Source organism: Teleopsis dalmanni, chromosome 2, assembly GCF_002237135.1.
Source record: "Teleopsis dalmanni isolate 2A chromosome 2, ASM223713v2, whole genome shotgun sequence".
In the NCBI taxonomy this organism is placed as follows: domain Eukaryota; kingdom Metazoa; phylum Arthropoda; class Insecta; order Diptera; family Diopsidae; genus Teleopsis; species Teleopsis dalmanni.
Window position 1 is genome coordinate 19,939,927 of NC_051847.1, and position 121,620 is coordinate 20,061,546.

Consider the following 121,620-nt stretch of genomic DNA (forward strand, 5'->3'; position numbering starts at 1 on the left):
AGAGATCAAATAGGAAGAAAATAGTAATACTTTGAAATTTTTATCATATATATTTTATTTGTTAAAAATTTATTTCGAACATGTAAAAGTCCTACACTTTCTCTTAAAGTCCCTGTCTCATCAATATACGTCATGCATTTGGTGTTTATTAAAGCAAAAGTTTTATTTTGTAATCAGGAAATACAAGTATTATAGGTCATTTTTATCATATGTAAAAATAATTTAGTTTTTAAGATACCGGCATTAAAATTTGGAAACTTGTACATGGCGGTATGCCAGATGACGCGTTACCTTCTTGAAAAAAAATATATATCGGCAAATAGCGTAGGCAAAAAAATTATGCAAAATAGCCGAGCCGATTAAAATCTGTTGTTAAATCATCGTGAACTAGATGCTGGAATCCAACTAGAGTCAATCTCAAGCTTTTTTGTGTAAAAGTTATTGTCTCAATTAAAATTTGAACACAAGATTACTAACTCCTTCACCACAACAAAATGAAAGAATAGATTTGATTCCGAGTTTCTGTCTATTGTCGTTTCCAATCTGTTTTACTATTGATAATATACAAGTAAGTACTCTTGTTTTTTCTACCAGGATTCTAAGACTGACATTATCAGACACATTTTCAGTTTCAAATATTTTTTAAATCTTAAATCATATTCAATCTATTGATTTAAAAAATTTTATATAAAATTTTCAGCAGACTCTCAAGAATGCAGAATTGTATATTGACAATAAGAATGAAAATAAACAGTATGATTATTTGAGCAGTAAAAACAAAAATAATAATTTTATTAACAAAAGAAACGATGAAGTTGAGGATGATGCTTTTCATCGTTGGCTGTCATCCAATGAGACACATTTCATAAACAACAAGTACGATGATTTCCATAATGGCAACGGCATTGAGAAAACGGTTTTTGATTTAAAAGAATTGAAAGTTCTTAATAATACCAACAAAGTGCAAGAAGCGCCATCAACTACAATTATTGTTGGTACCATACCGACTAGAGTAGCGAAGAAAAGTGACAGAGACAAGGAATCAAATAAAAACATATATACAGAGTCGGAAAATGGCTTTCTAGGTACTGCTTACAATGACTATGGAAGCGAATTCAATGACAGCGTGATAAATATTGACATTTTACTAACAGAAGCCGATGAGTCACGACGTGTTGAACAACAGACACAGGAAACGCAAAATTATGAAGATATGCAGAAGGAAATAATAATAGTGGAAGCGGATTTAATTTTACGTCCTTCTGTTGCAGAAACAACGTCGCCAGTTTCGAATGCAATAAGAGCAATGCCAACGAGCCACAACAATAGTTCTCCAATTAATTTAATGTCAACAACAAATGAGGCACCCGTTATTGATACTTCAAATAAATTAATTGCAGATGCACTGAATGTGGTGAATAAAACAGCAGCAACAAATGGATTAAGTCCAGATAAACAGTGCAACGTGATGGGTAAGTATTTTTTGATTCATTGCAACAAATTTTGATGACAAAAAGAACTATTATACTTGATACTTTAATGTAATAAAGACCTAATAATAGTAATTATGTTAAAAGCATCGAGTAACACGTTGACTGTAAATAGATGATAAGAAAAGTATGGCTTCAATTCAAGGCTAGTTGAAAACTTGCTCAATAAAGATAATATCTAGTATGCTTATAGAACTTACAGAATTTCCTTTAATATAGAAGAAATAAAATCCAAATATAAAAATTATAAACATAATAATATTACCAATGAATACAATTGCTTTTAAATATATATAATATTATATTGAACAATAATAGTGTTAATAATTTACTACATTTTTAATCTTACTTTTTAAAAATCATTTATTCACTAATATTATTGAGAAGATTTTTTCATTTGTTTTTAAAGGTATATTTTATCAGATTGGTGATATTTTGCCACAGGATGTTGGAAATTGCCTGCAATGTATTTGCACAGAAAGTTCAATCGGTGATGATACACCTAGTGTAACTTGTAGCCCACATAATTGCCCACCACTTGTGTTGCCAGACTTATTTGAGAACACAGTTTATTGAGATGTTTAAATGAACAGTAAAAGAGTATCAACAGGGTAATTATTAGTTTAAAAAATTAAGAAAAATATAAAGTAATAAATAAAATAATGTATATTGTATTTAAGAAGTGAGAAACATAATAAACTACTGTACTCAAATATATGTATACATTAGACTTAAATTATGAGTCTTCTATCATATTATTATTTTGCAAACAACAACGGTAAACACATGCATTTTGTACAATTTTTACCATTACGTTTTATGCCGATATTGCTCATTCTTAAAAAAAATTTATATGCCATCTAGTGTCAAACACTTTCATGCTACAATTTCCAACTTCAAAGCCCGCTATCTTGACATATGATAGCAAAGAAGCAAAGTTACTCAAATGAACTGTTGTTAAATGGACGTACCAGAGCTGTGCCAAATTTTTGATTATAGTAAAACGACTATAAAATATTTTGTAATAATTGTTTTCTACATTTAAGAATAACGAAATGTTAATGGAGTTAAAGTACTGTTGATATTATTTTATAATATTATTCATATTTCCATTTCCCTGTAGAATTTCCATTCCCATTTCACCTTGTAAACAATACAGAGTTATTCATTTTGTATTTCCGAAACAAAGTATATAAAATGCACTTGCCTTTGAGATACAATTAAATTCTTATTTCAGTATTTTGTTAGGAACACTCTTTGTCCTTAGATGTGAAATACTTGATTCGTTAATCTTGCGTTGGATATCTTACAGTACTGTTTCTGTTTGAGTTGACTATTCGATGATTGTGGGCACATTGATTGCAGTATCTCTACTACAACATGTTGCATTCACTTTCTCAAAGCATTGAGAGTTTGAGCATTGTCCTTATAAACAATGTTTTGTGCAAGCCTACATAAAAGCTTAGTGGCAACAAATCACATAATCATGTTGACCAATACACAACATCGAAACATGAATTAACACATTTGCCAAATTAAGTTGGCTACTGATGCCATTCTGTAGAAGTCACATAAAGTTTTGCATATAGTTTGATTATTGAAATTTGGTGATGGAATTCCATTACCAATTGAATTGATGTCTTATGTATATGTTTTCAATTATTTCTTATTCAAATTCCTATTATAAGCAAAACTTAGAATATTAAATTGATTTTTTTTGTAAAAACTGTACAGTTTTCCAGTTTAGTACTTTATCTACTCAAATTTAATTGAAATTTTATTAAAGAAGACCAGCTCAGTATAATATATATTAAATTAATGCAATTATCTATAATACACTTGTTAATATCTGTCCTAACATATATGGGTATGTATATGTGAGTGTATAGTAAGTTAAATATTATTATTTCATTATTATTATCTTCCATGAACCGAAGTATTCACTTTAATTTGGTGAGGACGATGTGATTATGTTACAATTAATATTATCTCTAAGGACATACATAATTGATTAAAGACATCAGTTTAAAAACCATTATTTGTATTTATAATGTATTAACATAAAATTTAAGACATTGTTATTTAGGTCAAGGATGCAACCTAATATCGAAATCTTATTAGGTTATTATTTCACTTATTTTTTTATTAGGAAACGTATTGATGGCACAGCAGAAACATAAGTAATGAATAAAATAAATTAATAATAAATAATATTGCATTCAATCAACTTAAGTTTCTATCTTATACAAAAATAACACATCCTAAAAAATAAACTATAATATAGTATATAAAAAGAATTTTTAATTTTAGATTTAAAATTAAATGAGCATATATATAAGGTCAATTTACTATTATGGAAGCTTGAATGACGATTAAAAATATTTTATGTGTTGATTATTCTATAATAATGCGAGAAAATAATTCAATTTTAAATAATAAAATAGAAAATAAATTATAAAAATTTATATAAAATATAAACAGCGATAAAACAATATATTTTATGCTTCCATCTTCGAAAGATACTAACTTCTTATAGTAACAAGAATTTATTTAAAACAATTTAATATTTAAAAATATTTAATATTTAAAAATATTTAATTTAAAGCATATTTTTATAGTCTAATGATTACAACTCAATTAAATATTTAAATATTAAATAAATAAAAATTATTGCTGCATTATGATTTTCTTGAAATTGTGTTAATAGGATTAAGGATTAGATGTAATTAGTAAATTTTTGTGTATGAAAAGAATTTGAAAATCAATATAAATAATAGAAATCATTATGAAATTTATGAACATATTTTAGAAAAATATAATTTATTTTATACTTAAGCTGATAATGATAACAAAAAATAATAATCAGAGTAATTGTTTAATTAAGTTTTAAACAAATTAATAAAATCATATTAATTAAGTTAAATATCACAAACTGTAAGGTTTTAATGATTATATACAAAAACAATATATATATATATACTCATACATAAATATATATATATATATATATATATATATATATGCAATTAAATTAAAACTTGTACAAAGATGTAGTATTATATGAAAAATATCTAAGATTATAAGATTATATAAGAATTATATATAAAATATTTTATGCATATCTCAATGCAAATGAAAACTTTTAATGAAATATTTTCTGTGTACTTACATAAATTCTGATACATACATATACCTATATTGTAAATTTTATGAGTAATTTTAAATACTCAAATTTAATAAATGTCAGTAAAATTAAAATAAAAATAAAAATATGAAAAATAAAAAAAAATGTTGTTTTAGAAAGAATCCTTGCTGGTTTCATGGCATATCTAATATTTTATAAGTAATATATGCCATATCAATAAGTGCAATTTTTACAGATGCGTTGACGATTTTTATGATTAGAAAATTTTCCTTTCCAGTCTTGACGCATAATTTAACTTAACCTATCTGTGAAAAATGGCTTTAAGTAAAACAGTAGTGCCGTAACTAATGTATGTTTTGCTTGTGAATTAACTCCACAAAAGTTGATGTTAAAGGAAGGACCAAAGTAAGTTCCATATAAATTCTTTTTTGAATGCAAATCCTTTTCAATTCTGTATTACTCTATTCCGAGTATTGAAATCCATTTAATGCGCTTTTATTGTTTACATAGGTTTTTGAAAGGATTCATAGTCAAAGTTGTATGCATCAAAAAAGGCGACTACCACAAAATAAGCAGTGAACAATCATTTTTGATGAAACATAGCCTGGAGAAGATATAAACTTAAATGCTGTCTCAGTGAAAGCAAACGTTCATTAATGACACTTCGATTAAAATGAAGTATTTTTCTCTTGGTTGCTGATCTCAAACCGAAAAATTGAAACTTTAATGGGTTAATAAAATATGTTTCTTATTGAGCGGTATGAGCTTCATATCTTCAGCAAATTACTACGAATAAATAGATTGAAAATATTCTCATATTCTTCACCGAATTCTTCATCCTTCTCTATCGCAAAAAGGAATGCTTCAAATACTTGCATGAAATAAAAGCGTTGTTTTCCCACTGGATTAATTTAAGAAATATTAGAAAAATATTTTCAAATATGTGTTCACATATTTGAGGTAATCATATTTATTTATTTATTCATAACATGTTTGCTAAAGAAACGAAATACGTATCTCTTAATATAAAAAATACCACAAAAATCGTAGGAAAAATTCTATTGTCTCTAAAAAAGCGCAAAACAATAATTTTTCAAAGGTGCAAGCTTAACTGGATCTTGAGTAAAATCGAACTTCATTGATAATAAAAATAAAATATTTTTGATGTTCAATCGGCTTTTGTTAGAAACTTAAAAATCTTCAATAACATAACCATCCCACCGAATTAAGTTAATTTAATAGGTCTTTCATTTTCACCGATGAACACTCTGATGAACTATCAGAAAAGTATCTCCCGAAGAACCTTTAACTTCTGGACACCAAAGTTGGGCATTCAAAGAGAAAATGTGTTATGGTTTCTTTCTCTTGCGGGTTTCCAAAACTTCTGCAATGAGGATTATGGAAAATGCGCAGTTTATCTGCGTGAGTTCCTGCACACCAATGACCAGCAAGAACTGCAGTGAGCCTTGCAGTGTTCACACTATCTCTTTTACTGAGTTCCGAGGACATATTCTTTTATTATAGTTGGGCCATATTAACCTGAAAGTTGCACATGACTTAAGTGCTTTCCATCTGTTATTGGCAAATTGAAGAAATGGAGTAATAGAACAAAGTATAAAGAGTATAATAGAGTATAAAACAGTAACATTTTTTTTAATAATTTTTGTATATCTTATAGAATATTGCTTAGTTTTTATTGTAATAATATATATCAGTTAATATGCTAATTTCTCTTAAGTAAATATAAAAAAGAGGTAGTATTAAATATATATTTGAAGCTGTTTAAAAAGAAAAATCAGTTATTTTCTATGTTGAAATTTTTTTTTGATGTGGTTAGTTGGCACTCTGACTGTTATTTATTCATATTTCTTATTTTTTTTATTGTTAGAGTTTTCTGTTTAAACTTTGTAATTGAGCAGCACTTTATATATATATACTGAATTTTTTTTTTAAATTTAAAATTGTATGTTTCTATAAAGTGATGATGTCATATTCTATAAAAATGTGAAAATATGTATAAGTTCACTTTATAATGTAGTCCTTTACAAGAGGTTTCATTTTGTTGTACTCAAATTATTCAGACGGACATAGAAGAGTAAAATCTAGTGTTGGCATTTATTTTCCACGGCAAATGACATGAAGCTCTATATAAGAAAAATTTTTACAATGTCAAAATTTTATAGTAACACATTCTTTCAGTATGTGATTTAATGTTAATTTTTCATCCGAAATCGATACCAGAACTCTGCAATTTCCGACTATATAACTGAAGTAATAACGCAGTCCTTTTTAAACTTTTCACCTAAAGTTGTTTATAATGTATTGTATAAATAAAAGCATTGACAGTTTTTTTATTAAATTAAATTATTGACTACAAAATACATATATAGAACATTCAATAAAAAAATATGCTCTCATTATAGTTATGTGTGCATTTAATTATGTAGTAAAGTAAGTCGCAGACAGTGCCAATGGCGAAGATTATTATAAAATGAAAATCAAATATTGTCAAACTTAAGTCAACCATAAAGCAAATAAAGTTTTATTAAATTTGCAGAAATTTACAATGAATCAATAAAATATTTATCTAGAAGCAGAAATTATACACAAACTGTAAAGTCAATCATGTGGAATTCAGTCATATGAAAGCCTTGATACATTATTAATTAATCCGACTGTGTTGCACAAACACTTAATATAACTTAATGGCCATTATCGCTATGATAATGCTGAATACCATAATTGAATACCATAATTAAATTCAATATAATAATTATGATTACAATTGTATTCATTATCATATTAATATTAATATGCTGTGATATTATAAAAAGTTAAGTAGTGTCTTTATAAATGCAAAACCATTAATAATAAAATTAAATTTAATTTACTTTTTGTCACTTATCTCAATATTAATAATAATATATGAAGGTTTTTATTAAGAGCAGTGACAATTTATTTATTGGAATCCGTAAGTTTAAATCATATTCACGAGCGCATATACACACACCATAAAATATTTATTTATTTTTATTAAACAGTTAATATTAAAATATATGTATATATAATATTGTATGTTCCATTAACAGATTAATCGTAGCAGCTTAAAATAAGTCTTTTTCAACACTTTAAAACGCAACTGCTTTTTTTACTCATGGCGTATGAGTAATTTTTTTTTGGTTGGGGGTTACTGCTTCATACATGCATTAGTGCAAAGTAAGCATTGTTCGTATTATCCAAATAAAGCATTTAATTATGTTATATTCACTGGCAATTTAGTTGCGTTATTCACTTGCTTTACTATTGAAATTTCAATCAGTTTAATTGTATTTTGTAACAACAATCAACAAAAGGTTTTAAGCAATTTGCGGAATTTTAAGCACTGCAATTTGCATACTAAATTCCTCCTTCCTTATTTGAAGTTTTGGAGTGCAGCATCGCAAAGTACTTCTGAACCAACTCGAAATTTAAATACGTGGGTGTAAAAAAGTTACTAGTAATTGTGCTTTCTGTTTTCGGTGTTATTTGTTTATGACATTTCTAAAGAATTTTTAAGGAATGGTTTTTGCATTGGCATGGGTATATGTCAGTAATACATTTTTGATTTATGTAATCCAATATTGCGAATATCTATCCAGCACCACTAAATAATAGCTACATTGATTTTAAATGATTCTTACTTCCTCTTGATAATATATTGATGGTCTTAATTGCATAAAATGTACATATACTCAGATGGAATACTGCATGCTATTTTTAATTAGTACCTTAATATATTTTATAAATGCAGAAATTGGTTAGAGTTCTATGCTCATCTCAGTCGGACAATATATTTACATGTATGCAGTGTATTATTAGTGACAACTCAACTAATACCCAGATATATAATACTATTTTCGTAGGAATCGAATTTCCATCATTATCATTTTATTATTCGCATTATGAATTGACCTACAGGTACTATTGATAGCAATAGTCCTCGTTATTATTCATTATTCAATCGATTTTAATATTCAATAAAAGTCAAGCTATTGTAGTATTTTAACAAAAAATTTGGTGGCATTATTCTTGATATGTCGAATATAAAAAATAAAATTGCTGCAATGAAAAATGGAGAGATGTGTAAAGATACATAAATATTCTAGTTAGAAAAGTATTTATTTTGCACCTAATGGTAATGAATGGTAGTGGTAATGGTAATTTAGTGAATAATAATGAAATTTATTAGAATTTTATCAAATAAATATTAGAAATATATAATTGCAATGAAACAAAAGCATTGGGCAAACTATGAGGGCAAATAAATAAATCGAATACAATCTGTCATCTCTCTGAAGTATCTGTATCTATCTTTATCTAAGTACATATCTATCGCTGTATAATCTAAAGATTTAAGCATCATTATGCTGTATTAATAATAAGACCAATTGAATTTATTGTAGAATAAATGAAAGTGAGAACTTATATGATCAATTCAAACGACAACTACACCCGTTTTTGTCATAAGCGCATAAATAAAATATATTTATATATATTATTTGTGGTGATAAAAAAAGTTCACATGTGTAATTATTTGAAATATTTTTGAGAAATAATTTGTTTTATTGATAATTACTGTTAAAAATTTTTAAATGACCACTATTATTTGTGCCTTTTTGCCTTATTTTGAGTAAGTGGATAATGTCAGCGGTGAAGAGGTTCTACCGCTTAACCGGCAAAAACTTGACCAAGTGACTTTCATCTTTAAAAATAATAATCTGATGGTATAAGATCCATCCATTCGATAGATGTATAAAAACTTTGTGAATTTGTTCATAAAAGTCATAAAAGATGTATCTGGATATTGTCACTACTCCGTTAGCAAACTCTGGTCGCTTTTCCTTAATTGTTTCGTTCAAACCGTAGCGTTGTGAACTGTAGAGGATGAAACACCAAGATAGTTGTACCAAGATGGAATAATTCATAATAGATAATTTATTTTCAATCCCACCAAACACTAAACATAGCCTTGCTTTGAAGTCGTTTGTTGATGGTCATTGGTCTTTAATGTTTATATACTATGTAATTTTAAAAAATTTATTGTTTTAATGATCAAATATTTCTTAATAATAATTTTGTTTGTTTATTATTCTATTATTATTTTATTATTTTACTTAATTAATTTTTCATCAATTGCTGTTGGTTCAATTACTATTGGTAATTGAATGTTGATAATATTACCAATTAAATTTATTTGCTTTAATATCCAAACATCAAGCGTCTTTGTCTAGTCTGTTCTTTTTTAAATGACCCCAAATTATCACGTGGTTGATGATTAATATCTCTGGTATCTTTCAACAATTAGGAGATCGGAAGTGTTGGGCTAGTTATTAAATTTTATCAACTTTTTTAGTGATTATCCGATTAGAAGTGACATCCCGGAAGTATTTTAGAAAAAACTTTCAATATATTAACACTTTGACATATAATATGTTTATTGCTTTTAGTGGTCTTTCCTTCAAATTGATTTAAAAAGTAAGAGTCACTCAACAAATTCTAGATATTATTTATATGAAACTTACAACTCCACTGAAATAAGTGATATATACTTAAACGACAATGGAGTTTATACTTAAGTAGTATGAGACAAAATAGTACAATAATAGAAAAAATGATAACATAAAATATATGATTTTTGAAGAGTTTTTATACAAGAGACTTAACTTCGTATTTACATATTAAACGTAGGTTCAAAAAAAGTGCAATATATTTTATTTGAAGTAACAAATTATGAAAAGAATTAATTTTAATAAATCCGAAGTGATTAAAATGAACTACAAAATAATAATGAATCAGTAGAAAGTCACAAAAGATTCATTGATGCAAAATATTTTAATAACAGATTTGCTGTGTATTAATATTTGCAGCGATGAATAACAATAGGAGCTGCAGCAATAGCAGTACAAATTGCACAAATTGCAATGGAAAAATCACTATAAATACTCGCAGCCAAAGGATCGAATACAGAGTCAGGACTACCATTGCATTGAGTATGAAACCCAACAAAATTTTGTTTTCGTATCGCAATTTGGTGGCAATCTCTTTGTTATTACATATTGAAGGAATATACAATATGTGAATATTAAAATAAATATTTAGTGAAGTACAAAATATATAAAAACTCCACATGACAGCATTTTATAATCAATTAAGATCCTTTTTAAGGAGCACAGCACATTTTGTTTGTATTTTAAAATAAAAAGTTGTGACTGCTCTTATTTTTTATACAATTAAGTCCAATAAAGCAAATTTTATATTAATTAAAAGTGATTTATTTATTGTAATATATAGGAGCTGCTATGTTTTATCAGCAGAAGCTACAAATATATACTCATTTGATGTCACTGTCGATTGAATAATCACTCGCACCATTACAAAGGTGGATGGATGGATGATGTATTGTAATCCAATCCAATTCAGACTTCAGACACTGGAGATAAAAGAGAGAAACTGCATATTACCTGCTACGGGGATGCCCGACACTGATGCACAACGAGAAGGTACACTTAGGATATTTCATGCATTATGGGGATTTAAGGATAGGCTCTGTAAAATAGACTCTGTACTATATTTTATTAAATAAAACGGAATTGGAGAAACACTCTAATCCGACTAAGTGGCATAATAGATTTTTTAGATCACAGTGTTTTATCCCTTATACTAATAATAATTACCTATTCGTCTTTTTTATCGATTAAAATGATTTCCAATATTTGCAAATAGATTCCGATCATTATGAACTTGCTGTTGAACCGGGATCTTATTGGTTTTAAATACAAAACTTTACCACAATCTTTAAAAACTATTTTGCAGCTTTTCATCAACTTCCAGCTATTAGCAATTTCATTTTGAAGCAAAATATTTCAAAGGAATAGTATAACCAACTGTTATCCTTAGTTCTTATTGTTTTTTTTTATTATATATACAAAGTTTTTGTGATATGCACAAAAAGAATATAAAAGTGCACAGCTACAAAAAACAATTATTGCTTTCTGTATTTATTTAAAGTTTAAAAAAACCATAACTAAAATAAAATATTAAATTACAGTTCTTCACCATCACAATAAATCAACTAAAAACTCCATTCCAGTAAGGATACGAGCAATCTATTTGCAGGTTTTTGGTAGCAATTTTTGCACTGGGCACGTAATGCATGTGGAGTTGGAAGGTTTCAGCAAAGGTGCTAAATGTAGCAATTTGCCGGTTAACCAAACTGTACGGATTGAACAAAATTGAACAATTAAAGTAGGAGTAAATGGAACACATGGCTGGGTTTGTAACCCTTAAAACACAACTACTGAAACTTTTTGTTTAGTTGGTCCTTGGGAAAAGTTTGAGGAAGCATGTGCTTTCCAGACTACTATTAAAGTATCATTCGTGCATCTATTGGCTTTAAAATCATAGTAATTCCTATTAAATAAAAATGAACTTTATTTGTGCAATAATATCAAATTCGAGTGATTTTATGTATTCAGTTTTTTTTAAATTCATCCATTCTTAAATGGAGTAAAGGTAACACACTAAATATCTTGGCTATAAGGTTTATTGTCACTATTTTTAAACTTTAAAATAATTTATTTTAACTTTTTAAAGTTATTTGCATAAAAAATATATATACTGTTAATACTTGAATCATAAAGCTCATTAAATAATTTACAAATAAAATCAAAAAAAAAATTAAAAAGAGCAAATATACTTTTTATAATCTTTTAACTAAATCGAAAGACCAAATAGTTTAATACGTTATTTTGACTTAAATTCAATATTAATTTTAGTGTTAATTCCCAATTAAGTAATAAGTAATAGATAATCTTTTGACAAGTGTAAACAGCCAAATCGAATTCATTGATTTTAGGACAAAATATTAAATCATGACTGACAGTGATTTCCTCTGTGTGTCGCATGCAATGAAAATGATACATTTTATTTGCTTTTTATTTATAAAATATTATTTACATTAGACTCAGGATAAAAAAGATTCTATAAATATTTTTCTTCTTCTTGTATGAAATTCAAAATAACAAATATTTACACTTCTACATTTTGTTTGCTTGTGAAAGGAAACAAGGAAAGCAACAGTTAAATTCCAGCAAATATTTCAACTTCAAATATTAGTTTACAAAATATTTAAAAAAGATTTTCAAAAGAACAAATAATGTATATTTTATTTATTTGGCAGTAAGAGAACAGCAAAAATACAAGTGCAAATATCTAGATACTTTATCTCATCTAATGGATTAAAATGCCAGGTGAGCAGCAACAACAGCAAAGCAGAATGGATTGGCAGGCCACAGATAACTAGCAATTAATTATAGTTTATAGGTAAAATAAGTAAACATCTCTTTAAACCTTTTAAGAAAGTTTTATTTATTTATGTAATTAGCATTTATTTTTTATATAAATTAGTGAAAAATGCTTTTCACTATATGCCATAGTGTAAGATGCTTTCCACTAAAGCCACCTTCTAAGAATGAATGTAGCAGTTTTCCATCATTTTGTGGAAATTTGATTCCAGCAATTCCGGGGATGGATAACAATTAATTTTATAATTTTATTACATTTTAAAATAAATATTTTCATTACTCATACGCACCGTTGGACGCAGTCTGATATACAGCAAATACGATTTGTTTATTTAAGAACGAATATTGTCTCGTTTATTTACAATGAGTAAAATAAATAAATGAATGTATTATTTAAATTGATAAAGTTTTGAATTACTTTGTTATTAATAGAATAAAAACATTTTTTATTATAATTCCACCCAAACTAATTATTTTTCACGCATAAATGTAATGTCGTATCAAATGAAATTAAAAACCTTTTCAATCAAACAATTGAACTCCCTAGTCATCTTCGCTCTACTCGATAAAATGAAGTTAACATTGATTAAAACTAGCATTTATCTAAACCGTAACTTTCTTTCGCAAATCATACAAAACCAATTTGTGTAATTTATGGTTGCAAACAGTTTCTCATTAATTCCACAATCGCTGCAAAACCAAACGAAATTATACGTGGAAATGCCATAATACATTTTGATGGTATGTTACTATATTTTGACCTCTTACATATGGGTTCAATGAGAAATTTCTAATCGAAAAATCAATAATTGAAAATAAAAAACAAAAATACTGAAGTTCTTTGAGATCCTTTATGTTTTTGACGGGGTTATAACGTTCGTATAATTAAAAACTACGTTGAATATCAACGCTACCCATATTACATTCGCAATGACTTAATTGATACTTTTTGGTGGCATACTATTTAATTGGCTTATTATCATCGCATTTTCACCAACACTGCCGAAGGACAGCTGTAAACATAGGATCCCGTTGAGTGACAAATGAACACATTTCTAACATCCATGAAATCTGATATATATTAGCAGACATAAAAATGCATGTCGCATAAAACTGCGGAGCTTGGCGTACTCATGTGCAACATAAATACGTTTGCTTACGCATTTGATTTCAAGCGCATAGGTGCTCATATGGATTTCAGAGCACCTACATGCGAACGCAGTCAAAACGAGGTCACCATTTCAAGCCAACAGTTTACCAATCCAAAAATTTTCATTCTTCACATGTACACCGTGTACTCCAACCTGCATGCACAACCTTTTTCTGTTGTCTATTGTTTACTTTCTTTGTTGAGCGATGCAGTGTCGTTCACATTCCTATAATCCCATGCGGGACTACTTTTCGTACTACATGAACATGAAAAAGAGACTGTGTGTAAGTATGGCATAGGATTAAGCGTTCAAGGTGCGCTAGGATCAAGCAATTTTAGTTTATTGAATGGTTTCAGTGCAATTGACAACATATGTTGTGCCATTAATTTAATAATAACAATATTTAATTTATTTTTCTGTTTCAAAACTATTTTTATCTATACTTGTATCACATTTCATCCTTCAAACGAGCTTAATTAGAAATTCATAATAAACGGTATAAGTCTTAGTGATAAATATTACACACATATTAAGTTTAAACTTTATAATGGATTTCTAATGCACTAGTATTAATAAAGGAAATAGTTGACATCCCTAGAAGGATGTTTCAGTCTTGTATGCAAACTTAGTGAAATGTATTGTAAGGAAACTAATAACATATAATAGAAGACTACAATTAATTGCTTTGGTTGCTATTAAAACTGCACAATTCTTGATTGTAAACAAATAAATGTTAATTATTGAAACATTGTCGTTGATGGAATGTCCACTTAAAAAAACGGAGTTCAGTCTAAACGATGTCACTGGTTTTTTCTTACTGAATTAATTGCCTACAAATTTATGTACTTAATTTTAACAACAATCCAATTCCTACCTTAAAATATGCCCAGACATATCGAAATGGTCAGATAAGAAAACTGGCGAAATACATTATTATTAAACCAAATTCCTATCTGGTCATAAATATTTTCATAATCTCCTTTTTCACATTGACAAAGCAAATAAACCAAAATGCAATGCAGATGAATACAATGTTGTGCCTATACCTCATCCAAGCAGTAAAAGCTTTGGACAAGTTATTCAAACTTGTTAGTGGTCTCGCATAATCTTGTTGAATCACCATACCTCTTCTATTGAAATTATAGCTTTTTGTTGTCCATGCTGTTGTTCGTTAGAAGAAACGATATTGTCTAATATTTTTAAAATTTGTAAATAAAAGACATCGCCGTAATTAAATTGACTGAAATTTATTAGAAACTCAAAGAAACAATTGCATTGAAATTCTACCAAACTGATAACAATACATTTTTTAATTATTATCAAAGAATTTGAAGTGTTTTCTGCCAGTTGTCCTTTTTTATTCCATGACCTGCTGCATTTAGCATTGTTATAGTTATTTCGTTAATCGTCCGTATTGATAGTGATGACGATAGGAAATGTTATAGATGATAAGGTCCGTCTGCATCTTCATTATCAAAATTGTCTATTCGAAATTTAACAAACCATTTTTGACACTGGCATTCTGTCAATGTATATCCATATATATCGGATAATTATATTCATAATTCAACAGCATATTTGCTTCTCGACGGAATATAATAAAATATCCTTTTATTTTGTGAAAAGCAATAAATTTCACAATTAATATACAAAAATATTCTGCTTCTTGCTTTTCACATTTAAAAGAGCATCAATTAAAGACTACTGAGAAAGCCGAGTTTTTTTTTCCAAGCGAGCCTTGCTTTAACACTCATTAAAGTATGCAATAATTAAGTGTGAATTTCGCTGTGAGAAAATACAATTAAGCCCTCTGTTAGGAAAAATGAAATAACTTTCCAAAAAATCCAAACGTTAATGTATTTTAATTAATTGCTACGTCAGATGACGCTAAGTCGTAGTGCAGCTTCTCTTTCTACTTTGTAAAATAAGGAAAGTTTACAGGATTAGTGCTTGAGTAATTAATGCAATAAAAAGAAGCTTTTATCTCCTTCAGGCTTTGCTATGTTTTTGCTGTAACTGTAATAGTAATTACTGTGTTCAAATTCTGCAAATAACAGAAAGGGAACAGTTTTAAGAATAAAATAAATGCTGCTTACATTTTCTGCAAACATATTTTTTCTTACTTAAGAAAATATATCGTAACTGGCAAACAAAACTGTATAAATTGGTATAAATAAAGAAATTTTAATATATAATTATTGTTTTACTTTCCTTTTCGATTTGTTATAATAAATAATTTTATTTTTTATAAAATAATTACGGAATAAACACACAGGAATTATAACTATTATTCAGGACTTGTGTTTAATACAATTAAAAACCTGCAAATTGGTATTAAATGGATATTATATGGTAATGCAGCACTCAAAAAGTTAAGTCAGTCAAAAATCTTATTGTATATCAATCGTTTTCGGTAATGCAGTGCACAAAAATGAAGAGTGAATAAAAAACAAATGAAATTCTTTTGCTATTTCGTTTGAGTAAGAATTAAAAATAATTTTTAGTCTCAAATGATTAATTTGAAGTAGATAGGATATCATATATTTTCTAACGTAAATTCAATTGACATTTAATGTAAAATTATTATCTGCACATACGAATACGGTTAGCCTGGCCAATGTGACATATAATAGAAGTTATGGTCTTGTTATAGAAGTGCTAAATTTCTCTAAGGTTGAGATTTGAGATTTATAATAAAATCAATTATTGACTTCGTTTTTAATTGATATTCGGAGCATAAATATTAAGATGAGTTATGCATGTGTAAAGACGTTATTCCTGCAGATAAAGCAGTACCAATCACTTCTAAACTGTTTTAATAATAACAATCATCCCTATCACATTCGCACAGTTCTTTGTGGTGTTATTAAATCTGTGAATTTTTTATTTTATTAAATATATGCACTTTTTATAAATATATGCTTTTACAATTCACAAGTAAAAGCAAATAAAGAAAAGGATATAACAAGATATGAATGATATTAATGCTTAATTGCTTGTTAAATAATAATAATACTGCATATCCTTACAGATGGCGCCAGTATCTGCAATGGCTTAACATATTTCTCTGCAAAAAATTTTAATATTGGGTTCTTAACAAAAATTATATAAGTTTCTGGAGGATATTAGGACTGCAAGGCAAAAAACTTACGCTATGCTTAATACGAATACCTTTAGTATCCAAAGCTTTGCTAATAATTCGTATGTATTAAGCATTTTGAAAAATACTAGAATATTTTAATTTTAACTTTACAGTGCATTTCAAAGTGTGGCGTGTGTGAACTACAAATTAAAATCAGTTTTTATTTATTTTATAAACGCTTTAATGACTATGGAAGTACCAGAGTATAGGCTTATAGGCTTATAGAAGTATAGTATAGGCTTATAGGCAAAACATTTTCACATGAATCAGATACTTTGAACACAATATATATAATCAAGATTTAGTAGAAATATTACAATTCAACTAGATGAATTGATTGACCATATATACATATATATATATATTAGATCTAGATTTCACCTTCATTATAATTACTAAAATAAGTTTCCTTTTATCGATTCTTTACTTTAATTATATGATTTTTTAGCTCATCTTACCAACTTATCTTATCATCAACGTTATTTTTCCCATGCAGCTGGTTTCAACTTTCTTTATATTTTTAAAAAATATTTTACACTTTTTTACATTATATTAATCTACTTATCTTATAATCAACATTAAAACCTACTTAATCACAAAACTGATGAGACTTTTCTGTAATCTTGAACATTTGTCAAAGTAAACTTAAGCTAAAAACCTCTTATCGCCAACAGCTGGAGAATACTAGAGTTTTAGATTAATATTTATGACTTTTCGTATTTGCAATGTTTGCTATATTGTTTTACTAAAATGATAAAGCTTAATAATTATACAAAACCACATTATATGCGAAATATTCAGTAATTATTGTTGTTACTTACTAAACCACTTAAACTATAATTTTCAACACAAAAGATTTAAACTCCGATGCCTCGATTGTAGGAGGATGACATTCACTTATATAGATTGTTCGATGGGAAGTTGATGACAAGTCTTGCTAAAGTATAGCAAATAAGCGGCTTAAAAATCAAACTAAGTCCCTACATCTAAATAGGACGACACTGAAATCAATTAATATTGAATCAAAAAAAAAATTGAAAACATTGCAAAATTCTGATAACTTGGATGTATCATTGCAGATGAAAACAATGAGCTGGATCTCGAATGTAGAATCAATAAAGGTAAATCATCTTTCGGCCTTCAAACTTTTATCAATAAATGTCGTGGCTAGATTATGTGGATATCTTGGTTTCACAATAATAATCTTTCACTGAATGTAATAAATAAATCAGATTAATGATACTACTAAAGTCCGTAGAAAAAAATGGTAGCGAATTCGGAACACACTGAAGAAGAATGACGACAATTGTGCCAATCGAATTAGAACGTTAACAGAATGTGCTCTTCTGACGTCATGTAATAAAGAACTAAACCACTTCATCGAAGATGGAATGAAATTCGAACATTAGTTGGATGAAACGATGTTGTGGCAAATAAAATAACATTGATATAGATATATTCTTCAAATAGAATTATGTCCTATGAGGAAGAAATTTTGTTGACGTCCCATGTTGTGAACTTTAAACCCTAGCATATAGGTAAGTTTGTTTAGAGGAATTCTAATTTAATTAATTTATTATAATATTATTATCAATAATATTTAATATCAAAAGTGCGATAAAAGTTTGTTTTACTCTACAATATTTACAACATTTTAATACCATTTTAGAATACTTTGTCTTACAACTCAAAGCCTTCGAATAGATCCACATTATATTGTCTGCTCAAGTCATACATTTCTTTAACTTGATGCGATAGCTCACGATCCACCACTTCTCCACCACGTGTCATAGCGTCATCAACAATTTCCTCTGTTGTACGTTCTTGTATGAGAAAGTCATCTGATGACACGTTTGGTGGAGGATCAACTAAGGTCATCAGGAATGAGGCTGAGATCATAAGCCCATAGGGCAAAAATCGTATCAATTCACGTAACAAAGAATCGAAACTGTAAATTCAAATTTTATTTCTCACAAAATATTTCATAATATTTGCAATCAATGGTTTTACCTTAAATATTCTGGAGCAGTGGTCTTTGTATATGTCTCATAAGTTGAAACTAAAGTAGTCCAATACGTATTTAAAATACGCGTGAAGTTCTTTTGACGTACTTCTGCATAAGCTGAAACAGCCAGAAGGACAGAAAGATCGACCATTGGTGAAGACACACGTAGAGTTTGTAAATCAAACATCATTGCTGCTTCGGGTACTTCATTGCCTTCTCCGTCCTTTTCTTTTCCATACTTATAGGCAATATTATTTCTCAAATAATCACCATGACAGAGAATTGCCAACGGTTCTACAGGCTGTACCATATGCTTACCGTATCGAAAGTACTCATTTACCAGGTTTGTCAAATTTTCAAGAAACTTGATGTCAACTTCATTTTGATATTTTTGTGTTGCTTTCACTAATCGATTTATACTTGTTTTTATAGTTAAATCCCATTCTGGATGAATCTCTGAATTGGCATAACGTGTTTCCCTTAAGTTTATGACCAAATTATCATACGCGGAACGATCCGTATCCTTAAATGCATAACAAGTGCCATGAAATAGGGCAAGGTATTTAACTAAATAGAAAAATGGCAAAATTATTATATTTAAATAAATTTCAGTGCCCTAAAATATAAATTTAAGTAATATCTACATAAGTATCAGAAATGTTTATAGTTTTTGCAAAATCTTTAACATACCTGATGCTTCTATGTGTTCCAATGACAAATTCACTTTATCTTTAGAAACTCTCCAACCATGGACACCAAAATCTTCTAATACGAGTGTCGCTGAATTTAGTTGTAAGTCACTGTAGAAATACCTGGGTACATCTATTTTAGGCAGACCCTCCACTTTCGCAGAGATCTTCTGTAATACTGGCATTATCGTCGAGTAAGCCGTGACCTCATTTCCGAAGAGTCCGCTAAAATTAATTGAGTTGTAAATCTCGATGGGCAATGGAGGTGTTTTCTGTAAAAAGAAGATTTATTTTTACTAATATTTAATTATTTTCCAAAATTAAAATTCACTTTATTTTCTAGTATGCAGAAGAATTTATATAAATATCTATAGAAAATTGATTTATTTTGATTCTATTATATATGTATTTTTTTTATGATTTTTAAACATTAGCAAAAACGTGTTACTTTCTGGACGTACTCGTTAGCCATTAAACGAAAGTTTTTTAAAGTATTCAGTAAAAATGAGTTGCGATTGGAAGTAGCAAGTTATTTGTTTATATTAAAAATTTGCAAAAAATTATAAATACTTACACCAAAATTTAGATTTTAAAACTTTTTAATTGACTTATAATACCCCTATATTTTATATATATATATATATACACTTTTTGTCACAAGATGAAATACAGTCCTTTGTAAGGCAGAGCTCTTCGTAAGATTATAATAATTTTATTATTATTAGATGAGATTATAATGGCTCTCCGGGCATTATTTGGGCTTATATTGGAGCAGAAGGCTGCACCAACCTGACCAAATATATGTGAAAACTCATTGTAACTGTAGTGACTGTAGTAACCTGAGATAACCTGAAAACTAAATATGGTATATGGAAGCAACAAAAGACTAAACAGTGGAATAGGTTAGTTAAGGATGGTATATTTGACTAATTCTCCTGGCTAATTAGTATAGATCTACAAATAATATTGAGAAGATTAATGCAAGTTTATTGAAGACAACATTTTATATTAATCATTGAGATCTGTGACTATCGTTTAATCGTTTAACTATTATTTCTTTTCAAAATGCAACTTCTTTTAAAATTTCACAGTAAAAGAGATTTTACATGGTATTTTATATAAGGTTAAATTAGGTTGCGGTATCGGTCCTTCGCAGATCTCACATCGTTTAATAATCTTATGTCCAGAAATTCAACAAAGAAATATTGGGCTCGATAGTAAAGTGCAAATCATCTGATTATTATTTAATATGTTACTCAGCATATTCTACTTTAACGTAATATATTTTTTCAATAAATCGGATATCTCATTTTTCAGGCTCTTGAAAGTTGTTTCATTCAAGCTAACTTATCTTTCAATTATTTAATCAGATTGCTGATGTAATCTTGAATATTTATCAAGACGAATTTCAGCAATAAAAGCGTATTTTCTATGTCCAGAAACTAGTAAAATTTGGGCTTATCTATTATTTTAAGTATTAACGTATTTTACTGTATAATTTTGTAACAATGATTAAACACTTTAATTACACAAAAACAAATTATTAACGAAAATTTGAAGCGATTATTATTGTTAGTTCGATAATTTTAGTTATTAATTTGAATAAAACTTAATTATCAACAATAGACTGACTTTGTTAAACAAAAAGTTTTTAGTTATTTCACAATATATCGCAGATTTTATGTTGTTCCATTCAGAAACACACGCACTTCACCCCACCGATATAAACATTACCTTTACAACCAACGAACGTCTGCAAGTTTTGCCAGCGAATTCGAATTCAACAGTTGCGCGGTAGCAGATCGTCAACATGAACGCCTCTTCGCCGCCAATGAAATTTATTTTGATATCGCGAACCTTAAAAGTATCGACAAAATCGTCAACTATTAGTTTTCCACTATTCAAAATTTCCGGTAGGAGGACATCACTAATCCATTGTTTTTCTAATTTCATTTTTTCCTCCATTTTCAAAGCTTAATTAAATTATAATTAAGAAATAATTCCGTATTTCCGTGTTTTGTCGCAATCGCACACAAAAATTTGTCAAAACGTTCCACTCTAGCTCTCGCGCTCAACTAATTAGAGTGAAATTCGTTTCAAACAAATAATTTATTCTAGTTGTGTTTGATATCACGAATATAAATTATCAAAAGCTCACCAAAATCTGGCATATGAGATGAGCGCATAAAAGCTCTAAGCTTTTGAAATCGATTCTCTTTTAGTTTTGCACCAAAAACAAAAACAAAACAAGTTGGAGTGAACATATGAATACACTGAAAAAATTGTTGCTAGAACCCAATTAAGAGATAAGCATATTTACGTGACAATGGGCAAATATTATTGTGAGTATTTTATTTATCTACAAAATAAATATGAAGTTGATCATCATGACTGCTTCGAATTAGTTACAATAGAACATTTTCAGCAAAATTAATACCTCATCGTAAGCAAACGGTTTATTTATGAGGTTCAAAAAGCTTAAGTGTATTAAAAAATATTGAAAATTTTATTGTTGCAAGCTATATATTTATTAATATTATGAAATACTTTACAGATAAAATATATGTTGAAAACTTTAGGCACTTTTTCTTAACAGTTACTTTTTCATGCAAATTATATTCGTTTCAGGGTTCATATATGGAGATATAGTTTCAATTTCAAATTTTATACGATATTATTATATCTAAAGCAAAATCTTTTTTTTAAAAGGCTTACCACTTTTTAATATGCAGCACTTATTGAACTACTTAACTCACTTGAACTAGTTAATATATAAACACCTTGCATGAATTTTTTATTGGGGGATAAACTTGTAAATGGTTTGACTGTCAAATCACACAAAAAACATTGCATACATTTACAAATACCTATTGTGTAGGAAATAAAAGGGGAGGCTCAGAACCACAGTCCCTTATATGCTCAGTTCACCACTTTTAAAAACTTTTGCTCTACCATGTATACGAGTATATTCAAAAATAATAACGATAGCATGGAAAAATTGATCAATTCTAATAATATAAGTATCCATAATATTGTATAATTTATATGTGAGCAATGAAAATAGCCTATTCAATACACAAAATAAAACAATTTTCTTAAAAAAGTTGATTTTATTATACTATTTATTTATTATTGAATTTAGATGTATTGACTATTGAATGCATGTATATCTATATATTATATATTATAAGTTATAATTAAGTTAACTGTATACGTAAATCACATTTCGGTAATAAATCACATTTTTAAAATTATAAGTAATAAACAAGAAAAAGCAGCTATATACATTGAGAGAAGAAAACTCACTAGTAGGGTCGAAAATATTAATATATGATTAGATAACTATATATTATATATATAATATATAATATATTATTTTATATTCTAAAATTGTTGAAGAGCATATAATTACTATTAATTTTTAATTGTTCTTACTAAGTTAGCTCACATTAAAGTGAATTGTTTCTACTCAACTTATTTCAAAATCCGATTACTCCATTGCTCGCTACATATTTCATCAACACTAGAAAAAGTATATTTTGAATCATGAATTAGTATCTTCTTTGTTTCACTTAAATCTTATGTTTATTTTAAAGAAAATAATTAATTAGAGTATAAATAACCAAATTCATATGAGCACTCAAAATTTCTATTTTAATAATATTATTCACTTTTCCATATTTGGTATTTAATTGATTAACAATTAATTAGTAAAAAAATATTTAATATTAAAATTGTTGCCAGTTAACATCTGCGTCTTTCAGAAAATATATATAGCATAATTATATTTATTTGAATTTAATTTTATATTCACATGATCAATTACATTCACATCAACAAATGAGATGAAATTTTTTATAATTTTTAAAGTCTTTATTTATGCTTCCAAATATATTTCATTAATTTTAATGTATTTTCCTGTCAATGAATTTTCTCCAATTCTAGAAACATTTCCTGAAATCGTGAAAATCAGCGCTTTGGTTTTTATCTCCTTGATCATGTCGAAATGGTGTCCCAAAATGGTTTATTTAGATTAGGGAATAACCAGAAGTAACATGGTATTAAGTCAATCGATGGTTTTGGGTATGACAAATTTTTGCGATTTGCTCTTGATGAACCAATAGAACTGTTGCAATAACCAAGAGCTGCTCATAATGTTAAGACATCATTTTTTTATCAGTTTGGACTATCAGAAGGAGTTCAGAGTACATCATACAATGCTTATCAAAGAAAATTGTTGACATGGCCTTGATGTTTGAAAGTATTTTATGCAATCTTTTCTGTATTGTTTTAACTTTTGACCAATATTCGCTTTTTTTGTCTGGTGATTCTAAGTCGTATATTTAAATTCAAGTTTTATTTCAATTTACCATCATTTTATCTGAACTTCGTACTTAGAAAGTATTGTTTGACAGACATTAATCTGATGTTATTTTTTCAAAAAAAAAAATGTAAGTACTTTTGGTATCACGATTCTGCTCTTTTTAACTACAAAATATCTTTCAAAATGGTTTGGATTGATCCAAGTAAAAAATTAACGTTAGCAGCAAAATCTATAATCCGCAATGATTAAAGATCTCAATGGCTGAGATTGAGATTCTTGCCTTTAAAGCTTTCTCTGTCTTTTTTAAATTAACTCAATTTTACTTTTTAATTAATATTCAAATTTTTGGAAAATTATCATGGCAACTGTAAAGGAACACATAAGTTACACTATTTTATGTATGCCAATTATCCAAATTTATTGAGATTAATATGCTTATTGTTTTAAAAAGTTGTACTCAAGAAAATAAGTATATTGAAGTCGATAAAAATAAATATAAAAATAAAATAAAATTAAAAAAATAGTTGATCAATTTTACCACTATAATGAGTCGATATCGAGATTATTTCACTGCTTATTTTTTTTGTTAACTTTGTTTAAAATATTTATTTATTTTTTATTTGTTAGATATAATAAAGTAATCATAAAGTTTTACAAATAAACTTAAATTAAACAAAATTAAATAAAGTCTTTTAAAAATCTTTTAAATCTCTGCCCACAAATACAATACATTCCATTCTGTTTTATGTAAGCCGTAAATATTGTACAAATAATTAACAATTTAATCTTCACGGTTTGTATTCTGAATGAAATAAATTTTCAAAATTTAAATTAATCTTAAATTTCATAACACAATAAATTACAACATAAAACACAAAAAAAGCAATTCTGGCTGCTCCTGTAGGATTTAATGATTGCATGAAATTCAAAATTTAATCTGCACAAACGAAAGCGTCGAATCTGAATCTGAATCAGAATCCGAATCCGAATTTAATACTTTAATTCATGTATTTAAATTGAATCTGGTACATGGCATTAGGGCAGTGTATCTATGCTTAGCCGTAGACAAAGGCAAACAACAAACATGAATTTATTTCAAAGTCACGTAATACAAGTTTATGGCCAATAACGTTGCATAAAACAATTAATTGCCAACAAATCGCAGAAGACAACAAGGATAAACGAGCGGACAGAAGAGGATAAACATATGCAAACAAACGAACAACTATACTGAAATGGGCCCACAGTATAGTTATGGACCTACATACACATACACACAAACACAGACACATAGAACACACGCACGCACTTATAGAACTTCTCGTACACATGTGCCAAATGATGTACAGAGGCATTTTACATCTCAAACCAACGATTGTCTTCTACTCTAATCCGAGGAACATCCTCGGAGACCCACTTTGTTTAATAGCAAACTATGCGTGGCGAATTTAAGTCGTTAGTCGATAACCATTAAATGCGTAAATCGGTGGTGGTGACGTTGTGCCTTCGGGTTGCTTTATTGAATTTAATCGATAGGTACAGCTGAAATGTTTGGCGGCTATTGTTATTCATGATATGAGATGTCTCAACTAACCAACTAACCAAACCATTTCAAACTTTCGTCATACTCCAATGTGTTCTGTGTCGGATGAAAGGGTGATAAATTTATTGCTATCTTAATTTTAATGTAAAGAGTGCAGTGACCCTTTGATGGTATGTATTGTAATGAAAACTAAAATATTTCAATTTATGACAACCATAATTAAATTAAAAAAAAATACCAAGATTTTTTGGTATATGCCAAAGAGTATTTCTCACTACACCCCCAAGCACAATTACTCCTTACAGATATTTATATTGCTTGGAACTTAGGAACTACGTCCCTGTAGTTGAATATTGTGCATACGTGAGCAACTATTTTTGAATTTCAGCACAAAACTTTTTTGTATATGACATGTTCAACGTGTCATGAGCAGTTAAGGATGTTTTATTAGGATTTCACGGTGAAATGGTGTCACATTTGGCAGTTATAGCTTTGAATGTCGAATGCGTGCGTGAGACTATGCCTTACCATAGATGCGTGCACGATTCCTTGTAATACTTGAGGTGAGGTTAAAACTTTTTTGTGAGTTATTAGTTTTCCAACTAAGGGTTATGTGCATAAGAGCCATGAAATAGGATAATGAAATTCATATAAATTAAGTTAAGATTAGTTAGTGATTTACAATAGCTACTGATTGAATTGGAAATGTTCAGCTGATATGAAACTTTTAAAGATATATGTAATATTGTTTTATATTAACCACATATTCGTATGAAAAAATTATTTTATATTAGTTTACAGAAGCTATTAATACGCTTTTCTGCAGCTATGTCAAAGAATGACTAGTTGGATGCTGAACTGTTAACTTTTTACTTTTACCGTGTGTTGCAAATCCTTTTATCATAACTGTTAATTAACTAATTTAGCATTTCATGCATTAAAGTATGATTGAAAATAAAAGATCGACTTACTCTGATAACCCTAAAAGCAAAAAATCATGGGTTCATCCAAATGAGCCATCCATATCAACAGCAAAACGAAATATTCATAAAAGTGAGGTTATATTGAGTTGCTAAAATCGGATAAAATTTTTTACTGCTGAAATTAACATTTGCATTAGTTAATTACCAGTTTATAAGGTGAGATACTCCAATATATGTAATTAAGCTTATCCCATTTTTTAATTAAATTTCAATGTCATATATAAAAATTTTCTTGAAATAATAATATAACATCAGTTAATTATGAAATAAAGTTCAACAACATTAATAATATAATTCCGCTTATTTGACAGGAAGCTAAGGCAATACATGCGACGTGTAAAGTCAGACATAACCTTTAACAGCAATAAAAATAGACAACCTTCACCGCCGAGCAACACATCAAAACTGTTGCGTCCATTTTCAGCCATTTTCCTTATAAAAGCGTTTCCATATGGCTTCTTATTTATCACAGATTTTTGTTTTGATTACTTCCAGTCAAAAAGGAATCGAAGAAGGAAAAGAGAATTGAGAAAATCTCTATCATGTTTATGGAGGTTTTTGCAGAGCATTAATAATAAAATATATGTGGAAGAGAAAATGCTCTTAATTTTATAAAAATTTGTATTCTATGTGTTTTTAATTAAATTTATAAATACTAAATTAATAAAAAATTTGAAAATAATTAATAATTTAGTGCTGCTAATTTAAAAAATAGAATTAAAAATATTTACATAATTAATAAAAATTTTTTACTGATATTTTGAAGATGGATATAGTTAATCAATCTTGTGTATTTTGAGAATTTTCTTTAAATTTCATTAATTCGATCGATTTTTACCTCTAAGGTCTAGAGTTTAATAATAGATTTCATAATTGTAGCATTGGTATTCGCCATCTGAGTTAAGTAACATTTAATTGAGCTGGGCTTTTATAAAATCATCTGAATAACTTTTTATTATGAAATATGCTGGATGAACCCTAAATCATGCTTTTAGGGTTATCATAGTAAGTCGACGTTTTACGTTTTTAATGTTAACTTTATCGTTTTGAATCATTTTTCTGTTATGTGAATGTTTGCTTATAACTGTTTGAGTTATATTTAACTATTCTGCAAGTTATTTTTCTGAGCTTGAGGTGAATTTTTTTTAAATAAATCTTTCAATTTTTTATCTACGTTTGTTTTTGGTTGATCAGAATATCAAAATCATAACTTTTGAACCTTTTGAATGAAAAATTGTTCTCTGGGTCGTCTATATCCGGTTGCCATGTAAAATCATGCAAAAAAGAATGTATTGATAAATATAGTTGAGTATTACCCAGTCCTTGACATGTTCTTTTTATAAACTAAATCAAAATTTTACGGCTCATTAGTAGATTTTTGTTTGAAACAATCCACAAAATATTTTTTAAGAATTTTTCTAAATAATATATATAATGCATTTAATATGTGCATACAAGGAAATAAACTAATTAATTACTGTGCTACCATAAAAAAGGAGCATTATCTGCATGATCGACTTGATATTAATGCATATGAATATGCCACGGATAAAAAATCAAATCATTCACAAAAATAATTTAAAAATAAATATGAGTTGCATTTTTTATTTTTTTTTTTACATTGTGTTTATAATTTTAATTATTCCATTTCCATTTCTTAAGTTTTCTTTTATCAAAAATAAAAATATTGCTTCAATGCACTTAAAACGGAAGTTTAATTTCCTAAACGGAAGTTGTGCATGTATGTGTGTGTGTGTGTTTTATTTTTATTCAGAAAGCAATTTAAGTATTTTTGAAGCTCTTAAATTTGTTAATTTGTTTTTGTTTTTGTTTTTGTCTTTGCCTTTACCACACTCTGCCATACTTCGTTCATTTCGTTGGAAGAGAGAAAAATTTTGGCTTTGTAACTTTTGCCGGTAAATGTTTTTATTATCATTGCATGTGTCTTTTCCATTCGTGTTTTTGTTTTGCTTGGCGTTGACAAAATGGGAGAATAAAGCAGAGCAAGGAGCAATAATTTCCATCAGTCGGTGTATATTCGTCAACATGTTGAGACGTGTGAACGCTGTACGGAAGAAATATCACTGCTAGTCTATGGTGTACGCATTATTTAAACAAAAAAAAAGTTAATAATAATAATTTAGCAAAAATTAACAATAATTTTGGTGGTGATTCAATTATTTTAGAACAAAATGTGTGAATTTTATATTAAATTAATAAATCAAAAATTAATTATTGTTGAGCTGACGTGCTGCTAATTTGGTCTGGTTATTTATATATAAGAGTTAACAACAATTTATTTACAAACGCAATAAATCAAAATGTTCATTAATTTGCTTAAAATATTTAACTACGAGTTCACCTGAACTGAATTTTATAATTAAAATTATAAGTTTGGCACTTAAATTAATGTTAATTATTTTGTATGCATTTGCGTTATATGGAGTGGAAGAAATTAACTGCTTTCCGCTAACCCCCGCACTGCATTGCTTACTTTCAAATTAATTTTGTAAATATTAACAAATGCATTTATAAAGTGTTTATTTATTTTTTGTTCACTGCATTCCAAAATTCGGCTTTCAGACGCTCAGAATGTGCTTGTACATGAGTGTGCCGCGTTGGATTAGTTTGGAGCGCTTTGCCGATGCAGTCTGCAATAGTGTGTCGCATATGATTGAAGTATCACTAATGCTATTTTTAATTAACTGCAGGAGTAATGAAAGCTCCGCTGAAAATTATTTCATTGAAGGTTTTGCCGCTGATGCACATGCACAAGTAGCTCACGTACACAAAGCCAACGTGCCACATGTAGTTTCTATAAGTGCAACGGAAGTTGTTGTTGCACAGCCGAAAGTGTGAAGTGCTCAAGTGTTTAATTGTTGTATTGTGCAGAGTGCATTGACGCACAGAAAGAGTGAAACTGTAATGGACACCCACATAGAATAGTCCATATTCCATGTTTATACTAAAAATTACTTAATAAAAATATTTTAAAAAAATATAAATAAAATAATACAAAAGAGTTCATATACAATATTTTGTGTAAACTATTTTCCGAATGAGTGCTTTAAAGTAAAAATGTTATTAGAAATTTTGAATAAAATATAATATAAATAAATTAATTCAAAAATAAAGTAAAATATAAAAAAATTGTCGGAAAATCTAGAAAAAGTGTTTGCGTGTTTGTAAAAGTGTGAAAAATATTTTTTTTTTGGTTCATTGCATGTGGATGGAAAGGGTAAATTAATATATTTCTTTATAAAATATATAATATTTCATATTTTGATATTTTTTTCTATAATAAAAATTTATGTTGAATTTTTCTACTCCAACGCACAACAAAACGTCAACTTCTGATTTATTATGCGCCCTTTTACAATATTTCAGTCTTGTTTTTTGCTGCGTTAATGTGTTTAATGTGATGTGTCATAAAATAAAGTTGTAAAATATTGACAGCCATCAACTGGGTTACAGGAGAACATAAAAATTATTTCAAGTGTACAACAAATCAAATTAAATCGATTCGAATAATTTTCTTAACAGCTTTCAGCGATTCAAATACTAACAACATTGTGCATTATCTTACATGTAAAAGTATGTAAAAAGAAAATACAAAATAGACTTAGTCCTTCTATAAAAATTAAAAGTAGACTTATGCTATGTACAAAACCCACTTTGACAAGTATTCAAAATAATATGAGGATCTTCTGAATATATAATTACCCGCATATTTAACACCACATAGTCCTTTATTTCCTTTAATTAGAGCTCATATCAGGTCTACATGAGTAAGGTTACATAGGCAACATATTTTTCTAAAAATAAAGGCATTAATTTAAACCTAATAATTGTGTGTAAATATAGTAACTATGACACATCCTTAATTATTTTCTTACATGTTATTAAATACAAAGAAACCAAAAACAATTGTGTAATTATATTTAACATCATCTCACATGCTTACGAGTACAACTTACCGGCAGGATATGTTTATATACATCTCATTGTTTAAGTGCTATGAAGATGTTGAATTTTAATTATTTACTATTAATAGCGAAAAAGCTTAAAAAATATGTTTATTTTTTCTTAGTATAATTTGTTGTTGTTGAGTAATATATTCACGTAAGAAACTTATTTCTGAATGAGCTTAATACAATGCCATTGTTGCTGCAATATTTTCTGATCCCTGCCTGCTAATATCATTTACATTATTTTTGTTTGAATATACTATATATCTAATTTACCCACGGCGTATTCTAAAGAAAACTGATCACAAACAGTTTTGAAGCAATCTTGAACTTTTTAGGATTTTTTAATCATTTCTATATAATGAAAATGTAATAGTCATTTCCGCTTGAAAAATTTACGTTAAATTACAATTTATATTCACAAAATATTAGTTTCGACTGTGCGAATCGTGGAGTAACATTAGCATGACTTTCTCAGTATTACGATTAGGTTTTATACATAGAAATGAATATATAAATCATGAAAAAATATGCCTCTACAAACAGAATAGTATCGAAATTTAACAATTAAAAATAGAACATAATTAATTAATTCAATTATTTTACAGCTGGTTTATGATTTCGTTCTAATATAAACACAGCAAGTAAATTTGTTAATAAAATTTTTACAACAAAACTCCACATAAATGTGCGGACATAAGAGTCAAACACGGCTTTGGGTCAGTTGGTTAAGGTACGCTGACTCTGAGCTTCAAATTTGGCAGGGCACGAGTTCGACTTCCGATACTTGCAGTCTCAAAAAAAAAGAAATTTTTTACGAATAACCACGGATGATGGGTATTTGGTAAAAATCGACACAGCTGTATGATCAGCCAAAAATTCAGTTAATATAAAATGAATTTTTGTTGTTCTGGTTTACTACTTTTCGAAAACCTTTTTATTAGACAATTATGAAATTATGAAAGACACAAAAATAAATATGATCATTTGTTAGTTATTTTTATTATGAGCAGGAATTAATGCAGTTCCTCTCTATGTTAACTTATCAATTAATTATAATTTCCATGAATACACAAGTACAAGTATTGTACTTGAGTGTAGACTCACTACTAATTGTATCCATAACGAATGTAAAAATGATTGCTAAGAGAATAATATGTAATATGTATACAGTACACACTTTAAAATTAGTCCTTTGATCCCTGCTTTTTATTCTGATTTAATGAGCATACTATGTTATATATAAAATTTACTTAATTTATCTGTGTCAACATTGTATTTTGAAATAAATAAAAAATTAAGCGCTAAATGCACACTTGTATCACATAAATTAACTTATCTTTGAAAAATGGTCTCAGCTATTCAAAAATATACAAAGACCGAAGCAACAGTTGTTCAAAACGTGGCAAATGTCACATGAAAAATATTAAAAAATGGTATTTAAACGATTAATATAAATATTTTGTATGTACATACTAAACTAAATTTCACCCTACATTTAATATATTATTAATATGATTAAATGTAATCTTTGTTCTTGAATATATTTTTAAGCAACTCTAACCAATATATGTAGACTTTAGGCATAAAACTAATGTTAAAAAATTGAATAATAAAGAAGTATACATCTATCTATCTATATATCTATCAATTTATAAAATATTATTATTAAAAAGTCTAGTTTAACAGTTAAGACCTATAGAAATTTTATAGCGCTGTGGTATTTATAAATATTTTTGATTTATTAAAATGACGCTATTCAAATTAAACAAAAAAGTATAGAGTGGGATATGGACTAATATTTTATACGAGATATTTTAAATATAATGCATTGTCTACAACATTTAAATTTAATTAAGTTGTCAGTTAAAAAGTTTATTTTTTTATCGAAACTTACTTTCAGTATAAAATTGTTTTTGTCGCTGTATTAGACAAACTGACAAGTAACATTATTAATGAATTTTTATTTGCAGTGATTATTGTTAAAATATGTGCTGTTAATGTCTTCCACTTGAGCTGATAAAAGTCTCTTCAGCTACAAGTCAATAAATAATTAATATGTCGAAATTGTGTAGGTGAAATCAGTACTTCTACGCATATTTCACAGACTTGGTAATTACTTTTGGGAAATTATAATATTTTTTTAATTAATTACTTGTTACTTAGTATCGATTATTGCAATTTATTAATATTTATTTTTACTTTTCTTTTGTTTTCCTTAAGTTTTATTTTTCTTTTTTTGTTGTATATAAATATTTATAAAATACACAGATATATATGTATATATCCATAGTTGTATATACTCGCATATAGATTGTTAAAAGTACTGAGGTAATGCTTGTCCTTTTTAATTATCTTGAACAGAAAATATTTTCTCTCGTTTCATTAAATTTATTAAATGCCAAAATGAATTTTCTTCAGTTATTTCTGGAAACTTCGTCTCACATTCCTGCGATTTGGTATCGAAATTTCATAAATATTATATTTCAAGTCATTAATTTTACTTTCATTTATTTTGGCTCAAATGAATTCAAACGGTTCTAACATAGATTTCAGTTGTGTTAAGTGAAGTAAACATTTTTACCAAATATCCTGCGAGAAATTCCTCTTGCCTGTCGTTATACGAATATGTATCGTGAATAATTGATTTTATGCCGTTGGTGGAAGAACATTTTTAAAAAATATCTGAATCGAAATGTTTTATAAGGATTGTATGACAAAAATTTAGTGTATAGTACATATTCAACCTTTACTATTTGAGAGTAAATTGATTGAATTTATTTGTATCTGCTCCTATTTTTTTTTTAAAGAAAAGCTTTGCTAGGTAAAAATAAGAAATTTCTTTCATTTTAAATATTCCATTGAATTCTAAAGAAATATATAGAAAATAAATATTTCTTAGTCAGTTTTCAATTTAACCTTTTAAAGTCGAAATATTTTATAAATTCCTTTAATCTCTGTTAATCACAGATTTTTTCCGAGAAATTTAATAAACCTTTCGAAATTTGTACAGCTTAACCTGAAAACCTTCAAATAGAATTACGTACATATTAGGCTCCTGATTGTAGGTTTATTAATTTATACATAAATGTACTTGTGCATTTTTAATGTTAGATGCTGTGCAGGATTAGAGGTTTAAGTCAGGCATCAATGACGTAAAGGAAGTGAAAATTATGTGTTTAAGGTATTTTATTATTAATTACAGCATTGAACAGTACTATCCGTAGGTATATGTTACTCTTAAGGTGTTGATAAACAGTATAATAAAGCATTTTTAAATTCCTAAAGGACAAAATGTTTATCAAAGCATTAATAATGAATTTATGTTTTGAGGTCACAGTATTATGATTTATTAAGTATTTAAAATGTTTAAAAAAAAAAATAAAAAAAATAATATAAAAAAATATGTTAAAAAATGGATCAATTGTTTAAGTCAAAATGTCTTATTAAAGTGTTTCCATTTAGCAAGCAGTTTCTCCTAATTGAAATGCTAATAAATATTATATTTTCTTGATCATTAAGAAATGAGCAAAAAATGATTCTATTCCATGACTTCGGATTACTTATCTGAAAGAAGGTAGTTCATTTATATTTAAACTCTATGAATTTACAAAGCAATTCATATAGTTTTTATAGCTTTCGGAATATGCAGTTTCTTTGCTGTGGTCAACTATTTTTGATTTCTCATCTCAAGCTTGAATGATGCTGAATTGACAGTTGGGAAAGAGATGTTTCAGTTACTTGCTACATTGAACCACTGTATTTTTACAATATATCACTGTATGCTAGAAAGGTAAAAAACTGTTTTCTTAATCAATGGTCAATTCTGTGTTTTGATATTGGGTTTGACTTGAAATGACTTGCGTACAACGACTTTGATTTGTAATGTTTTTGAAATTTGCTTGTCATTGATTTGATTAAATCAAAGTCAAGTCATCATCCTTATGGTCAGAACAGATACAAATAAAATGAGGTAAACTGTTATTTACTGCTAGGTTTTAGATATTCATTTTAGCTAAAACGTGTAGTGATTAGTAAACCTCATACATCAAAAAAAAAATTATGAGATAAAAGAGTTTTACATTTTTGCTTTTGAAATATTTTTAAGGAAAAATGATTGAAAAATGATATTTATGTTGAAGTTGAAAATAAATAACTATAACATTTACAGTACTATAAAGTTAATTTATTACTAATATTTTTGACTAAATTGAATTTCAACATCCGTTTTGAAAAAAGGAACTAAATTCTTAATATATCTTTTTTTTATTAATTAATTAAATCTTTGTCTGGCCATACACCTGTTTAGAGTATTGCTAAATATTTATCAACAGTGGTCTTGGAATTACTTCTTAAATTTAATTATTTGTAAATAATTTTTTTTTGTGAAACTACAAGTACCAGAAATCGAACTCGTACCCTGCCAAACTTGAAGCTCAGAGTCAGCGCACCTTAACCAACTGACTCAAACCCTGTATGTATGTTCATCTTTTGGAGTTTTGTTTATTTGCTATGAAAGTTTTATTAACAAATTTACTTGCTGTGTTTTATTTAGAACGAAATCATAAGCCAGCTGTATAATAATTGAATTAATTAATTATATTCTATATTTAATTATTAAATTTTAATACTATTCTGTTTGTAGAGGCATTATATAATGTATCATATATTTTTGATGCAAAAAACAAAAAAAATTAAATTAAAAAGGGCAATAACATAATTTCAACAATTAAATTTATTCCATCTCAATTTCTTTCAAGAAAAGATTTTAATTTACTTTACATAAAAAATGAATTTAAAATTTTCTGCCTGAAAAATAGATGAACAAAAATCCATTAAAATAAATCGCATAAAATTATCAATAATTTATGCTTAGGCTTGAACAGCGTGTCTTAGTAGATAAGCAATACAATGTCTTCGAGGATGGATATTAAAATCTCTTTCCTTTTTTTATAAATTAAATTTTTATGCAAATTATTGCGGTTTTACGCAAAATGCAAGTAAAAATCGTTAATAATCAATCAAATGTTTTGTGCTATTATCTTCGCAGGAATATATCCTTACAATAAAAATGGTAGAGCGGCACAACAACAAAACACAATAAAAATCAGCATGAAAAATGTGGTGCGTGATTGTTGTCATTTTTTTTTTGTGGTTTGTAAAAAAAATAAAATAAAATTTTCCAAAATAAGGAATGGAATTATGTCTTATCTGCTTATTCCTGTTTCATGCCTTGAAATTCTAACTTTGGAACCAGAATAAATCGATTTTAAGCCATAAATACTTTATAAAAACCGTCAATACAATCAGACGATACCAGGTGTTAAGGGCTCCTTTACTGAGTTTGCACGATTTTGAATTCATTGAATTATAAAAAAATGAAATTATAGCTTGGTTGCAAATTGTTCATTGAATTAATTGTAAATTTATTTTAAGATATATTAATAATAATTTTTTTTTTTCAAATTACTAAAGTTATTTCATAGAGTTGGTTTTACTATCAGTTAGCAATAGAATAGAAGCAATTGTTAATTTGAATTATTTGAAAGTGTTATAGATAAAGCAATTTGGATGATATTACTCAACAGTTTAGTGCTAGTGATGAACATAATCGGGAATAACTCTTCTCTCAAATTCACAGATCAATTCCATTTCTTGAAAAACAATTTAGTACAAAATACTGCATCCTACCTATATTACTGTGCTCGAGTCGATCTGTCTAACACCACTCTCATCTGGATATCTTCACAGGCAGAATAGTATAGAAGAGAGAACAAACAGGGTACTGGCTCCCACAGAGCAAAACACTGTGACTATAATTGATGTATGAATTTCTTGTATAACTTAACTCCTATACTAACGATGATGACAGCAGCAGACCCCACCTTTCGAATAAAAGCCAAATTGTAAGTGGTTGAAGGCGTATTAACTTAAGACAGAGATAGTCAAACAGCAATCAAGGTCTTGAATTCTAGAAGTTAATTTCAAAAATTTTGACGGAATGATGTGCTGCAGCAACTGGCTAGTAAAAATAGGGTGATGTTTCGCCACATCACACAGGAATCAATAATAACGAGTTCGCATATAAACTTACAAATCCTGGATGAATTACTTGATTCTGTGTATCAGAACCTTATTTTAAGTTAAGTTAGTCCAAAACAAGGTCTCTGATAGAGAAGTGGTTCATAACCGAAAGAAATTGCAACTGATATACACGCGACACTTCAGGTCGCCACCAGCTTAAAGAGCTGTGTTGCCGGACAACTACAGTAGTGAATCCCACCTAAGTAGAACAGAACAAAAGTTGCTGGCAACTCTGTGACTGGCAATCGTGGCTTAAGTTAAAAAAAAATTGAATCCCGACTTTGCTTTGAGGCAGATATGAGAATTGATTACAGCTTCTATGACTGGATGTGGGCATAAAGGAGATTACTAAGCCCATAAGTGCTATTCTTGTCTGATATTAGAATGTACTCAAGAGTTTAAACTTTGACGTACATTCGAAAGATGGACCGGCTTTTGTTCAATAAGGGTTTATAAGCAGCTTCCAAAATCAGCCATGCTGTTTTGGTCTAGAGGAAATCAATACTTCGTAAATGTTATACTTTATTGTATTATATTTTGAAAACAAATTCCATTGCATAGGTTGAAATAGGTTAAATTATACGAGTATATATAAATATATATTGAACTGATTAAATGCAAAAGGAACTAATTTAAAACGGATATAAAATATTTTCCATATTAGATATTGAAATCCAAGTTAAAAGTTTATCAAATTTGAAGAGAAAATATTTTATTTATTACAATCTTTACCTCATACAAAAATATATAAATAAAATAAAATAATTTTTACTAAAATACTAGTATGAATATAAAAATCAAATTCTTTTATACGTACAGAAATATAAAATTGACTGCATGTGTTCTATGATAAAAAAATATATATAAAAATAGATATATATACGTATGGGAGCAAAAGTTTTTTGTCAATATTTAAGATATTTAAAAATGCTGGCATCTGCTGTTTCTATTTCAAGTAACTTCAACTTTTGTGCCATGTTGCAATATGGCACACTTATCTAACATGCCACAAATAAATTTTTGTGGCTCTTTGAATTAAAAATTGTGACATTTTTCCAAATGAAGTGGGAGGTAGAAATAATTTTGCATACATGATTTTAAGATTTTATATTTAACTCTCTAAAGGTTTTTCTTTTATCTTATTTGAAGTCGGTTTGTTTAAAATTGCATACTGAACTTGTTTGCACTGCATGATGACTAAGCAAATCATATGCCAGGTAAATTACTCACACTAAAGGTTAAAGCTGCATTTATTTTTTTGTATAAAAACAATATGGCAAGTTCTATATACTAGTATGTATAACTAGGAAGAAAATTATAATCAAAGCATACATCCTTTTCATAAAATACACATTGGTGAAGAGATAGAGTACTATAAAGGTGACATGCATATAAACTATATACTAGCTATGCATAAAACTTATTTTAAAAAAATGTCCTTAACGTTTTGAATACTTCTATATACATAGATGGCTACATATAATATATATTTATGAGTACATCCTTTTCATAGTGTTGTAATTGAAAAATTGCTTTTCTGGTGTTAACTGAAGTGAAGTAATTTTTTACGGCCAAATTTATTTATTACAAAAAGTAGACCTTTAATTTAATGAAACAAAGTAAGTTAATTGAAAATATTTACGTAGCTATTTTAAAATAAATAAGATGAATTATTATTTATATTGTCAGTGAAACCATTTTTTCATTACAAATGCCTGCGGATATTAAAGCAATTAAATTTTAATTACTTTTATTCATATTTGATTAAAACGCTTTTTCCTAATTCAAAATTCAAAAATAAAATACTAAAATATTAAACGATTTTTTAATAAAATAATAAATAAAGCAATATATATACCAATAATATTTACATTCATTGATCAAAAAAATTATTTTTATTGATAATGAAGTATATGAAGAATGCGTTTTTATTTAATTTTTTCACAGCAAGTTTGCTGTGTTATTACCTATTATTAGACTCCTCTGTGAATACTACTGAAGTCTCCAGCAAGCTAAGGCTAAATGTAACATGGACATTATGAGGAATTCACACTTTTAAAACTAAATATCACTTTAACATTACAATTAGAGACACAATTATTTTCATTTTCGTGAAGAAACATTCCTTCAAATTTAAAATTAATTAAAAATATTTATGCTCTTATCTTTAGCAAAGTTGTTTTTAGCTTAATAAGCAATTAAATATTTTTTTTGTGATGTTTCTGTATCTTAACCAAAAACGTTTTAAAAAAAATTCCATTAAAATGCCAACATGCTGGTGTAACTCTTCTATCACTTGAACTTTTTATCCTCCGGGCTTTACGCTACTTTTTTGACTGCAATAAACAACATCGTCCTGTGCTTTATAATTAATTGCTTCGTTTGTTTTGGCAACAAAAATGAATGTTGCTGCAACATATGTATGGCATCTTTTTTTGCATTCTGGTGTGTTATTTACATTGCGCTGCTTTGGCAACTGCTGCTGTGTTGGCAACATGACACACAGCTACGCTAGTCGCGGTGTCATTATGTATATATATGTATGCGATTATTTCTTTTGTTCAGCTGTGCATGCATGCATATGTGTACGTGTAAGAACATTCATGCATGCATTTGTGTAAGCGAGTAGCAGTGGAGCGCTTCCGCTGCATGCCAGTGTAAAATTTTCGTTACAAAAATACAAAATGAATGTTTTACGCTATTATCTTTATTTATTATAATTTTTTTCATTATTATTTTACCTGTGCAATTCCGTGCGTTGGTAGGCTACTGTGAAATTATAGCGAGTGTACATTTGCTGCCCTTAACGAGTGATTTACGAGTAAACTGCTTTTATAGATTTAAATAAGTAATAAAATTTAAATTTTTAATTTAAATATGTTTATGTTATTATGCTCGTTTAATCACTTTATTTAATTATGGGCGGTCGTTAATTTCATATATAAAAAGTTAAATAAAATATTTACTTTTAATTTGCTTTTAATTTGCTCATTAAAGAATAAATAATATATTGTGTACATTTTTAAAAGTTAAAAATATTATAAATATTTACATATTTCACAAACAAAATTATTTTATGCAATTGGTCATATATTATTTAAAATAAAATTCACTCCATGCTTGAACAGGGGATGAATCCATTAAATCTTGTTTTCTTTATGTATATTTGCTTAACATAATTGGTACAGATTTGGCGTTTTTTGCTAGTGTTGTTCAAGTTTTTAATCGTATATATTTTAAATTAATGTTATAATGAGCATTTAAACATGTTAAACTGAAAATTGAATACAGAAACAATTTTTCGTATAACTATAGCATTTTAAAAAGTCACTCCCTGAAATATTTCTGCTATCGGCTTTACATATTCTAAAACCAGATTAAGTATTTATTAAGTACTATTATATAAAATAAAAGATTAATAAATCTTCAACAGGCAATTATATCAATTATATAACTTTTTCCAAGTTCATGGAAAAAAGATTGATTTATTCAAATGAAAAATTTAAAATAAAAATTAGTAAATAAAAAAATAATATAAAATAATAAAAATAATATAAAAGAATAAATAAAAATTTTTTTGTTGTAGTTCACTACTGTTCGAAATAACCTCTTTATAAAAAAGTTTAAAAATTTGATTTAAATGAGAAACTATAAATCAATATAAATTTCACTAAAAACAATAAGAAACAATTTTCAGCTTTGTAGATCACAACAGCAGTGGTTGGTGATATAAAATAATTAATATTAGATTAAGTAAATACCGCAAAGAATTGCCTCGAAAATTGTTATTTACTCTAACAGTCAAGCTGCTCTTAAAGCTTTGTCTTCTTGGAATTTTAAGTGGAAACAGGTCCTTGAGTGTTATGTGCTCCTACAGTTACTTGCAGCTCAGAATAAAGTAAGCCTTTACTAAGAACAAGCTTATGAGCTAGCCAGAACTGCATCAAAAAATACTTTTTCTGGCCACCAACCCTTTTGTGGGTTACACTGGGGCACTGCTATGCTTTACAAAAACATTCTTAAATTTTCCAAATGTAATTTAACGTTAATAACGGGTTTCATTACAGGTCATTATGGCCTGAAATATCACCTTCATTAACTACGATTATCTACTAATTCGGAATGCAAATTATGTCTCGAAGATGGGGAAATTACTATGCAAAAATTCTTTATGACTGTCCAGCTTTAATAACGTACAGAAGAAACTTGTTTCATATTCAATTTCTGTCACCAGAACAGATTAAGAACTCTGCTTTAGACTTAGTTCACGACTTCGACCGGATTAACAGTGTACGAGGTCTTCTCTAGACTTAGTTCTCGACTTCGTTAGCAAAGGTTTAAAGGGCTTTGTGTAATCAATAGTGAAAATGGTACAATAGGACTCTTCTGGCTGCAGTATAATAATAATAAATACCGCGAGCTTAAATGGCGCCATTTAAAATTACTTAAGTCCACATATGTATTTAATATTTAAATTTAAATTTAAATTTATACCGATTTATATGCAACTGCATTGGAGTAGATATTAATATGTGATTTGAATATAGAACCCACAAAGCATAATTAAATTAAAAATGTAATAAATTATGCATATAGCACAGAACCTGTAAATTTTAATACATAAATATTTTTTTAAGTGATTTTTCAATCATAATAAATGATTAATGCCATTTTTCATAAATGTGATAATTAATACTAAATTTCGTCAATATTATTATAATAAAAATATATACGAAGGAAACATAATTTAGTTTTGGCATCACATATATCTCAATAAAATTTTTAACTTAAATATTATCTACAAATATTTTTCTCTTATTACAGAGAAAGAAATAAAGTACTGAGGAAAGACTGATATAAAGGAATAGAAACCAACTCATTGAATTGAAATTTGAACTAAAGCAAAAATAATTAGTAAGTGGTCTTCTACCATACCATAATCCAACTTACAAATCAGCTAAAATGTTTCTGGCAATAAATCAGAGTAAACTCATGTCAAAACAACGTAAAAAAGATAAAGAGAAGGCTGAAAATAAAGTATCTGAACTGATGATGGATACAGTTGCAGATTCCAGCACAAGTACAGCTAAACCAGACAATACTCTAAATATGACTCACTTGAATCAAGAAATTACACCAACAACAAAATGTGAAATATGCCAACATATTTTACAGAATGTCCGCAAACAACAACAACAACAACAACAGAAACAACAACAAGAGAAGCAGGAGCAGCAGCATATGCTCTCCTCCAGTCGAGTGCCATGTCATTGTGATTGCGATTGTGTAAATAAAAATATTTTCAATTATGATGAACGCACTCATAGTTCACAAACATCACATAACCCGCCACCAGTTTCACTTTTCTCAGTTTATATATGTCTGGGTACGCTGACGCTTGCCTTGGCCACCCTCTCCGTGTTGTTCTATTCACATGTTAACTCCGCTGCGTCTACAATACCAACGCCAACACAGCCACATTCAATAGATTCAAGCATTACGTTCCGTGAGCAATTTCGTCAAGAACTTCTTGCATCAGATTATATGCTGCGTTCCATGTTATCTGAAATGCTGCAACATAGCAATCGAGTTCAAATGCCAAATGCAGATCAATATGCCACTGTAGAATCGATAAGGAGTAAACGCTATGAAAGGTAAGTTTAAATAATTTCACTTATTTTAGTTGACGAGGAATTTTATGTATAATTTTGCTTATGTAGTTTTGCTATTCTACTGTTGGAATCTTATTTTTTCCTTAAAACATATTTTTATTATTTTTTTGATTTATTATTCATCACTAATAAAGTGTGGGCATTGTTTGGAAAATATATTTTCTTCAATATATTTTTTTATATATATAAATATGTAGCCTCATTATTTCAACTTTCGTGAGTGACTTTTCAGTCTGAGAAACAATGAATGGAATTCAAAGGTTGACAGAGGCAACAGTTTTCGATATAATCCTTTTGGGTAGGACAGGGTTTCAAATAAAAGTCTACATAGAAAAATGTTTCAAAACATTTTAGTTTAATTATTAATATGTAAGCCTTTTTTATAATAATGAAATGTAGTTTTTTAAGGATTAGAATAGTAGTTTATCGTTTTTGATGCGAATACATGCACAGAGTTTTATAGTAAATTTTTCGTAGAAATATATTTAATAATATTTAGAGTTAATAGTTATTAACTGCTTTTCTTGTATTATAAACAAAAGTAATTGCATTGAAATTTATTTAATTGGATTGCCATTGTAAATATACACTTAATTTTATTATTATTATCAATCTCAAGAGGTATTTTATTCACACCACTGGATGAAGTCTATATTGCTGATTTTATTAAAGCTGTTTCAATAAAATATTAAATGTAATTTAGCTAAAAAGAAATTCAGCACTTATATTTACTTTAAATAAAAATGTCCAAATAATCGATAAATTTAATTTTGTCAATGGATTTTTTCATCAATTTATACGACAACCTGCTACTTGCACTAACAAATTGAAAGTTTGTGACATGTCATTCGTTCATATGTAAATTCATTGCTTTTTAATTTTATTAAGTACATTCAATCCATTTTGTCTTCTTCCGGAATAATAAATGTAAATATACATAAATAGAAAATATGTAGAAAATATAGGCAGGCTCTTAGAAATGTTGTAGACAACAAAAGAATTTGTCTGTATAGAAATGTATATTAGTTTAAAAATATTTATATACTATAAAGAAGTTTGAAATGTTAGTGTAATTGAAACTAACATATACTGTATATATTGTTTGATTTTATAAATTTCAATCTTATTTTTTCAATTTGAAATTTACATTTATAATTGAGAATTTTGATTTTATTGAACTTGAATATTGTGATTTGTTCGTACAGCATATTTTTCAATAAAAATATTTACAGAATTTATTGTTTATAAATATATAATAGCTACAAGAAATTCAATTATTTGAAGTAGTAAGAAGAACAACTATTTTATGATGAGTAATCCTATACCATTCAATTTAATTTTCCTTGAGAAAGTCGTATAAAATTTTGGGGCAGAAAACAATATCAATTTTTTCATTAAAAACAATTCTTAAATAAAATAAATTTAGAGTTTGTGAGTAACTTTACAAAATTTTGTCCTTCAGCAAAAAGCTCAAATTAAATGTTTAAATAAAGATATAAAAAGAATAAGTTGCAAGTATTCTCAGTAATGTTAAAAGAGTAAAATTCCCTTTTTCGTTTATTTTCAGATTTTTGAAAAAAGTTTTTCTGTCTATTGATATGTCTGCCACGCACACTTTATGTTTGTCTATCAAAATGTCTATTTCACATTCTGATTTGTTTGAAGCCAATGCCAGCTCAACCCCACAATTTAGTATCGATTGTGCTTTTTAACCTTGAACTTGTAACGCTCATATATTTTGGCGAAATTCGAAAATGAAGGTCTTAGAAACTTCATTTCAATCTGGAATTATTAACAGGCATATAATTTGATATAGTTAACGTATAAAAGTTTTTAATGAGACCCTAATTAATAAATCATTGCAAGTGCATTAATCGGGGTTTAAAAACGTTTCAAAAGAAATTGTCAAATTTATTTATTATTATTCGAATTTTTAGTGTTGTTAGCAAATAAGTAAGTAATTAATAAAAATATTTGATTCTATTCAAATAGTTTATAAAAATTTTTAAATAATATCTGTGTTAAAAATTTGAGTTTATTACATTAAATCCTATTTCTTAATAATTTTATCTGTTTCAATTAAAATAACAAGAAGTTACTTTTATTTATTGAAAAAAATAATGAAATTATAAAATATTTCAAATTTATATGAAAAACTATTCAATAAATTTATGTATTCATTATGTATTCAAAATAATTATAATAAATTCAAAATTTCTATCAGGCGTACATCGTGACGTATGAGTTACACATTTATATTTTCATATACGCATTGCTTTGTTTCAACCTGAAAAATTCAGGTTTTTTTTTGTGTCAAGAAATTGCATTAAAGTTTATTTTTTTTTCTTTTTAGTTGTATTTGAAACATAACACAAAAGTCAATGTCCAGTACAACTGAAGAATAATAAATGTGAAGAGTTTAGTAAAAATCAGTTTTCTGTTTTTGATAGTCAACTTCAACATTACTTAGAGGTACAGTTTTTTTTTCGTAATCCATAAGTTGGCAGAAATAAAAAACAAATATTTCCATGTCGAAACATTTACAAGAAAATTGTTTTAATTATTTCAAATATTTATATAAATTTTATACAAAATTTTATATAAATTTATATAACAAACTATGAAAAAGTACATTTATAATGCAACAAATCTTTATATGCAAATGAAAAAAATTAAAAAAGCAATTTTAAAATTGCATTAAAAAAATATACTGTATATATAAACTTACATTTAGATTTCTCAATATTTTAAATATTTATTTCTCAAAAATAGAAATTATAATTAAATTGAGTAGTGCTTACTATTTAATAAAAAATATTTGTGTTTGATGTTAAATAAATGTCGAACGTATTTTTCCACATTTTCTTATTTTCTTCCAATTTTTTCTTAAAAATAAATTCTTATAAATATTTTTTTTTTTTATAGAAACATAAAATGATTTTAAAACATTTAATACTGCTTAATTCAGCACCAATAAGCGTTCAATTCGCTTTGCAAATATTTCTTTGATAGTTTCCGTTTAATTTTCTACTAAACATGTTGCGTAAATAAAATATCAGCTTTTTGTTTGATGGACAAATTGTATCTTCTTGTAAGTTCATTAAAGTTTTCTGTTAAAACTTTTTGATTTGATTTCCTGTCATCTGCTCCCATTGTGTGCAATTTCACACACTTATTCGATTTCTTTAGCTAACTGAGACCACATGTTGCAAATCACAGTCTAGTTTTTCCCACATAGGAGCCAAGTTGACGCTTCGGAGTATTGCTAACATTTTTCATTGTGCCATCCAGGGTTCAGGAAAAAATAATTAATTGCGTTAGCTGTTGAGAAACTTATTGTGTGCATTTAACTGCAAATAAGTAAAATGATAAATGGACATGAATTTATACGAATATAGATGCTTTTATCGGTCCATGAAAGAGCATAACTTTGTTGATGTGCGTGACGTTTAGAATTATTTTTATACTTGAGTCTTCTATAAAATGCATTTAATGCTATTATGATAGTATGAAAACAATTTATTTCCAGAGTGACGAAAGGAAAAGTAATGTATAGAAAATGTTGTTATATACAATAAGTAAAGTTTATTTTTAAGAAAACTTTTACACTTCGCAAACATTGTTGAACACATTAGTCAAAGATTAAATACTCATATTACAACTGAAGCTCAACTCTTAATTTAGTTGTTATTTGAAAACAATGAAAATTTAATTTTAATTGTAATTGTCATAATAAAGCAGTAAGTACATAATGAGTACGATTACAATCGCGTGTAAATATAATTAAAAGTTACAAACTATTATTTTGTAAATATTTCAATAGTTAGTGCAAACAATGAAAGAGTTTCATTTCATCTGATTTCAATTAAGAAAATTACTCAGTATTACTCTATATACACAATCACGTTGAACAGAGAATTTTCAATAGCAACTTTTCTCAAATAATTTTGAACATTAAACAAATATTAGGTATGCTGGTAAACAAATGACGTTCTTTGAAGATATTTATTAAACTATCAAGTAATGGTAGTTATTGATAACATTTAAAAGTGTTAGTATAGGTGGCTGTGGTGAATCCGATACTACACACAATTAAAATGTTTAAATAGCATATAAATTTATCTGTTACCTTTGTGTTTATTATTTGCTAACAATAATAATTGTTAGTATATATTGTTATGATAATAAGAATATGATAGGTCTTTTCTTTTGTAAGCATAAATAATGATTTGGTTGATTGCAAAGGGAAGTTAGCAGATATCCTTATCGGTTTTCTCCCTTGTATCACCACATGTCTTGCTAATAATCTCAAGAATAAGAATGACAAAAATCAAAAAACTTATCCTAATTATTATATATTCCCCTATATCAATATTGCCGACGTTCGAAGATTATTTGACTTCTTAGCGCGAAGTATTATTACAATTCTGTCCTGAAGTCTCTGACGAAAGGATTGTTAAATTTATCACTTTCAATTTATGTATTCTGCCAGATTTTGTCCTAACCGAAGAATACTCTGCAAAACTGTCAAAAAAAGCGCTTCTCTAAAAGTCGGTTTTTTCTGGAAGCCAAAGCTGAACAATCAAAGAGAAAATGTTTAATTATTTTCTGTGAGTATTAAACAAAATGTGCAGGTTTTCTACGTAGCTGTCTGTACACCAGTGATCAGATAGATAATCTAGATAGATAACTTAACTTTACAGTTGTGACGGAAACTTTTTATTATAGTATAAACTTTGCTTTTTATTATAGTATAAATTTTATTTAAAAAATTTTGGTATATGGTTTTAACTTATTCTTAACAATTATCAACTTTTTACTTTTCACTTTAGTAAAACATATTTTCAGCTATATTACAAATTACTATATTTTTCAAACTTTTTTACGAATAAATATAATACTTTGTTTTAATATTAATCCAGTTTTCCATAAAGTCTATTAAATCATTGTGTATGCTTTTTATTTCATATGTATTTTTTTTTTTATAATGCCACTTTGTGTACACTTTTGTCATTTAAAGTCACTTTATATTTATTTTTCATTTCATTTCATTTATATATAACTTCCTTCCCTTCTTTGCAGACCAACAACAGAAAGTTCATATGAAAACGACGTCGTTAACGTTAGAGAAATCGTAAAAAATGAACGAAAACGTGAAATAAACTATAGTGGAACGACGCAGACATCTAAACGAAGTCGCAGGGATATTTCTTCATCACCTTCATCTATGCATGGTAAGAATAAACTACACTAACAAAGTTAAAGTTGCATATATAAAATATCAAAAAAAAAATAAATGCTCTCAGTAAGCAATACAAAGTAACATAAACTTAGGAACAATAAGTTTATCTGAGAAAAACTAAAACAAAAACAACAACAAAAATGATGCAAAATACTTATCTGAAGCATGAAAGTGTAGATGCTGCTGCCATTTATTTTTATTTATTTTATCAGCTTTTCTTTCATTTTTCATAACTCAAGCCCGAAATGGAAATTGCAGGGCAAAAGAAAAATGTTGCATGTTTATGAACAACAATAATGTGCAGTCTGTATTTCTTCTCATATTATGGCACTGATAAGACCGAAGAAAAAACAATAAAAATGTTTCAACGAAAAGCACTGCTACTCGGTCGAATTGACATTGACAAATAGAAAATTTATGACACTTAGAGATTCAAGTGATGGTCGCTAAAGGGGTGCTGAAGTATGGCAGTCATTAATTATGAAAGTTAATGACAAATCACTGATAGCAATAAAGTAATTACCTGATCCTAATTGTGATTGATTTTGATTCAATAAAATGTAATATAAAAATTTATATTTAGATATATATTGTTTGTGTTTCTTCATAGAAAATTTATACCTTTGTACCCACACAAAAAATTAAAAAAAAAAACATTTATATAAAGTAAAACCACGGACGCTCGCATTATACAGCTGAGAGATCCGCGTTAATTGCAAATATACTCAGTATGTAACCGTTTCTTTATATTACAATATAATATAAACTAATTCACATTTTTTTCAATATGAAATTAAACTTTTTTTCGATTCTATTCAATTCAAAAAACTTGAAAATTAATAGAGAATAAAATGTATGTATTATAAAATTATATTCTCAGTAATGTTCCCAATGGCTAACAGATAGTCAAAACGTGAAATTTAAAAATATTAAACAAATAGAAGATACAATTCTTGTTGAGTTGTTAAGAACTCATGAACTTATATAAGAGTAAATATATGCGTAAAGAACTAAATGCAAAAATTACACTCCAACTGATATCTGATTTATTTCGATCAAACAGCGAAGAAAAAGGGGATGGTTGGCTCTACTCCATTGATAGTTGGCTGGTTGGTTGCAGTAGCACATTAGCAACTGTCCTTACGCCTCGCATAATAAGCAATTATTTTCTGTTTTATTTCTATATTCTTTGAAGAAACTTCTGTAAAACAAACAGATCCATCGAAGAAGATCACCTACACAATTGATTGTTTACAGTATCTGATCAGTAAAAATATTTTCACATAATTAGCAATTTTTCATTTCAATTAGTTATTGCTTGAAAGAATATCTTGTAGAAATATTGTATCCATATAGTTCACTTTAATAAAAAATGTAGGTCTGGTAGTAAATACCAGTTAATAAGTTCTCTTGACTTGGTCTCGATAATAATGCTGGAAGCTTAAATTTGCTATAAGCTATTAATTTCAGCAAAATTATCTATGTTTAAAGTTATCGACAAATAAAATATAATATAAAGTATATAACCCATTGAAAAAATATTTATTGTTTACTATATTATTTTAATAAAATGCACATAAAAAAATACTTTGTTTCTGTTGCACCAATTAAAAGTTTTTTACAAAAGGACTCTCTTGATTCGAGAAGTTTTTAACATTGTTGTTGCTAAAGTTGTTTAGAATACACAACGAACCGTCATTCATTTAGTATAAATATATATAAGATACTAAATGTATGAAGTGCTTATATTATAAAATTAAAAGTACTTCACTTAAATTCAATTTTTTAAATAAAATATTTTAAATTTAATTTATATTTATATTTTTTCTGTTACTTAGTAAAATTCAAATACTCAGATAATGTAATTTTTTTGTGTAATATTAATGTGTGTTGTGTACGTGTAGCAAATATGTGCTTTACAATTTTTCTAGATACTGAACATAAGTAATATCCTTGTTCATGTAAGCAACCATAATTGCGTTAAAAAATAGAAAACTATTTACAGTGCATTTGGCACTTTGAAATGCTTTTTCTGTGGAGTCTTGGTTTTGCATTCCACATTTTGTGTTGCTTGGATCCTGAAAATGTGCGACAAATCACTGTGAAAATCGCAAAAATCCTGTGTAAAGTGTTGAGTTGCATATTTTTTGCATTGCTCTAAGCTGCGGAAAATGTTTTTGAATTCCAAGATAATTTTTTATGAATCTGCAAAATATGCAAAGTGCGTTAGATTTCACTGCATTTCTTTGAAATGATAAGTAAGCAAAACAATTCATTTATACAATTCACCACAACATTGTGAAAATTATTGAAAATTTATATTGTTATTTTCTCGTTCTTAATCAATGAAATGTAATATTTTTATATAATTTGAATATCCTTATTTCGAAAATAAATTATTCACGGAATTATAGTCATGTGCATTTTGATTTTTTATAAAAAACGAAATACGATGTATTAAGTATCTTCTAGATCCTTATTCAGTCCATTTAGTTGATAAACAAAATTCAATGTTTAAATATATGTAAGCTTTGTTTTATATAAATATTTCTTAATAAATTTCAAAACATATATAAAATTCTTAATACTATTTGAAATTCAAAATATATACAAATTTATAAAAATGAAATTGTAATTTACTCGACAAGTATGTATGTATGTAAACTATTATTTCGAATATTCGTAATATTTTGAAACCCCTTGTCAGTTTCTATTCGAAATTGGTTCAATACTTATATATTTAGTAAAAATTTTGTTTACACAATGCTGTGGAAATCTTCTCCATTCATTCCTAAGAGTTGGTTTAGTGGGTACACGTCTCACACGGTGGCTTTCGATGCTTCTAACTATTGTCAAAAAAGTTAATTAAGATTTGTAGCAAAATATATATTTTTGATCAGGTCAAAAGGTAAAAGTCCATCTAGCTATACTTCAATACTTCATAAAATTAGAGTCTTATCAGGAACTACGTATCTGTATAACTGAATCAGATGCGTACAACAAAAAAAATATTTCATTTGGTACTGTGGTTCACAGATTCTTCAAAATATTTTTTTTTAACAATATGTAAAACTGTTCATGGGTGAAGAAGAAGAACGAATAGATTTTCACGACAATAATTTTTTGACACCTTGTTGCGCTACTCAACGGTAAAGAGCATTAATTAAGGTATATTATCTCTTAGAACGAACAAGGTTTTAGGAAAGCATATTTTCGACAGTTTGTATCAATTCTCAACATTAAAGAAGATCTGTTGCACTACATGAACTCTCAGAAGGAACTTATTCTTTGAAAATAATTTTTTTGACACCATTTTGCATTGCTTAACAGAATGATATAGTCTTATCCATCAAGGCTTTTACTAAGAAATCCGGTTTTAAAACGACAAATCGCACTAACAATGAGTTGTGTAATTATATCTGTTGATCAGCAACTGCAATCAACCAACTAACGCATATATATTTATTTAATGTTAACATGATTGTTATAATTATAATTTAAGAAACTTCTGATTTGCTATTATTGCTCCGATTAAATAATATTTAAATTTCGATAAAGCCAAACTAAATGATTGTCATTATTTTATTCCTATCTAACTTTGGCAGGTGCTTTTAAAAATATAATTTTTTATATAAAAGTCGATAACAGTTAATAAGTTGTCTATCCAATTCCTTAAAGTTTATATATTCTAAAAAATTTGTAATATATAAAATAGCATAAATAATCGAACCAAAAATAACTTAAAGTAATTTAGATATATATATATCTCAAATAACCAGAAGCAATTAGTTACATACTCGTATTCCTCTTTTGAAATATGTACAAAACTATTTTAATTGGAATAAACTCAATAGAATACACATCTTTTCCATATTTAGCATTGCTTTTTCCATATCCAATGGAAGTCTAAAAACAAGGAAAAGGTATTGTGTTTCCTTTGGCACAGCATTGGGTGTTTTCCTGGCATGGCATTGATGTTTACAGTATTGAAGTTAAACTCAATCTGAAAATGATGGGCTTATCCATAGCGAATATTTATCCGTAATACTTATTCTGGTATGTAAAATTTCGAAGTGAATGTTTCTGGAATTGTAAAAGCCTAAAGACAATGAAGGAATATTTTCGTATTGTTCGTTTTTATTTTCATGAGTAAACATTGTACTTTGCAAATACTTCAAGTAATCGAGATATTTGTGATGTTTATAGAGCAGTACAATTGCATTAAAATTATTCTATTTTAGAAAATACGAAATAAAGAAAATTCTTTTAAAAACGTTTTATAGTTTTTCTGAAACTCATAAGAATTTAAAATGATTCTACAGTGTCATTTGAGAACAATTGCTTTGTTTATCTCAAATACATCAGATAGTGTATATTCTTATACCCTACACACATTGGTATACATATCTGTATGCCAACCTTAAAGACATTATATATTACTTAATATTATAAGTGTTGTAAATCACAATTCAATTCGGTTAAAAAATACATATGAAATTATATGAATATCATAGAAAATGTTGGTTTCTGTGGTTTAGTGTGCCTAACCTGTGGTTTTAATTCATATGGAGTTAATTTCTTGTAAATTTATTTTAATTTATATACATAATCAGATATATATATTTATTATGTTTAGGCTAGTTGAGTCAGTGCACCTGAGCACTTTTACTCTCTATTAACTGCGAGGTTTCTTCATAACCCCTCTTTGCACTTTGACTAGATTATTGTTTATCACTTCTTCAGACTAAGCAATAATTGACTTCAGATCTGGTTATCTCCCCGAGGAGCCTGTAACCATTCTGAGATTCGATAACGCGGTATTAGTAAGTCTGTCAGTTTTCGCAAATAATTTCAGGGCTCTATCCTTTATGTACTTTTTGATGGGATCAATCTTTAGGTCCCTGAGGATGTCATTCGCCCTAATGTACCATGGAACTTTGAAAAGTCTTCTCAGAGCCTGGCTTTGTGCAATTTCTAGCTGGTGAATAGTAGTGTTTGAAGCTTTGCTGAACGCTACGCAACCATATCGAAGTGACGGACGAATTATTTGGTTATAGTATCAGTTTCCTGTTCTTAGCATTGAGATTTTCATTTCTGAATAGCAGTTGAAGGTGATGAAGAATTTTGACACAGCTAATTCTTTTCATTTGAACATGTTTAAGCCATGTGAATCGTTTGTCCAACGTGATGCCGAGATATTTAGCGATATCCTCCCAGTTTATCACCATATCACCCACTCTCACTCTCGACGGATTCTGTATCCACTTACGCGTTATAAACAGAGCCTTAGTTTTTTCATAATTGATTTTTATTTTCCATTTCTGAAAATACTCCAGAATGAGGTTTATATGCTCTTGAAGTGTGTTCGTTATGTTCAGAGCACATTTACTAAATATTTCGGCAGCATCTTTGCAAATGTTTTGAGTATTCAAAACGAAACCACCGCTCTTTTCAAAAGGTAGCTAATTATTGTAATTTTTATAAAATATTTCATTTAAGAAATGTTTTTATTTGTAAATAAAAAAAAAATAATATAATAAACATTATTAATAGTAATATGCAAATAAAACTCTTCTTACCTCAAAGTCAGAGAATACTTTGAATAAATTTGTGTCCTTGCATTTTTGCAACTAGACCTGAGTCTCACTAATTTACTTGCTTTTTTGCTAAAATGACTTTACATGATATATCAAAAAATATTACCAGCAACAGACATTGATTTCTAAAAAGCTCATCTTAATTAGATGCTCGTAGTCATTTTATCTACAAATAGTGTATTGCGAGAATGACTTTGTGAAACAACAGTAAAAATAAAGTTACTGGTTATGGATTTGTACATCGCTGTGAATATCTAGTCAACACAAACTAAAGTTTTGAGATAGCTATAGATTACAAGAGTTATTTATTGGGAAGTGAATTACTTTCAATTTCTTCAGAGTCATGTAACTGTTATCTTTTATGCAGAAGAAACAGTAGTCAACTCTAGCGATTTCTACTTATTCTTAGTATTATTTTTTGAAGTATATAATATAAGTAATTCATATTATAATGAAATATATTATATTTAATTAATTATAATAGATATTATAATTACGATCATTAATTCTTGCATATATATACATTACTATAAATTTTGTGACAGTAACCACACAGTATTAGTAAGACTTTCTTCTATTATATATTAAGTAAACTGAAATCTACAGAGTTCCATTTTAGATACCGAATCTCACTTTTATTAAACTTTATGGAATAAGTAAACATTAACTTATTAATTTAAAATAAAATTTAATTGATATTGATAATTTTATATATTACTTTTGATGTAATTTGTTTTACAATTCAAAATCGATTGTTTTTCATATTTATTTTCCACAAAATTTCTAATAATATTACTTTGACTAAAGAATAATAAAAAAGTTTCAATATAAATGAGAATTGATGATTTCTGTACTGAATACTTCAAGCAAATATTTTTCATAGTTTAAAAGTATATAGTATTGAATAAATAGAAAATATATATTTTCCAATTTTGAAAGTTTTGCAATTGCATACATTTGCATAATTTTTACAAATCCTTTCATGCTCCGGTCATGCCAACTTAAACATTAGCAACTTTTGCAATCCTTCCTCTCCTTTGCATCTTGAATAGGATATTAACTGTGATTACTTTTTCTTATTATATGAAATTGGATTCTGTGCGATATTGTAAGTGAATCATATGGTAACATTACTCAACCTGTTGCAAATTCAAAAGAAAATCGAAATCAGAAATTTAAATGCCTTATGTTAGCACAAAATCTCCAACAAGTTAATAGAGATTGTAGATTTTTATACTGACAGAAATAAGGCCTTGAAAGAAGTGTCTATATGTTTGTGCATGTAAGTGCAAAAGTTTGTGAGTCGGACTAAGTTTTTTTCCTTTAAATGCTAATGGACTTCTCAAGTATACTTGTAAGCCAACTTTAGTTGCTGTCCAAAATACTACATTCCTTTTATTTTGTTGCAATTTACAATAGGTGCTCGATTTAGCTGATAAGGAGAGCGCAATGTACACTTCTCCGTAGTAGTTACACATAGATTTGTACGTGTCCTTTGCTGGATAGTGCTGCCAGCATAAAATAAAATTTTAAAATGAATTTTCATTTTCCTTTTGTGAGTACGACTATTTTTCTACTTCCTTGAATTTTGTTTTTAAATTCTTTTGAAATTCTGTTTTTTCTATATTTTCTTATTTCTTTGAATTTAAAATTCATAACATTGCTGTGGAGTACGACGATATAATATATACTGCCAGTCATGAAGGAGTCTTATACCTTCTAATAATGCAGCTTCTTTGTTGTAATATTTATTGAATTTGATTTTCAAATATAATGCAATAAAAGCTTTCATATACTATGTATGTTGTATAAAAACTTATATGAGTACAATATTAGAGAGCATATTTTTTAGTACTTTAAATTAAAATATCAGAAAAGTTCACTATGCACAATTACTTGTCTCTGAAGTGCACAAATGTGCATTCTGATTTATTGCACATTCTTATGCTCTTGAGATTGAACAGTTTTAATTTCGAATTGCATTCCACACACTTTTATTTATATCTTTCTCAAGTTTATTGCATTTCAGGAATTTCGATTCAAATTTGAAAAAATTCGTTCTCTTTTAAATTTAAACTTCACTGTCCGTTTTCTCCTTATTGCAGCTGATCCCTATGTGGAGTTCTTCAATCCGAATTATCGCAAAGCACTTGAGGAACACGATGCTGAAATGCGTAAGCAAACTGGACTTAAAGGTGCTGCACCTGGTGGTGATGAATGGATTTATGTTAACTCTTTCTGCCGAATGCCCGTAAGTATTTTTCTTTAAAATGTACAAATTGAAATGTTGAAAGAGCATTTAAAGGATGTCAATATAACAGTAGGTACTTGTATGAAAAATGTAAAAGATATATGCGACAAGTTTTAAATATGCAATTCCCTAATTGAGTTGAAAAAAGAAATTTTGAATAAGAACAAACCTAAAGGAAGGACTAACTACTTTAGTTTATCCACTATTTCCGAACTGGCTGCTTTCTGTGGCCTAAAATCGACTAAAAAATTATAACAAAGTTGCATTGTAAAATTTTGGTGGTTTGCCAAGTACGAAAGTACAACTTCTAAAAGTGCAAGTAAATCTAATTAAAACAGGAGTAAATTTAGTTTAGCAGAATGACTAGGAACGTTGTAATGGGCTTATGTTGCATAAAATTAATTTTCAAGACTGCAGTTCAAGGGTTTTACAAAAATTAATATGTTTGAAACTCTAATAAAATTTTTAATAGTCTTAAGATGTTCTCTTAACAATCTTTAATATAAATTTTATGTCTTGAACTGTAGTTAATTTTATTACAAAATTTTTTGATCGGATTTAGCATAAAGAAACATGAAATAAATGTTTGTGAAAATGTAATTGCACTGTTCAATATAACACTACATTTATTTTTTTGTCATGGAAAATAAAATTAAATTTAATATATAATGCTTTTATTCATAAAGGTTATTTATGACTAAGAAACTTATTTCTAAACAGAGAAGTTCTGAAACAGTAACAAATTTCCAAAACAAAACATTTCTTAACGTTAAGTAATGACGTTTCTGCAAGTTGTTGGCTTATAAGTCTATTCCAATAAAAAAAAAACCATAAAAACTTAGAGGTGTTGTTTTCTGAGAAATAATAAAAATTGGAGTTTTTGAGTAACGAAGCACCGTGTTGTCATTGACACCCTCAGCTAACAAACAAAGGTGTCATTATTTTAATATTTCAATAGATTCAAACTTCTAAGTCTGACACTTGTACTCTATAAAAAATTGTATAAATATACCAACAAGTTATACATCATATATCGTTTTTTGTACACAGGAAAAGGTACTTAATAATTTCTGTAAAGGTACACAGGAATACTGCCCACCTAGTCCACAGGGAGCACCTGGTCCAGCTGGTCCCAAAGGACCAACTGGTCCACCTGGCTTGCCAGGTATACCTGGTCCTAAAGGTAATCGTGGTGATGTTGGTTTACCTGGACCTGCTGGTATCGATGGTGTACAAGGGCCAGCAGGTCAAAGAGGTCCCAAAGGTGATATAGGCATACCTGGTCGTGCAGGTTTAGATGGACGCGATGGTGTTCCTGGTGAACCAGGTTTAGATGGTGTTCCTGGCAGAGCTGGAGCTGATGGTATACCAGGTAAAGATGGTTCATCTGGACGTGATGGACGTGATGGTCAAAATGGTAAAGATGGAAAGGATGGCTTAATGGGACCAAAAGGCGCACAAGGACCGTCAGGCGAAAGGGGATTAAAAGGTGAAAATTAAATATACAAACAATTCTTTATCTTCATCTATTCATGTAGTTTAATTTATGTGAAACTATGAACTTCCTTTATATTAAAATATATATATTTGTAGGAGATATTTAAGTATTTTGTTTTCTGAGTTTACTTCAAAACATTTATTTTAAACAAATTTCGATTTTGTTTTAAGAGTTATATAATAGAAATTAGTATTTTTTATGGTAACAAAGTTTATTGAAAATTCTAACAAATTTCACCGCCCATAAGTTGACTTACTAATGAAATAACTAAATTTTTTTTGAAAATGTAACAGCAACAAAATCTATTGAAATTATGCAATTCCAATTAAAATAATTTTTTTCCTGCCCAGAACATTAAGTAGACCACAAAATAAATAACCTACAAGCATTTAAAAACTCAACGAATCCTTCTTCTCACAATAAAACTAACTAAATTGCTCACTGCCTGTTGCAGACGTACTGTAAATCTTTCCAAACCACAGCACCACAAAACTCCGCACTGTTTGCACTGTAGCCTGCGATAAAAGAATAAAGCGCTTAAATCGGTTCCCTTATTCCTTGTGCATTTGCAAATGGCGCATTGTTTGTAATTTTTCCGATTTAAAGTAAGATTATTGTTTCATTTTTCTCTCAGTGTACTATTATTTTGAATTTTCATTTGCATTTACGATTTTTGTTTGTATTTGCTTATCATGGTCCAGCATAACCAATAAAGCGACAGTAAAGAAAAACTCCAATCAAAAAAGTAAAAATATGAAACCCCTAACAAATAGAGTTCTATTCTCAACCAAGCCGGCTGGACCAACTTAAGTACTGAAATAGCCTTGCAAGTTCAAATTTTTCTCTGTGAATTATTGCTAAACAAAGCATAGCATTGGAGCAACTGAAATATTTTCATTAAATGCATAAACATTTTCCATTTGATTTATGTCGGATGCGTATTTTGGTAAGTTTTCTATTTATGTAGTTCTGAAATTGAATTCTTTGGTTTAGGATTTTACCTAGGTTCTTCAGCAAGCAAAACTTTAACTCATACTTCTTCAACAAATTTTCAATAAGTTTGGAAATGGAATTTACCCAAAGTGTGTATGAATTTGTTAATCGAATTCATGATAAAAAAAAGTAGTACACTCATTGCGCTGTAGTTCATTTAATGTACTTCATTTTCTATTCTCAAGTATGCTTAAATAACGTACAATACGCAATGAGCTTATATAAAATTCTTTTAAGATGTTGGTTAGAAAGTTTAACTACCTAAAAGTCTTATAAAATTTTCCAAAATAAATCGGCTTAATTTTATTTTACTTGTGGCAGTCATGCTTATTTAAGATTCTTTCCACTTGTGTACGAATAGCGTCACATCTGTTGCTTACGTACATCAATGAATAAATTCAATGAGTCCCGTTTACTTCCTTGCTCAGGGTGACGTGAACTCTCATTCCCAATTTGAATCTAACAGTTAACGATTTGAGTAGATTATTCTACATTTATTTCACGTACCAGTAGCAGCAATTCTGAGTTCGTAACCGCACGATTGATTGTTATTAGCTTTGAGCAAATGTCAACGTTTAATTAATTTCATTAGTACAAGTTCGTAATAAACGCATTTACTTATTATACTAGTGTAATTCATACAGAATGAATCGTTCAAATCGGATTAAATGAATTTGCAAAATTAAAGGACACTGCATAAAATAGTTATTGCAGTTAAACTATTTTGCACATCTGCTTACCTATTCAGTTGCTAATTAACATTTTGTTAAATAAGAGCAATAGTCCTAACATAGCAGAGCCTAATCTAGGATAACATAACATAATTAAACATAACATAACATAAACATTACAGAATATCACGAATTTGACAGAGCGAAATGTTAAAGGTCGTATAAAAGAGCTTACATAGTTATGCTACAATGGTAGACCAACTAAAATGATATGTAATGCTATTCATATCAATTTATTTATATTTAATTTAATTTTATTTTGTTTTATTTCATTTTGTTTTTTTTATTTTATTTTATTTTATTTTATTTTATTTTATTTCATTTATTTATTGATAATATTTATATAATTTATTTATTCTAAATTTATTAACCAGCTGTCAGTAGATATTCAGTGATTTAGATAAAAAATAAAAAAGCAACAGTTGAGAACAAAAAGTAAACAAACATTAGAAATTAAGGAAACATACTATATATTTTCTATAGAGTCGAGTCATGTATTAGTTGTACTGCAAATAAAATACGTTATAGCTATTATATAATAGAGATTTAATGAGAAAGACGTCGATTTGGCGATTTTCGTCTGACAAAATGTTGGATTAGAGAGTTTATATAAAATTTTGTATTATATTCAAAATATATTCAAAATATATTCAAAATTTTAACGAAAACATTCTACGAGTTTATGAAAGGTAAAAAGATTTTCAGTTAGGGCGAAAAAATATTCAGAGTTTTAGAGGAAACCTTCAGCGATAATATTTTTACTTAACAACGGGTTCATGAAAAGTACATAATTCTAGAACATGCTCATGACGTTACCTATAAAATTGTCCTAACAGTGTTACTGAAACTAAGAACTTTATTGACTTTAAAGTAGGTGATATAAAAATTAAAGGCTAAATAAATACTTTCTGTAAACATTCAAACTCCACTTTAATTTTTGAATACATCTCGTATACGTACATTATAATTATTATATTCTATATTATGTGTATATTTTATATATTTTTTTAATAAAAAATAGGAATCGCTGGACCACGAGGTCGACCGGGTAAACCAGGAACGAATGGCACCCCTGGAATACCAGGCATAAATGCATTCAAAAGACCGTATATCAATGGCAGTTATTCTGATGACCTACTTATACCGCCATCTATTGCAGGTAAATCTAATAATTTTCTTAATTAAATTTAATTTTCTATAAATATATAGAATACAAAAAAAATATGAAAAATTAAAAATATATATATTATATCCTTCGCGCTATCAGTTATTACGGAAAATATCACCATAAGGATTTATTTTTCTTATTTATAGCTATGAAATAAAAAAAACATGTAATCAATTAACTCAAAAACAGTTCATTTACATGCATATAAACATATATATATTATTAATCCTTTTAAGGCCCTGTAATTTGGTAATTATTATGCCCATGTACTGGAATGAATTCGAAAATTATGCAACATTTATATTCCATATAGTATTATAAAACAATACACTGATTTGCGTACACCATATACATAGGGCATGTAAAAATTTTATTTTCAAACCTTAAAGAGATTAAAAATAATCTCATATCAACTTTGTGATTGCATTCTGATCCTTTTAATTTAATTAAAACAATCTCCACAACTTCTTTTTCCACCATCAACTAAGGTTTTATACTGCGTGTACTTAAGAGTATATTTAATTGTGTGTGATCAAAATATCTGCGACATTTTTAATGTGAAATATGCTGAACTAAATAATTATTATTAAAAAAGGAAAAAATGCACAAATATGAAAGCATTCGCTTCGCCGCCATTTTTAATAAATCCCTTATCCTTTTCATAATTTCATACACAATTTCCTTTCATTATTTCAGACGCTAATGCACCGTTCATCGAGCGCACTGTAATCATAGAGGAAGGTAAGACGCTGAACTTAAGCTGTGCTGCATCTGGTAATCCTACACCGCATATTGAATGGCGTCGAGAAGACGGCCGCACAATTAATGTTAACGGCATTGAGAGTAAGTTGAAATAATTAAAATGTTGGAAAATAAAATTGTAAATGCAAACTGTTGGCGGGAAGAGGGAAGTGTTGTTATAATTTTTATAAAATTTAAAATGTTGAAATAATTCTTAAAATTTATATATTTTATGTAATTTAGTGTCATCCATTAGTGGGCCATATCTGAAGTTCTCCAACATAACCAGACACCAAATGGCTGCTTACTCATGCTATGCCGACAATGGTATTCCGCCAGTGGCAAATGCAACATACTTAATTGAAGTGCAATGTAAGTACTAGGATAAAGTGTGATACCCATAATCCTGACAATACAAAGTGCAATACATACGTTAATTCATAGATTTACACAATTATATATAAGAATATATCTTAAAAATGAAAGCATATGTGTTCCACTAGTTTTTCCTGTTATTGTCTAAAGTTTTTCTTTTAAATTTACAAAAAAGTAAAGGGAACCGTAGAAGTAAACTTTTTACAAAGTTTGCATTAAAAATAAATTAAGTTTGTTAACATAAATTCTCAAATAAGACTTGAAGCTAAAGGCAAATAGAAAAATTTGTTTAAAAATTATTATTTTAGTGTTAAATCGTAAATTTCTTCCACTTGTTTTTAGTCTTTCTTTTTAGGAAGCATTCCTGCTCTCCCTCATTCAGCATTAGTTTCATATAATATTACTTTTATAAATAAATTATGTGTTAAATTAAGTTAAAATTATATTATTTAAAAGTATATAGGTAGATGTAAAGTAATTCTATTGATGTTTATACCCAACTATGGTTCTATCATGTACGTAATCCATTAGTTGCACATATTCGTTTAGGGGTCACACCACTCTTAACTTCGATAAACTGCTCTACTTTCATCGACTTTATAGACTACTCTTGAAATGTAGTCATTCATACTATTCTTATTACGTACTTATTTGACCATAACGACCGTTTACATGATTTCGGCCTAATCCAGCGCAGTCTCTGCTTTTCGTAAGCCTCTACTCGGTGTTCTTGAAATGTAGTCATTTATACTACCTATTTTACCTACTTATTGAGCGGTTAATGAGCGGTTATATGGTTTTGGAATAATCCAGCGCAGTCTCTTCGAAAGTCTCCTTGGTATACGTGCGTTCTTCAGTCTCGTACATCAAACGTGTTTAATTTTCTACATTTTATCACCACTAGGGATGGATTCCGCTGAATTCAATATCAGTTCATTGCCCAACGAGTGTTAAGTAACCATATAGATATGCCTTAATGAAGCTGTGCCACAACTAAGTTTCAGTGAGATAGTGATTGCACTGACATTTACTAGTTTAAATGTGATTAGACCCGATGCCTTATTTACACACTACTAAGGTTGCTTATCTCCCACCTATTACTTACTATTTTTACAATTTTCTGTTGCAATCTAAGGTCATATCTAAAAAATAATGGAATAAATAGTATGCAGAATAAATTATGTTTTTCTTTACACCTCGCATTTAAGTAGATAACGCGTTTAGCAGAAAATAGAACTTAAAGCTGTTTTGTGTAGACGCATTTTACCCTACAAATTTGAATAATAATAACGGGTATACATTTTGAGCTCTCGAGATGTTCACCAAAGTACACCGGGTAAACTACCAGCACGAGTTTTTAGGTTTCATGCTCTCCCTTATGAAACTTCAAACTTTCATTAGTACAAGCTCACAGTTTTCTAAGATGATAGATTAACCCACAGTGCCATATCAGCGTTTCTGTAATAATTCTTAAATTATTTTAGCTTAGTTGCATACAATTTTTAAACCGAGTTAGATTTCAAGTCTCTATAAACGATATGTCAGGGATGTTTCAATATTATAGGATATATTGCCATAATATAGTGCGGTACAAAACTATAATTCAAGAGATTCTCATGCTACATCATATATTTTATTTCCCACATTGCAATTAAAATATAATGGTTCACATATCTGAAGACCTGCAGGAAAATGAAGTTAGGGTGCACCATTTATTCGTCTATGTTTCATGTTCTTTTGTCCGCTATAGAATAGAACACGCTATCTGGATTTTATTTGCTCTATTTATAGCAGGTAGTTGACGTCTAAGCTCTTAAAGTTTACAATGTATTTAAGTTAGATTTATTATTTACTTATTCTGGCTTGATTTTTAATTGAATGTAAGGTGAGTATAATTTAAATATACTTAATTTGCGACAAGAAGTTTAACTCGTAATTATACAGAAGTTTATAGAAATTTTGTTATTGTAATTCACTACTGTTCGAAATCTCTCTCTCTATAAAATAAAATAGTATCTACTAAATAAAATGGTCACAGCCATCATAAGTGACGTTGAAATCAAATTTAATAATAATTTGCTTTAAATTTGTATGAGAATATTTTCTATTTAATTTATTTTACTCATGTTTGGTTTTATTTTATTATCCAATTGATAAATTATTTAAACATAAAACCTTTTAAACATACAGAAGGGTTTAAATTTAAATTTTAACGTTCGTTGCAGTTTCTCCAATGATCTCGGTCTATAGGCAAATGATTTATGCTGAATATGGTCACAGTGCAACACTGGAATGTTTGGTAAGTAAAAAAAACCTTTTTCCAAAATCCATTGTTAACAAATAGTATTGGCAAAAAGTTTTAAATAAAAATAGTACACACATTGAAGTTGGTACAAACGAAAGCGGTCTCAGAATAAAAAAAAATTATTGGAAAAATCTTCATCACAGCTTTCTATAACCGCAATTCACGTACAGCTCCATAAAGCCACAGCACTACGTAAATAGCATATAAAAAAACACATAAACACGAACAGTGCCCGCAGTAATTGCTTTTTTACTATATCAGTTCAATCGGATTCAGACCAACCGCGGGGTCTCGTGGTGATAATACGGATTTACTCAGAGTTAACGCAGACAGTAAATGAAATTGTTTTTTTTCTGACCAAATAAAGACTTGATTCATTTCGCGTTTGAGTTTTTTTAACATTTCACGAGGATGAAAATTATAACATTTGCTTCGCTCTACAGAAATATTACAAAGGAGGTCGAACTGGTGAATAGAGGACTGACTTTTTTTTTAAGTACTCATATTATTGTTTCAGTATTTCTGTTAAAAAATACAAAAATTTAACAAAAATTTAACAAAAATTCATGGCAAATAAATTAAAAGCTACTCGTATCTGAAACTTTGTTGCTTTAAGCTGCTCTGGTTACAAAATATTTCAAATTAGTTCGTTTGTAATGCACACCTGCGTGTGTCCTTTTGTGGTTTTGCATGCCTGAATGTTTATTGCCAAATATGACCACTGGTGTGACCACAATAAAATACAAATTACTAGTGAAATATTCTTCCCACATAAATATTTTGTCATTATTTGCCATGTCCATCTGCAGTTGCATTTGCCAAACAGAATTTCACACAATTTGTTTAAATAAATGAAAACAATCCGTTTTGTCTCGAAACCCAATAATTTGATTTTAACTAAATTGTCTAAGTAATCATTGTGGGTACATGTGCATCTGTGAGTACTTATGAGTATCTGAGAGTGCTACAATAATTTACAAAATTGTAATATTTCCTTTTACAATACGGATATTTACAATTGCAACATTATTTATGATATTTTTTGTTCATTTTGGTATAGCGGTTGGTATAATTGTCATTTTATAAATAATATATATATATACATATATATGTAAGTATGATGTTTTTGTTTTGTAAACATATGCAAATTGTAAATGTGATTGTTTTGTGTTATGTGTTGTTTTTAAAGTAAACATGAGAAGCGGTTTTAGTACCGAATTGCATTTCTCTGATTACAACTTCTAATTAATATGTAATTACTATAACGTAATATGTTGTTTGGTTACGTTTTATTTGGTTTCGATAGAACTTTCAGTGCCACTAATGGTTATTAAATTGAAATAAAATTAAGAGTAAGCGAAATATTTATATTTGAGCAAAAATTTAATATTTTTCATGCAAACAGATATTCAAAATGGATGTTTATTATATTTTAATCAATTATTTACAATTTGTTTAATAAAATTTTTCCACAATGCATATAAGTTTGATTTTTAACAGAGAAGTCTGTACATATGTGCACCTAATAATATTTTTATATGTATATATTGTATCATGAAATCAAAATCGTACATGAATTGTAAGAGATATTGGTAAAATTTTGATAAATACACATTAAATACACATAAATATAAGTAAAGACAAATATATTTAAAAATATATGAGCTATAACATATGCATTTAAAACATAAACACATATTTTACTATGTCACAAAAACAAACCAAGTTTGAAAGATTTGGGTTACATATGATGAAAAGTGAAGCACATTTGACTATCTGACATGAAGACCTATTAATTTAAAAGTAAATAAAGCTACATAAACAGTGGAAAATCCAGAATTCAAGTAGATCCATAATTTATTTAAAAAATTGGAAGTGGTCCCTTTTTGATAAAACCAACCTCAAGACCAACCTCACGATGTTAGAGTTTATGCAGTGTTCGGTAGATTTGTAAAAGTATCAATCAGTAAAGGCTACTACACTTAGTGTTTGCTATAGCAAGGAATTGTAAAAAGGAGTATAGCACTCAATAAATTGAAATTAATAATAGTAACGCTAAACTACACACATATTTGTTGTTTATCAAAAAATCAAAAACCTTGAGCTTTGATGCATTCAATACATAGCCTTGACATTATGCTTTTAGATTATAATCTAGTGTAACTATTATAACTCTTTCATAAGAGTTATATATGCATAAAATTAATCTTAAAAGTCAATTGTGAATCAATTCAGAATTCTCCACAATGGATTAACATTTTTATTGCTGACGACTATGGATAAAAATTAACAATATTTGGATTCTAACAGATTATTCTAGAAAACAAAATAATATTTAATTTAATTTTTATTCAAATATAAAATTAATTATTTTTGCCGAAAGCTACACTTCTTACGACGAAATAGAAGCTAGAAGTTAGAAAATTGAATAGCAAAAAGAAGACAAAAACAAAAATTTTGTTAATTTACTGAAATTTGGCTGGACATACGAGTATATCCGAGTATTGGCAAATACTCATCATTAGTGGTTTTAGGAAATATTGGAATTTCTTTTAAACAATATATTTTTGATGATTTCTTCTTGTATGATGGCAATAAGAATAGTTTATTAACAAACTAGCTAATATCTTTTATATTTTACAATATGACTTTTTAATTTATTTTTAAACACATCCACCATTTGTTCAATTTTTTCTTTCTGCAAAAATCTGCAATTTACTATTAAATAAGTTCTAACCTTTTATTTATACAATACTAAGAAAATACAACTATTTTAAGATTATTCGTGTTTACTTAAAAGAATATTGTTGCTACTGAAGGATGCAAGCCGTAATGTACTTAAACTTACAGCCTCCAGATTTATTAAGCTTTAGTGTAAAATTTACTCTCTATTTACTATACGAGTACAATGTTTAGTCGTTGCCTTCAAGTACAAAATATTTGCTATAAAAGGCAATAAATAATGTTCGTAAATGGTTTTCTCAAATGCACTTATATGTAAAACTTTTACAAAATCTTGAAATGTCGGTTACTCTAAATTTATGTTACATTGCCAGGCCAATACAAATTAAATTTGAGTTTATTTAAGATAAACTTCAATGTCACAAAATTATTTTTAATCGAAACAATTGCTTTATGAGTATTTTATAAATATTTATTGCAATTTACTTCGTTAGTAACTGACAATTTTATATTAACATAAAATTTTTTTATTTTTTGACAACTATCCATGTCGAATGCAGTTCTTAAAGATATTGTTACCTTCTTCATGTTGTTTGCGATAGCTTATTGATTTACTTACAGCTGCATGTGGAACATAAGCATCCTGATACAGTGATTTAACAGGAATTGGTATTTCTTCAGTTTTAGTCGATTTACCATAACGTCTGATACGAATATCTGATTCATGGATACTAGTTTCACTACTTTTCGGTGTAACAACCAAATTCGATTGTGGAAAATGTGTGTAATTCTTAGTTTTGAACAAATCTGATTCAATAGGTTCAATGCCAAAGATGTTAACATTTTGCTCAACATTCTTCACACTATTAAAGTGTGCTTTAGCCTTCCATGCCATGTAGTTTCTTGCATTTCTTGTTGTATTTGCTAGTGGTTGTGAAAAAGTATCCTGATAAATACTTTTATGTGGACTACGACTATTTTGTTCATTAATACAAGGCAAAATAGCTCTGTCAAGGTTATCAGAATGGCGCTGTTCATACCAATTTCCGACCAAAACTTTCCTATTATAAGCATCGTTTGACTGGGACTTAGGTTTTAAGACACAACTTTGAGCTGCATTTGATAATCCAGAAAACATATCCATTTTAACGAAAAAATATGCCAAAGAGTATAATTTGTTAAAAAAATTGCACTTATTAGCAAAATTAAATTTATCAAATGTATAAAAAATAAAAATGCGTTAAATAAATAATAAAAAAAAATTAACAATTTTATTTATTTTATTTTTATGTTAATTACAAATCATATAAAATAGTATTAAAAAATGCAAAGCTTACTTATAATAAAAAAGGTATATATTATTTTTTTTTCTAATACAATATTTTCGGTTGAATTATTTCTATACTAATGAATATATATTCTTTATTTGTTTAAAAATAAATTATAAAATCAAACACTCATTGCAATAAAAAATTTTAATCAGATTATTATTATTATCAGCATCAATTATCAATATTACACATTACTTACATTACATTAATTACTTAGATATTAAAAAATATAGTTTTGTAATTATGATTTTAAAAAAATAATATTTTTTATTTGTAATCAGAAATAATAAAACATTATCGCTTATTAATATAAAATCTATATTTCGTTTTGGAATAGTAGAAGCTTTAATGATTATGGCATTTTTTTATCTTATCGCACAGAATATATTATAAAGATAATATCGCATGATGATCCATCAGATATTGTACCAACCACTTAGTAAGTTATAACCTGCGTTGTAAGCAAAGTTGCAGGTAACCAACGTGGGGTACAACCTACTCTGTGATTGGTAGCTTATCTGACCAACGTTGTACGCAACCAATGCAGGCTACAAACTACTATTGATAGATTATCTGTTTAACGTTGTAAGCAACCAGTGCAGGTTGCAATTTTTAGTGGGCACTTTTACTGATCCCTGATGAATTGTCTGACTGATATCGGAAACTTTACAAAGTTCTTAAAAAACTAAAAAAAAGCTTAAAGTGATGTTGACAGCTCTTGAATCAATAGACTCATAAGTGGTCCACGAAAGTCTATAACAGTTTCATTTTGTATCAAATTTTGTATTAAGTTACAGTTTGTATTCAATCTAATTTAAATTACTTATCTAATATAAATTATTTGATCTTAAACCCTAATTTAATTTTGTAGTTCCTTTTCTTATGCGTATTCAAATTAACTTTAATGCAGCTTTACTTATTTTACTTTATTAAAGTATTTAATTTTTACTCAATGTGCTTTAAATAATTTCTACCATCAATTCTATTTGTATATAATTCTACAAAACATTTGTTGACATCGTTTGAAATTAATTAAATTAAATTAAACAAATACCATTTAAGAAGCTTAAATGAAATAATTTAATTAAAAAGCAATTCCATTCTCCATTTAATTGCAGGTTTTAAAGTCCTGAGCAATCACGAAGTGCATTTTATGTAGAATGAAATAAAATACTTAGAAAAACGAGATAAACAACAAATGTTATTTAAATTTGATCCTTTATTATTCTCGGTAATACTCGTATAGTTAAAGATACCACAATAGACAAAATAAATACTGCACTGTTTGAAAGTAAAGTTATTTGTTAGGAAGTAAAGGACAAACTGGATGCTTTACATATGTTATACTGGAGTTACATTTGTAATACAGAGCAGTTCAAATATTTACTTGAACAATTAAATTTATATTTTTGTATAATTCAGTTACTTGCATAATTTAGAAACTCATTTTTGGCTTAAGATTTAGATTGACTCTAACTAATATTTACTTACATACATATGTGTACAACATATGAATAAAATTTAAATATTGTCAATTTAAAGAAGAGATGGTAAGGAAACACAGAAAGTCAAAATGAAAAAAGTATTTGAATGTCAGATTAAAAGAATTAAATATTGTTGATCATTGTGATTTAAATTGAATTAGGAGAGTAAATAAATCGTTTGGCAGTTTTGAACTCACTAAAAAAATATAAGGATGCACAGTACAAATTTTAATTGGTTTGAAGACTCAAATTTTTAAGTCAATATTATATTTCACCTTATATTCTATTGAGTTTTTAAATTTAAAAGTTTATAAATGGCTTGAGATATATTGCGCTTTACCATTTAAGAATTTTGTTGTAGATTTTTTTAGGAAACAAAACTAAAATGTTTCCATTGGAAAGACTAAATTAAAAACGAAGATACTAGTTTTATAGAGTTTCAGGATTCTTTATTGAAAGTATCGTACGTTCATTGCTAAGCGAAAAGCCCACATAGTTACTTTAGTTATATGGACGAATGTCTTCGATAGCAGAAGTAAAATTATATTTTAGATTTATTATTTAGTTTGCAAACAACAATTTAAAAAATAAAAACATGATTTGAAGAATACTGAAATAATATATAATAATTTAATTAACTATTCAATAATTGATTTAATAATTATTCGAATAAAAAAGAGTTCGAGAGCAGAGAAATCTTCAAATCCATAAAAATTTTTAGTTTTTAGTTATGTGAATGCTTAAGCTCACCACATAATCGATGGTCCGTGGTAATATCTATTGGTTTAATTGTCCATATGTAATTTTCGGACTGTATTAGGACAGACTTGAACCTTGAACTAGTTTGTTGACACACAAATCAAACATAATAAAACCTTGCAGAATGCATATTAATAGTGTTATGAAAATTACCGCTTTTACAGTCTTCGAAGCAGTTTTCTTCAAAATTTTTCCATGTCATTATAGCGTGATGGTTGGTTCCTCTGCAGTTTTAATGATTTTATGGCAATCTTTTCATTTTATTAAGCATTTTCCGTATTTTACTTGCAAGCACTGCAAATCGTTTATTAGACTTAAGTATTGATCCCATTATAAGTAAGGTCTGAAAGGTTTAAGTCGATCAGGACGCCGGTAATGGCTTGAAGCAAAACAGTGGAAAGTGAATTTAAAGATTTGATTTATCCGTGGAACGATGTCTTTACCTATATCTAGAATAGTATTCGATTTAAATTGATTGTATACTTCATCTAGGAGGACAGAATAGCGTACTATATATGCATATAGTATATATATATATGCATATAGTTTGTTGCTGTCGACATATACCGATTCTACAGTAATATATATCTAAAGTACTATGTGATTGGGTTTAGTGCTTAAGAATGTACTGGTAAAGGATTCCTGTTTATATTTTATATAAAAAATATCTTAAACTCAACAATTAGTAAATCCCTTATATGTATAGTACTATTATTTCGCGAATAACATTCACTGTGACAAATGGTCTCTTGTATTAACCCTAGCAATCTAAACCGATAACTTTAATTAAAGTGTGTAGCTTGAACGATATTGTTATTTTTGCGCATTTTATGTGAAACAACGAATTGGTCTCCAAATGAATAAACCTTCTGATGCTTAACAGAGCATTAACAGAGAATGTGTTCATCCAGAGAACAGGTGTAATTAATCCTTAATTTTGATGTGGCTAATTCTATCTTATAGCTTGATTTAAAAAAATTAAGATAATTTATTCTTTTAGTTTATTTTTGAATTTAAGCAATATAGCAGATGTTATATATTAAACAAACACACCACAAATTTTTTAATTAAATTTTTTGAAATTAATTTAAAGCATGACCGCTAAAGAATATTTTATAAATTGACAACGATGTGTGGATATAAAAAGTAGAGAAAAAAATAAAAACTGCAATTCAACTTAAAACTGAAAATAAAGAAAAAAAATTCAACTCAGCTCTTCTCGTACTTGAGGAAATATGGTCAAGGCTACTGCAGACACTTTGACAACTTCATTTTGTAACAATATGAACATTTACAGAAGACCACAACAAAAACAGATGATGCACCAAAAATGCATGCAATTGATAAATTGCTTTTTAGAAATTGCTTTAGAGATGAAAAAAGCATCTAAATAAAATAGAAATTTCACTCTACAAGAATATTACAAAAAAAAAAGTATCACAAATTGTGGCAACACATAAGAATCACATATTTGGCACAATAACAGTTTTAGACATAATTTATCTGCAAAATAGATAATTTAATATAATACATTTTTTTGTAATTTAATACATTTATTTATATTTTATTCCATATGAATTTTTCAATTAAATAAAAAATTTTTTTAATAAAATTACAATTTAAGGTGGAAGCCTTCCCGGAAGCCATACGGTACTGGGAACGTGCATATGATGGCAAAATTTTAGACCCCGGCGATAAATATCGTATGGAATTATATCCTGATGGGTAAATGTTAAATTAAAAAATATGCTAAAATCATTTCATTCCATTTAAAATAATTTATAGCTTCAAGACTCAAATGCGTTTAACCATTAGTAACCTACGCAAGGATGACTTTGGCTTTTATCATTGTGTGGCTCGGAACGAACTTAATGCAACAATGGTCAATTTTGAAATTGCACGTAAGTGTATATGAATGTTTTCATCTCATTATACATTCCCTGTATGCGATTTGGGAAAATGTGTGCTAATTAGTTTATTGTATTCGTTACTTGCAGCACAAGATCCCAACAGTGAGACACCGTATGTGGGCAAAGAAATTAAAGTTTATGGCCAAAGACCACCCGAAAGCAATTGTCCAGTATGTGAAGAATGCCCCGATCCAAGGTATGTGCTATATCTTAAGAGTTGGTTGTGTTTTTGGTTGTGTTCAACTATTTCAAAATACTAAGAAAAGTAGTTTAAAGGAAATATTAGCCAAGATATTCTAAACCAAAGCTATTGTAATTTTTAATTTAACTTAAATTAATTAGTTTACTCTGATAATATCAAAAACTATTATATTAAGCTTAATTCTAAGTAATTAGAAGCAAATGTGGTATTATAAAAAAGTTTTGAAAGTTTTTAATGGTTTTCTCCATTTCTCTCGCTAGACTTCAATAACCTTGAAAAAAACCAAATATATCAAATGCTTGAACAACTATTAACAAATGGAACATATTAAATATATATAAGTTAGAAAATCAGGTCACACAATTTTCATATTGCTGTCTTATGCTATTTCAATAATGTTTAGTTACGCTGTTAAATTCTAAAAGTTACTATAACAAGCTATAACTTGGTCATCAAAGTAATGACTATTGGTAGTAAAAGTCAAATTGTACCCTTGTCAAATTTATAGGTACACATTTTATTACGTTGAAAGATTGGGTTCCCTACTGGAGTATTGTAATGCTTAACCACCTAACCAACGTTTCTTTATTCTAATTTCCAAATTTATTTTGGTTTTATGAAAGCCAGATATATATTTAAATTTATTTTTTATCAATCGAAGTATGTCAGCAAAACAAATAATTAAGGCATATTCTGTTTTTACTCACAAAGATACTGGAACCATTACTGGAACAAAAGAGTTCTGACTCTGTAGATATAATAGATATAAGTAATTGTAGATTTCAATTTTTAATATAAATTTTAAACGTAGCAAGGTTTTAATCAAAATATAAAAAAATTTCCTATTGCTACTCCAAGATCTCCAATATCAATTAAACAATATATTCTTCATTTCCTTACTTCATTTAGTTTTCGTTAATTATGATTCACTTTTAAATCAATATGTTATTTATACTAAAATGTAATTTAAAAGCTCTCAAATGATCATAATTTAAATTTTTTATTAATAAAGCCTTAAAAAGAAACCTAATTTCTGTATATTATGAAGCATTATTAAAACATTATTCAATAAATTCTCATAAAATGAAGATATTTTTCAGTTATTTTCGCCATTAAATCGTCCGCTTATTTAAAATTGTGCTTTCTTTGCATACTTTATTACAGTCCTTATAGTAAGATTTACATGTACTTGAAACTGTATCATCCGACACAGAACTGAATATAGAATTTTTATTTTCCATTTTGCGCCTTTCTTCTCCCATTTAGGTCATTTATTTGTGCAAACCAAAGAGGATAATTTAAATTTATTATTGTGCTCACCCACTTAAGTCCTCATTCATAGCTCCATACAATTGTACGTGTTTGTGGTATAAGATGCTGCATCGTGCAACCAACTGACCTATCGACCAACCAATTCACCAGACCCTCGGCACAATTATAATGCTAACTTGATGCTGCAGCACGTTAGACTGTGCAGTTACAAATACTTTTTTAAAAAAATCTTCTTTTAAATATTTCCTGCATAAATCTGTTATCCTTTGGCTTTGCAATACAGTTTTTAAACGCTGCTCATCTTTACTATTGCAGTTGCTGCTGCATTTTTGCGTCGTTGAATAATTTATTCATTACAACCGCTTATTTCGACAATAGTGCCATAAGCTCGAATATTTTTATTGCACCCACATATATAATTATAAATAAAATTCTTTTTTTCAGTTTATATCAGTGCAAGGACTCGATTAATTCCAACTTTGAAGTTCAACCGACTGGAAATAATAGTTATCCTGGACTACCAAAACGTCAAAAAAGTAAGTGCATAAATAACGTTGAATGCTTTTTTATCTCTTTTTAAATTTATCATATAAATCTAAGGGAAAAACGAATAATTTCAGAAACTCTAATTGAATTCAATTTAAGTTGAATTTTTTTTCTAAAAAGCTCATCTTTGCTTGAAAGCCATGCGCTATCTGTGAGATAATTAATTTTGCAAAAATTTATGTGGCTATTTCCGCTTCAATTGAATTTATTCCATTTTAACTCATTGCAAATGCTACCATTTTTCATATTTTTTCTGTATATTTTTTTTTATATATAATTTAAATTAATTTCATTTAATGTTGCATCTCAATTGCAGGCTGCCTTTTGTATGCCGTTGGCAAGCCTGTTTTCCATAAATCAGTGAACGAAACGTATGGCTGTTGGTTGAGGGATCCTGCTGCCAAAGAAACTGACCGTGAAAAAACCTTTGTTACCAATGAAAACGACGCCTACAATCTGTTTGAATTCACAACGAAAATACAGTATCGTTTAAATAACGTACCACGAAAAAAGTATGGAATCAGCGAAGGTTTTTATGTAAGTAATTGAGCACTAAAGGCTTTGGCATGGGAAGAATGTATCAGTGATTGATTAATGGTATTGAGTTTATGATATTTAAAGCGTAAGCCTTTTATGCTTCAAAAGTGATAAAAAAAAGTTTATTACGGTTTATCTTATTGAAATTGTTGTTATTGAATTGTTACGAATATTTCGTGTCAAATTACAACAAATTTAAAACATAAGATTAGTGGGCAAAAATATTTTAAAAGAATAAAAAACGTTTTATATGAAAGCTTATAATCAGGACGTTAAACCGGTTTTTCATAGAAACAGATTTCAGATCTGATCTGGTTCAATTACAGCGAAAGAGAGGTACTAGATAGGTTTTCCAACAATGGAACAGATAAATAGTTTCACTTTATGTTACATAGGCAACGTCTCATAAAGGTGGAAGTTAACAGAAGAATGTTTATTTAAAAAATCAGTGATTAATCTTAAGTGATTAATTTGAATTAGTTGATTGAGTTGCAGTAATTATTCGATATTTGCTTAAACGGTAACGGCTTATAGTGTTTGTATAAAAAGGAAACATGTCAGCTATTTCATTACCATCGATACCCTTAAGTGCATATATTTAGATGACCGTGACTTTATAAATGGTAGCTAACCTAGATATGAGGTTTTTGCAGTTTCACTTTAGGTTGACTGTGGTGGTTCAGAATGCAAAAGATTTTGTGATTGTCACAGCTTTGTACCACAGCTTTCAATGGTAAGCACTTCTGACTGAAATACTGTGGGAAAATGTTCGATTGCTAAACAATGTTGAATTGTTTTTGATCCGCTTTTGAATTTAGAGCAATTAGTCGACAAAACATAAGCATTTGAGTATTATCTAAAATTGTCTTCTTCAAATTAATTTTTTTATGAAATTACCTGCACATGTACCCTAAAATCAGACTTATCTCCAACGTATGTGATATTTTAATAGATTTTCTGTAAGTTAAACCTACATTTAAGATATCATATGTGCAAGTCGGAAATCATATTATATTTTTTACACTATACAATATGGTATACTATATAATATATTTATAATGTATTTATAAACATATTTTTTTACTTCGCTCGTAATAACTACTACGCCAGCCTCTAAACTTTTCTAATTGACTTTTAGACACTTATTTGCTTTATATGTAGCCACAATAGAATAGCTCTACACTGTACTAAAGGAGTTTATGGTACTTAGATGCTTTGTTTTTGATCACCATGGGTTTACTTCATAAGTGACAATAAGCTTAATCATAGTTTAATATGACCAGAAATTTAGTTATCAGCTTATTTCGCATTTTGTTACTCAAAGACGTCGGTTATTATTTGTTGTCTTGTATGTTTTCCTCTTGAGATGTTCATTTCATACCAATTCCCCAATCAAAGATAATTTCAAGATATATAGCTTTGAAGAGCGTAGTGTAGTGAGTCAATGAAGTGTAATGTTTGCAAATAGAATTGAATTTCGTTCAAAAATGGTATCAGGATACTTTATATATTAAGCGGTATATTTTTATTGAGTTGCTTTGCTTTAAATATAATATCTATAATGTGACTTTTGATAAATTTCATTATTATTTAAAAAAATTTGTTAAACACAAGCATCCATATTAATTAATTTTTCGTTTTTAAATAAATTTATTTTATATATAGTATTTTGTTTAGATTTTGTCTTTGTATGTGTATCAAAATTGCAATACAATTATTTCCTTTTATTATTTTTTAAATTTTTTCATTTTGTGTGCATGTAACGGATACTTGGTATATTCTTGACACTTACCCTCGCATGGTGTGTATTTACTTTATGGTACAAAACTCGGAAGTGGTCATAATTTTCAGACATTTTGTGACATTTTGTTGCAGTTTGTTGACCGCATCTGTGTGCCATTTAACAGTGGCCACAAGTGACAACATTCACACCAGAATGAAATGAACAACAGATATACACACGCCCATTAACTTAAGTAATGCCCTGCCTTTACATAGTTTTCAGAAGAGGCTGTTAAAAGTTTTCATGAGAAGAAAAATAATGTGTGGAAAAGGACATAACTCGGATGCAGAAAATTATTTTTAAATTTATTTTCACATTTTAGCTGCGTTTGTGTTCTTTTATTGAATTGCATGTTCTTTTTATTTATATATCTTTTTTTATTATTTTTGCAGGGAAACGCACATATAGTATACAATGGGTCTTTCTACTATAATCAAAGAAATACAAACTTAGTTGTTAAATTGGATTTAGGAACCATGGAAAAGATATGTGAGTACACAAATTTTATTTTTTAGTAAAAAAGTGAATTACGAAATAAAATTATATTTAGTTAGTGTAAAACTTATAACTTTTTAATATGTTTATGTCATTTTTGTATTCGTACACTCAGAAAAATATGCTCTAGCCATATGCTAGTTAAATTAACCTGATCATTTTGTTAGAGAAATTTTAGCTCATGTGGTAAAACATATATGAAAACGAACAGGTCGTATGGTTAAACCAACATATTGCGTCGAGAAAGAATATTTTGACCTTAAAATTAGTTAAAATTTGGTTAAATCAACTAAACTATTTTCTGAGTGTACAGTTGCATTAACAAAATTTGATGAGTTCCTTGAGTTCTGTGATGAATGGATTAAAAGAAATTATACTTTTTATATTAATGATATGTTATGACTGGTTTGTATTTAGTAGACAATAAAATTAAGAAATTTAGTTCATTAATTATACTTATGAATACAGTATTGGTTTATTTATAAATTAAATTTTGTATTAGACATAGGCTTAAAGCCACTAAACGAATGAAGATTTTTTACTTACAATGTAAACTTTATATAAAAATTTAGAATGATATTATTATTAAGAATTAGTTTTTGTTTTGAAAAACTCATTCATTTATGCAAAATTAAAAAAAAAACTATTGTTTATAACAAATTTTTAGATTCGAAGTATTATTTCTAAAATATATAAACTAATCACAATGTAAATAATAATGTCACCATCTAATTGCTGATGACTTAGTAAATAATTATTTATTTACTTGTTACAAATTTCACTATTTTCTGCATCAAATTTTCTGGAATATTCTTAATGAGACCTTCTATTACAAACAAATTGCATATTAATTATATACTAGTAACTTGCTTGTGATATTCTTGCTGTCCTTGCTACATCCTGCTCAGCATGCAATTATTTACCGTCAACATATAATTCGCAGCCACATCTTTTCACATAAAAGGTTACCACAATGGCGTTGAAAATGAAGACATATCACCGCATTACATTTCGTCACTCGTTTAATTGTGCTAATGCCTTGCCTTCCCCAGCTAAATTTCACCAACTTTTTTGAGGTTATGATGTGCTCTTCATTTCACAATTTTACTACTTTTTTCCTTGTTTTTGTAGCATTTGCTGTGCAAACTTTAGTAAATTTATTTGCAACTAAAGATAAATATACACACATATATATTTAGACGTCACTTCGAGCAGATACGTATATTCCCACGCTCAACCAGAATTGTAATAGATTGTTTCACATTTTTACATAAATATATGTTATCGTATTTATGTTTATGTATATATATAAGAATATGAGTATAAATGTGTCGCAATTTGTTTGCATTTTAACGTCAACAAAATGCAAGTTTGTTGTTAATTTTTGTTAAGTTTGTTATTATTTTTGTTAGTACTTGCACTGCTCATTTTGCTTAAAATTCGGTTTTAGTCTTTCCCTCGGAGCAACACTTTTACAACATCTCATAAACATTTCATAAAATGTTTAATGACACAAACAACTTGCATACTAAAATGTCATTGCAAAAATATTTGCTTTTACTACTAAAAACATAACAGGCAACCAACGAAAGAACGAAATAATTGCTCTTTAAGTGCAAACTTCATATAAAAGTTTAATGAATTTACATACATGACGTATATGTACCCATAGGTACTCATGTACACAAGGTAATGTATGCAGTTCAAATCTAAGGTACGTACTTCACAAGCTGATGTACATACATGCTTTTTTGTGAAATTATTGTACTTCATTAGTAAGTTTCCGAAACATTGGGTCTAATAATTAGTTTGGTATTTGGTGAAACGGTTGATTTTTATTTTTTTATAAAAATTAATATAATAGCACTTTCTTGCTTTAATTCAGCACTTTTACAATTATACTAATAAGGGACCACAGTGATGAGGTTTTCTCTGCTTCGTCATGTTATTTAAAACAGTGCTGTTTAAGCTGTTTTCAATGCCATAATTACAAACCAATACACTCAGAAAAATAATTTAATTGTTTTAATCATATTTTAACTAAATCTCAGGTCAAAATATTCGTACTCTACGTATCATGTTACTCTATACATACCATACTATGTTGGTTTTCAAATCTTCTTTACCACATAAGTTAAAATTTCTTTAACAAAATCATCAGGTTACTTTAGTATGTAATCAAGTCAACTAGTATATAGTTAAAACATAATTACAAACATAATTACCTTCTAAATTAAATGTAAGAACGAACAAAACAGGACTAAAGGTGAAAATTGATAATTGTGATGTGACTTTTTGTATGACCGAATAAAGCGTAAAATTGTGGAAGCTATTTTTTATATGACTTTATATGACTGTAGCCCTTACTAAGCTAGATTTGAAGTTTCTTATATATAAAATTTCAACAGATCACCAAATTACCAAGCATGTCTAAATACCCTTAACATTGTTTTAAAAGCTAAACAATGTAAAATCTAAGTACACATCTGTGAACTATAATTCAAAATTTATAACTTAAAAATTAAGTAGTCCATGCAAATATTGCTTCAATTATGTATACATCAATAAACAATTATGCATTATTAACATTGAAGTAAATAATAATAATGTCATGGATTTTAAGTGTAATTAATATAAAATTAATAATAGAATATTTACGCACCAAATCATAAATATATATATAAACCCTTTATTTGAATTCTAAACATATTTAATAACTCATTTTAAGTATTCATTATATTTATAATATGTAACTTTTATTAATACTAACCTAATTATAGTACCACACAATTATTCCAAATTAGCTTTTCAGTGTAATTTTACTGAAGCTAATATAGGAAAAAATTAATTTCATAATAATATCTATTTATTCTTCAATTTATATACAATTGTTTAACAGACGTTAATAAAATTTGCATCAATTTATATCTGAAATGCCACAATTCTACCACACAAATATACTAACTTAAATGCAAAGTAAAATAACTGCTCTATAAATGTTGGTATCTGTAATGGCTACACTAAATTTGTATCTCACAATGCAAACAGTTTAAATTTAATATAAACAAACTAATAGTATGTACAGAATTGAGATTTAAAATTTATTGTTTACACTTACTACAATATTAAGAAGTTATATACAAAATCGTATTTATTGAAATTCTATATAAAAGTAAATTCTAAACATTAAGCAGAAATGTTATAAATTAATGTTTTCCTCTACTCCCAATACGGATATATACGAGTACAAATCTTTATAATGGCATTTTTTGTACTTACAGCAACTAGTCTGCCTTATGCTGGCGTTGAACGTAGGAACAAATTGTACTCTACGGACTATAACTACATGGATTTTAATGTAGACGAGGTTGGCCTGTGGGTGATTTACAGCACTTATGATTCAAACAATACACTTGTGGCAAAGGTGAGTACTTAACTACATGTACCTACATACACTGAAATACAAAATACAAATCCAAGTTATATTGCTTGATGTACTGATGCAACGTACATGTACAACTAACATAAATATAGATTTTTTCAAATAAGATACTGTAAAAGCCTTAGATAATACTTAAAAAAATAGTATTTAAAAGAAGCAAATATAAAAATTTTTTTTTTATTTTCTTGGTTTATGTTGAGGTTAAGTTTTTTCTCAGAGTTTTTAGATTGTTAAGTTCAAACTGTTGCCTTGAATATAAGCAATTTACACATAAAATGAAATTTATTACTCCGTATTTGTTTTTGAACTTTAATTTAAATGGATTTTATGAACTGCATTAAAAGTACAAATAAATTATATACATATATTTCATTATGTAGTAAAATATATTATGTGCTAGTAAGTACATATATATAAACAAATATATACAGAACGTTTCGCTAAAACCGAACCTCGAAGTGTCGGAAAAAATATTGTTTTTCAAGTGAAATTTATTTTAAGTGAAACTCTATATGTACTAAGCAATTAGTTATTAATTTAAAAATTATTGCGTTTATATAAATACATTATATGAAAAACCGTACGGTTATGTATAGTTTTAAACTTCTTGTACTTTTAATGTCATAAATAAATTTATCTTTGCTTTAAATCAAGGTTTTATCTACCAATAAACTTTCAGTGATACGATTATATATCTAAATACTTCTACTCTTGAAGATCTATATAGTTGCATTATATTGAATGCAAATATACATACTGTATAATATATAATATATATAGTACATGTAATACAATATATATACTTTATTAATATATAATATTTCTTTCTTTATATTTCTTAACAATTTAAAAATGAATCCTTTCTATATATATCAAATTTAGATTAAAGTTCAATACAATCTAGTTTCAATCCTGCTAAAATTTCTTCTAACTGCAACTGCCTTCATTTTAATATCCTTGCCAATTCATACTTAATTATATTGAACCATAACATTGCTATATTTTTTATTCTTAATTTATTTTCATAGTTGGATGCTGAAAACTTAAGGGTGCAGTATAATTTCAACATTACATTGGATCATCGAAAATTTGGTGAAATGTTTATTGTATGTGGTCATCTTTATGCCATTGATTCCTGTTCTGATAAAAACTCACAAATACGTTATGTTGTGGATCTGTATAATGGAAAATTGCTTAATGTGGATTTACCATTCTCTAATCCTTTCCGTAAAACAACAACTGTGGGCTATAATCCACTAACTGTGGTAAGTATTATTATTGCAATTGTTTGTATCTGAATTCCAGAGATTTATAACAAACTTTGAATATTTTAAGTTGTATGTGTATAGGTACATATATTTTAATTGAAATCATAAGAGAATATAGATGAAAAACTGTGGTACAGCAAATTATATACAAATTTTTGAACCTTAGTTCAAAATATTAATTTTACGTACAAATTTGGAAACTTGCCCCAACTGCATGTGATTGACAGTGAAAGTCTAAAATTGAAATTTCCTTCCAAATTTGCTGCTTATGTCATTTATTGCTATTAAGCGCATTATTGCCATGCAGATAACTTCATTGGTAATTGTGACGTTGATGATAATTTTATTACTCACTAAAGCAGGTCAGCCTCTATTGATATTGATAGTGATGATGATGGCTAGTATCTCATGGCTAGGACAATGGAAATTTCATTTTTAATTTTGTTGACGAGTTTCAAAATTGACTTTGCCATAACAAGAAATTTTGGTGCATGTTCCATATTCATTCTTGTTATGTTAGTTAGTGAGTTATTACAGCTTGAAAATGATTTCTATTGAAATAAAGTATGTAGTGTTTAGCTGTATTAAATTTGTTTGATGTTTGGTTAAAAGCTGCAGTAATATAGAAAACTTCACTGATGTTTAAAATGAAAATATCTACAATTTCAGGTTTTGTTTTTGAATGTGGTTAGACTATGGGTTAATTATTTGGATCGTTCGATTAAACTTTGTACCTTTAAAATTTGAAGGTACATTATAATATCTAATATAATATCTAATAATAATAGTTAAAGATTTACACCACTACCACTTATAAAGACTTACACCTTTAAAGTATTAATTTTAGAAATATTTTTATAAGACAAAGTTAAATTATTTCATATTATATTCTAATCAATAAATAAGTAAGCTGATTTGCTTGAAGTTATATCTACGATTTATCTGAAACTATATTACATCAAAAACGTTTATAATGAGACCACTAAGAAGATTAATTTATTCGTACTTGAAACCTATTATCTTTCCATTCCACAATAGATGTGATTTCAACTGACATTTAGAAAAATTTTTCAGGTTTAGTTTTTTTCAAATTTTTTTTTACTTATAAATAATTTTTCTTTCTCTTATGTATTCTCGTTTCTGCTTAATTTTCGGAATCTGAATTCGTTTTTGCTTGAATTCTGATCCTAATAAGAATCCATCACAATCAATAGCAGTTTTTTTTATATTTTTTATGTTGATTTGTTCTAGCTGTCTTTGAATATATGCAAAACTGTTGACTGGAGCAGAATAAATGCCAGGCATCCTGAAATTTAATAAAATTTCTTGGACGAAGTCCAATGTAATAACATTGACGTTACCATCAACTATCAGCAACATAATCTTCATCATTATTATTATCAGTTCAAGCAAAACTTTCAATAACACCACAAAAACAGGAAAAAAAACTTTTCATTTTTGTCATTTTTATCAATTTTTATGACATCATGTAATGTGGTTAACTTTTTGAAGTACCCAAATTGTGGTAAGAAGAGTCGTTTGTTAGCTTAATTTTGGCTTATAGCTTATACTTGTCATTGCAACAGTCTTTATTATTTAGTTAAAGCAAAAAATTAATTAATTTCCCTTTCATGCGGTTTAGTTTTACATACAATGTAAAGATTTTATTAAAAATATTCAAGAAGCTGAAAAAACTCAATAGGATAAATGATTTAGTTAGTTGATACTCGTTAAAATATAATTAATTTATTAATATTAAATTTTCACAAATATCAAAACTTGAAATAGGATTCATAATACAACATTAAAGACTGCACTATTTAGCGCAATAAATTTTATAAAAGTTATTGATGAAATGGTTGAACTCATAAGTTTTGCTTAATAGAATCAAACTTGATTTAGCTCCAGCTCCGATTTCTTGGAGTTAAACTTTCTGTAAACTGAAAATATTTTAAATGGTAATTTTTAATGTTGAAAATGACGCTTTTTTCGACGAAAAGGAACTGGAACTATCTCTTAGTCTATTTATAGGAAAGATTCGAAAAGTTTTTGAAGAAACAACAACAAAAATTTTAATTAATTTATTGAAACTTGACTGACCATATAAATATAGACGCCATAGATATACTTTTAGTTTGTTTGGCTTATATTTTTCTGAATAAACATATTTGTTTCTTTTTAAATGTGATTATTCTCATTACATATTAAAAAATCAATAATACATTCGCGTAAAATGAATATTGCAATTAATTTAAATAAAACGTGACAAATTTTCAATCAATTTATTTTTCCATTGAGTCATTGTTTAACAACGTCGACTTAGATTGAATATTAATTGGCTGCAATTTACTGCAATCTATAACTGCAATGTACGCAGTACATTATGGTTATATAGTGAGGAATGCTTCAATTGTAAATTTTGCGAATACAACGAATTCTATTGCATTTAAAGTTCCTAGTGACCACCACCACATTACAATGTACACGTCGAGGCATTTCTAAAATTTTGAGTTTGTCTTTGTCATGTCACTGATGCAGTATTGATGATACGTGCTTCTCAACCACTCGTCAATTTATTGATTTTCAATTGTTATCACATTGTTCAATGTCAGTCAATTTAGTATCTCGAAGCGTCCTTGCACATTTGCTTGCTTAAGGCAGCAGTACAATATGTTGGTTTATACCCAAATCCTGCAGATAAAAATACATTTGTATTTTTAAATGTATTTTTCTTTTTACTCAATTGTCTATTGTTGACATCTGTGCTGTGCAATGGCATCACAAAGACATACTTGTCCCACAATTGTCATAATAACACTTTCTAAGCATACAACTACATGCATAAATATATGCAGCATATCTATTGAAAACACTCTTTACGTTTCACTGCACTTGTTGTTTGATCCTTACTGTAATCCTCCAATGCCTCGAAGGTTTTATGTTTGACCATTCACTGATGTACGTGTACATGCACAGAGTGCAGCTCATTGGGAACATCACAATTTGATAAATTGAATCAATTTGAATTTGTAAAGCTATTCACAGCGTTTACATTGTGTGCTCATCGCTTGAACTCCTGCAATGTGCCAATTACTATTTTCATTCTATTTGACACTGTCATTGCTTTATAGATGGATCTTTCATTATATCTAGTAAGTAAGCTGCAGTTACTGAAGCCAAAATGGTGAATTGCAGTTACTTCACTTTATTGTTAAGCAAATAGACTTTGATCACTGTAATATGTCTTTAATATATCATTTAGTTAATAACTGATTTTATTTCTCGGAAATGTAACATATGAGTTATATATTTTTTATATTAGATTTCAGTCTCTGTAAGTTAAAATGAAAGGGAATAGTTAGAATTTTAAAAGTTGAAATACCGTTGGCTTGTGCGAAATACCATTTGCAAAGAGTTTTAAATCCATATTAAGGTTTTATTTATACTATAATACAATATAATAAATTATAAAATATATATAATTTAATATATATAAATGCTAATAGGAGCAGTCATTAATTTTTTTATTCACGCCTATATTTAGTAAATATTCTGTATCTAATTTTATTTAAATAGCTTATATAAAAACTTAGAAAACTCATATCCGAATGTTTTGTTTATACGTCTGAATCGACAGTTTATGTAGCTACTACATCCAAATCTAAACTAATACAAATAAAGTTCTGCACAATTTTTCATATGATAAATGCATACATTCCGCATCTAATTTTATTTAAATATCTTAAACAAAAATGTAGAAACCCTATAATTGATTGTTCAGTTTATGTGATAGCGATGGGATATAGAGTTTCAATATCAGCCAATTCGACAAGTAGTCAAGATCCACTTCTGAAAAGTATATGTGTATATGTTTGATTTGTAGTAGTTTAGTTTAAAAACTGAATAACTGGTTGTAACTAAAACGAATACACAGAGGGACTGGCAGATAGAGCTATATAAACTCAACTCGTCAAACTGATTAGGAATATATATACTTTATGGGTTTGCAACGGTTTTTTGAAAGTGTTATATAAATCATGATAAAACTGTTTTTAATTTATTTTATGTGAAAATCTAAAAAATGAAAACGAGAAACGAGAAGACTATGAACAAATTTAAAAGTGCTAGCTAACTGTACTAAAAACATGTTATAACAAAAAGAGAAACTACTCAACAATTTTAAGTTTGAAAAATATATGGAAGAATAATCATATATACATGTCGCCATTTGTTATAAATTTTGTCATCATGTATTTTGTATTTTTAAATATTTTATGTGAAGAAAAAATTAAAATCCTTTCTAAAATTTTATTCAAAATGCAATTCAGTTAAAGTTGGATGAGCACAAAAACTTTGAATTAAATTTATCAATTTAAATTGTACTATTTCTACGCGTTTGATACAATCTTTTAAGTTAAATTTTTAACATATAAACTTTCATTTGGAATCCTCCACTAATTTAGTTAAAAAACAACAACCCATCAAGTGCTTTATTAAGCATGATGCCTTCTATTTCAATACACTCATGTACGCATTTTAATTAAATTTCTTCATGTGTCAAGGATACATCCTTTCGCATAAATGTTTAACGAATATGAAACTGAGCCGAAAGTTTCGGTAATGCCATGCATATATGCATAAGCTCAAGCACAAAACTACTAACGTCTTTTAATAATCTAAAACGAGAAAAAAATTAACAGAATCTGCAATGATCTTTTATAAATAGTTAATAAATTGTTAAACATTTGTTAAACATAACCCAAAACACAGAATATTAAAATATTTCCAACAACTCCACAAACAAATGCTGGCGTGGATATAACATATGACGAAGCAGACAGGCATTCAAACGCAAAGCTGCTCATAAATATTTTGTGTCTGGTAAATTATGCGTAGCATGTTTATGAATAAATCTTTTAATAAAATTTGACATATACACTAACATATTCGAAACCATACCTACTACAACAAATCCTGGTACACTGAAGCAGTATACGTACGCATTTTAGCTAAAGTAAATATAAGCCAACTACAATATATCAGCATATTTGCGTAGGTTCCTTTTTAATACTCGTATAAGCATCATCGACGTAGTGTATGTAATCATACCAAAATCCATAAAATACAATGGGCAAGGATACCGATACCGATACTGAAGCGCTGCAATGAACTCACATACGAAATCCTTTTTTGTTACCATTCCACCAGATGTTTTCTTTAAAATTAAATTGCGATGAAAAATATTTTTTAAATTGAGATCGCTAAGCAAAAAAAAAAATAAGAGAAGAAAATATTCAACAAAGCATACAATATGAATCTTCTAAACGAATAAGTTTTCAAATATTTTAAAAATAAACATACTTTGTAAAAAACGTTATGTATGAGTGCATAAAGCAATACTTTCATTCACTTGGGAATTTACCACAGAAAAACGCACAGAAATTTGTTAGGATAAACGGAAATTTGTACGTATTTTTCTTAGAAATTTAACGCATTCGCTCAGTGTCAGACGGTAGCAACAGTCAAATGACAGACTGTCACCTTTTTCCCAGCGTTCATAAGGTTTATTTCTGTACATCAATGTAATCCCAAATTTGAATCATTGTATTTGCATAGACATACTCGTGCATGGAGTATATACGTCTCCGAACAATACTAAGGTATTTCTATAGAAGGAAGCCTAGTGTATGTTTGACTTGACACACGTAAACTCAGTCCGTTGTACGTAAGATACAGATAAATTTGTGCGCTTATGTGTTTTCTTGACAGCTTCGTAGACGCATGTATATGTACTAAATTGCCATTGGCGTGAAATAAATCTCAGTGATGTTACAAAAACTTTACTTGCTGCTCTGTAAAGCGAGAATGACACTCATACATTGGCTTAGATATATAAATACCAAGACAAATTCAAATGTTAGTGTATGTGAACCGACAGTCGAGAAACAGAAATACTTGCGGTAAAGCAAACAACAAAGCCGTAAGAAATAACACAGTAACAATGCACATCAAATTGTCCCCTGTTGCAGGTTTTGTTAAGGTATATGTCATAGTTGTCTTGTTAGTGGCAAATGTCTCACTACGGGTCTCTACAAGCCAAACTAAGAAGTTTCAGTTGTCTGCTTTAAGCTTATGATTTTTTCAAGAGAGTTAAATATATATAGTATGTATTGATATATAAATTTCTTTAACTCCTAGCAGGAGCATAGGGCAGCAAGTATGTATTGATATGCAATTTGTATAATGGTCTCTTCGGAATTTTTGTCAAAATATTTTCATATTTTCTTAACAAATTTTACACACGTTATTCGGAGTTTTAACATAGAAAATGTTTTTTCACAAAATTAATTTACGTTACAGTACTGAAGGTGTTTAAATTTTGTTGAAATCATTATTTAGAACCTAACATAATACCATGTTACAATTCATATAAAATGACTTACTAATATCATCCAATAAAAACTTACTAGTTATAAACTAATTCAAACTTCTCAAGAAATTAAATCAAAATTTATGAGTATTTTTAAAATTAAAAAAAACAAACTTGGGAATGCCGACATCACTGTAACCAATAGTTTTCAATGCTAAACAAATCCAACAATTAAGTAAAGCAAATTATTTTTATGTTTTAATTTCATAATTTTTACATCTTATTTTAATTTCAAATTACATTAATATTATAATTTCGTAAGTAGAAACATTTTTTTTCTACTTTAAATATGCAATATTCAATAAGAGGTTTTTCGAACAGTTGTAAACTACAAAAACAAAAATTCATTTTATATAATCTTAATTAATAGAATTTTTGGGTGACCATACAGCTGTTTCGAGTATTGCCAAATACCCATCATCAGTGGTCTTGGAAATAATTCTTGTATATAATTATTCGTAAATAGTTATTTTTGAGACTGCAAGTACCAGGAATCTAACTCGTACCCTGCCAAATTTGAAGCTCAGAGTCAGCGCTCCTTAACCAACTGACCCAATTAATTTGTTGTGAAAGTTTTATTAACAAATTCACTTGCTGTGTTTATGTTAGAACGAAATTATAAACCAGCTATAGAATAATTGAATTAATTATATTTTTATTTTTAATTATTAAATTTTATATATTAAATGATTTATATATTCTTTATTATGTACAAAACCTAATCTAGAAACGTAATATTGAGAAACTCATGCTAATGTTACTCTGCGAGTCGCACGGGCAACATTCATCAAAATAAATAAAATTGAATTTGTTATAAATTTTTTATTATAAGTTTTTTATTAATGATAATTTAATCATTTATAAATATTTAACTTATTTTGTATGTATGAAAGACTACCTTTAAAATAAACTTGCATTTGTTCACATCTAATAAATGTTTAAACACTTCAAACATGTATTCCAATATTTACATGTACGAAAAAAACACTCATACGCACTGTTGTGTATTACAAAACATTCACTATATGTACATAACTAAAGCCTTACAAAGTTTTTTTTATTTTTTTTTGTTTTTATTTTTTTGTGTAATTCTTGTTTACTCAAAAGATTATAAAACAAATCTGGCCGAACAAATATATTAAATTATGTATGGTAAATAAATATGAAATTAAAATCTGCAATATTTAAAATAAATTTAATAATAAAATGATTTTTATTTAATTTAATAGCAATAATAAATATAGCAAAAACTTTAATTACAAATAATTTTATTAAAATTTCTGTTTTTTATTAAAATTTCTGTTTTTTATAAACGTTTTGCAGGAATTGTACTCCTGGGACAAAGGCAACGCACTAACATATCCCATACGTTATCATGAGCAGAATTTAAACATTGACCATACAAAATAGTATCGACAATGAAATTTATTTATAAAAACTGTAAACAGTAAATGAAAATGTACTTAAAAATGTGTAAAAAAAACCTATTGTCACATGAAATGCAAAAATAATATTTAAAAAAAAAATTATAAAAAAATATTTGTTTAACCGGAAAAGGACACAACAACAATACCAACAAAAAAGAGCTCACGTGCAAAGTCAAACAAAATGGCAAATTTTACAATAAAGTTTTGTATTTACCACATTGGCTTTGAGAAATATAAATGAATTTAATTTATACGTACCAGTGCATGTAAATTTATATGAAAACTGATATATAACGAAACGTATACATATATATATGACTACATTGAAGCTGATTTCCAATGACATACTCGCTGTTACTGCATTTTTATTTAATTTTTGTTATATCACGATTTTTTTATAAGCTTAAAAAAAACTTTCATTTCAACATTTTCTAGTGAAAATTTGTAAAAAAATTTAATAAAAGTAAAAAAATAAAATAGAAAGTCTTCAACATCAATGCACGAGTAAATCATTTTTTAAGCAATTATCATGTGTGCGATAAGAGAGATAAAAAATTACAAAAAAAAATATTATATACATACATTTCTTAAAAAAATCAAAATCAAATTAAATGTTTGTGTAAATGTTAAAAATTTATATACGAGCGCAGAATGTGCACGTGCAAATCAAAAATTAAAATCGAAATTTTAGATAAATTTTAACAAATGAATGCTAGGGAAATTTTGAATGCATAATTAAGTTATAAAAAAAAAATCTACAAAAAAATAACATTTGAAATTAGGAAGAGATAATAAAAATTCATAATAAGTGTATTTTTGTGTAATTTAGCAATAATGAAATTAGTTTTAATAAAATAAATGTGCAATACTAATTTGTTCAATCCGTTGTTTTTGTTAAATAATTTTATTTCACTTTATATGTTTAACGATTATATAAAATATTTATTAAAATATTTATAAAATATTTTCATATATAAAACAAAAAATAGAAAACTCCGCAAAATATGTACATTCGTATTTAATTATATAGTGCATTCTAGTTGGCGTGAAATTTCAAAAATATTTCGCTCGAATGCAATTCATATATCATAATTTTTCATATTTTTGCAGAAGGATAAACTCAACCGATTATAAAAATTACACCAAAATGCCAAATAATACCACAAAAATTTATTTGTACCACATCATATATTTATATTAAAAAAGAGTTAATTTTACTGTTTCATATTGTGAACCACAATTATGGCTGGAATTGAATTAGAAAAGTTTAAAAATTATTAGTGGAATCGAATGAAAACTATGAGAAAAATTTAATTGTAATAAAATTTCAGCTAAAAATACTAATGGAAGAATGGCCATCATGGTTTGGAGCCAAAAGTGACATGATAATGCATAGTAGAATATTGTTTGTTCCGAAACTGAAGTAATTCGAGCAGAGCAGAGTTAGCACCAAAATTTTATATGTCACTGTCTTCCAAGCAGATATTCACGCCATTATAAGTATTTAACATTATCTTTTTGTATATACATATATTTATTTCTTTTGTTTTTGTTTAAATTATCAATTACCTTATTTTTACATATTGATTATGTTGAAGTTAGTTGAGTCAGTGCACTTGAGTACTTTTAATTTCTATTAACTGCGAGCTTTCTTCAAATAATTTCAGGGCTCTATCCTTTATGTATTTTTTGATCGGATCAATCATGAGGTCCCTAAAGATGTCATGCGTCCTAATGTACCATGGTACCATGAAAAGACTTCTCAGAGGCTTTGTGCAATTTCTAGCTGGCGAATGGTAGTGTTTGAGGCTTTGCTAATCGCTACATATTCATATAGAAGTGACGGTCGAATTATTTGGTTATATATCAGTTTCCTGTTCTTAGCATTGAGATTTTCATTTCTGAAAAGCGGTTGGAGAGGATGAAGAATTTTGTCACAGCTAATTTTTTTCAGTTGAACATATTTAAGCCATGTGAATCGTTTGTCCAACGTGATGACGAGATATTTAACGCTATCCTCCCAGTTTATTATCATATCTCCTACTCTAACTCTCGGCGGTTTGATATCTTTCATAATTTAATTAATTATACCTAATTAATTAATATTATTGGACAGAATTATATATATTCCATAAAGAATTAAAATTACCTCGCATATGTAAGTATATCAAAAATTCAGCCAATTTCCGCTTAACTCTGCATAAGAGTATCTTTGTGCATAAAATTACTGAAAAGGACGAAGAGCAATAAGCGAAATAGCCAAAGAATTGTGTTCCAAAGTTGTATGCTTAAAATTGTAGCTTTTCAACACTTATTAGCAACTTTTCAAAACTTTTTTCCAAAAATGCCATAACAAAATATTTGGAATTATGCGGAATCCGTTTGTAACGCCATCTTGCAATGTAGTTATGAGATAACAACATTTTGTGGTTCATGGTAGGATTTCTGACAAAAGTGAAAATTCTTTTGGTTAAGCGAGAATGAAAAAAATTGCATGAATGGGGAAAATTTTTTGATACCACAAACACCGAATCCAAACCAAACCAAGAAGAATGTGTGTAAAAATCTGTTTAACTTAATTGGTTTTCCGTTTTATACGGTTTTACCCAAAATACACGCAGTACTTAAATTATTCAAATTACAAAAAAGTTGAATAAAAAAACAAGAAGTGAATGAATACAACCGATGAAATACTCACTCCTTAATTATTTAAACTTTAGGTTCATTACAGAGACTATTATGTGCTTGTGTGCTTTTCTACCTGTATTTATTTATTTGACATATTTATTCATACATATGTACGCATATATATTTATATATATATGTATATATGTATGTATATTCATTATTAAAATGAATTTCTTGTGCTACAAATATTGCAACTTAACACGTGTATACTTCTTAGCAAGTCTTTTGCATAGCAAATACAAAACTGAATGAGTTATTGACTAGATTCATCATTCTTTTGTTGTCTTTGTATTTCCTCCCAGTTGCCTGATAATAGAACAAAGTTTAAAATTTTGCAAAATTTATGTTTTGCGATATGTCGAAATTGACAGATAAAGTATATTTGTACACATGTTAATATATTGACTTTGCATAATTCATTTAAATTTTAACAATAATACTGATTAAATGGTAGAATCTTTCGTGTGGAAGCCTTTTTCAAAAACAACATTGGACTGGAAAAGAGATAAATATCTGTATCTGTATACATTCACTACTTCTTTTTATATATAAATATGTATATTAATATTAGTATATTCTAGTTTTTATTCATTATTACTTGCATCTTTAGTTTTAAATTTTAAAGTGATGAAATATAGTTTAATGGTTTCTCAACTTAACTAACAAGGTGACTGTTTATAATATTATATAAATTAAACTCAAATTTTTGGTATTCAAACCATCAAAAAGTTATACCATACATATAAAAATTTGGATATTTTAAGTCCAATTTAATAGAATACATTGTGGCCGAAAGGTTTTCGGAAGTTCTCATTTAAAATTCGCGCGCTGTATATTTTTCGATATTTTAAGTTTATGTAGTTTGGCAGCACTGTCCTTAATTACTATGCCAAAAATGAGCGCGATCTGTCAGACAGTTCGTTTACGGCAGCTGTTGAAACCAGTTCACCTCAGTAGTGCGTTGCGAAAAAAACAATGGAAAAAAATATTGAACAAAGAGTTTGCATCAAATTTTGTTTTTCGAACGAAATTTCGTGTGCAGAATCGTTGCGAATGCTACAAAAGGCTTATGGGGAATCAGTTTTATCGAAAACTCAAGTTTATGAGTGGTACAAAGCCTTTCAGGACTGTCGTACGACCGTCGAAGACATGCCGCGTTCTGGACGACCTTCGACCTCTACCACCGACGAAAACATTGAAAAGGCAAAGGAAATCGTGTTCAAAAATCCTCATGTGAGTGTTAGAGAGATAGCACGAGAGCTAGGCATCGGTCGTGAGATGGCTCGTTTGATTTTGGTGGACAATTTGTGTATGCGACGTGTCAACGCCCGGCTTGTTCCGATTCACCTCAATTTGTTCAACATTATCAACGATTTTAAGGCCAAACATTCAATAAATACCATCGAACAGCCACCGTATTCACCTGATCTTGCACCGTGTGACTTTTTCCTGTTTCCCAACCTCAAATTACCACTCAGAGGAACGCGTTTTGAATCCATAGAAGACGTAAAACAGAATTCGCAGAGGGAACTCAAAGCCATACCGGAAAGCGCCTATAAAATATGTTTTGATGATTGGAAGAAACGTTGGCATTTGTGTATCGCTTCTAATGGAGCATATTTTGAAGGAGATAAAATAAATATTGATGAAGATTAAGAATTTTGCGTTTTATTTAGAGTTTCCGGAAGCTTTTCGGTCACAATGTATATCAAAAAATATCAAATTAAAGCTAAAAACAGAAGCTATTTATGATCAATAGTTATTCCATGTAAATAACAAATCAACAACATTATTTGCTAAGATAATAAAAGCAGATATTCAATATTAAAACCATTTAAACCCAATAATGGTTTAATAAAATTTAAATTTATTTAAATTGAATAAATCCTTTAAATTTTCAAAAATTTGTTAGGAAAGCACGGAACCAAAGAGCTGCATCCATACTTTCTGCATCATGATAATTCGTCAGTTATTACTGGTGGAAAACCTAACGCTCTCAGGAATTAAAGAAATCCGTCCAGCGCCATATTTAATGAATCTAACACCATGTGATTTCTAGTTTCTTCCAAAATTAAAAAAAAAATTAGAGAGAAGGCCATTAGCGTAGTTAATCTTGAAGCTGTAAACATAACACATTCAATTTTGAGAACTGTTCTAGAAAGCTCATCTACAGTAATGTAAGATAAATAAAAACTAATGAAAATATGTTGAAAAAATAAAAAATGATAAAGGTTTTGAAACGTCAAAATGATGAAAATCAAGAAGATATGAAACTAAAATTTAATAAAAATTTTTAAGTATTTTTATAGTCAACTGAGTCAACATTTAATATACATTTTGTACGGAATGTGTTTTGTATGAATTATCGTTGTTGCTTCCAATTCGAATAAATTCTTCGTACTTAGGTTTTGCATTTGTATTGTTGATACTTGTGGTCTTCGGTTTTTTAACTTAGTCAATTCTCAACTCAACTTAAATATTTAATTTATAACTTATAATAGTGGTAATAATAATACCAGATAACAATACCGGTAATTATTTGCCAATAATATTGGTATTTTACATTTATTTAAAAACTATGTAACTGTTTTATACTTAAAAAGCTATTTATTCACACATTTATATATCCATAAGTAAAAGCATTTAAAATAAATTTAAAAAGTTTTTATGTTTCTTCTTGTCATTCGAGAAGTATAAGATGTTCGTGATTTCCTCTTATTTGAGTTAGCCAAGATACAATATTACTGACCGCAATTATGGCTGTCGTAAATGTGCTAAGATGTAAACATTTTCCAATTGTAAACGGTAATGTATAGTTTTGTGTGTTAGCTAAACACTACTAAAAAGTAATTAAAAATATATTTTTCTATTTTTAAAAAAAATGAATTTAAAAAGTTTTTCGTAGTTGCTTTCTACGAACTGGAAGTGAAGCACGTACTTCCTTAATAATGAGAATTTTTCCTTTCAAATGTGGAATTTTCCTAACAAGTTCCAAGTAGAAATTGTTAAAGTTGTAATTTGTAAAACAAGTATTATTTTCTTAATTCTTTTTTTTTTGTTATAATCTTCACTAAGGCATGATTTAAAAAGAAAGGGGTTAAAAGTGTGTTTGTTAAGGAAAATAGTAGTTTATTCGAAGCTACTTGACATGACTTATTTGGATCAATCACGCGCCACAAGAGCATTATTTGTGCTAGAAAATCTCATTGGAAAAGAAATTTTTGCTGAAGAAGAGCATATAATGGAAAATGAGATAAACAAAAGTATCTCAATGAAAAGATATAGAAAAGGATCTGACGCATCTACTAATCAAGTTTAGTTATAAAGTAAAGAGCATTAGTTGCTGAATGGCGCTGACGTGTATAATCAATGGTTATAATGTGAAAAACATATTGTAAGGATGGCGAAAAATTACACTTACTGATAAATTTTTAAAGAAAACCAGCGAGCAAAAGATGATTTGATGAAGAGAGACGCAAATAATTAGTAAAAAAAGGAAAGCTGCGGTATGATAGGATTATGTCTTTCATGGACTCAAACATATGATACTGCTTATGTATGTAATAGCAGAAATTTTGTAAATATTTCAGCTACTTTTTTATGTAACAATAAAACAGCTCCAGTAGACCATTTGTTAGTCCATTTTTAGCAGCTACTAAGGTATTTATTTATAATCAAATAAATATATATATAAAAATTAAATACTTCAATTAGCTGTAAATAATATAAAATTGTACCAATACACTTGTGTATGCTATTACAGTTGATAAAGTTCTAAATGACAATTGTTTATTCGCACAAAATAATCCACATATTTCGAATTTTAGGTTAAATACTGAAATCCATAGAATGAACTGTTCGCACTATATTGATAAATCAAAATAATTAAAAAAGTTTAAAGTAATGTTCACATTATAATAACATTGTTATATTTCACCTCTTTCCATAAAGAATCGTAAATTATGGAAGCAACTGAAAATTCCATTAGAATACCTTTCGTTTCCTTAAATGTTTGATTTGTTAAATCGCATATGTCATCAAGGTAATATAGTTTCAGCGCAATTGTGGTATAATAGACCACAGCAATAGTGTACTCAAAAGCAGTAGACTCCGAGTCCAGGTATATGATACCACAAAATGCAAAATATACTATCCAGGAAAAGCAAAGAAATCTCATTGCAAGCATTTCGAATTTGCTGACTTCATATAATTTGGCAGCAACTCTGGATAGTTTCGTACTAATTTGGTGCAAATTCTGTAATTCATTGATACATATCACTTGTAATTTATCATACATTTTCTCCTTTTGATGTATCGATTTCTGTAGTTCGAAACACTGCAGCTGCAAGGACATATTTTGTATGTACACATTAATGCAGCAGAGTCCACGCGCAATAAACCAAATTTCCAAAAAATATGTAAAAAATATGGCGTACATTATATTATTACTATTTATATAAAAAATGAGTCTTAATAATGAATACCACGTAGCCTTTTCGTAGAACAAAAACACGAAAAAACGCATTATAATTGTTGAAATGACAAAAGCGTAATTGAAATATAAAATTTTATTGTATTGCCAATCGATACTATCAGCCACTGGCAGATATTGTAAAAATTCCTCATCAATTGAGGTGAGCTCAGTTAGAATTTCCACTTCCAATACATCGCGTTTGCTGCGACGCACAACAGCATAGAATATGCCAGCTGCATAAATTAGTAATGTAACTGCATAGACATCTTGACTGAAATCCATACCGCTATGTGTAATCCTTTCGTTTAGGCTATCGAATAAAAAGAACGGCATAATCAGCAGTGTTAGAACATTAATAATCGCCGCAATCCAACGAGTCGAACACGTTGCCTTATACTCGTTTTTCGAACTATCGTAGCGATACGAGATTATCCCAGCACATAGCAAATAATTAAAATAGCATCGAAGTAGTAAATTCCTGAAACGATTATATTGCCAGCGCAACATTGCCAAAGGCTGTTCCGAATTTTAGTGTTCAATTTTATTTTTGCATTCGCAAGCAGTGCTTTTGAGTCGCAACTACTTTGTCAACAGTTTTTAATTAATTAGCAAATAATTCTGCAAACAAGTATTGCACTTTTGTTATTCTGAATCGCTTTAAGGATAATGAACTCATTACAGCTTTGCAAAAGAATTCTTTCCGACATTTCGGATTGCGTGTGCGCAATATTTTTCGCAATTACTATTTGAATAGCAAATATCGCCGTGGATACTGAAAAATTAATTAGAAAATGTACTTCTCTTTGTATGAATTATTTAACACATATTCTTAGTATATGAATCGAAACTAGTTATGGAAAAAACAAAGATATTAATCTAGATAGTTAATATGTTTTATTATATTAGAAATACAATTCCTTACTCATCCCATCAAATGCACAAGATACTTAACCTTACTTCCAAGCATGTTCCGTTATGCTATGGATATGGTAGGTTCGCCTCGATTCAGCCATTATTTTTTGCGTTTAGGGTAATCATAGCAAATATCCGTAATAAAATATAGTAAATAAATATCAGATATATCACAATATCATATTAATTCCTATAAAGACTATAATTTATAATTATATTAAAACTAACGATGTCGAATTAATCACTAGCAACTATTCGTAATCAAATTGTGGCATATACGATAGGCGAGTTAAACTAAATAACACGTTATGCATCTTTTGCTGAAATGCTCTTAATATGTCTTAATTATTACGAAATCAAGTGAAAAATTTTTTAAGTACTCGTATTTTTTAAAGCGAAATTTATTTAACATTTTTTTTATTTTATTTTTTTATGTATTTTTGTAACATTGCCTTCAAATAAAATATAAAATTGCAGTAACACAATTACAAATCTCAATACTGTTACACATGCAATAAAGAAACTTTGCTTATTTAAATGAAATAATTTGTATATTGTCACTGCAACATCAAAGCAACATATTCCCAAAGCAAACTCTTCGATCTAAAACAAGTAAATTGGTCACAAAAATAAATAGTCCTTTTCATTTAGAATATATTTACCATTCTGTTATTATTACCCAAATCTCTCGAACTTTCATTGAACTTCCTCAACGTATATGAAATATCCTTATGCAACCTAACTGCAAAGTCACATATTGTATGCAGAAAAAATAATTCCATTAGCATAAAAATACAGTACACATATTGGCAAGTCAACCAAAACAGATTCATGGAATTGTATAACGTGTCCACAACTGCACAAAAAAGTAGTACTATCGTCCATACAATATAAGTAAAATGTGTACCAAGTATACTGAGCCTATAGAGGCTGCTCCATTTTTCTAACAATTTTAACAGATGCTTATGAAGATTATAGAGCCTCTGCAATTCCTTGTGAAGTTCAAGCTCAAAACACTTGGTTGTATTATTTAAAGAAAATTCCTTTTTCATATTTTGCAATAATGAATTCAAACTCATATTAATGTAACACAACATGCGACAAATAAGCCATAGTCCCAAAAAATTTTTTTGAATTATCAAATGCAAATAATTGGCTAAATTCGTATAGATCAAAACGTATAACATTGACTTCAATGAGTTTTTACTACGCATCATTATTAAGTTATTTAGACACCATTTTTGTATCCAAAATAAAAATAAAAAATACCAAAGTCGATTAAAGTAACTTTCGGTGGACTTAGTGAAATAGAAGTTTGTCAAAAATTTGTTTTCAATTCTTTTAAATTCCAAAATCATAGAAGTCTCTATTTTCTCTCTGCTATAGCGAAAAATTACATTGTAATATATCATTGCCAAATATATGCCTAAGCAGACAATGTACAGCATTTTCATAAATTCAGTTGGAAATTTCTGTTTAAAATCGATCATTCTCTTCCAGACAAAAAACGGCACAATTAAACATGTGAAAACATTCAGGAGTGTTGCTATGAAACGTGTTAATGACGTTTGTTTATACGTTTTAGAGTTGACATTGTAAATATACGAGGAAGCTCCAATAGAAGCCGCGTAAACCGTATAAATCCTTATCAGAATATTTTTGATGCGGCCAAAATACTTTAACGACATGATTAACCAAACTATTTCCATCATATCTTCTACATACAAAAAATATTACAATATTTAATGCTAATTTTTGACGTTTAAAATTTATTCTTCGATCAAGATGATAAGCTTTTATATATATTTGTAATAATTCTATGTCAGATAATTTATTATTCCATGCACCACACATTAATTTAATACATTTTGCTGCCGCACGTATGTAATTAATAATAAAGTATGTAAATCAATAAATAATAAATTAATAAGATGAAATAAAATTTCTGAACTGAAAAAAATTATTACAAAAATTATAACTACACACAGTAAACAAATAATTAATTTTTAATAATAATAAATAATTAAATGGTTTAATTATTAAAATAAAAAAAAAACAGGTAACAGGTAACACTTCAACTCTTAACTAAATGTATTTTTTATTTTTAATATCATGAAATTTAAAAATTATAAAGAAAAAACGTCGTGGCTATAAGACCTCCAGCCGAGACAAAAATTAAACAGTATTTAAAGTTTTACTCTAGTGTTGAAAAACATGCCAAAACAAACAAGCTGTGCTGTAAAATTCATAGCTTGAACATCAGTTACTCTTTAGCAATATCTAAACCGACAACAAATAAATACATCTAACGAAAACTAAAAACTAAAAGTATTAGAAATATCAAAAACAAATCAAAAAGTGTCGTACCAGACTACAAGACATAATGGTTCCAATTCCCTCATCGAACATCGGCATTTCAAAAAGTTTCTTTTAATAGTCTGAAGTTTCTTATCAACTTATTAATCAGTTGATTGAGTTAAAACGGAACCTACTCAGTACTTTAGTATGTATGCTGACAGATCGTTCAATATTAGAAGCCATGGATAATAACTTAATCTACCTCTACCTCTATATAAATTTGGTTGCAGTAGCGGCTTTGCAGAGGAGGAGGACAGTGTATCTCATCTTATTTGTCAGTGTCCATTTTTTGCTAACAAAAGATTAAGTATATTTAAAGCCCCTTTTTACCTTAAAATCAATCTTTATCATTAAGACAAAAGTCAAGTTTATTGACTTGTAAGGTTGGTTCACTTTTACTTAAATGAAGAAGTCGTGAGTGTTCTCTTTTACAATGTGTGTGAACTGATCGCTATAGGCATAATACCTCTTTTGGCTTTCTTCTTGGTTAGGCAATTATGCATACTTCATATCCGTGCGATCACATGTGGCCTTTATTTCTGCTGATGTTGTCTTGAGTGGGACAACATCACTCCAATCTAATGTGGGACTATATTAACTGAATACACTATATTATATATATATATCCAGAGTGTATGAGTATAAACTAAAAGTTTGTTTTATACGAATATATTATATTATAAATGATATAACTATTACATCGAGAGATATATTAAAAGTAAGATCCATATACGAAATTAATTTGCAATATTGACAATAATCGGATTTTGTGACTCAATTTTTAATTAAGTGTTTACGAACTATTTATTTTTAAACTTAATACAATATGAAATTGTAGTAATACTATAACATAGGATATAGCTGTTGTAATAGTGAAAAATGAAAACTGTTTGTTTAATGAAAATAACCCACACATGTCAATATCCAAATCAAAGCAACACATTTGAAGTGCAAACTGTTCACACTAAAAAAGAAAAAAGTACAAATTAATAATACATGAATAAACTGTTATAACTATAATATGAGCACCTTTTTGTAAAGTAGTGGATCTATAACTAAGGTTTCATTTAATTCTCTTAGTCTGTGTGTTATTTCTGTATAAGTACAGTTTGCCTCTTCGCTTATAAAATACAGAAAATACATTTTCACTGCGATACTGATATAATATAGAACTCCGAAAGAATTTTCAAGTACTTGGGATGAATTTCCGTAAATAAATATTATTCCAATGTAGCCAAATGCAATCATCCAATAAAAGCATGTTAATATTATTACGAGCACTTGAACGCGATAGCATCTGTTAAATCTCTCTAAAATTTTTAATAATTTCCAGCATAGACAAATTAAACTCTCCACATTTTTGATTAATTTATTCTGTGAATTATTTTGACGAGTAAGAGAAGCATTTTCCATATACTTCAAGTTTTCACCGATTTCATGTATGTGAACATTGACACAATATAAAGCACGAGTCACATACCATATACCCAAATAATAACTGAACAGAAATGAAAACATTATATTATCAGCGTTGCTGTACATAACTATCCTTAAAACCAGACACCAATTCGATTTAGAGATTAAAAAATTTGTGACTATTATAGTGAAAATACTTAAAAGAAGAAAAGCATAATTAGTGTATAAAATTCTATTAAAACGCTTTTCAACACATTCGCTGATTGGCAAGTGCTGTAAGAACTCGTCTTCAATGGTGGCAATTTCCTTTAAAATTTTAAGCTCCATTTGTTCTCGTTTTACACGGGTTAGCAATATATAATATACGGTGCAGCAGTAAGTGATGAAATTAACAAGAAATACGTTGCGCATTAATGGTGTCCAGGAGTTGTTATCAGTATCACCCATGGTATTCCAGCATAGATAGGGTAGTATAGCCAAAGTGAAAATATTGACAATTAAAACAATCAACTGCATTAAGCGGTGATACTTGAATGTGTTTTCTTTTAAATTATAATAATAAGATATTGCACCAATAAATATTAAATAATTTAGATATAAAAAAAGAAGACAGTTTCTCAACCGATTGCGCTGCCAGTGCAACATAGTGAAATCGACTGACTGAGTATCTTGGATATGGAAAACGAATTAGAAGCAGTCTAAGGCGCAGGACATCATATAATTAATTTAGTTTTTGTTTTTAAAAATTGTTATCATGCGCCAATGAAAAAGTGAAAATATTAAACACTAAAATATATTGAAAATGTAAGCTACTTTAAAGAATTCATATTAAATTAATTAATTAATTTATAGAATAAGATATGAAGCTATAATATGCGCATATCTGAAATAAAATTATATATATCTATTAGGTGATACAGTAAAACTAACACAATATTCTACAAATGTATAATATTGCTTGCGTATGCATACGATATTATAATTGGCTTGAACATCCGCTTCGTCAGGGCAGCATTTTCCAACTTAATAAACAAGCGAAGCAAAATGGTTTTGTGGTACTGAGGGCAACAACTAAATCTCCTGGGCGTCACTGTTGACAATTCTAAGTTCGAAGTTGTGAAAGGCTTTGTTTATTTGAATACCAGCGTAGAACCAAAAATGACTTCAGCCTAAAAATTTAACTAAAAATCACTCTTGCCGACAGCTGTTACTTCGGGCTAAATAGGCAAATGAGAAATTAAGCACTCTCTCGATAAAGAAAAATCACGGTCTTCAAGTCTCTTATCATGCCTGCCTTGCTCCATAGTTCAGAAGCTTTGACAATTACCAGCACTGATAAGAAGCCGTTAGGAACACTCGAGAGAAAAAGTCTACGGAAGATGTATGATCCCTTACGCCTTAGATAGAACGGTAAGTTGTATGAGATATACCGCAACATTGGCATAGTGAAACGCATAAAATTTCAGCGGTTTCACTGTCTTAGTCATGTCGTGCGAATATAATAACTTTCTTTCGCTTGCTCCGGCTAAAACACGGATTAAGAATTAAAGAACGTCCACATCTTCAATGGAGGGACTAGTTGAAAAACGATTTGAGGGCACTAGTTACTACCAACTGGCGACAGCAAACTACAGGTCACGGTGACTGCTGGAGGCTACTCGAGACCGCGTTCTTGGCGGTCACGGGTATGGACAACGAAGTAAGTAAGTAAGGAATATAACAAAACTGTGAGAAAAATAAATTCTAGACACTGTTCCTTTTAAGTACCTTATCAAGACAACTATTGTTGGTTGCATATTTTACAAAACCATCAGATTAAACATATTTTGGGTTTAATTACTTTATTGAAACAGTATAAACAGATGAATTAAATATTAGCCACTAAATTGTAGTTCATATTTTTGCTTAATAATTAAAGACAACAATAAATAGCATTAAATTTTATTAAAAATTTTTTATAAACAAACTGTTATTTTGTTAAACTAAAGATTATATGAAATTGAATCAGTACTATTATATAAAACACAGCCGTTGTTAACGTAAAAAAAGAAAATCTTTTATTCAAGAAAAACAATCCACACACATCTATGTCCAATTCAAAACAGCACATTTGAAGACTGAATTCTTCACATGTTCTATCAAGTTACGGAAATTCAGACACGAATTCGTTGAATCCCTTCAAATATTTTATAGTATCCTTGTAAGTACGATTCGCTTCATCACATATAAAATCCAGGAAATACAATTTCACAGTAATACTGATATAGTACATAAATCCAAATAGTATTTCAAGAGTTGTTAATGGACTCTTATAAACAAAGATGATCCCCAAATAAGTATAGCCAACTGACCAATAAGTGCAAGTGATTATTATTGCAAGCACTTGAAAACGATAAATTCTGTTCAATTTATCCAAAATTCTCAACAGCTTCCAGCTTAGACAAAGTAAATTTTCCAAGTTGCTGACAAATTTAATTTGTAAGTCTTGTCGATAAGTATTCACTTTTTCCGAATATTTAAGAGTTTTTACTGTTTCACGTATGTGAACATTAATGCAGTATAAACCACGAGTTACATACCAGACCCCTAAGTAATAAGTAAATACAAATGAGAATATTATGTTATCGGTATTAATAAACAAAACCGTCCTTAGTAAAATGTACCAACTTGGTTGAAAAATGAGAAAAGTAGTTATCATTCCAGCAAAAATAGTTAGAACCATAAAAGTATAGTTGATATATAGGATTCTATTAAAATGTTCTTCTGCACATTTGTTAATGGATAAGTACTGCAAAGTATCTTTTTCAATCAAAGCAATTTCAACCAAAATTTTAAGCTCCATATATTCACGATTTACACGGGTTAGTACAGTGTAAAATATGGTACAACTGTAAATAACTAAATTGGCGCCAAATACGCCCCGCATTAGGGGTGTCCAAAAATTCCGATCCAACTCGTTTATGCTATCCCAGCATATAAATGGCAAGAAAATCAGATTCAAGAGATTGATAAACAACACAAAACATTGCGTTAGACGATTTTGTTTGAATGAGTTTTCTTTAAAATTATAATGATACGATATTGCCCCGATAAGTATTAAGTACTTAAAGTAGAGTGAAAGAAGAAAATTTCTTAATCGATTGTGCTGCCAGTGCAGCATAGTGAAACCACGGAACTGCATACCTTGGATACGAAAAACAGGCTTGAATCTGAAAGTGTCTATCGCGCAGGACAGCATATATATAAATAATTTATTTACTTTTTGTTAAATTGTTTGTATATGCTAATAAATTCGTTTTTACTTTATAATACGACAAAGTAAAACTAACAAACACTAAAAAATATCAAATTTCAGTGTTAGAGATATTGACTATTTCCAATAAAAGAAACATTTAATTAACTGATTAATTTTTAGAACTCGACATCACTTCATCACATCCACATGAAAATGAACACATTTTGACGTATATACTCCTATAAATAAATATAGTTGATCCCATTGCACTAACTATATTCTTAATGATTGCCTGTTTCGCTTAAATAAAATAATAAAAGCATTTAATTATTCTATTATTATCATGTATTACATAAGCAACATATATATAAAACAGTAAATAATGAATGTTAAATAAAATTATATAGTTTTATATATTCAGTTTATATCAATCACCGCTGAATTCTGTAAATTATCTGTGGACGCCATTAAACAACTGCTTATTAAATTTACATAAAGTCATTTTGATAAGCTCAAGAAAATATGAAATTGAATTAATACAATTATATAAAATGTAGTCGTGGTAATAGTGAAAAAACAAAATCTCCTATTAAATAAAAATAATCCACATACATCCACATTCAAATCGAAACAGCACATTTGAAGAGCAAATTGTTCACACTTCTTATCAAGTTGAGGGCAAACACATAAGGCTTCGTTGAATTCCTTCAGTCCTACTAAAGTATCTCTATATGTACAATTTGCTTCATCGCATATGAAATCCAGTGAAAATAGTTTCATGGCAATGCTAGTATAGAATACAAATCCCAATATTAGCACAGATTTTGTAATCGAACTCCCATAAATTAGTATTATACCTAAATAAGCATATGCTATCATCGAATGTATGCAGGTGATTGTTATTGCAAACACTTGAAAGCGATAGATTTTGTTCAAATTGTTCAACATTTTTAACAACTTCCAGCTTAAAGAAAGTAAATTTTCCAAATTTGTTATAAATTGAGTATGCCACTCTTGTTGAGAAGCATGGTTATTTGTCACATGCTTAAAATTTTGTGCTCCTCCAGATACGTGAACATTAATGCAGAAATAGGCGCGGGTCACATACCAGATACCCAAGTAATAAGTAAACATAAATGAATATAGTATGTTATCTGTGCTAATATACACAATCATCCTTAGTATTGTATACCAACTGGGTTTAGAGACAAGAAAATTTATAGCCACTGCAGTCAAAATAGTTAATATCATAAAAATATAGTTAATATATAAATTCCTATTGAATCGTTTGTCTTCACATTTGTTGATTGATAAATACTGCAAAAAATCCTTTTCAATTGTAGCAATTTCCTCTAAAATTTTAAGTTCTAAATGTTCGCGTTGGACACGAGTTAGTACAGTGTAAAATATAGTACCACTGTATATGATAAAATTCATAATGAACACAACTACCATTAATGGTGTCTAAAAGTTCCGATCCAACTCGTCAATGCTAGACGTGCACAGAAATGGCAAGAAAATCAAATATAATACATTTATACATAGAACAAGACACTGCGTTAAACGATATTGTTTGAATTGGTTTTGTTTTAAGTTATAATGATAGGATATTGCACCGATTAGTATTAAGTATTTAAAGTATAGTGAAAGAAGAAAGCTTCTTAACCGATTGCGCTGCCAGTGCAACATAGTGAAATTCCCTGGCCTACTATCTTGGATACCGAAAACGAATTTGAAAAAGTCCATGGTGCAGGGCAATATATGCTTAATTTATTTTTGGTTTATAGTAATTGGTTTAATGCAGCTTAGTGTGCAACTGACAAGTATAATAAAAATTGAATTTATTAGATTAGTGATATCAAACTATTAAATTATTATACCCATTAATAAAAAAAGATTATAAATATCTATATATATAATAACTAATAAATCAACACTGGTACCTATATAATAAGTAAACACAAATGAGAATATTGTATTATTGATACTAATAATCGTAACCATCTTTAAAATAATGACCCAAATCCGAATAATATTATAAATTATTAATAATAAAAATTAATACAACTTTACTGTCGTAAAAAGATTATAACATAAATAGTAAAAGAATTTTAACAAACATATAAAGTTAACTATTATAAATAGAAATATATAACTATTATAAAGATATACGATTATAAATAATTCATATTTTCCATTAGAAATTTATTCGGATTATAATACTTTGTACATACTTTTGGTTGGAATGCTCAACTTTCACTCAACTTTCAAAACTATATATTCTGATTTTAAAATTAGTACTTTAATATTATGTAAAATTGTATCAAAACAATTACATATGAAACAGAATGTATTACATCTTTAAAAAATTGTTGTTTACTTAAGTAAAAATATCCACATATGTTTACTTCCAGTTTAAAGCAACACATTTGCAGGCTTAATTCTTCGCACTAGAAAAGAAAGGAATTAGGAAATACTTTAAATATTGAAATTTTTTATATATCATAAAACTTTGAACTGTATAAATAGTCAAATATATTACAGAAGAATTGCAAGATAAATAATGAAGACTATATATCGAATAGCTCAAAACTGATGTATATCAGCAAAAGATACATACTTACCGTTCGGTAAATACTTTTAGACCGTATTTGAATAGCACTTATCTCATTTAACGTAGCTACAGTATCTTTATAGGCAGTTGAAGTCACATCGCAAACAGAATCCAAAATGTAAAATTTAATTATTAAAAAACACAAATTATACATTGTAGCTGTGATGCCAAAAACTGGACTTTTTCCCCATGTCCAAAATATCACCGTATAGAATCCCAAAACAATAATCCAAATCCAACATTTAGTTCTTATGTTTAACAAATTATTTTCATAGGTCTCATTGATTTTATTTTTTAATCTAACTAACTGCCAGTGAAGGTGAAGAAGTTTATATAACTTTAAACTGATTTCTTTCTGAAAATTCTGAGTAGGTTGTCTGAGTCCTTCAGTTTTTAATTCACATTTGATGTAATGCAATGTTGAGTTTATAGCATAAAATCCTCGGCATATATACCATAATCCAAAAAAATATATTAATAATGTGTAATTCAACATATTATCAATATTATTCATAAATATTAAAAAAATTAATGCAAACCAAGATGTTTCTTGGAAACTAATTAAATTAATTATCACTGGAACTACAAAAGTACAAAATAATATTCCAAACTTTAGGTAAAAGTAATCTTTGGCGTCGTGATATGTGGAGATTTTAGATAGATCGTGCTGTACAAGGCTTATGTACTTAATAATTTGTAATTCAGATCGTTCACGTTTAAATCTTGTTAGTACAATATGTAATATATTTAAAATATATAACACTTCACCAATAGTATATAGATATGCCATTAAAGGTGTCCACATATCGTTATTCAATTGAACAATAAAATCCCAAGCGAATAGAGGTAAAGATAGCATTTCCAATATATTTATTATTATAGCTAAATACTTTGTTAAGAACGTTTGCTTATATGTATTTGTTTTATAATTATAATGAAATGAAGTTAAACCCGTACAGATAGCGTGATATGAAAAAAAAGTGAATAATAAGTTTGCGAACTTTATGTGTGTCCGAAACTGCATATTGAAAGGAACTATTTTTTCGACTCAAAACATATCTTCATATTACATCTGTTATACGTGTTGCTAAGTTATTGCGCACTAAGCACTCAACTTATGAATGACAAGCTATGCAAACAATATATTTTTAGTATTGATAGGTAAATATATTCTCAGACTTCGTTAATGTTGACTATTCATACATTAAAGAGAGACTATTATTGCAAAAAAAATAATAAATACCGCAAAAGGAAAAAAACTAATAATCTGAAACTCTGTTAATGCTAGAAATTTAATTCACTTTTAACTTTTAATGCTTTTACACTGGCTTAATATAGCACAATATTATAATACAAAAGAATAAACACAACAAAATGTTTGGAGTCTAACTTAGCTTATTGCTTATCCACTGAGTATTAAGCATTATGACCAATAATGAAATGGAATGTATAAACGCAGCGAACATCTAAATTCAGGTATAGAAAGTATATAAAATCCATAGCTAGAATCACACAAAAACCCTCTTTTCATACAACTAAAACTTTATAGTATGATAGTACTATGCATCTCCTAAAAATATTCTGAACGCTATGCTTTACAACCCTATTGCATACTTATGTGTAAATAGTATTGTTGAATATTATACTCGTACGTATAATACCAACAGGCCAGTCAAGTACACATTAAATAGTACTTTCATCGAATATATTTCTTTAAGATGCCCAAAAGAGTTTTACATTCGATACACAGTGATGTTAATTATGGAAAATTTTGCTTATGAAGTATAAGATTGTAATCAAAAACAACTTCAGTAATTCAAATTTTAACAAAGACTATTCAATTAAACTCAAAGCATTGACCTTTAAAAATATATTAATTGTTAATACAACCAATTTATTAAAAATTTTTTTAATTTCCACCGGACTTAGGTCGTTTATTTTACACATAAAATTGATAAAAAAAAATAATACTTATTAATTTATATTAAAATTTTTTATTATATTTTAAAAAAATATTTTTATAACATATATTTTGCATTTTTTAAGTATTAAAAAAACGACCTCAATCCGCTGCGAATCAAAAAAATCATATTAAATATACTAATTCAGTATTACTTAAAATACATATATATATTAAGTCATTAGGAAAACTTTCCCGAAAACACATTTTACATTTTTTTTTTGAATTTTAACTATTTAAATTACAATTTTTTTAACTTTTTTAATATTAGTCTTCTAATTAATAACCCAAGATTAAATGAAACTGCAGTAGAACAATTACGTACGAGACAAAAGTCACAAAATCATTGAAAAATTGCATTTTATTTATTTTAAATAAACCACATATGTTGACTTCCATTTTAAAGCTGCATATATAGATGCCAAAGTGTTCGCACTGCAACGTAAAATAATTACAGAAGTCATTAATAATCAACAAAAGTTTTACACTTTTTAACTAAAATTCAATCAAAATGTTCAACTTTGAAATGTTCATCAATTTAACAAAAAAAAAACGCAAATAATTAAATAATTATAATAAAAAAAAGCAAACTCACCTCTCGGTACATATACTGGGACTGAACTGATATTGCATTAAACTCATTTAGAGCACTAATAGTGTCCTCATAGGTACTTTCAATTATGTCGCAAGTAGAGTCCAGAATGTAAAATTTAAGTATGGAAAAGAATAAATTGTATATTACAATTGATATGCCAAATATTGGAATATTTCCCCATAACCAAAATATCATTATATAGAATCCTAAAACAATAATCCAAATCCAACTTTTCGTTCTTATATTTAGCAGATTATTTTCATAGGTCTCATTGATTTTATCTTTTAATTTAGCTAAGTGCCAATGCAAGCGAAAAAGTTTATGTATTTTTAGACTGAGTTCTTTTTGATGCTGTATGTGATCTAACTCCTGACTGGATTTTCCCTCAAATTTTAATTCACTTCTTATTAAATTTAGTTTTGTGTTAATGGTTTGAAAACCCTGACTTATATACCATAATCCAAAAAAATTCATAAGTAAAGTGTAATTTAGCATATTATCAACATTGTTCATTACTACAATGAAAATTACTACGAACCAAGAGCCTACCTTGATACAAAAAAAATTCATTAACATTGGAACTATAAATGTGCAAAATAATATTCCAAATTTTAAATAAAAATAACTGTTTGAGCTTTCAGATGTTGAAATATTCATCAGATCGTGATGTATAGTTTTTATATAACTGACAATTTCCGTTTCAATTCGTTCACGTTTCCAGCGTGTAAGTATAATACACAATATATCCAAGACATAAAGTATTTCAGAAATTGTATATAGATATCCCATTAAAGGAGTCCACAATCCATTACTCCTTTGAATAATAACATCCCAAGTAAAAAATGGTAGACATATCAATGTTAATATATTCATTACTGCGGCAATGCATTTTGTTGAAAGCGTTGACTTATAAGTGTTTTTCTTGTAATTATAATGAAATGAAGTTAGACCCGTACATATGGCATAATATGAAAAAAAAGAAAATCCCAAACATGCGAGCTCTTTGTGCGTCCAAAACTGCATGTTTAACTAAACTATTTTGGTTTTTGAAGTATATTTTCGCATAAACCCTAACACGCATGTCCCTGAGAAATTGTTCTTAATATTCAAACCAATATATTTATCACACTTGTAAATTATTAATTGAGCTGTCAAAATAGCAAATACCATTAAATAATATTTAATATATTTAAAACATGTGATGTACTTATGTTTTTTTTGATAAATGGTATTGTCTGGGTTTTATAGATTTTTGTTTTGACCAGTCATTCATTCTGTTATATATTGTATGACTGTGGTTTTTTTCTTTAATAAGTGACGTGGACTAGCAAATAAATAACATTTCCTAAAATTAAGTAATTAATAAAATACTAATCAATATTTCTACTAAGAACTAAGTTCATTGACTGACATTCTAAGACCAAAACTTATTACTATAGTAAAATTATTACCAAATTGTCACCCATATTGGTTAGGGTCTTACAAAAATTTGAAGCATCGAAGCAGGTCCTTTGGCTATTACGTTCAGTAAACAAAAAGTAAATAAATATTATTCCTTTTTTAAATATATTTTAAAATAAAAAACTACCCAATAAATGAAGCTTAAAAAATGAATATTTTAAATTTTTCTTATTTAGTAATTATATACATATCCATATATATTTATATAATATAAAAATATTATAAAAATTAAATTATTAATATCAAATTTAATTACATTATTAAAATATGTATTATTAACATTAATATTAATTTTTTTGATTTTTTGAATTTTTTTTATAATTTTGCTTTTAATTTTTTAATATGTCAATAACAAGAAAATCGCTCAGTTACCAAAATGAATTATCAAATTCTATAAAATTTATATTATTAGCGTAATATATATCTCAATAATATGTCAAATTTATATTCCACTTTCATAGCTAATAACCCAAAATTATGTGATATTGCAATAAAACTATAACATATAAAGCAAAGGTAGTTATATCTTTAAAATATTGCTGCTTATTTATATTATAAAAACCACATATGTTTACTTGGATTCTAAAGCTGCAGATACTCATATGAATCCCAAACTGTTCAAGCTGTAAGAGAATATAGTATATTATAATTAGACACAAGAACTTTAATTAATAATAATTGAAAAAGAACTATTACAAAATACTAATAATTAGATTAGCAGATTAAATTATGGTTAGTTAATAACGGCGGTCATGAGTATTCACTTAAGTCTATTTGCCAACTGCGGTGCCGTACAAAGATCCAAGAGATATAAACTCGTAAACAAATGTATATTTTATTTCAATTACTATTATAGTTTTAATATAATATTTTATGCTTATATAAAAACAGTCTTTAAAAATTATTAACAAATATAAAAAAATATAAGAAATAATTCCGAGACCACTGATGATGGATATTGGCAATACTCGAAACAACTGTATGATCAGTCAAAAATTCAATTAATTAATAAATAATAAAATAAATTCACTAAATTAACTAAAATTTTTGTTGTGTTCTTTTCATTTCTATTCGAACCATACTAACTTTAAAATATTTTCTACTGTTCAAATATCTCTCTATTGAAAACAATAGTTTATTAAGAATATTAAGAATGTAGTTTCTTTCATCAAAACGAACGTTAAACGTCAATTTCATTAAAACTTTAATAGAAATTAAATTAAATATTATTACTGATACACTTATACACAGTATATGCAAGTAAAATATTTTTAATATACATATATACAAAAAAAAATTTCGACTTCAACTTATTGGTTGTATAAAATTTTTATAATAATTGTATAGCATGAATAAAAAAGAAATACTAAATGCAAAAAATATACCCACCATTTGGCACAAATTTTTTGATTGAATCGATATTGTATTGAACTCCTTCAAAGTGGCAACAGTTTCCCGATATGCATCTTCTGTCATATCGCAAGCTGAATCCAAAATGTACAATTTAACAAGCGCAAAAACTAAATTATATATCGCAGCTGTTATATGAAATGTGGGTGTTTTTTTCCATAGCAAAAACAGCATTGTATAAAATCCAAGCGTAATATTCCAAATCCAACCATTATTTCGTAAATATAATAGACTGAACTTATAAGAGTTGTTGAGTTTATCTTTTAATTTCAGTAATTCCAAGTGCAGTAGAAAAATCTTATGAATCTTGATACTAAATTCATCTTCAAATTTATGCAAACACTCAAACTGTTGCAACTGTTGCAATCGATGGCTTGTGATTTCCAAATCACATTTCAACAAATTTAATGTTTTATTTATGGAATGAAAGCCGCGAATTATGTACCACAATCCAAGAAAATGTATTAATAATATAAAATTTAGCATATTATCAACATTATTAATCAAAATAATGTAAACAATATGAAACCAAAAAAATTCGCCAAAAAAAATAAAATTTAACAACATCGGAAAAACAAAAGTACAAAATAAAATTCCGAACATTATATAAAACCGCACGTAAGAATTTTCTGGTACTGGAATATTGGACAAACCATCTTGCACAAGTCCAATTTGCTGCACAATTTCTAATTCTGCTCGTTGTCGTTTACATCGAGTGAGAACAACGTATATTATATTCAAAACGAAATATATATCACTAATTACAAATAAGTAAGCCATCAAAGGAGTCCATACTTTATTACTTATTTGTGTGATGGCATCAGCTATTAAAATAGGTATACATAGTAGACTTAATATATTTATGAACACTGCAACACATCTTCTGAACGGTGTTTGTTCATATGTATTTGTCCTATAATTATAATGAAATGACGTCAGACCCGTAAAAACTGAATAATATGCAAAAAGTGAAAATAAAAACTTTGCGATATCCTTGTGCCTCCTAATCCGCATGCTGAACTAAACTGTTTCGGAATAGGAAGTGCGAGTGCCTTATCCAATAATCGCGCATGTCGCTAAAAGAAAGGCATTGTTTATTTTTTTTTCAGTTATACAGACAGAAAGTATTTCTACTTGGAGGTTACAGATAATAATAAATTAATGCATTTACATATAACGACATATTGTAGGCTAAAATAAAGAAGACTTTTAAATAAATGGGTTTCAACTTAATTGTTGCGCAGAGCTTCTGTCTAGCAGTTTTATTGAAGATAGTACGCCAAAATAAATAAAAGGTTAATAAATAAAAAACCTAATGTTAGTATATCTTTAGTATAAAAAGTTAAGAATAGAGTTGATTTCCAGAAGAATAAGTGGTAAATAAGACAACGCCGTGATATTTTTGTTAATAGGGGCTAAGTAGTAACTGAAGTGGAATTTTAGACAAGTTTTGAAACCAACATAATCTCAGCAAGCACTTTGATTTCAATTTAATCATTATCTAATACCATATTATGCATTTGGTTGTATATATAACTGCATACTGGAGAGAAATATCCTAAAATTAAATACCCTAAAACTGAAAGAATTATTAATAGCTATTATCCTATACGATTGTATAGTATTGTGGTTTGCTTGAAGAATGAAATCATTAAAAATGAAATCAGTTTTAATGAAGTACAAAAAATTACACCTTCACCAAAATAATGGATGTTGTAACAAGTTTATGACAGTTAAATCATATGAATTGTATTAGACACTCGTTAACAAGAAAGTTAAAAAGAGTTATTGAATAGAAAATCTATATTTTAGACAAAGCATTTTTCAATCCATCAATGACAAATAAAACTTTAAGTTAATATTTTGCTTAATTTTAAATTTATTTTTCGAAGACGTTTCCTATGAACTACTTCACATTTTCTTAAATAGTATTCCAAATATTCCATTCCCATTCATATTCAATCATCAAAACGTTCTGATTGCATTCACTAGGGATTAACAATGTATCAATAATGTTATACATCTGTATAAGATGATCTTTCATCAGTAGATGATTTTGCCTTCATAAGATGATCTTTCATCAGCAGATCGTAAAAAGATACCCAGCTTCTATGAAACTCATTAAAACTATTTAAATCATTCCAAATGTTACTAAGGAGTCTTCATATCGCTGGTCCAACTTTTGTTTTTTTTTTTTGTCAAAAATGGTTTGTTATGATTTGTGGATGTAATTAATAAATATTTGCATTTATATTATTTTTAAATTAAATTAAATTAAAATTTTTTTAAATTAGCCTTAGCTATCGCACTAAAAGGTTTTTAATCGCTAAAAGCCGATCACAAAATAATGGTAAATAAAGTATATGAAAAAACTTTTGGACCAAAAATGCTCAAAAAATAATAAGAAGATATTGGGACACAATATAAAAGTTTTTATAAAAATTTTAAGTAAATGAATCTTTCCGAAAAATTTCAAATATGTGTACAACTGAAGAACTTCGTAACTTAGAAAAATATTTTTTTTTCGTGAAAATAAAACATTTTTTTTTAAGATTGGTTTCTGCAATGAGAAAATAAATTAAATAAGCAAATTTTAATCACCAATACAATACGGATAATTTTCTACTAATTCAGTACCATTATTACTTTATTAAGCAGTCATAAATACTCATGAATTTTGATGGTTATTCACTTTTGTAGGCTGTCTGAGACAGATTTCAGTCATTAGGACAATTAGGAGCATGTCAACAATAAATAATAATTATTATCTCATAAATTTATTTGTTATTTTACAATGCTGCAATTCTAATGCTAATACTGATTTTAGGAAAGCCTCATGATTTAACAAACAAACCCATTAACCGTTAAAAATCCCGTTCAATGACTACTGAGGCTGCGGCTACTTCTGCTACGCAACGATATAAATTTGCACAGAAACATTAAAAGCAACTTTATTTTACGGAGCTTTTTTATGATTCTGAAAAGCAATTAATTATATTAAGACCGTAAATATTTGTGGTTGCAAGTCGATTAGGACACGGGCGTGTCAGGATGTGAATGGCACTTTACGCAACATATCTACAGACAAAATAAAATATTTCGCAACATTTCACCGCTGAGGAAAAGCAGAAGCATTGTATTTCATATTAAAGCAAATCGTTTGGATCATTAAATTATATTTGACCAGAAAAACAGTGCCAGGTTCTAAAAGCCATAATGAAGTGTGCTTGAGATTTTATTACAGGTATTTTAGTTAATATGGAAAACCGCACATTTAAACGCTTGTGTGCGTAAAAAGACCATTAAACACACTTTAACTGTAGTAGGATTGGCGATTGTACGAGGACATGTGGAAAAGCACTACTGACAACCATTAACACATGTGATACAGCCATGCTAACCACTATCAGCATGTCCTTTTGAAAAATGATACACTTGTCCATAAAATTTAAAGCTGCAAATTTGAATTCATTTTCCTAATTGAGTGAAATTTTAACTTGATTACACAAAAGTTCAAAAATACAATATCACCTAAAACTTCATCACACAATTTTTAATATTTGATTAAAGCTTTTTTATTTTTGGAGCCCAAATTGTGCCATGTATATATATCAAATTAATAAGCATATATAAATTTGAACAGTTTCAATAAAGTGAACTTGAGCTTCAAACTGTATGAAAAATTACTTTTCTGCTTCAACAAAAATGTCCTTATTAGAGTCAATAAATCATATAACGCTATGCGTGTCAAAAGCACTTGCAACTTTATGGACAATGAAGAAAATATGACACATTAAAACGGTCAAGGACTAAATATATTTAAAATTCCTACATAAGATATATTTTCACACAATTTAAGTAATATTTTTTTAGAATACCAATTTTAATAAATCTACTTTTGATCAAAATTAAAACATATTTAAAAACCACAACTTGTAATTCAAAGATAAAGCATTTAATAGTTAAAAATCTACACACTTAATTTTTAAATTTAAGGATTCAATTTATGGGTTCACAGACTTATATGTGTCGAAAACGCTACCGTAGGCGGTCCCAAGCCCGGTTGAAAAAGGAGGAACGTCACGTTCCAACTAATCTGAATGACTTATTGAACAACATAGCGTCTCAGTAAGTAGGTGAGGACAAACAACTCTTCTAGAACTCACTAAGAAAGCGGGTCACCATAGTTTTTGAACCCATCACTCATTGACTAATCTTTACATATACACATAACAAACATGAATCGAAACCACAGTGGAACTATATCTCTCCAGGACAAACGATTCACAGCTAAACCCCCTGCCACGGCAGCAGGTGCATCGGATGTGGAGGCGCCAAATTCACGTTTGAGTATCAAGATGACTGAAACTGAAGAGGCGCTATGCTCCACTTAGGAGAGAAAGACGCAATTTTTGTGTAACAAATACATTTTGGGATTTTGAGTTCGAAAATGTCCAATCTGAAAACAGCTTTTGGGAGACTGCTTATTAGTACAGTTTTTATAAAAGAGCACGCACTGCTGTAGTTTAATATTATATATCGTTAAAAAAAAATTTCCTATGTTTTATTTGTTTTAAATACCAAAAACAGACAAAACTTCGCAATCAAATTTTAAAGAGAAAGAGAAAACTTTTTCGTGCAAGAAAGCGTCTTAAATGGGTTAACAAATTTTCTGCTTTTCTTTTCCAATTATCTCTGTTTTATAACTAATAACTATTTGGTAAACGAAATTTTTTTTCAAAAAGGAATAATACGGTTAATAATATGGAATAATGACATGAATGCTATATTAATTTTTTGCATATATAATTGGACTAAGAACAAAGAATATCCTTCAAACGTAAAGTATGAGATGCAACTAGACTATAACTGAGAAAATATAAAAAAAAATAACTCAAAAGATAAACAAAGAGATAATATTTGTTGAAAGCTATTTTTACTGTTATATTTACTAAAATATAATCCCATTAAAATATAGCACCTTAAAAATGATGAATAAGAATATTGAAAACTATATGTGCTAAAATAATTAACACTTATCTAAACTATTGAAAAACTATTGAAAACATGGTATATTAAAGTAGTTATTAGTATAGTAAAAACTCTCTTAAGTGGAGACCAATGCATCAAACAATTATATCAGGTAAAAATAACTATTTGCTAGAATAAATGTAGTTTATATGAAAGATAAAAACTTGTAGCCAACCATATTACTTGGTTAAAAGAAATATCCGTTTATGAAAGATTTCTCTTTACATACGAGTATATACCACCAAATCTCTTGTCAAACCATATATGTATATATTTCATACTTTCATGTTTTCTTTCTTTAGCTTACTCTTTATTTTTTATATTTTAAAATTTTCAGTTTCTGCACAAAATATTGTTTATGCAAATTAAATATATATCTGAATTATACACCTCATTTATTTTCTTAAGTAGCAATGGTAAATAATTTTATTTACATTTCGCATTAAGAAAATGCAAACAACGAGAAAATTTAATCTTTTGAATAAATTTCAGTTAAGTGTCTATGAACTCACAGTCTGGCAGTATCGCTTACGCACATTTTGGCTTATTCTGATTTGTGATGTTTGGACTCATTTTATGTGCTTTTCCATGATATTTTCACATTTATTTAACGTTTAAGCTAAAACAAACCACAGACCATCGCACCGATTAACTACCAACTCCATTTGATGAGTTTCTCGAATTGGTTTCAAAGTTTGTTGGTCAAACAGTAAAACCCACAAAAGTAGAATATGTAAAAGCAGTTTTTGGCACTTTCAATGCAAACCATCCATCCTCTTCTTTATCAGGACTTTCAGCAGTTTCACCATGGCCACTAATCTGTTGCAAGCGTTGCAAATCCTGCTTAATGCCAAATGCTGAAGTATTTAAAATTAAAATTTTTAATTAAAAAAAAAAGAAAATCAAATGAAAGCTCTAAAATACTTGATGTTGATCTATCAAATACTTAAGATGTTGCCTTTTACTATAGATGGAACGCATTTGTAAGTGAATGTAATTATTTCTTAATTTTTTTATACAATTTAGTTCTTAATCGGATTGAAAATTATGTTTTTTACTTTCCACATAATTTAAAATTCTTAGAAAATGATTTTATTTATAGTGCAGAATAAATAAAAATAATAAAATTAAATTAAGCTGCCAAAACCTATATTATATTTAAGTGAATAGAAAATTGAATACCTTTACTTGCATTCCAGTTGAAAACTTAGACTCTATAGAAATCCATAGCCAGAAACAGACAGTAAATATTTTTAATATTCACATATTAGCTTATTGTTCCAAAATTCTAAGTACTTCAGAAATATAGTAGAAGTATACATCAGCGGAAGAAATTATTAACTTAAACTCCATAGAAGTCCATTGCCAGAAACAATCAGTAAATTTTTTTCAATATTCATATCTAAGTTTAATGTTCCAAAATCCTAAGTACTTCTGAAATATAGTAAAAATATACATCAGCACAAAACCAAATATCTTATAAATCCAGACACGAAAAGAGTCGATTTCGTTCGGAGTAAGATTTTAAGTACTGGTTAATTAAAACAGTTGGAGGATATTTCATCGAACACAAAGAATTAAAATTAAGAAAGAAATGCCTAGACTGTCTTTCATTAAAGAAATCGAATTTAAAGAAACACTCTAATCCAACTGAAATCCAACTAAGACACAATAGATCTCTTAGATCACAGTGTACTATACCTTTTCCATAATAATAATGAAAATAAATAAAATAACAAATAACAAAAAATACTCCAGCAGAACTCTTAACTTCTTAAAACATCCAAATAGTTGTAATAGTTGTTTCTGAAAGCAGTTCAATAGCAGTTCAAAATTCTTTTATTAAGCATTAAGATTTACTTGATGAAATAGTTATTTTCAAAACACTATATACTTATTTTACACACACCTGAATATTTGTATTCACTTATGATATTCGAATATTATATTGTTCGAATAATTCGAATAGCACTACAGAATACATTTCGAAAACATCGTTGATTGATGTAAACGGTTACTGTGTGTTTCTTTGTATTATGGTTTGAAATAAATAAAATTTAAATTTTGAATAAACGCAAATGCAAAAATAAAATAAATAAAATGCAATTTTCCCTCTTTTAACTTCGAATAAAACATAGGACCTCCGGCATATTTGAAAAATAAGAGTACTAACAGGTATTAAATAAACACATTCCAAAGCGATGCTATTGTTTATTCGAAAAACAAATTTTAGTCGCTGTTTCTAAAATTTGTGGGAAATACTACTAACTTTCAGCAATAAAAACTTTTTTGAAGTAGTATGTTTATCGATGCATATTATATTATGCATCGAAAAAAATGTGGAAACCATTTTATTACAGTTTACATACATTTTAAATTTACTAGGAGATGTAGAGTTGGTTTAGGGTTTCAATGCATTTTTTGCGTGCATTGATTAAAATTCAAATGCATACAAGTGAGTAAATAATATACTAAAAATTTTTGGTTAACTTAAAAGTTAGCATAATATACATAAACTATTTAATTATAACTTTTAATATTTATATTTTAAATATTGTGTTACTGCAATTTATTATTTTTTAGGTGGATCAAAATTTTTTATAAAAGTATGTAAACATATTATTTTAGTAAGTTTTGGATCAGAAACATATTTGTCCGACACAGTTATTTTGTTTATAGTGAATGCAATGTACCTAATATTTATTCAAAGACCTTACTTATAATAATATAAACAACTTATATATGTTTATATTGATGCCGATCTCAATACTTGTGCTTAATTTTTCCAGGCTTTAGGTCGTTTTTTAAAAATTGTATTTTTATATAAGTTGTTAACTTATGTATATATTTATTTAACAGATATTTCGCTTTACATCGTAGACTATCTTCAGTATTATTACCCTATTATTATATCATATATATATAATAGTAATTGATTTGAACATATATATTTAAAAAAAATTTCTGTGTTTTGAAAATTAGAATGTGTTTCAAAAAGTTATATCCATGTAAAAATATTCATAACATAGTCAATAACAGCTGAATTATTTAGATTGATTATTTATATTATTTAGATTTTTTTCCATAAAATATTGGGCGTTTTCGAAATATTATACAGAAGAACATACTTTTATCAGAAGCAAATATTATACATATACTCATATGTTACCATAATGATGGCATTTGATTGCAGTTCATTTTAGAAGATTTGTAAAATAATAAAAAGATCAAACAATAGGATTCAAAATATAGTTAATATCTAGCTAAGAAACTAAGTATAATTTGAAGTAGGTGACCCAGACTAAACAGGAGAACATACTTGGCAAACTAAATCACTGTATCTCAATGGGTTATTGAGATCTCTCAATTATTAAATATAGAACAATTGGGTTCAATTCATACAAACTTAGGTAAAGTTAGAAATATATATATTCATATGTGTCAACTTGTCAATTACTGAATGTAGAAGCAAAGAAATTTCAAAGCGTTAAAATATGCTGCTATCTTATTTATATAATAATCGCAAATAGAAAATATGAGCTGGATGTCAAATAAACAATATTGTAGGTTCTGCTGTATTTCGGCATACTAACATCGTTGTATTTAAATAAGATCATAAGTTACCACATAAGTTGATCCAATTAGGTATCTTCAACACAAGACACTCCTGACCATATTGCACAGAAAGTTATTTTTGTGATTGTGAGGTGCCTTAAAATTCAAATATTCACCTACTTATCAATTGGGTTTTTTTCCTTGATCATCATTAACTATAAATATCTTATAACATGTCCATTAACTTAAACTACAGAAATTATTATGTGATCATCTCTAAAAAAATAAAAGCAAAATAATAAAACATAACTCAAAAATAAATTCTAAGTTAAGTTTCAAAGAAACACATTTATCCACTGCAAACACAACTCAATTCAACACACCCAAGCTTAATGCACTACAGAATGTTGCAAAGATGCAACATTTTCCTCATCCAAATTGTTTAAAATTTAATGTGAGTTTCTCTGCCGCCTGCAAACCCTTTGCAAGGAATTGTATCTCATATAAAAATCCTGTAAGCTATTGCGTTTGAGATAAAAGTAAATTGAATAATGCAGCACACATATTAGAAAATGCAAAGGCTGATAGAAAATTTCAAAAACTTTTTCCAATATATTCGTTGCAAATACTGCAAAAACTCTTGAAGTAAAATTTTTATATGCGGGTATGTACTATATAAGTCATTGTTCCATGTGAACATAAAAGAAGATATTGAATTTGAAAAAAAAAAATTCATAAAATTATAATAGTTTTCGCTTGCTAGAGGTTAGATTAAAATATTTGAAAAAATATACGAGTACAAAATATTTAATTTCACTTCAACGTTCGAATTTTATACACTTTCTAGTATATATAAATATACTCGTGTATAGATTTATGGATGTTTATTTTGTTTGTGTGTTAT

General features: G+C 27.9%; 3 protein-coding genes across 3 annotated transcripts in view; 2 read left to right on the forward strand and 1 right to left on the reverse strand.

Moving 5' to 3' along the window:
• The window catches only part of LOC119674062, a 19,677-nt gene extending 14,139 nt beyond the window's left edge, over positions 1-5,538 (forward strand). Inside the window, exons 2-5 of the mRNA XM_038085185.1 lie at positions 701-1,472; positions 1,900-2,101; positions 4,913-5,040; positions 5,146-5,538. Coding sequence (XP_037941113.1) covers positions 701-1,472; positions 1,900-2,066 — 939 coding nt within the window. The 3' untranslated portion in view covers positions 2,067-2,101; positions 4,913-5,040; positions 5,146-5,538. The remainder of the gene's footprint in view (positions 1-700; positions 1,473-1,899; positions 2,102-4,912; positions 5,041-5,145) is intronic.
• A 13,356-nt stretch (positions 5,539-18,894) lies between these two features.
• LOC119681681 lies at positions 18,895-22,027 on the reverse strand. The gene is made up of 4 exons (XM_038094940.1): positions 21,699-22,027; positions 19,966-20,236; positions 19,281-19,842; positions 18,895-19,218 (listed from the first exon to the last, which is right to left on the reverse strand). The coding sequence occupies exons 1-4, from the start codon at positions 21,927-21,929 to the stop codon at positions 18,951-18,953; spliced, it is 1,332 nt and encodes a 443-aa protein (XP_037950868.1). The 5' UTR covers positions 21,930-22,027; the 3' UTR covers positions 18,895-18,950.
• A 19,786-nt stretch (positions 22,028-41,813) lies between these two features.
• Positions 41,814-89,068, forward strand: LOC119681683. The gene is made up of 17 exons (XM_038094941.1): positions 41,814-42,520; positions 47,621-47,772; positions 55,483-55,628; positions 56,679-57,117; positions 59,872-60,009; positions 60,715-60,861; positions 61,003-61,131; positions 63,360-63,433; positions 71,320-71,420; positions 71,481-71,596; positions 71,693-71,801; positions 73,524-73,615; positions 73,942-74,162; positions 76,338-76,434; positions 79,722-79,864; positions 80,911-81,147; positions 88,904-89,068. Exons 1-17 carry the CDS (start codon positions 41,829-41,831, stop codon positions 88,988-88,990), a joined length of 3,120 nt encoding a protein of 1,039 aa, XP_037950869.1. The 5' UTR covers positions 41,814-41,828; the 3' UTR covers positions 88,991-89,068.
• Positions 89,069-121,620: the final 32,552 nt, after the last annotated feature.

Coding starts and splice junctions, on each gene's coding strand:
- LOC119681681 (XM_038094940.1), bottom strand. CDS start 21,929: ATGGAGGAAAAAATGAAATTAGAAAAACAATGGATTAGTGATGTCCTC. Junction 19,843..19,965: donor GGAACACATAGAAGCATCAG/GTATGTTAAAGA, acceptor TTTTCTATTTAG/TTAAATACCTTGCCCTATTT. Junction 19,219..19,280: donor ACTGCTCCAGAATATTTAAG/GTAAAACCATTG, acceptor TTGAATTTACAG/TTTCGATTCTTTGTTACGTG.
- LOC119681683 (XM_038094941.1), top strand. CDS start 41,829: ATGTTTCTGGCAATAAATCAGAGTAAACTCATGTCAAAACAACGTAAA. Junction 42,521..47,620: donor AGGAGTAAACGCTATGAAAG/GTAAGTTTAAAT, acceptor CCTTCTTTGCAG/ACCAACAACAGAAAGTTCAT. Junction 60,862..61,002: donor TAATGTTAACGGCATTGAGA/GTAAGTTGAAAT, acceptor TATGTAATTTAG/TGTCATCCATTAGTGGGCCA.